Consider the following 144,179-nt stretch of genomic DNA (forward strand, 5'->3'; position numbering starts at 1 on the left):
TGTATATATGATTGATGATCGTGGGACTTTGTACATGTGATGACCTCTGAAAGGGCTGATTTGATAAGTTTTGAAGTTTTTGAGTACTGTCTGCAATTATGTTTTTTTCTCATGTGGTGTTTGATGTAAACTGGTTTGAGTTTTACTTTGTTAGATTTAAGGTTATTAGTTACAAAGAGCCATAGAAGCCTATTGACAACATCCCAACCGCGTAGGGGAAGACACCCGCCTAGTGACGTTCCGGTCGCCAAATCTCCCCACCCAGATCCTAGACCTGTTGGGCTTTAACGGGAGTCATCTATTGCCCTCTGACTTTTTACATCTCATAGTAATAAGCCTGGCCTTGTTGGGTTGCCACCGATGTAAATACTTCGGTAGACATTTGTATCGGTGATTGATTAACTCAGTTTTTGCCTTCGCTGTAGGCCTCGTCTGGACATCTTGAATATCCTACATCATATCCCTCTGAACTAGCTAACCGAGCTCGTGGAAGCACGAACCCCGCACCTAGTTCTACCTATTATGAGCCAATTTCATGAATGTCTTGTAATTTGAGGCAAATTAAACACAACATACCACCAAAGATGTTGATCACAACAATGAAATTTGGCCTTAGTTTCCCTTACTGAACTCAACTTTAGTTCAAACCCCAGACTTAGGACAAATAATGGACTCCGGTCTGGTCCACTAGGGAGAGATAGACAGACCTCCTACTCCCACTCGGCTCCATTGCAGAGTCCCACGTGACATTTACCTCATAAAGCATCGTCGAGATGATGCTGCACCTCATGGCTGCATGGTATCCCATGCCCTCGGCAGTTCAGTCGCCATCCCCCGGCAGTTTTTACAATTATAATCACCTCTTATCTAACTAACAGTGGCTCGCTGCCAAAGCGCCTACCTTTGGCCAATCAAACTGTCCAGGCAGACCCTAGCCACCCAGGTTCCTCTCTACTAGATCCCCTTGGTCGTCTTGCGCAGGGCAAAGAATCGAAGGAAGCCAGCAACAATTGCCCAGTCTTGCGAGTCCTCCAGTTGACTCGCAGATCAAAGAAGGAATTTACTCTCTGAAGTTCCTTAACAACTCTGGTACGCTCAGCTTTGTACCGGGGACAGACATACAGGACATGGTCCACTGTGTTATCGACCCTACAGTCTGGACACAAGTCGGAGTCAACCAGCCCTGAAAAGAATCATTTTTGCCATCAATTGGCTTGACGGCTCATAATTAATAACCTTATGGTAGCCCTGAGAAGGGCTGTTGATGTCGAATGGCTTCAATGGCTCGTAATTCATAACCTTGTGGTGGCTCTGAGAAAAGCCATTGGGCCCAGAAGCTTGTTTCCGGCGAAGTCGAGCAGTTGCGGCTCATCCATTGAAATCAGACCAGGCTTCCCATCAGCAGCAGTTGGGTCCCACTGCAGCACGTGGCTGTGGTGGCCCCCAGAGTCCCGCAATATCAGGTCGGCACAGCCAAGGCGGTTTTCCCCAAGCGATCCCACGCTGGGCCGGCTTCTGCTGCTGAGTCCGCCAGTCAGGGCAATTGAAGCCCGATGAGCTGGAGCGGGAAGGTAGTGTCCGCGTCCAGTGGCTCCCTCGGCGAGCCGGCCAGGTCTGCTGCTTTGGTGAGATGTTGGCATCCGCCGGAACGTACCACGTTGAGGTGGCCAGGGAACTTCTGTCTTCTTCCATTTCCTTCTTCTTCATCTTCTTGGTTTTCTCCAGGTGGTAGTCGACGATGAATTGAAAATTCACTCTCATGTATGCTCTTATTGGAGCCTGAGAGTGGTAGGGCCGCAATGCCGTTATGATGATGGGAGAACTGCACGGTGGGAGTGATGCTGTACCAGGGTGTATGTATACTCTTCTCCACTCACATCTGAGTTGCTACCGTGTTCGTCTGCCGATATTAAATTAGGCATATATGTGGTAACATTATATAAAAATAGAGTATCCACTTACCAACAATTGTGAGTATTGACCATTCAAGCGCTTTCAGATTACTCCTCCATCATCAGTAATTACAGATTAATTATGAATTTTATAGTTGTACAAATAAATTTTTATAAATGGGTATTAAAATGAAAATAAAATTTAAAATTATTATGTTCGTAACAGTGAAAAGAAAAACGCCTTGTCAGTAAAATGTTTACAACTGTTATGTAGTATAAATTGAATCAGTTAGCCAACCTAATAATTAATAGTTATTGTTTAATCTGCTTGAATAAAATATCATTATCAAATCTAATTTGTAAGTTTATTATGAGTTCATTCATAAGTTTATTAATAACTATAAAATATATAATTAATCAGTAATCTCTGATGATGGAGGAATAATCCACTGATGGAGAAAAGCACTTGGATAGTCAATACTCACAATTGTTGGTAAGTGGATACTCTATTTTTATATAAATTGTATAATACTAACGGTGCCAGATGTTGAGAAAATTTTCATATGTGTATTATCCTTCAAGTTGGAATTAATAATTTCCTGTAAGGCTTTAACTGCTCCATTCAAACTTATAGAAAGAAGAATATTATTCTAGTAATTGGTTTTAATATACCTCAAAATAATTTCTAAAATCAAATCTACAGCATAGTAGATTATTGGCTCATTGAATTCCTGGACAGTATGTTGCCAAAGGACTGTGATACACATCTAGTGAAACTATGATAATCTTATTATTGGAAAATAATCTTATTTTCCAATGATAATCTTATTTTCCTTGACGTAATCGCAATTAGTCACATAATTAATTTGTGAATTGGTTAAGCTTCTGCACACATATTGATCTGATGATATCCAGAAAACTAATAATGGAATTGTTTTTTTTTCTGGCATAAATGTCCACTTTGTGTTATAGTAATCAATCCGTACCATTTTCATTAGTCGCCTGAAAATTGAATTATGTTATCCACAATCTGCTTTATCTAAATATTGACTGTTTGTGGTGGGCAAGTAGGAGGAAAATATTTAGAAAAGAATAAAATATTTTGTCTACCTGGGATAGGAAATTTCAACCAATCGTTTCTCAGAAACTTTCAAATCACATCTAAAACAAGTTAACTCTTTTTTAATTGCAACTTTGACATGATCTCCTAAATTCTCTAACAGTAAACCATAAACCAACCTTATCAGCTCTATAAACAATATAAGAATCCAAAAAAATAATTGCAGCTACTTAGTACAATGTCTAACTGTGTCTCATTAGAGTAATTATAACTGTGGCATACTTCTTATTGTGTTTTGGTTCTAGCATAAATTTTAGAATTTCATCAAAAAGATTTCTGAAAGTTTTATTATGGGTTGAGTACTGCAAGCATTATCGACTGAAGACAGAAATTAAAGAAGACTTCATTAAATATTCTAGATTTAGTTGGTGTCTTTGTTCATTCTGCACTTGTAAGAACTCATCAAGAGCCTTCGGATCCGTCAGTTATAACTTATGTTTTGCAGAGAGGGGATCACTTGCTATTATAAAGTTTTATCTCTTATAAATATTAAGAAAGTAAATAAAGAGGGAGTTATTAATTAAGAAAATAGTTTTTACCATGTAAAATTTAAGTATATGTTAAATTAAAGATATAATTGAAAAAGGATATTGAGGATAAAAAGGAAAAAGTGAACAGAGAAGAGAAAGTGAATACAAAAAAGTGGTTAAAAGTAAGGCAGTGTTCAAGGGTTAACCCATCGGGTTGGTCTAGTGGTTAACGCGTCTTCCCAAATCAGCTGATTTTGAAAGTTGAGAGTTACAGTGTTCAAGTCCTAGTAAAGCCAGTTATTTTTACACGGATTTGAATACTAGATCGTGAATACCGGTGTTCTTTGGTGGTTGGGTTTCAATTAACCACACATTTCAGGAATGGTCGAACTGAGTATGTACAAGACTACACTTCATTTACACTCATACATATCATTCTCATTCATCCTCTGAAGAACTATCTAAACGGTAGTTACCGGAGGCTAAACAGGAAAAGAGAGAGAGAGTGTTCAAGGGTTGACAGAAACAAATTAAGGAGTTACTTTTACCAGACACAATATTTACTAAATTAGGCAGTATTTGGGATAGGATCATTTAAATAATTATATTATTATTATTATTTAAATAAAATAGCATCAACTCTCTGTTGATGGAGCACAAGTCATATTAATCCTTATTCTCTAGCAATTAGATCCAAATTTTTACAATTCTTTATGGTAGTAGCTTACACTGTACAAACACATTTAAAAAATGGTCCTTGTTATTTGTTGTTTATTAAAAGTATAAAGATATGCTTTGAATGAACTTAGTTTCTAAAATTTGGTGAATAAAAGAAAAAAAATACCAAAATGAAGCAGTTATATTTTATTCACATACAAAAAATTTTTATCTTTTAATTTAAACAGTTGTTTTTCCATATAGAATAATTAAACAGAATTAAAAAAGTATTATAAATATAATGAAAGAAGGAGCATCTTAATTAGCTTAAAGAAGAAAAATTTACACATTATTTAAAAGTGAAAACATCTTTAACAAAATGAAATCTTCTAAATGATTAGAAAAAGAAAAAAAACAAAATTCAGATGTAAAAATGATGATATTGTACTATAAAATATTATAGTTTTTGTATTTTAACATATACAGAATGTATCACAAAGTTCTCCCAGGATTTTCATAACCTATTCTACTTGTGAAAATAATGGAAAATTCATATAAACATATGTCCTAGAATGCTTAGTTTGCAAATTACAACTAGTGAAAGATTTTGGTTAGACTCAGCTACTCTGAAATGACATATACTGAAATTTTTAGGACATTAATTAAGAGGCAGAATTAGTGATTTCTTATGGTTTTGATCTGAAAACTGAATAAAATAGGTCCCAGAACTGTATATGCAGTAGTTTTTGAGTAAATATTTTTTTTAGAAAAAGCAGTACAGAAGCGTGCCAAGAAATGTGTTGAAAGTGGCGGGTTCATTTTTGAACATTTGTTATAACCTAGCATGTATAATGCACTTTGGTCTAATGTACTATTTCTAAATAAAATTTGAATTTTTCTAACTTTACTTTCTTTCTTTTTTCTGTTTAGTTTCCGGGAATCACCATCAGGTATTACTTAAGAGGATGAATGAGGATGATATGTATGAGTGTAAATGAAGTATAGTATGTACAGTTTCAGGTTGACCATTCCTGAGATGTGTGGTTAATTAAAACCAACCATCAAAGAACACAGGTATCCATGATCTAGTATTGAAATCAGTATAAAAGTAACTGCCTTTATTAGGACTTAAACGCTGGAACTCTCTACTTCCAAATCAGCTGATTTGGAAAGACGTGTTCACCACTAAACCAACCCAGTGGGTTTTTCTAACTTTACTTAATTTTATTAAATTTAACTTACATTATTTTTCTCAGAATTAAATTTTCTACAGGTTTTGTTTAAAGGTTTTATGTGTTTATAACCCATTTAACAAAGTTATTGTATGTCAAACATAAATTACAGGTTTTTTTACCTTAAATTATTTTAAAAACTCTTCTTATTTAACATATTTTAATGTGCAGTTTTACATATTTGAATCAGTTTAATACATGAAACATAAGTTTGGAATAATGTAATTAATGAAACAGTTTTGTTGTGAAATGTTATCTCAAAACAACATATATGTAATACAATTTTATACAAAACCAATTGGTTTTTAAAATGCAATGAAGTTCTCGTAAGCTGGAAAAAATGAAAATTAAAGAAATTTTATTCGTATGCATTTGTTGACATGGGTTGCAGTGTTGCAAACAAATATGATTAGCACAAGTGAAATTAAAATTAGATGTAGAAAGATTTCATCAGTTTATTTGTTTACAAAAGCTTTGTTTCTGTGGTTTAGTGTAAAGTATGATAAGATTTGTTTTTTAAATGCTGTCATAGCAATATACATAAGTGTTTCATCATTCATATATATTAATACATTATTCAATATTTGCAAATGTGTATATTTCTGACATATAAATCAATATTTTGTTATGTAGAAAACTTTATAACAGTTTCATTATTATTCTCTTTGTAAAATTGTTTTTATCAAATGTCAAAATAAGTATACTCTATTGGTACATATTACAATTTTTTTTTTTTAATGTCAAGAAGCCTGAATTGACTGTAGGTATCTGTGTATGACAAATTAGATAAATTTTCTATCTATGAAAAGATGGAAGAAGACATATATATTGATTTATGAAAAATCAATTGACCTAGAGTGACCTACCCCCTAAGATAGCAGAAGTATTATGAATATAAATATAGCATTTGTTTACTCCAATTTTAATAGATACAGAGTGCATATATAATATGTATTTAAAAAGTGTTTATCAAAAATAGGTATAGTAGGTCATGAATGCTGACAAAGATAATGACAATGACTATCAAATGAGTTATATTGTAAGGCTTACAAAAACTGGTCCACTAATTTATTATGCGGTAAACTGATAAAATGTTTCCAATCCAGAAAATACATTCTATTGTATGGAAGTTGTTCTTTCTCAGGATTTTTGGAACTAATTATACATCACCTTCTGTGTGAGTTACTGCAGGCAGCTTTTTAAAAATATTCTTTAAAAAAAAATACAATAGATAAAGAGGTACATAATTAGATCTGAAAGATTGTTTTGAAGAGCAACTTTCATGTAATCTGAAAGTAAGTTGTTTATCATTTTTAATAATCTATAAATTTCTATCTTAGTACATTTTATTTAAAGATTTAAATTCAAATTATTTAATTTTAAATGTAACAATATAATAAGGAAATAAACAAAATGTGTTATAACATTATGTAACATATTTATTTAAAGATATGCATATTTGCTTCATAACCTTCATTTTTTAAATACATTTGTTATAAATTATGTTTGTTAAAGAAAAAAGGAATAATAATAATAATCACTACTACCTTGTTTAACTGATGTTAAACAAATGCTCACTCAATAGGTGAGAGTTTTCTAACAAATGCATCCAGAAAATGAATAAAATAATTTCCAAATCAGGCTACTCATTGTTTTAGTGTCTGGATATTTTGAATATCCAGTGTTTTATTTCTGCTTATAGTAGTGTAAAGTAAATGTCTGTGTTTCTGCAATAAATCTGAATTTATTTTAATGTAGATCTAATCAATAATATTTTTATGCATAAAAGCAAAATAAAATCCCTCAGTGATTTACTGACCACTAGTCTTATATATATATACAATTATTTTATATATATATATATATATATATATATATAATTGAAAACGAATGTTTGTTGTTTAACCCGTATATGTTCCTATGCCATTCATCCGATTGCGGTGAAACTTCGGTGAGTTGTTGTGGGCATGCCTGCGAAGGTTTCTGAATTAGTTTGAACCCGCTAGGTGGTGCCAGTGTCGAGATATTTACGAAACAAACAAACAAATATTCATACAAACTTTCTTCTTCTAAATATATAAAAGGCAATGTTCGTATGTGTGTCTGTTGCAGACTAAAAAACTACTGAACCGATTTACGTGCGGGAAAAAGGGAAAGGAAGAAAGGAGAAAAGAGGAGGGGAAACAGGAGAAAGGGAAAATTGAAAAAGGAAAAAAAGGGGAAGGGGGAAATTTGGAAAGAAATATGGGACAGGGAACAGAGAAATAGGGAAAAAGGCAAATAAGGTAAAAGTGAAAGGTTAAATTCTGTGACGTTCCGTAATGTACTTCTAATGTGTTAATTTAATCTATATATATGTCGGAGAATAAAGTACAGTGGAGTATCTTCCGACAAAACGATGAGAATATTCTTTAGAATATCTGTATTTTTAGTAGTTTTAAGAAATGTACTATTACTTGTAATGTTTTGTAAAATAAGGTTTAAATTGTTTTATTGCGGTAGGCTTAGGCCTAGGTAGGCACATGGTTGTCAACGTAGTCGGGATCCCAGGACGATAGGGGTATCATAAAATTAATAAGAAAAGGAAATATGCAGTAGGTATATTATTTGAGAATATTGAGAAAAGGTAGTCTTGCTTTGGAACCCAGATCGAACGGACGTCCTGGTGATCGCGAATTCGTTGTTTCCCTGAGCCTCGGTCTATCGCAAGTTGTTTTAATATTATTTGAATTCTAAATTCAATTAGTCTTATATTATGGTTCGTGTACTACTGAGTTATTGATGAGTGATGGTTATTATTTGTAATTGTTTCATTGTGCGAGTTGTCTGCTCATTTTTATTAATTGAACTTTATTATAATCTTATATATTCTCCACTTGTAATAGTAAAGATGAGTGAAGCACAAAACGTTGAATCCCTGACAAATCTCCTCGCCTCTCCGACATCAGAAGTGGGATCGTCTCCATCTGGTCCATCACCTGATCAGTGGAATACATTGTTTGAGTTTATGAAGTGTTGTATGCAAAAGCCATTATCGACAAAGAAAAGTGTTGCGTTACCACGATTTAATCCAGAGAGTGCAGGATCGGATTCTGTTGCTTGGTGCTCTGCAGCAGAACTGTGTCTATTAGAAAATCCTCTTCATCGCGCAATGTGACGTGTTTCAAATGTGGGGTAGCTGGTCATATTGCGCCAAACTGTACGGCTCCAGGTAGCAGCCGTAGCGGTCCAGGGAACAACAAGGAGAATGGTAGCGTCGAACGCCGTGTGAATCTTTCCACAGTTGCAGCTCCTACTGGTATTCTAAACCATCTTGGTGAGTCGTTTCCATATTGTTTTGATTCAGGAGCGGAATGCTCGTTAATAAAGGAATCGATAGCGATTAAGTTTTCTGGACGTAGGATTAATGAATTAATAATTTTGAAAGGCATCGGAAATGTTGAAGTAAATTGTAGCATGCAAATTTTATCTATTGTAATTATGGATTTGTTTACATTAGAGATTCTTTTTCACGTTGTCCCAGATGAATATTTGAGTTATAATATTTTAATTGGTCGAGAAATTTTGAGCTTGGGTTTTGAAGTAAATATTTCTCAAAATAATTTTAAAATCTGTAAATCTAAAGTAGTAAATGAATGTAGTAAATTCGAAATTATAAATTTTGATAATTGCAGATACGATAGAAGAAGCGTTTGAAAGACTTCGAGTGGTATTAAAAATTCTTATAGATGCGGGATTCTCATTTAATTTTTCAAAATGTTATTTTTTCAAAACATCTGTTTCATACCTTGGGTACGAGATTCAAGAAGGACAAGTTCGTCCCAACCCTCGTAAAATAAACTCTTTAACAATGGTACCCGCTCCAAGGACCGTTACTCAGCTTAGACAGTTTATTGGCCTTGCATCTTATTTCCGACGGTTTCTCCCTAAGTTTTCACAAATCATGAAACCATTATATGCTCTTACCTCAGGTAAAAAATATATTGAGTGGACTGAGACACATGAAAACGCCCGACAAAAAGTAATTCATACTTTGACCAACGAACCCGTCTTAATTATCTTTGACCCGGATTATCCTATAGAACTGCATACCGACGCTAGTTCCGATGGGTACGGAGCAATACTCATGCATAAAGTAGACGGTAAAAATAAAGTTATTGAATACTTTAGTAAAAGGACAAGCCCAGCCGAGTCCAGGTATCATTCTTACGAACTCGAAACTATGGCCGTTGTTAAATCTATTAAACATTTTCGGCATTACTTTCATGGACGACAATTTACTGTTGTAACTGATTGTAATTCATTGAAATCTTCTCAAAATAAGATTGATCTTAATGATAGAGTCCATAGGTGGTGGGCTTATTTACAGGCTTTTCAGTTCGATATAGTTTATAGAGAAGGCAAACGTATGTCGCACGCGGATTTCTTCTCTCGAAACCCTTTGTCCGATTTACCAAAACAGGTTAATAAGTTTAAAATAGGAGATCACGTTTTGATTAAGAACGAAGAACGTAATCAAACGAAACTCGATAGGAAATTTAGAGGTCCATTCGTAGTAACAGAATTACTTGATAACGACAGGTACACACTAAAATCTTTAAGTAGTAGTAGAAGTTATAAGTATAGTCATGATAAGTTGAGAGAAATGCCTGAGAATCATATTCCTAATGAGTTGGATGTTTCCTCGGACAATGAAAGTTGTGCCGAGGAGACTGTTGATGTTGGTCCTGAAACAGGGACTATGGTTTAAAAAGAGACCACCAATGACGCAATGCACTAATGGCTGGCAGCAGGTCGTGGACCTGGCATTTTTATTTTTCGCACATGCATCAGTGTGTAGTCGTAACTGCAAACTAAATTAGTGGCTAATGTTAGTTTGATCAGGGCGCGATGGGCACCTGATGATGTGTCGGGCAGGTAGTTGTGGCAACTACAGAATATGCATGATACTGTATGTGGCATACAGGGTAGCCTAGAGATAGTGCAGAGGTCTATTGGTGGAGGAAATAAAATCTTATTTGACAGTTAAATGATAAGGAATAATGATTGATGGCTTTTCGATCTCTTGAGTACTGCACGATGACTATTTAGGATAATGAATAATTAATGGATTTCTGTTACTCGAGAGGACTTCTGAATCTATCTTTTGTACTTTAACTATTGTAAAATGCTTTATAATGACCGAGGTCAGTTGAAAACAAAAATTAAAATACCACTGTAACTCAATGTTTTAGATACACCCGAGGGCGTGTGATTGTCAGAATGGCCGTGTCGGAGAATAAAGTACAGTGGAGTATCTTCCGACAAAACGATGAGAATATTCTTTAGAATATCTGTATTTTTAGTAGTTTTAAGAAATGTACTATTACTTGTAATGTTTTGTAAAATAAGGTTTAAATTGTTTTATTGCGGTAGGCTTAGGCCTAGGTAGGCACATGGTTGTCAACGTAGTCGGGATCCCAGGACGATAGGGGTATCATAAAATTAATAAGGGAAAGGAAATATGCAGTAGGTATATTATTTGAGAATATTGAGAAAAGGTAGTCTTGCTTTGGAACCCAGATCGAACGGACGTCCTGGTGATCGCGAATTCGTTGTTTCCCTGAGCCTCGGTCTATCGCAAGTTGTTTTAATATTATTTGAATTCTAAATTGAATTAGTCTTATATTATGGTTCGTGTACTACTGAGTTATTGATGAGTGATGGTTATCATTTGTAATTGTTTCATTGTGCGAGTTGTCTGCTCATTTTTATTAATTGAACTTTATTATAATCTTATATATTCTCCACTTGTAATAGTAAAGATGAGTGAAGCACAAAACGTTGAATCCCTGACAAATCTCCTCGCCTCTCCGACATATATAATAGCGAAAAATTTTCGGGTCAGCTAGTTCCCTATAAATCTTTGTAAAATGAACATTATTGAGATGCATTTCTGTTCCCTGGGTAAATGTAGGAGCCAGAATCTCATCCTACCTTTGAAAAATGCCATTTATACTCATATTTTAAATACATTGGAAAAGTAATTATAATTTAATTATTATAAATCTTATAATTATAAAATTCTTGGTGGCTGATTTTCTTTTCTTAAGAATTACTTGCATGAATTTTTATTTTATTTCCAAGAATTTAGACAGATGTTCATTTTTTCAATACATGAATTATATATGTTGATTTCTTAAAGAAAAATATCCGTACAAAAAATAATAATTTCAGAATTCTGAAATCTGAACAGTTAGTGGATAAATTCAGTGATTGAACACAATGATAAATCTATATTTTAAAGCTAACTTTAATAAATAATTTTATCTGATTATAAGATCGTGAATTTTGGTAGAAAATGAACAATTGCAAAATGTAACAATAAATTTTCTATTAATATTTCCCAAATTTTAATTATTGCTCTGAAAATGATTCTGGTAGAGCTTGTGCGTACCTATTTAATTTTGGGCTTCTCAGTTACAAATTTTATCTATCTTTTATTAGCTTTCATTTTACATTATAACTTTGTGCAAATTAAAAAAATTCCATTGGGCCTTTGTTGCAAACAAAGTTAAATTTGTAATCACAGAAATTTTACTAATAGCTTGTCTATTTCTGAATGTGATGGATACTATAGCTTCAACAAGACTTTGCTTATTTGCCTTCTTTTCAGCCACTTATGCTAGCTGACTAAGCCAGTTAAAATTAACATAATTAACCTGCTTGATTACAATCTTAATGACCTGCAGGTTGACTTGAGACATTTTTGAAAGAATAATGAACTAATTTAATAACAAGTTGAATTGAGAATTTTTCTTATTTTACACAGGTTATTACTGATACCGTTACTGATAGTAATCATTATTGTGAAGGAACAAAAGCATATTCGCTAATCAAGAACTGTATTGCAGTTATACAATATTTTTAACCAGGGAAGGCACATAGCTCTTACATAGAAAGCATGCAAGATTTTTTGTACTGTAAAATACCATTTTACTTTATATTTATTTAGTCGTTATTATTTTCCTAAATAATATTATTTATTTTGAACATCCTTAGATATTTTTAACTGTCTACAAGAGATATTTGTAACTAATTAAATAATTATGTATAAATATATACTTACAAAGCAGCTTTTCCATAAATTTATACTGATATCACAAGATTTATATTATAGAATTTGAAAAATGACCCATACTAGGTTGTTCATTTAAGAAAATTTCAATAATAACCATATCAGCATTCCACTATATTAAAAAAATCACACATATTGTGCTTATTTATACGAGAGGTTATCTCTAAATTAAAGAAATTTATTTATTGTAAAAAAATTTATTCTGAAAACTTTATAAACACTTTTTATTTCTCTTAAACTACTTATTAGACGTGGTAATATAGTATTAGATGCCGTCGGTCAGCCGCCCATGTCGCCGATTTTGAATGGCGCGCCGTAATTTACGTAGAGTATCACAGTAGGCTTCTGCATTTATAGTCGCTCCATGCGAACCCACCGGGTTGGTCTAGTGGTTAACATGTTGGTTAGTGGCTTAAAATTTTCATGGTTTAAAAAACGTATGACTCACGTATTTCACAGTCGGTGGCAAATTCAATTTTCCAATTCATTTTATAACCTAATAACTCACACGTAATCAAAGATACTACAACGCGACAACTTATAGACAACAATGCAATGTGTACATTACTAGCGTGGCCATGGACGACACAGGTTCGCCAATCGTAAGGAGAGAAATCTTCCAGCGGTCTTTACTTTAGAGATATCTCTCGTATGTTCTGCAAATAGATGTAAGATTTTTATTCTGTACTTTCTGCATTTAAAAATGAAATGAATATCTTATAAGGAAATAAACAACTTATAAAATGAACATATTATGTAACATTTTCTAGCACCTTGATTATTGTTATGCATTCTTGTAAAACAGTTTTTGTGTGATTTTGAAACAAAATCTTTTTAGTGACATATTTTTTCATTCAAATATGCTAGCCTTCAAATTTTTTTTGTTGAGATTTTCCATTTTCTTTTAGGGTTCATTTTATTGGTTCAAAATCCTTAAAAAAATAAAATTTATATTTCCATAAATTTTCAGTATATTACAAAAATATAACTTACTGGAAGGCGCTCATGGAGGAATAATTGATTGTCCAAGAAACATTACTGAGTGTTTATGGTCTAACAGATGAGGTTGTTGAACAGCACAAAAAAATAATTTAGACTCACTAAATATCATTCACTTTTGTCATGTAGTTCTTAAGGACATAAAATAGCAATGCATTCTATATGCAAACAAAATCATTACTGTTTATAAAATAAAATTCCAGTCTAAACAGTGAGAGTAACACAATTACCAGGTTTTAGACATTGTAGATTATAAGATAACTTAATGTCACTATTGCTTTGAGATACATTTCCAAGTAATCATAACAAAGTGTCAATGTGTTAAGACCCTTAATGATAATGTCAATAATACTTACACCAAAGCCTGGAGCCGACTATGCCATAGTGAATTTTAATATTCTCTTCATTGACACTTTGGACTGAACCTGACTGCAAAATTATTATTACCCCTTCAGTATGAAAATGTATAGACCAATTTTTCATAATGAAATGTGGTTTGAATTAAATAAATGAAATAAGAATAATTTTTTGAATACATGGAAAATGCTTGCAGAACATTTTTAAAAAATTATGATACTCTTCCTTCCTCAGTGTTGCTGCTTAGGAAGGCATGTTACTTCCTCAAATAAATAAAAATAATTCTACTTCCACCATATAGATGAAAGAAGAATGTAAAAAAAGATTTGCAGATAACTTTGTAATAATTCATTCAATTTGCACAATAACAATTTTTTATAAAGTGAAATAATGTTTTTCACTCAGGTCAGTTTATTAGATGTTAAATAAAGTTTATTCAGTTAGAAATGTGTATTTATGTTATTTTAAATAAATGAAAAGGATGACTATGTAAATTATTTCTTGCCAACTGACAGCTACCCCTACCGTATGGTAGCTTCCTTTCACACTTGTAGGTTCTTTGTAATTACATGATATCTTATAAAAATATGTAATAGGTATTCATTAAGTAACGGATGTATATATTTCATTGGTTTTTAATTTTCTTGGATATTACAGTAAAAATTAATCAAAAAGAGGCTGTAATGAAACAGTTGAGGGTAGTGACTGACTCACTCTCTCTGTGTAACTGTGTGTATATATATTTGTGTGTGTGTGTGCATGCGCAAGCTTTTGGTGTGTTGGGTAGTTATTTTCTGTAACTAATATTAGATGTTCTGAAACTGATACAGACACAACAGTAAAAACCTCCCAGTTTCTATAACATTTTTTTTTTAAGAATATAAAATTAAAATAATAGGTATTTATAAATATTTATGTTGGTTTCCTCTTACCAATAGAGCTATTAATTTTTCTTTATAACATCAGAATTAACTTTCTTAATTAAATTCACAAAAAATTCAAATATTAAAAGAGTAAAAATTGATTAAAATTAAGTATTTAAATGTAAAAAACATATTTGATAATTTCAGTATTATAAAAATATAAAAAATATTTTTGCCGAAAAAAGATAAGTAATATGTATGTGGGTTAATTTTTTCGTTGATTAATTACTATAAAACTTCATATATCTGTTTAATTGTACATTCTCACTACCAGTGTAATTAATTGCAAAATTAGATGATGCAATCATAATTTTGTAAAAAAAGCTATCATATATTATTGAGTTTTACTGATTTTTAATCATACAAATTTTAACATATTGAAAAAATATATTATCTCCTAAAATTTTTTCCCCATAAATTTATTTATTTTTATATAAATAAATAAAAAATAATGCACCGACTTATTCTTTAATTAAGGGCTAAAAAAAAGTTTTATATATTTTTTTTGCCCCAACTCATTATTATTTCTGAAAAAGTATTTTAAAGAAATAATTAATTGAATTTTTTTTTCACAATAGGTCAGTTGAAAGTGTACATTAAAGAGAAAAAAACACAAAATTAAAACTTTTCTTCAGTGATTTTTTTCTTTGATTTTTAGTTTTGAAGTAATCACATAAGATTACCATAAGAAATACTCTTCATGACAAGTTAGAGGATGAAAAATTTCAAAAACTTAAAAAGTCATAACTTCCTTATCTTTTTATTGTATGGAGTAAAAACAATTGCAGGGAATTTTTCAAGATTAAAGAAGACTTGAAATTAATTTTTCGTTAAATCAGTAGTTTCCTAGAAATTTACAACCTCATTTTATACACTAACCTCTCCCATGCTTGTCTGGCCCACAACCTATCTGCTAGGACTTTCCAGAAACTCAACAAATGATTAAAGCTAAATATGTCAAACAAAAAATTCAGTGTCTTAATTATTTCCTTATTCAGTGTACATTTCTATTTTTTAACAATAAACAATATGATCCTTCCTATCAGACATAAGATCTCGTTCTTCATTAGAGTTGTTAGGAAATAACATTAAAAAGAAAATTAACAATTGTATTGATAAGGAGAAAATTATTTAGCATATTGATATTTGAAAATTAACTTTTTATGAGTATGGTTTTCTTAAAAAATATCTTACAAATATCAAGAGTTTTATCTGGTATGTCAACATGTAAGTTACTGAAGATATCAACTATCTAACACAAAAAGAAATAGTCACACAAAAAATGATTGTATATGAATGTCTTTACGTACACAAATACAAAAGCACAAACTAACTAAATGTATGCTAACTCCTTTTACTTCATTTTAGCAATTACTTTCATTTTTCTTAATTTCAGTTACATTTAGAAAAAATATCTATAAAAAACAGGGCAGATATGTTAGCAAGTCAATATTAGTTAATAAGACAGTAAACAGTACAGTGGGCTGACCTTCCTCACTATAATGTGAACATTTTGGTGGTGCTGACTCCCCCTTCATATACAACTGATGTTCAAACACATAACAAAAAAAAAATCCAAATGGGTATATACTTAATACAGCTAAATTCATTTTATCAATATCTGATTGTCAGTTGACTATTTTACTGGTACCTATTTACTGCATACTTGTAACTAATAAATTATAAAATGGACAAGAATACTTCTTGTTCATTGTATTATGTTAACTACGAGCAGATAATATAAAAATAATAAAATAAACAGAAGATAGCATCCATACTGCTTCTAAAACATGCATTATTTCTTACAGCACTATTTAGGGAAGTGAAAGCAAATGTTAGTTAACTCTTATGATTATTGTGGACTCAATGTGAGAAAATGAATGTCCAGATTAGAAGAATAATTGATAATATTTATAAAGTTTGTAGCAACTGTAATTATTATTTAAAATAAAATATATGAAAAATGTTAATTTTCAGGTATTTCTGAAATTCAGTTTCAGACTACTATTGAATAAGACAGACATTCTTTCTTTTTGAAAAAGGAAAATTTCAATAATAATTTAAAATTGCAATAAAGAAGAGTGAATTGGGCTTAACCCTTGAATTATTAAAGTTAATAAATAATTAAAAATGGGAGAACACAGATCAAATACCAATTTATTATAATATGCTAGCAGCAGTGAAGAGAACTAAAGACCTTTTCTTATTTTTGTGGTACTTTTATTTATTTCTAAGAACTACTCTAAGACAAAAGATACACCATTGTGCCTTCATTAATGTTGGCTCCTTTTATCATTTTAGGAAGTAAATTATCTTAAAAAAGCTTATAAAATTTGACATCATAATGTATGTTATGAAATGGTCTACATGAATAATACTAGATCACACATGACAATGGCCTGAATATGGCAGATAAGACAATATATTGATATGAATAACCAAACAGGTTGTGCATTCTAACCAATAATTTAATTTGGCTTGAACTTTTTCTGTTATATTTTATTACATATTTATGGTGTGATTTTTTTTTAATTTTGTTAAATTAAAACATTTTTTAAACCTAATATTTTTGAAGATCAGTAAATACCTGATAAGTTAAAAATAAACTGATTTATTTTACTTTGTATAATGGAAAATGGATAGAGAATAAATTTTTGTTTGTGAGTATACACTGTCATATTCATAAATATCTTTTTTTCATTGTTGTTTTGTGGCTTGGATATTTCTTATTAGAAATTTTTTTGTTACTGTTGTTGCTTAATTATTATACTCTCCAAGAAGATTATTAATGTTATTATATAGTAATTGCTATTTCAGTAGGAACTGAAATAATTATATCATTAAAAAGCTTCAAGTTAAGGCTTACTCACCTGTAGTTCCAAAACCATAGAAGTATTGTTATCAGAAATAATGAATTTGTTAGAAATACCAAAAATATATATTTTTAGAACATATTTCAATGGCTAAAGTGTGTAATAAATATGCATTCAGTATCTGCTACTGATTGACTGTACATGTATGATTTAGTTGTATGTGTACATAACACAAATAAACTGTAAAATGATATCTCAGTTATTTCTTCCAAAATTCATGCATACATATGCTAAAAATTTCACATCAATGTTTGCTGGTGTTTAAAAGTTTATTTTCATTGGCTAACTATTAAAAAATGAAGATAACTTGAACTTTTGAGATGATTTCAGTCTCTTCTTCATCTCTTGCAAACAATGTAATTGTTTTTGTTATGAAGCTCAAAAATGCTGACCAGCTCACTTTTAAATTACATGGAGTTATTGTACCAAATTGTCTATTATTCAGTTTCATTATTATTAGATTGATGAAAATGGTGCCATCAATAAATCTACTGATTTACTGACTCATTAACAGTATAGTACCATTGAATATTCCACTAATAAAGGAGCTTTCTTTTTCTTTTAGCCTCCAAAACCACCATAAAGTATTACTTTAGAGGATGATATGTATGAATGTAAATGAAGTGTCGTTTTGTACAGTCTCAGGTCGATCATTCCTGAGATCTGTGGTTAATTGAAATCCAACCACCAAAAAACACTGATATCCACGATCTAGAAGTCAAATCTCTATAAAGGTAACTGCTTTTACTAGTATTTGAACCTTGAAACGCTCGACTTTGAAATCAACTGATTTGTGATGATGAGTTCACCACTAGACCAACTCGGTGGGTTAAGAAAGGAGCTACACAACCAGTTTGGAAAAAAAAAGTATAACTTCCATATAATTTAAAAGTGAGTAATTTAAAATGTTTAAAACTATCAGTACGTTTGAAAATAAAAACATAAATGTAATAAAAATTTAATAACTGGTTGGTTTAATGGTGTTGTAGCATTTTTGTGATCATAACAGTTACGACTCATCTAGTTCTGCATTCATTTCTTAAAAAAGGTTTGTTAGTTTTTTATCATTTCATCATGCATCGTCACAAAAAAAAAAGAATAGTTGTCTTTGTAATTCAGTATATATCTGTTGAGTAGATAAATAAATAAATAAATAAATTATTATTGTTATTAAGCACAAAAAAAATTATTTTTTATGACAATTTATTCTACAGTAAAATATTGGGAAATTATGAGGAAGAAATAAATGTGCATTAAATAAAGATCATAAAATTTTATTTAAGTCCAATAATGAAGTACGTATACAAATCTTGTACTTAATGGTGGCCAAATGCACCATAATGTTTAAGGTATTTAAATGACCCATTTCACTGATCGAAACCAACTCATGCTTTGATTTTTCTGATGGTTTTCATTTTGGTTACTTTCTTCATTGTGCGTATTCTTAACATTATGATTCTGAATATTTTGATTGTCATTGTAATGGTCATTCTTTTTACTGCTTATTTTCTGATTGCTGTCATTTTGGAACATAATGCTATCACTATTCTGGTGATTAGATTTGCTGCTCAGGCCACTGTTATTGTTCCAGCTGGGATTAGTATTACAGTTGTTGTTATTGTTCCAACTATTGAGATTGTTGTTGTTCCAGTTGTTATGATTGTTGTTGTTATTCAAGTTGTTACGATTGTTGTTGTTCCAGTTATTGGGATTGTTTTTATTGCTGCTGTTCCAGTCATTGTTTTTCTGATTGTATTTATTATTGTTGTTGTTAAGATTGTTATTGTTATTCCAGTTATTGGGATTGTTGTTGTTGTTCCAGTTGTTGGGATTGTTGTTATTATTGTTCCAGTTGTTGGGATTATTGTTGTTATTATTGTTCCAGTTGTTGGGATTGTTGTAGTTGTTGTTATTCCAGTTATTTGGACTATTGTTGTTGTTATTCCAGTTGTTATGATTGTTGTAGTTGTTGGGATTATTTTTATTGTTACTGTTCCAGTCATTGTTATTCTGATTGCGGTTATTATTGTTGTTGTTATGATTGTTATTGTTATTCCAGTTGTTGGGATTGTTGTTGTTGTTCCAGTTGTTGGGATTGTTATTGTTATTATTGATCCAGTTGTTAGGATTATTATTGATCCAGTTGTTAGGATTATTATTGTTCCAGTTGTTGGGGTTGTTGTTATTCCAGTTGTTACGATTGTTATTATTACTCCAGTTGTTGGCATTGTTGTTGTTATTCCAGTTGTTACGATTGTTATTATTATTCCAGTTGTTAGCATTGTTGTTGTTATTCCAGTTATTACGATTGTTATTGTTATTCCAGTTGTTGGCATTGTTGTTGTTCCAGTTGTTACGATTGTTATTGTTATTCCAGTTGTTGGCATTGTTGTTGTTCCAGTTGTTAGGATTGTTATTGTTATTCCAGTTGTTACGATTGTTATTGTTATTCCAGTTGTTACGATTGTTATTATTATTCCAGTTGTTAGCATTGTTGTTGTTATTCCAGTTATTAGGATTGTTATTGTTATTCCAGTTGTTGGCATTGTTGTTGTTCCAGTTGTTACGATTGTTATTGTTATTCCAGTTGTTGGCATTGTTGTTGTTCCAGTTGTTAGGATTGTTATTGTTATTCCAGTTGTTACGATTGTTATTGTTATTCCAGTTGTTGGCATTGTGGTTGTTCCAGTTGTTAGGATTATTGTTGTTCCAGTTGTTAGGATTGTTGTTGTTATTCCAGTTGTTACGATTGTTATTGTTATTATTCCCATTGTTGGGATTGAAGTTGTTGTTATTGTTGTTCCGGTTGTTGGGGTGGTTGTTGTTGTTCCAGTTGTTACGATTATTATTGTAATTCCAGTTGTTGAGATAGTTGTTGTTCCAGTTGTATTTATCTTTATTGTTTGAATCAGTAACATCAGCCTGGTTACCATTTCCTGAAAAATACATATTACATTATGGTTTGAAAGAGGGGACTTATTTCTTGTAATAATTTTTTTAAAATATATGCTAGCAAAGTTGTTGCTGCAATGTATAATATAATACATAATGTATAATATAAATTTTATTTTATTTATTTTTATTTTTGTAGGTAATAGTTGTTTATTAGATATCTGTGATGAAAAAGGAGAAGAATTTTTAAATACTATTCCTCTGTATTGTTTATCTCTGAAAATACTATTAAGGAATTTAAATTATAAAAATTAAATGCAATTTATTAATGTATATTTTTTTGTTCAGACAATTTAAAAATAATTAAACAAAAGTGCTCATATTGAAGTAATTGGCATATATTATTTTATTACAGTTATTTAATAATATTACTGTACTATTTATTGCAATATTAATTTATAATATTATTGGCATATTAGTCCACTATCATATTTTTGTTACTAAACTAATGTAATGGTTATACTAACAACAATGTTAGACACAAAGGAATAATACAATTTATTTTAAAACTTATTAATTTCAGAAATTATGAAATATATAAAAATGAACTAACCATATTAAAGTAAAATTAACATATAATAGAATTTGAACATTAAAGTTACTTTTAAAATGAATCCTTTTAATAAATATTTTTTAAATACATTTTTCTAAAACGAATAAATAAACTAGATGGCATTTTAATGAAACTAGTAATTGTAATTGTTACAAAATTTATATTTACAAAGGATCAAGGCAGATATAATAGTTTTCAAACGTACGCAAATAGCAGCACTATATAATTATTGCTAGTACAATAGAAAATATATTTTATGTTAATATGACCTGGAAATTATATTAAGGTTTTCAGTATGCCTATTTTATTATCGTTAAAAAATAAATTAGGTAAAAGAAATGACAATAGTTTTGTGCATTTAGCTAATATTATAATAAAATAATTAAGGTCTTGTATGAAATAAGAATATTTAAAAAATTATGCACTGCTAGTTTGCCAATTACATATAAAGTATTATTTAAATAATTTTACCAAGCACTAGACTACTGCTAAACAGAGATGTTAATGAAGTTGTCTAATAATAATTATAAGAATGTTTGTCTGTCCTTTAAAAATAAAATATTAAAATGCAGTGGTTGATTTATATTTAGAGTAAATTATTACAATAGAATAAAAAAAAGATCCAATTAATAAATAAAAGTTCAGAAAATATAAAAAAAATTTTACATGTAGTATCCCATTCCGTTTACTTATCACCTTTAAATTTCAGATCATCAACCATTTAAAAACTGTTATTCAGTTTGTAAATTCATTTTTATCTTCTTAGAAACACATTTTTTAGACTTAGAAACACAGGTCAAAGCTTTTTGTCTTCATCATTCTTTTAAATTGATAAATATGATATTTTATAAAAGTTATTGCTAACCTAAACATTTAAAAAAAAAAAAATTACGTATAAAGAAAAATATTGTTTTAAGTGAACCGCTAAAAGAGTGAAAACTATTGGGGCAGTTCTTTCCTTCTGCTGCATACTTGTGGGTAGAACATTGCTGAACATATTGTGTTACAAGTTCTAGATAGTAGATATAGATTTGAATCCCTCATACTACTACTCCCTTTTCTTTTAGCAATTCATCTGTTCGTTATTCTACTTTTCTCTGATAGTAATTAATTAAAGGGCTAATCTTTTTTCAAAATAATTCACATCTTCTCTCATAGTAGCTACAATATGATAAAAAAAGGTGAGAAACGAGATTAAATAAAGTCGATGGGAAATGTTCTGAAAAGATAACCCTTCAATTAATTAACATATTTTTTGAAAAATTGATTTAAAATTCTTAAGAATAATATGTAATTAGTAATCTTGTTAAACGATTATCAATCTTCTCGGCTAACAATCATCCTCTTCTTTCTCGTGGACCACTATTTATGATCGTTAATTTTAACGTAGTATGGATTTACGTTCATATTTTTTTTTCTAAATTGGCTTCTATATAATTAAAAATTAACTTTAATTTATTTTTGTTGGTTGGCATTGGACATTTAGGTTTTTCAAAACGTCATTACAGTTACCATATCAAAACAAATTTTAAATCGTCATAGACAGAAAAACACATTCGCCACATTAAACATTCTACACAGTATGATAAGTAAATAAACATAGTATATGTTAAGTATATAACGTATTATGTAATGTTAAGGGTGCACGCTCCGCATGATATTTTAATGTCTTTTTGATTATGACATATCTGATAATGGCTAAAGAACTGGAACGTGTACTATTAAAAAAAATTAAGTAGAGTTATTGGCGGTATTTTGTATTTCATTATTTGAAACATATAACAACAGATACAAGTTAGAATTTTATATAGTGATGATGCAGACATACTCATACTTTTTGCATTGTACTTTCGTAATTTGAATAAAAATAAACTTTATAAAACCTTTTCAGTTCATTTAGCTTTGGAACTGGTTATGTACGGCGTCAGTTTTAAAACTCTGTTACAAAATCATTTTATATGGCATCGAAGTCGGTTATTTTGTTTTATATTCACAAAGGAATCGGTTTAATTACACAATTTGAATGACGTTCATACGATGTAAAATGTTTTATTTAGACTATAAAGAATATGACCATATTTTTCTCAGAAATGTGCTTGTGTGTGTGTGTGTGTGTGTGTGAGACTTGTGTATTATAACTGCTATGGGGATTACGGATTTATCTTAGTAGCATTTATCTTAGATTGAAACACATAATAAATTATGATATACGGCACACACAAAAAAAGAAAAAATTTGCGGTCATAAATACGTCACTTTTACATGAGGTCTATAAATATATTTTCTGACAAATGATATCGGTAAACATGTAACACATTTAGATTAGTAATGAATAACAGTATACAATAAAAATTGTTTTTTGTCAATCTGAATACCTCTTTCAGTGGTGGGGATTTTTATAAAACGTACTTTTCTGATTCACTTATACTAACATATGTTACTAATCTGTGATTTATGACACGGGTTTTTCATCATATTTTGCCCAATTTTCAACCGATTTGCTTGAAAGTATTATTTTTAAAATCAGAAAACTATGTTTCATAAACACAAAGCAAAAAAAAACAAAAATTTCACTAATAAAAAACGCGGTAGAAATGCACAAAAAAAATTCTGCAATTAAATAATGGTAATTTTTGTACAGTTTCAATCTTTTTGTTGTTACAGGCATAAAAAATATTGTAACGTTTTTTTTTTGTCAGAATCTGTTAAATCTCTTTAATATACTGTAATTTTTTGAAATTTTTTTCACAAGAGGGTAGCATAAGACTATGAAGGGAGGCAATCATATACCAACATATTTTTGCGGAGCGCTAATCAAGCGCGGATCATTGTGATGGGAAAAGGTTATAAAAAAGTTTAATCGGCGTTTAAAAATAATCACATGTAAACCAATTTAATTATTACTTAAATACTTGAAAATATTTGTAACTTGAAAAAAATATTATTGATCTAGTTTCGTATGACCTAATTTAAAGAAGTACACATTATCTTTTAAAAACAAATCAAACTAAGAAAAAACTTATTTACCGATACGAGTGCAGAACTATGCTTTAATTGATTAAAATAAATACAAATAAATAAATCTATGAATACAAATAATTAAATGGGAAACAAATTTATATGTAATACTTACCATGGTTGTGATTCTGGTCATTCTGATTGTTGTTTTCTTTGTCATCATCACCGTTGTCGTCGTGGTTGTTATTTACATTTTGGCCGTTTTGATTATTGTCGTTGTTCGTATTATGGCCGTTTTTGTCGTTCTGATTGTGATCATCGTTATCATCTTCGTTATGATTATTGTTGTTGTTATCATCGTTATGATTGTTTTTGTTGTCATCGTTATGATTATTTTTGTTGTTGTCGTCGTTGTTATGGTTGTTCTTGTTGTCGTCGTCGTTTTTATGATTGTTTTTATTGTCTTCATCGTTATGATTATTTTTGTTGTCATTTTTATGATCGACATTATTGTTGTTATCATTATGATTGTCGTTCACACTGTGACCATTTTGAGTGCTGTCGTCATCTTTCTTCATATTGTAGCCATTTTGGGTATAGATGTCCGTATTCTGACCATTTTGGTTTTGGCCATTGCGGTCATCGTTTCTGAAGAAATAGTTATACCAAACATCATCGTTGTCCTGGTTTTGTTGCTGCTGACTTACTGAATTTCCGTAATTTGAACTAGTAAACCACTGCTTAGGGTGTCCGTAAGGTTGAAAAGCTGCAGCAGTGAAGCCAAAGAGCACCAGAAATATCAAACAGGAATTCATATTGAATAAGACAGATAATGATTCCCTACCGCCTCTTTATATACCCTATGAATACATCTTTATCTTCCAATATCAGCAGCTCGGTCATAGTTCTTCCTCTCTCCCCATTCTCTATAGAATAGTCCATGATCTGAAGAGAAAAATTGATTATTTTATTATAAGTTGTTGAAATAGCGATGATATTACTATAATTATTTGCATTACAGCATATAAGTTAAAAATAAAGGTAAAAATATTGCAATTTTATGTTTCCATTCAACAAGACAACAAAATTATTTTTTTCATTCTTCATCATATACTTTGACCTAGGAAAGCGTTAGCTTCCGTTAACTTTTATATAAATTATAAAATCTAAAACAACTTTCGACCTACTTATTTAGATTATATAAAAAAAAAATTTAAACAAAAATAGTAAGGAATTATAATTTTTTTTAATTATTTCAGTTGATGAAATCAGATATAAACAAACATGGCACCATCATCAATGTTTTTCAAGTTTTATTTCTATAAAATATAAAATTAATTAAATCCACCTATATTTTGTTTATCATTTACGAATTTATACTTCAAAATTCAATGAAATAATTTACTAATAATGTCTTTCAAATTTTAAATTCTGGTACGTTTTGAACTGAATTTTGATTTAAATATCTAACCTGCACTATAATTTGAATTTTGCACATTCCATTACAGATTGTAATCATCATTACTTACTAATAATAATCATTTATTATTACTTTTGGTAGAAAAGTTTTTTAATTAATTATGTAATCTTTGTATATTTATTTCACTTATTAATATCTTCTCGTATTAAGTAGAAACAGTATATGTACAATATTGTTTCGAAATAGAAGGAGTATATTAAAATTTGTTCTTAAAACTATTTGCTCCACTCTTAGTTAAAGATATTTTAAACGAAATATTACATTGTCACAATATGATTTTAATATATTCTTTGTTTATTGTTGTCGTTACTTAGTTCTGGATTGCTTAGAGTAATCCTGAAATCGTTATGATATACAAAATATTTTCAGACGAGCTTTAAGAAAATTAGTTGTAAAACTGATTAAAAAGAACCATATTCCGTATTCCAGAAAAGTTTAACTCGGTTAATGCCGTTTCTTTTCATTCCATTTCTTATTTTAACCATGATGCTGGTTTTCCATTTTTTTAACTTTCTTGCAAACAGTTTTTTCTATTCAATAATCTTGACCGTCTAATCCTTAATTTAGCGCCAACTTAAAAAATTAAAAATTTATTAAATAATTTAATTTTTTTTTTTAATTTTATTCGGTTATTTATTTATTTATTTTTTCCAATTATCGCCAGAGAGAGAATAAAAATAGTTTAAGTCTAGTTTACATTTTTTTATAACAGGATTTATTTAAGGCTTCATATCCTGTTTTTTGTTTTCAATAAAAATTACGTTCGCAATCATTTTAATAATTTTGATAAAGTAAAAAGATTAATTTAAAAAAAATATATATATAGCATATATAAATTATTTAATAATACAGCAATTATAAATTGAAATTAATAACCACAACTATTGTGTTTGGTGACTATCAGCAGATCCAAAACTAATTTAACATCATAATATTCGTTTACGTATCGTCATCGAGTATGACGAATGAATGAGAACGGTTTATTCATTTGTCATGATTGTTTGCTGTGTTTGTTAATTTTTCCTGTTTGGTCTCCGGGAATCACTGTCAGATATTACTTCAGAGGATGAATGAGGATGATATGTAGGAGTGTAAGTGAAGTGTAGTAGTCTTCTACAGTCTCAGGTTGACCATTTATGAGATGTGTGGTTAATTGAAACAACCACCAAAGTACACCGGTATCCACGATCTAGTATTCAAATCCGTATAAAAGCAACTGCCTTTACTAGGATTTGAATGTTGAAACTCTCGACTTTGAAATCAGCTGATTTGCAAAGAGCCGTTCACCAATAGACCAACCCGGTGGGTACTGTGTTTGTTAATAACTCGTGTTAAACCGAACGAATAAATTATTAAATCAAAAGTCGTAGCAACTTATGACTAGAAGGATATCTATCAATTTATGAATTTGTGATCACTCCACTATCCTTTAGGCACTGATGCTGTTAGACATGCAAAAAAAATACATCGATACTCACAGCTATAGTAAGAAGTATAAAACAAAAAAAATCCCTTTCGACAAGCCGGAAGGCGGAGGTAGATTTCACTAGTGCTAAGTAGGAGATAAAAAAATTTCCACCATAAAGTTAGGAAAAACCTCAAATTTAGTCGATACGACAATGGTTGCATATGAAAAAAAGTTTCACATGTTTAGCATACAAGCCCCATCTTCTTACAATTCTCCCAACATTTTGGTCATCCCTTACTATAAGGGTAGGTCATATCAAAAATTGTTTCAGACAAAAGTTTTAAGTAATGTTTAGAGGACTAACGACCACTTTAAACCGATTCGATGCTGTGACTATTAAGGGGGTATGATTTTTTTTGTCTACAAAACCCCGTTTTTTCCACCCCCTGGGCCAGTGGTTGGTGATATCAAAAAACTTTACTTACATAAGTTTTAGGCCCTTATTTAAAGAATAGCAGAAACTTTAAACGAATTCGATATTTTACTTAATATGAAAGTTATAGCGATATTTCTTTTTTTCGAAAAAGCCCCCCATTTCTACCCTCATGGTCCGATTTTGGCCATTAACGAAGTCAACCGAGATTTTTGGACAAGTTATCTTTAAGAAACAATTTGAAACTGATTGGCGCAAAATTTTGGCAGTTATCCTGTCACAAGAAAGTGAAATATATATATACTAGCTCTACCCGCCATGCTTCGCTGTGGCACATTGTGGTTGCATGGATGAGAAATGAGAAACAAAACAAAGCATACGTTTTCATAGAAGTTTAATTTTGCAATACTTGAGGATATACAATATTTTTTGTTTTTCCACTGTCTGTGTAGATATAAAGGTTTGCCGGCTCAGGAACACGCAATATACAGTTGCCCATGTGAGAAGCAATCCGCAACTAAATCTAAACCACACAATTCTAAAGATTGACCTTGAGCTTTATTGATTGTGATTGCAAATGCCAATCGAATTGGGAATTGTAATCTTTTAAATTAAAATGGTGTATCGGTCGGGATTATGGGTATTCGAGGAATGAGGACATCTTCACCTTTGAAAGGCCCCGTTAAAATCGTTGCTTCCACTACGTTATTCATCAATTTCTTAACTGCAAGTCGCGTGCCGTTGCAGAGTTTTGGCTGATTAATATTCCGCAACAGGATAATTGTCATTTTTTGATCGAACCGTTGCTAGAATCAATCTAATGAGGAATGTTTTCCCAGTTCCTCCTGGCGCATCCAAGAAGAAGGTCCCCCCAACTCCGTCATTTATCATTTGCATTATGCGATCATAAATGCCTTTCTGTTCACACGTTAATTTGGGAATGTTTGATTGGACATATGACTGAAGATCACCAATGTTGTAACTCTGTTCACGGCGTAAATCCACATCAAATGAAGCAATCGCAGCTCGGATGGGTGCTGGCATTCCCAGTTGACTAAGAACTTTATTTGCAATAGCTAAGCACTTGTCTTCAATATTTATCAATGCTTCGTTGTAAATGCCTTCTGTAAATTCCATGGTCATATTGGTATTTTCTAGGCATACTCTATGCAAAATATCCTCAGCCATATGCGATCGATATCTTTCCCATAACTCTATGGGAGATGAAGGGAAGCAAGCGGTCAATATAATTGCGAATAATGCGCGAATTTGGTTTGGATGTGCAGTGTTGCACGCGTCATTAATACATATATCCCAATGTTGGTCGTTTTCTAATAAATTCAGAGCTTGGTGAAAGGCACAGCTCAATCACGACACGATCACACAAAAGTACCTCGATTAAAGTGAATAATTAATTCAGATTGTGTAATAATCTGAATCAGATGCAAGTGGATACGTTTTTTTTTTGTTAATAAACTATGTAATTGGGAACCGGTATTGTTTCACATGTGACTGCGGTTGTCATTAGCTAGTATGGCGAGTGTTCTCCTCGCTTCCGGCAGATGGCGCGGTCACTGGTACACAGCTGACCGTTAAAAAAACTGTTTTCTCGTGGTCGCGGGTATGTGACTGATGCGAAAAATAGATAAAAACAATCTTTGATGCGGGTTATATATCGTGCTAAAATTTGAGTTCAATCGGTGCAGAACATATTGAGTTTTTGAAGCGTACACAAACGAACTTAACATTTTTATATATAAAGATTTGTGGGCTGCAAAAAAAAGCCCTTAAGTCGTGCGAAAAAACACATCATTTTAAATGCTTACAGAAGCAGAGTAATGCTTACAAATTACAGAATAATCAAACGGCGTTGATTTCAGATGTTAATAACCTGCTAACGTAAGTAGAGGTTGTGCTGCTTCAGTGTACATCGTGATTCTCGAGTATGAATCTACTAATGAATTACGGTCTCCAAAGAAAACAAAACCCCGCAGGTCAATTGAGAAAAAGGTGAGATTTTGATAAAAACGCGATTCGTAAAAAAATTACACGAATTTGAATTATTTAGAAATAGTTTAGCGGTGTATTATGCCCTTTGGAAGAGAATTCGGTTATTGTCTTTGACAACGCTTCTTATCATTAAACGAAAAGAATTCCAGCCGTGTTATAGAAAAACAATGATATCGATATGTGTCTTAGTTCAAAAGGAATAATTTTTGAAGAGGTTTAAGTTAATATTCAATCACTGCAAAGGGTTTCGCGTATTAAAAGTAATTATAGTCCGTATAAAATTGATTTGACACACAACGCCATATTGGTAAGTCGTGTTTTTATTTGGCTCCTAACGAATATGTTTGCCGGCCTCCGTGGCGCGAGTGGTAACGTCTCGGACTTTAATCCGGTGGTTCCGAGTTGGAATCCCGGTCAGGCATGGCATTTTCATACGCTATAAATCATTCATATTATCATCTGAAGCAATGCATAATGGTTTCGGAGGTTAAAAAAAACCAAAAAAAAAAACCAATACTTAGTTGTGTGGTATCAGTGTTACTATTGTGAATTTTGTTCTTTGCTTTTACAAAGCAAAGAACGCTAAATGACCAAAAACGATTGTTTGGTCATATATATGTAAAAAAATAACCGAACAAAGGATTTTTTGGTCATTATGTAGGGATATTATTTTCTGTGTATTTGGTTATTTCGACTTTTATGTTTGCATAGTCTTAAGTCTATCTGAGCTATAAGAAAGTTGGGTGTTTTAATTTATTTAGTGTAAGTCATCCTTCTTGGTGGCTTTTCTATTTGTTTTGGTGATTTTTTTTTTTTTTTTTATAAAATAGATGTTTTAGCTGTTAAATATAATTTGAAGAAATTTGTTACTTAATCAGTTGTGATTTTGTTTACATTGGCAACTGCCATACGGGGTCTTTGTGATTGGTCGATCTGTTTGACACCGGCCATCTTGCATTGATCTGATTGGTTTTCCTTTGTTTACATTTCCAAATTAAAAATGTACAAATTAAAAATAGATAGATAGATTTATTAAAAATAGATGAAAACAATCTTTGATGCGGGTTATATATCGTGCTAAAATTTGAGCTCAATCGGTGCAGAACATTTTGAGTTTTTGATGCCGTACACAAACGAACTTAACATTTTTATATATATAGATATATATTTGAGCTGACGGTGGTTTTGGGGTCTGGGGGATGTAAAACGCGAATATATGTCGAAATTTTCCGGTAGTCGAATCATGGTACCCATTGCAATACGTAGCTTTCTTATGAAATCTACCTAAAAAAGGAATACCTAAGATAAGTAACGATACAAAATTAGACTTTTTTTTAATTGATTTTTTAAGTGTTATTTTTTAGGATTTCAGAAAACAGTTCAGTGATAACTAATGATAATTCATAGTCTTTTCTTAGTTACCATATTTGGAGACTAAGCACAGCATGAATCAAAAGATAAAACTTAAATTTAATCCTAATCTTCGACTTCCTAGCTTAATTATATGATTGTGGAAGGGTAAAAAATGTTTCAGTAGAATAAAAATACTACTAAGAAAAATATTACCAAGAATAAAAAAATGGCTTGGCCTTTTTTTTAAATTCTATATATTCTCTGTGGCTTTCTCATGGACAAAGGAGCATTTGCAGTGATCATAGTTAAAGAAATTCTTAATTACGATTTAAAAAGATTATTTTAAACAACAGGGTTATTTAAATAAATTATTGTAAATGAAATTAATTTATGTCATCGATGATTATCGAACCTCCCACTATGAATCATGGGACCTTGCCGTTGATGAGGGAGCTTGACTGCTTAGTGATACAGAGTAGCTGGACCGAAGGTGCAACCATATCGGAAAATTATCTGTTGAGAGCCAGACTAAGGGATGATTCCTGAAAGAGGAGAGCAACTCTTTCAGTTGTTGTTAAGGGCGTAGGTCAGGACGACTTAAACGCTCATATCAACATCACTCAGTCCTCCGAGTACTGTGCAACTGAAAGCAATGGAAAACTACAGCTGCTTTTTCTAAAACTACTCTCTGCATTTTCATATAGCAATGATGGAGGCGCCTTCCTTGGTAAAATATTCCGGAGGTAAACTAGTCCCTCGTTCGGATCTCCGGATGGGGACTACTAAGGCAGGGGTCACCAGAAAATTAAAAAATAACATTCTACGAGTCAGAGCGTGGAATGTTAGAAGTTTAAAAAAGGTTGGTAGGTTAGAAAATTTAAAGAGGGAAATGGATAGGATAAGGGTAGATATAGTAGGAATTAGCGAAGTTCGCTGGGAAGAGGAAAACGACTTTTGGTCAGGTGATTTTAGAATAATTAACTCAGCTTCAAATAATGGGCAGGCAGGAGTAGGTTTCGTGATGAACAAGAAGATAGGGAAGAGAGTAGAGTATTTCTAAATGCATAGCGATAGAATCATTGTAATAAGGATAAAGTAGAAACCTAAACTGACAACGATTGTTAACGTCTATATGCCTACAAGCGCCCATGATGATGATGAGGTAGAGTGTGTAACGAAGAAATTGACGAACCAATTAAACACGTAAAAGGAGATGAAAATTTAATAATAGTTGGAGATTGGAATGCAAGGGTTGAAAAAGGCAAGGAAGGAAATATAATGGGTAAATACGGGCTGGGCAAAAGGAATGAAAGGGACCAACTTACAGAGTTTTGCACGAAGTATAATTTAGTAATTGCCAACACCCAATTTAAAAATCATAATAGAAGAATATACACATGGAATATATACTGCAAGGTATCACAGAGATTATATCATGGTTAAGCAAAGATTTAAAAATCAACTCGTTGACTGCAAAACTTACCCTGGAGCAGACATTGATAGCGACCATAATTTGGTGATAATGAAATGTAGATTGGGGTTTAAAAACCTGAAGAAAAGTTGTCAGATGAATCGGTGGAATTTAGAGAAGCTTGAGGAAGAGGAGGTAAAGAAGATTTTTGAGGAGGACATCGCAAGAGGTCTGAGTAAAAAAGATAAGGTAGAAAATGTAGAAGAAGAATGGGAGAATGTTAAAAAGGAAATTCTTAAATCAGCTGAAGCAAACTTAGGCGGAATAAAGAGAACTGGTAGAAAACCTTGGGTTTCAGACGATATGTTGCAGCTGATGGATGAACGTAGAAAATATAAGAATGCTAGTGATGAAGAAAGTAAAAGGAACTATCGGCAATTAAGAAATGCTATAAACAGGAAGTGCAAACTGGTGAAAGTAGAGTGGATTAAAGAAAAGTATTCAGAAGTGGAAAGAGAAATGAACATTGGTAAAATAGACGGAGCATACAGGAAAGTTAAGGAAAATTTTGGGGTACATAAATTAAAATGTAATAATGTGTTAAACAAAGATGGTACACCAATATATAATATGAAAGGTAAAGTCGATAGATGGGTGGAATATGCTGAAGAGTTATACGGAGGAAATAAGAGGAAGTTGAGGAATAGAAATGGGAGAAACAATACTGAGATCTGAATTTAAGAGAGCATTAAAAGATTTACATGTCAGAAGGCTCCTGGAATAGACGGAATACCTGTAGAATTACTGCGCAGTGCAGGTGAGGAAGCGATTGATAGATTATACAAACTGGTGTGCAATATTTATGAAAAAGGGGAAGGACTTCAAAAAAAGTGTTATAGTCATGATACCAAAGAAAGCAGGGGCAGATAAATATGAAGAATACAGAACAATTAGTTTAACTAGTCATGCATCAAAAATCTTAACTAGAATCCTATACAGAAGAATTGAGAGGAGAGTGGAAGAAGTGTTAGGAGAAGATCAATTTGGTTTCAGGAAAAGTATAGGGACAAGGGTAGCAATCTTACGCTTCAGATTAATGGTAGAAGGAAGATTAAAGAAAAACAAACTAACATACTTGGAGTTTATAGACCTAGAAAAGGCATTCGATAGCGTAGACTGGAATAAAATGTTCAGCATTTTAAAAAAATTAGGGTTCAAATACAGAGATAGAAGAACAATTGCTAATATGTACAGGAACCAAACAGCAACAATAACAATTGAAGAACATAAGAAAGAAGCCCTAATAAGAAAGGGGGTCCGACAAGGATGTTCCCTATCTCCGTTACTTTTTAATCTTTACATGGAACTAGCAGTTAATGATGTTAAAGAACAATTTAGATTTGGAGTAACAGTACAAGGTGAAAAGATAAAGATGCTATGATTTGCTGATGATATAGTAATTCTAGCCGACAGTAAAAAGGATTTAGAAGAAACAATGAACGGCATAGATGAAGTCCTACGCAAGAACTATCGCATGAAAATAAACAAGAACAAAACAAAAGTAATGAAATGTAGTAGAAATAACAAAGATGGACCACTGAATGTGGTCCAATGTGTCTGAATGTGGTAAGGCTGCAATTTGTTCCAATATATTTTTTTAAATTTTGTTTTTTATGTATCCGAACTATTTAAAAAACGACCAAAAGAGGAATAAATATGATCATTATAAGTTAGTTAAAAAAAAAAAAAAATATTATGTTGTCACTTCCGTTGTTTTAATGGTCTTAGAATAAGCAAGAAAGATTTAAGATTAAATTTAGGTAATCAAGGTTAAAATTAAAGATGAGATATTAAACATCGGTTAAGACACGCTTAATGAGTTCTGTAATGATCGAGAGGTTTTTATTTTGTTGTTAGTAATACAGACAATAATAATTTAATTAATAATAACATACTGAATGGAAAATTTATATATTAAAATTATAATAGGCAATCCTTAAGTAATTTAAAAGGTTTTTTGGATTTTAACTTAAAAAACATTCAACATGATGTGTTTTTAACCTGAATGTTACTTATTTTATTCTTTATATTAGTAGGATTTGTGCTAATGACATTATTTAAGTTATTTTCAAACAATAGTTGTGTGTTGATCAGATTCGTTCTTATATCCATTTAGGCTGAACATTGCTAAATTAGTGCCTGCCTTTAATATAATCGCTGTGACGAAATGGGTATCCAGATCCAATCTAATGGTTAAATAAATTAAATAAATATTTTTTTCTATAATGGAATAGTGAAGTAATCTCTCAATTATTGCAACATTTTTATGATGTAATACTTTAAAAATTCGATATATAATTTTAAAACTTGCCTGGTTTTTCTAATCAGTACTGCTTTTGACGTAAATTAACTAATCAAAGGTATCAGTATATTTTAACCCTTTCTTGACTCCGTAATCTGAAGCTCACTAATAAAGCATAAATATTTATAACTTATTTAATATGTTATGTTAAAGGTTATCAGCTTTTGTAATGCTAACTAATAACATATGTTATGTTGACACTTTTTTAATATATATATATATATATATATATATATATATATATATATATTTATTCTGGAAAATATTTCTTTGTATTTTGTATTGTAATCTCTAAGTTTATAAGATATTTTAAGAATGTACAGTGTTCATGAAGTATAGTAATTCTCAAAAAAATGTACAAACTACCTCGAAACGATCTATTTTTTGGTATGAGACAATCACACCCCAAGCCCCCAGAGGGCCCACGTAAAAGGTAAAACAGAAATCTTAAATGGGAAGGCTAGGGTTGCAACTCATGATCTTAAAGGGCACTGAACAAAAATATTTTTTTCGTTTTATTTGTTTGTTGCTTTTGTTGAATATGGTGCATTTAAATATACTGAAGATCACCCTGTTTTCTTGAATTTTCCGAAGGTTAAACATAGCTTTTACGGTAATAATTTATTTATTATTGAAAATGGAGTACTGACCGTCCGATCACCTAGTAAGACTGTATTAATGCTTTCTCAGGGAATGAAAGTGTTACGAGACGAATGATCATTCACTTCGGGCTATGTTTACGCCCATAATGTAATTTTTACACTTTCTATTTCCATTAATCGATGATAGTTTGAATATAAATATTTTTAAAATTGTACTTGGACTATTATACTTTCATTTAACATGTGGAATTTATATTTCCGAGCAACATCTGCAAGACTAATTAATTAAATAATTTAATTAATTTCCAAAGCTGACAAGAAGGGCTAATAGATTTTTATTTTGTTAAATTAATAAGTCTTCTGTTGAGTTTTCTTTCATACCAAAAAAATAAATATCGTTTGGACGCAGGAGCATTTGTTAAATTAAATTTTTTAGTGTTTTGCTGTTGAACAGTTATTTAAGAGATGCTGTTGAACACTTCTGAAACTAACTGTGAAAAATATTAAATGGCACCTATTATGATTAGGAATGTCGTAATCTGAAGTTTTTTACGTCAAATATTTTTGTTCAATGTCATTTAAATTTTTGTTATCACCAAGCTTTTTTTTTACAGTTTGAAATTTTGAATTTTCATCGTGTGTAATATTTTTTGTAAAGAAAGGATTAGTTGAAACATTACCGCCTAGAGTTCTTCTTTTTTAATTGTTGAACTGCTGCTGTTTAGTAATGGATTCTTCATTATTCGGGAGCATATGTATAACATCGGAAAGTGTAAATTATACAGACGTGGAAAAAAGTGTGTGTGTGTGCGAGCGCGCGCATGTTTTAATTTAAGGGTGCTTTAATATGTTGCTTTTTTATATCAATCACAGTCTTTCTTGTGGTTATAATGGACTAACGCACTTGATGTACAAGCGGTACTACTTTCGTTTCCTTTCTCTGAAATTAGTGATGTTTATTTTACTAGTTCCCTTGATGAACAAAATGATCTTTTATGACGAATGCATGAAATTCTTAGTAATGGCTACGCTTACTTCTTGTGTGACTTGGATTTCCTACATTACGTTATGACATCCAGTATACATACACAGATACCATTGTCAGCCTGTTTGTAGGGCTCGTATCTTGTACGTGTATCACTGATGTGTTATTTGAGGTGATTGAATACAGTACAGGTAATGCCTGGGTTAATAAATAAAAAAAGTAACGATGATTTTTCCAGATCTAATGAAGGACTTTGATTCTGTAGATTGGTGAAAGAGTAACTAAAAAATTATACTACTATGGAATTGGTGGGACCGCGGATTTAAATTGGTTTACTAGTTATTTGACAAATAGGATTCAACTAGTGCATATTCACGAAACTAATAATGATAAAACCAATATTTATTTCGGGATTGTCCAAAGTAGTATATTAAATCCAGAGCATAATTATTTTCAACAATATTCTAAAAATAAAATTTTAAAAAGGTTTCTTTCTTTGCTTAGTGATGATGCAGCAGTTCTCCTCTTTGATATAAATTGAAATGAGGTTTATTATATTGCCAGCAAAACTTACTTTTAATTAAAAAATGGTTTGATTAAAACTAAATATTTTTAAAACTAAGTGCATAACATTTTCCCTAATTAAAAATGAAACCTACTGGATTAGGCTTGATTCTTCATACATACTTAAATTTCCTAATTATTACTTGTTTCTGTAAATTCCTCTCTAACAGGGAAATCACTCCATACTTTGGAACAATATTTGATAGGATGTGCTGGTCTAATCATACAAAATACACTAAGAATAAAGATTAAGTCAATAGAGTGGGTATAAAATGCAGTAATACCACCTTCGAATCGTTACCGATGTTATGTGTTATGAAGAGAGGTATTAAGATTCAAACTCATCGGCAAAGATAAAAAAGTGACTCGGATTATTCAAAAAAAGCTATGCAATATATGTACATATATATGGAAAAAAATCAAATTTATTAAATTCAAAAAGATTATTTACATATTGTCTGTCACTTTTCAGCAACAAAGTTTTTGTATCGCTTTTGATAAAATAAACTTCCAAACTCAAATCCTTGTTTATCATTTAACAGTTTTTTAATTAACATTTATTAATCTAATTTTGAGACAAGAATGCAGACAATGCTGGGCTACACCCAATTTATTCTAGATTTATAATCAACCAAATGAGTTTTGTATTTTTATTCAAATTTTTCTTATAATGTAAATTAGAAAACAAGCTTACACTTTAAAAGATTTATGTAAATGTTACAGTTTATATAAATGTTTCAATTATTCTTTTAGTTTTAAAATTTCAGTATATAGAAATCAAAACGAGCATTTACTGAAATAATTTAGAAGAGATGATTTAATTTGTTCCTCCCATGATGTAAGGGGGCTAATGTCTGAACTGGACATTGAATATGTTATTCATGACTGGCGTTTATTTATAGACCAATCAAAAAGAAGTTTAAAGACAGCGAGTGTTGTTTCATAACTTGAATAAGTTTTCTTCTATACTGGTAGCAGATGCTGTAGGAAAGAAAGAAACATATGGAAGTATGACAAACATTTTAAAAGCTCTTAATTATCATGGCGGCAAATCATTTCTGACCTGAAAGGGCTTCATCTCAATCTTTAGAGTGGCTTAGAAAATATATGTGTTTTTTGGGTTTACAAGATAGTCGGGCTACAGATAAACACTGCACTGTTAAAGACTGGCCAAAAAGAAATAAGTTTACCCCAGGAAAGAAAATGTTGTCACTATTCTCATTGTCAATGCAGATTGAATTATTTTACCACCTCTACACATAAAACTATGCCTGATGAAGAATTTTGGAAAAGATAAAGATAAAATTCAGGTTTTTTCACAATTAAGTGAAGCCAAATTAAAAGAGGGAATATTATTCACTGAGCCACAAGTAAGAAAATTAATATGTGAAAATATATTTGACAGAAAACTGAGTCCTAAAGAACTAGCAGCATGGAAGTCATTCAAAGATGTCATTACTGGTTTTGTAGGAATCAAAAAGCTGAAAACCATGATCAGATTATAAATGAACTGTTAGTGAACTATAAAAATTTAGAATGAAGTATGTGATTGGAAATTCAATTTTGAAATTCTCATTTAGACTTTTTCCCTTTAAACTAGGTGATATCAGCGATGAACATGGAAAGGTCCCACCAAGATATATTGCAGGTGGAACAATGCTATCAAGGCAGATGGGATGAATCAGTGATGAGTGATTACTGCTGGGTGATAAAAAGAAGACTTCACTGAACACAAAAGGAAAATAAGAAAAAATAAATTAAGATATACGCAAATGTCTGCAAAATAAAGGTAGGAATTTTAATTGTAATCATTTTTGTATTCTATTATTTAAGAAGTTTCTCAATATTTTAAACAGGTCATAACTAAAAATATGAGGGTAATGAAGAAAAACTGATTTTATTTTAAGATTCAGCATAAAAAATATATTCTATATGACCTACTTTTATCTCAGTTCTAAATTATTTATTTATTTTTTATTTTTTTGTCTTCAGTCATTTGACTGGTTTGATGCAGCTCTCCAAGATTCCCTATCTAGTGCTAGTCGTTTCATTTCAGTATACTCTCTACATCCTACATCCCTAACAATTTGTTTTACATATTCCAAACGTGGCGTGCCTACACAATTTTTTCCTTCTACCTGTCCTTCCAATATTAAAGCGACTATTCCAGGATGCCTTAGTATGTGGCCTATAAGTCTGTCTCTTCTTTTAACTATATTTTTCCGAATGCTTCTTTCTTAATCTATTTGCCGCAATAACTCCTCATTTGTCACTTTATTCACCCATCTGATTTTTAACATTCTCCTATAGCACCACATTTCAAAAGTTTCTAATCTTTTCTTCTCAGATACTCCGATTGTCCAAGTTTCACTTCCATATAAAGCGACACTCCAAACATATACTTTCAAAAATATTTTCCTGACATTTAAATTAATTTTTGATGTAAACAAATTATATTTCTTACTGAAGGCTCGTTTCACTTGTGCTATTCAGCATTTTATATCGCTCCTGCTTCGTCCATCTTTAGTAATTGTACTTCCCAAATAACAAAATTCTTCTACCTCCATAATCTTTTCTCCTCCTATTTTCACATTCAGTGGTCCATCTTTGTTATTTCTACTACATTTCATTACTTTTGTTTCTTGTTTATTTTCATGCGATAGTTCTTGCGTAGGACTTCATCTATGCCGTTCATTGTTTCTTCTAAATCCTTTTTACTGTCGGCTAGAATTACTATATCATCAGCAAATCGTAGCATCTTTATCTTTTCACCTTGTACTGTTACTCCAAATCTAAATTGTTCTTTAACATCATTAACTGCTAGTTCCATCTAAAGATTAAAAAGTAACGGAGATAGGGAACATCCTTATCGGACTCCCTTTCTTATTACGGCTTCTTTCTTATGTTCTTCAATTATTACTGTTGCTGTTTGGTTCCTGTACATGTTAGCAATTGTTCTTCTATCTCTGTATTTGAACCCTAATTTTTTTAAAATGCTGAACATTTTATTCCAGTCTACGCTATCGAATGCCTTTTCTAGGTCTATAAACGCCAAGTATGTTGGTTTGTTTTTCTTTAATCTTCCTTCTACTATTAATCTGAGGCCTAAAATTGCTTCCCTTGTCCTTATACTTTTCCTGAAACCAAATTGATCTTCTCCTAACACTTCTTCCACTCTCCTCTCAATTCTTCTGTATAGCATTCTAGTTAAGATTTTTGATGCATGACTAGTTAAACTAATTGTTCTGTATTCTTCACATTTATCTGCCCCTGCTTTCTTTGGTATCATGACTATAACACTTTTTTTGAAGTCCTTCCCCTTTTTCATAAATATTGCACACCAGATTGTATAATCTATCAATCGCTTCCTCACCTGAACTGCGCAGTAATTCTACAGGTATTCCGTTTATTCCAGGAGCCTTCTGACATTTAAATCTTTTAATGCTCTCTTAAATTCAGATCTCAGTATTGTTTCTACCATTTCATCCTCCTCAACTTCCTCTTCTTCCTCTATAACACCATTTTCTAATTCATTTCCTCCGTATAACTCTTCAATATATTCCACCCATCTATCGGCTTTACCTTTCGTATTATATATTGGTGTACCATCTTTGTTTAACACATTATTACATTTTAATTTATGTACCCCAAAATTTTCCTTAACTTTCCTGTATGCTCCGTCTATTTTACCAATGTTCATTTCTCTTTCCACTTCTGAACACTTTTCTTTAATCCACTCTTCTTTCACCAGTTTGCACTTCCTGTTTATAGCATTTCTTAATTGCCGATAGTTCCTTTTACTTTCTTCATCACTAGCATTCTTATATTTTCTACGTTCATCCATCAGCTGCAATATATCGTCTGAAACCCAAGGTTTTCTACCAGTTCTCTTTATTCCGCCTAAGTTTGCTTCAGCTGATTTAAGAATTTCCTTTTTAACATTCTCCCATTCTTCTTCTACATTTTCTACCTTATCTTTTTTACTCAGACCTCTTGCGATGTCCTCTTCAAAAATCTTCTTTACCTCCTCTTCCTCAAGCTTCTCTAAATTCCACCAATTCATCTGACACCTTTTCTTCAGGTTTTTAAACCCCAATCTACATTTCATTATCACCAAATTATGGTTGCTATCAATGCCTGCTCCAGGGTAAGTTTTGCAGTCAACGAGTTGATTTCTAAATCTTTGCTTAACCATGATATAATCTCTGTGATACCTTGCAGTATATATTCCATGTGTATATTCTTCTATTATGATTTTTAATTTGGATGTAGGCAATTACTAAATTATACTTCGTGCAAAACTCTACAAGTCGGTCCCCTCTTTCATTCCTTTTGCCCAGCCCGTATTCACCCACTATATTTCCATCCTTGCCTTTTCCAATACTTGCATTCCAATCTCCAACTATTATTAAATTTTCATCTCCTTTTACGTGTTTAATTGCTTCATCAATCTCTTCGTATACACATTCAACCTCATCATCATCATGGGCGCTTGTAGGCATATAGACGTTAACAATCGTTGTCAGTTTAGGTTTTGATTTTATCCTTATTACAATGATTCTATCGCTATGCGTTTTGAAATACGCTACTCTCTTCCCTTATCTTCTTGTTCATTATGAAACCTACTCCTGCCTGCCCATTATTTGAAGCTGAGTTAATTATTCTAAAATCACCTGACCAAAAGTCGCCTTCTTCTTCCCACCGAAGCTCACTAATTCCTACTACATCCACATTTATCCTATCCATTTCCCTTTTTAAATTTTCTAGCCTACCAACCTTTTTTAAACTTCTAACATTCCACGCTTCGACACGTAGAATGTTATTTTTTAATCTTCTGGTGACCCCTTCCTTAGTAGTCCCCACCCGGAGATCCGAACGGGGGACTAGTTTACCTCCGGAATATTTTACCAAGGAAGGCGCCTCCATCATTGCTATATGAAAATGCAGAGAGCCACATTTCCTTGGAAAAAAAAGCAGCTGTAGTTTTCCATTGCTTTCAGCTGCGCAGTACTCAGAGGACTGAGTGATGTTGATATGGCCGTTTAAGTCAATCTGACTCACGCCCCTAACAACTACTGAAAGAGCTGCTGCCCTCTTTCAGGAACCATTCCTTAGTCTGGCTCTCAACAGATACCTCTCCGATATGGTTGCACCTATGGTCCAGCAACTCTGTATCCCTGAGCACTCAAGCCCCCTCACCAACGGCAAGGTCTCATGATTCATAGAGGAGGATTATTTATTTATGTTTTTTTTTGACTTGTGTAATTATTGTAACTGATTTCAGTGACAATAAATGTAATAAAATATTTAACATACTAAAACATGTAATATATGTTAATTATGATAGGGTTTAGATGAAAGTTACACATTGTTTTTTTTTTTTTTTTTAAATTTACGAGGGTTATTTTTTTTAAGATCCGATCGCTCGCAAAATAAAAACCCGCGCAAAAATCGGATGAACCTTTGCGCTTATGTGTTGCGCAGCGTCTCTAGTATGACCTTCAATCACGCCGCGTCACTTCGTTTAGTTCTGAACACGCAGCTAGTACGTAAACATATCTACAACAATAGCATCTCCCGCCAAGTGTGAAGTGCGGGCGGTAATTCGATTTCTTCAGGCTGAGGGGTGTAATGCAGCTGAAATTCATCGACGAATAAATAATGTGTGCGGTGAAACTTCAATGAGTGACATTAAAGTGCGAAAATGGCGCAGGAACTTTAAAGCAAGACGTACAGATGTTCATGATGCAGGCGGTCAGGGAAGGAAGCGAGTGTCAACTGATGACCTCGTTGAGCGAGTGGATGAGGCAATTCGAGCAAATCGTCGGTTCACAATTTCTGTATTGAGTGATTCATTTCCTGAAATTTCAAGGTCAGCTCTCTACACCATTGTGAGTGAGAGACTTCAGTACCGCAAACTGTGTGCGTGATGGTTTACCAAGATGCTTGGGAACACAGGCGGCTCCGTTCTATGACGAAGGTATTGGAAAGTTGGTACCACGCTACGACAAATGTCTAAATCGGAGTGGCGACTATGTAGAGAAATAGCGTAACTATGTAAGTACTTCTTACAAATAAAAAATTTGTTATTTTCACTGTGGTTTTAATTTCGTGACCGATTGGACCTTAAAAAAAATAACCTTCATATATCCCCTTTATTATGATTGAAAGTGCAAGTAAAAATCCAACAGTTTGTTTTTGAGTGGATGTGTAGATAGATTGCTACAGTTACATCAAAGCAATTTTTTTTTATTATTCAAGATTACTGGTATAGTAGTCAAAATGGAAATTTGTAGCATACAAAAACTCCTTTCATACCTTAATTCAAACCCAGAACATCTACGCAACTATCCTCAGATGAGGTTATATATCTTCTGACATTTAATTGTTTAGCTGTTATATTTGATTTCTTTATGGATGTAGATTATTCTGGAACAAATATTATCTTTAGGTATGTTGGACACACCAGCCTTCATGGTGTGAGTGGTATTGTTTCAGCCTTTGATCTGGAGGTCCTGGGTTCGAATCCTGGTCAGGTATGGTATTTTCACACACGCTACATATCATTCATCTCATCCTCTGAAGCAATACTTAATGGTGGTCCTGAAGGTTAAAAAAAAGGTATGATGGAACACAATTCTATGATCCTCCAGTGCAGTTGATACACAACAGCCTCCTACCCCTAGGCAAGGTTTGCCTAACTTGCATAACATCAGTAATACGAAGGGCAACAAAGTTTTTAATGCTTTTTTTATGTCAGATATGATGTTTTCTTCAATTTCATCATCTCTGCTTTCTGTCTTAGCCTTCAAAAAATCTGATGAAATAATATCAAACCTCTTAGTTACAGGATTGTCAGCTTTTCTTTTTATAGCTGCTCCAACATTATCCATTGTACCTTTTGCCATGTCCCACTTCAGATAACTTCTATGTGATATATGTTGATTTCTTAAAATACAGAGGGAATGATTTTTTTAAATAAAAATTTGTTTCATTCAGTTTATATATTCTGAGAAAAATGAATACTATTATTTGGAAATTATTTGGAAAATGGCTAAGCATGATTACATACATATATTTTTGCAAAGATCTGAATCGTTTATTAATTTTTTTTCTTTTATTCCAGTTGATATTTCATATTAAAAACATATATTTATGTTTTTTGTTTACTTTTTTTTTATAATGTGTCAGTTTTTTCATGTTTTCAGTAATTCATGTTTTTCAATACCACTATTTCCACCTTCATTTGAGTTACATCATACACCTGTGTTAGGTGATAAAAGATGCTTTTAAGCAGCTAAGCATGATTATATACATATATTTTTGCAAAAATCTGAATCGTCAATTAATTTTTTTTCTTTTATTCCAGTTGGTATTTCATATTAAAAACAAATATTTATGTTTTTTGTTTACTTTTTTTTATAATGTTTCAGTTTTTTCATGTTTAAATTTTTTCATTTCATAAAAAATTCAATTTTTTCCTCTGATATTTTCATGACTTCCTTTACTATCATCTCTCTTTGTTACTTTCTTTAATTTATTTTTGGTGAAATTTAATAATGAAAATTGAATATAAAATCTTCTTTGATATTAAAATCCAAGAATATATTATAGCATTCAAAATTACAAAAATTGAAAATTCTTTTATTACTTTTATCATTGTTAAAGATGAGATGCTCGATTGCATTTTTTTCCTTTTATGTACGCACAAATCTGTCTTTTATATATGCAGAAATCTCAATTCTTGTTTTCCAGTGTACATCCTACTTAACAGTAACATGTTCAAAGAAATATATGGTTTCAGAATTCATCTATTTGTGACGCTTTGGCTCCTTTTTTACAATAATTAATATTACACTGTAATATATGTAATTACAATTTAACATTTTGTTTAATTTGTATGACTCAACCTTTTTAAAGTGTTTTTGAATACAATAAGTTTTTAAAACTTACTTTGTAGCTGCTGTTTCTCCATAGTAAATTTTTTAAACAATTGTCATTTTTCATTTTTTCTTAGAAAAAATGCAAAATAAGAAAAAATGCAAAATGGCATTAATGAGAGTATACTCTGTTTATATGTTGCAACTTATAACCACTGCCTTATGGTTACTAAATATGTCAGCTATCAAGTACGTTTTGATATCATGTATGTGCATTGTATATTTCTTTCTTACAATTATATCATGAAATCAATGAATTTTTGATTTAAAACATTCCTAATTCCAAGACCATAATTTATGATCATTCTCTCGTATCCTTCACTCAGGATTATGAAACTATTATTTTAATTCACATATGTCATTTCCTCTGCTTGTTCAAATATCTCTGCATCCTTGTATTCAGACATTATCAGATATATATATATATATATATATATATATATATATATATATATTATTTAAATTCTATTAAATAAACCACCTAGTACAGAATATTGAGGTAAATCATATATTAACTTAATTTTTTATGAAGGTACTGTCATGAGATCCTGTATCCTCAATGATGGATGAAGTAATTTCATTATTGCATAATACAAATTTAAAAATAAAAATACTAAAATAATGAAAATTGTATTTTAATTTACATGTGTGCTGCTACCTGTTGCAGTTTTTATAAGACCGTCTCCCCCAAACATTGTCTGAAGATTTTATATTAAATTTTTTTTATATTTATATATGTAATATTTTTCTAATATGTTTAATTTTATGTAATCTTTATTAGTTTCTAATATTTTTAAATTTGTATTAATATCAGAAATAAAATGTTTATTGTTTATTAGATTGCCTGTCATATTAGATACACTTAATTTATTGTTTTTGCTTTTTCTATAATGTTTGAGAAATCTAGTTTTAAAGGATTTATTCATTTTTCCTGTATAAATACCATCACAATTATTACATTTAACTTTATAAATTCTACACAGATTATTTATTTTATTATTATTAATATTTTTATTTTTCAAACTATTTTTTAATATTTTTATTAGGTTTGCATATTGATTTAAATATATATTTTGTTATAAGTTTTAGTAATGTTTTCAAAATTTAATGTATACTTTTTCACTCTTGTTTCTCATTATGTATTGGTTGAAAGGTAGTTATGTTATTGTGTTTTGATAGTTGTTTTTTATAAATATTATTAGTTAAAGTAGTATCATATCCATTTTCAACCGCTACATGTTTTATAATGTTTATCGCATTATTTAACTTTTCTTTTTTATTATGCATGAATTTGGTTGGTGTCTGTATCTGTATAAGTGTTAATTTTATGAGACCAAGGATGATTTGATTTTTTATGAATTGTTATATTATTATTAGATGATAACTTTAATAAATTTTGCCATAACTAACATGTACGCTAGCATAAATATAAACCATACCATAAAAATAATAAAAAATGAATAAAAAGTAACCAAGAAGATCCAAAATTTATTAAAGATATCATCACTATTATAAGAAATATATATGTCAACAAAACTATTTTGAATTTAATAACAAATATTACACTCAAATAAATACCTTTCATATGCGATTTCCACTATCAGAAACATATTTAGGATTTTGAAAGTAAGTTAGTACATGGTTTCACTCATACACAAAGTTTTAATATAGACATGATATATCAATGATATTCTCATTATATAAAACCCAGTAATAAACAATTAACATCTAATAATATTAAATTCTTACAATGAAAATTTTAAATTCACATTTGAAATAGATAATAATACTGTTAAATTATTTACATGTCAATATTTAAACAAACAAGGACAACCAAACTGAAACTTCAGTATGTAGAAAACCTACATCTAATAATATAGCAATATATAAAAAAGTCAAATCACCCTTGGTCTCGTAAAACTAACACTTAACAAATATGATTAGTATAACAATAAATACACACATACAAAAAAAATTAAACAAACATCACAAAACTTGTAGCAGTTGAAAATGGATATAATACAACTTTAATTAATAATATTTATAAAAAACAACCATCAAAATATAGTAACATAATAACAACTTTACAACTAATACATAATAAGACATAAAAATGTGAAAAGATATTCATAAAGTAATTATACGCTAATAATATCATTATTAAAACTTATGATTAAAAAATATTTAAACTAACATTCAAACCTAATAACCACATAAAAAAAATATTTCAAAAATCAAAAAATTAATAATAATAAAATAAACAATCTGTGTAGAATTTATAAAGTTAAATGTAATGATTGTATTGGTATTTATACAGGAAAAATGAATATAGCCTTTAACTAGATTTCTTGAACATTATAGAAATTTCAAAAATAATAAATTAGGTTGATCTAATATTGCAAACCATCTAATAAATAATAAACATTTTATTTCTGATAACACAAATTCAGAAATATTAGAAATTTATAAAGATGAGATAAAATTAAATATATAAGAAATATATGAAATATATAAATACAAACAATATTTCAATTTGATAAACCATTAGACAGCATTTGATGAAGATGGTCTTATAAAAACTGCAACAGATAGCAACACTTGTGTAAATTAAAACTCAATTTTCATTATTTTAGTATTTTTATTTTTAAATTTGTATTATGCAGTAATGGAATTATTACAATCATGACTGAGGATCCCATGAAAATACTTTCATGAAAAATTAAGATAATTTTTTATTCTTTATCCCCAATATTATGCAATATTATTCCAATTCATGGTATTACTATCCTTATCCCATTTAATATAGAAGCAACTGTCATTAACTACTTTTAACTTTCACTTCAAAATTTTCCTTATCATTCATTCCATTTAATTATCCTTATTCCTTTAATGATAATTTTTCAGTCAAATACTTTCTAATCTTATATTATGATTTTTCTACATTCTTCCAAGTACCTTCATTCCAGATTGCAACTCTGTTTACTTTTTCCTGATTATGGAAAAGCTACCGGACCTGGTTATGGAATTGTTGGGAACGAAAGCCATCGTTCTCACGCTACGATTTGGGTCTGTTCCGCAGGTAAAGAGACTAGAAGTATAAATAGCCCAGTAAGACTAGCTGAAAATCAGTTCATGGTATGTAACTTCGGTTACTGCCAACTCTCGGAAAGTGCAGGCCAAAGAAGAATGAAGAGGTCATCGGAAGAAGAAGATAAAGAAGAAGGAAGACCCTCTACTCGACCCAACATCACGGACAGGAGTCCGGAAAAGAGCCCAGCAGAGATGCGTCCTGAAAGGCAGCCATAACAGAAGTGGATGAAGAACTTCTACTCAACCTCTCCTTTAAAACTTACATTTAAATTAACTTAAATCAGCAATTGCGACTCCTCCGGAGAAGGGGGCGCATTGCTCCCTCCATATAGTTAGTGCCCCGTTGTGGCGTATTCCTGCTAGCCTATGAAGCGTTAGCACCGAAAGGACTTCAGTGGACGGTCTGAAGGGGAATTACGTCGGGAGGACGTAATTCAAAAGCCTAGCCTTCCGCGGTCGGCCCATGAAATGGGTTCGATAACGCTGGTCCAACAACGGATTGGAATGCAATTAAATCCGTCCTTAAAATCAAAAAATAAAATAAGACAAAAATTGAAAAATTAGACCCGTCACCTAAAACAAACCTTTTAAAAACACGCCCGATAGAATCATCCAGCAACAAGGGACACTGTCCAGGTTCTGCAATCCGTAGGGAGAATCTATAAACTCCCGCCAACTTTGCATTCCTTTCCATTCCCTAAAAATCAGTTCTATTAGAATCAGTCTGCGAGACGTTACGCATCAGTCCCGCAAGGGCAGTTCTGCGAGGAGTTTGGCGAGTTGTGTGGATTCGGCGGAGTTCTGCGAACCAGTCCAGCGAGACGTTACGGCGTCGGTCCAGTGAGGAGATTCACAGGTGTGAGTCTGCGAGACGAGAGTGCGATACGTCAGTCCAGCGAGGATAGTCTGAAATCCAGTTTGATACTAGTAAGATGACACCACGAGTAATTCCAGTGAACAAGAAATACTATCGGTGAGTTACAGTAAAACTATAAGTGTATAAGTGAAAGAAATAATGCAATAAATTTCATTAATAAACTGTTACGGTAGACAGTAAATGTATTTGCAAGTGAACTTTATATATTGTTTGTTAATATAAGACTAGCGGTTTCTTTTGTTAATGGGTCTGAATTTTAGTTTTCTATTTATCTACCTGGAATAAATTCCGAACGATTATTTACTTTGAACTCTGTCTTGTGTGTATCTGTATTGATTATTTACTATTGACATTTATCACTATTTGGTATGTAATATTATAACTGTTATTCTTTGTTAATTACTTTATGTATTATGCTCTGTATTATGGCATGTGATATGTTATGTATTAATTGTTTGATTTGTTGTCATTGACATCGAATATTATTATCGTTTATTATTATTATCCTGATTATTACTGTCGTTGTAATTACTATATTAATATTTGTGGTTGTAATTATGAACATTTTAAACCAATAAACTGTAATTATATAAACATTCTAAATTGTCAACCTCTCAATATTCTAATCAAGCCGCGAACCACGCGACAATATTATTACTTAAAACAAAATACAAAACAATTGTTGCACTTGAAATGCGTCGCATACAATTAATGTGAAACATTGTGTTATTGTTTTGTATTTTGTTAGTATAGTATATATATATATATATATATATATATATATATAGGCATTTCCCGTCGTAGCTTCCCTCGCGAAATACATAATCAGAATTTGAACATGAATAAATAAAATTAATTCTTCAATGCCAAGATTATTTTATTTTTTTCATTACAAAATAAATGTGTAATTATTCAAAAATACAAAGTTTCCTAAAAGAAATTAACACAAACAGTAAAAAATTTTGATGAGTGAAAAAAAAGTAGAAAGACGGTTAAGGGGCTCTGCCCCCTGGACTCCCTGTGTTCAATTTCTTGCTTGTGAGAATAATAATGAAAAATCACAATTTAAGGCTCTACAATTTATAAAAACTATCAGTGTATTGTAATTTCTTCAGAACATCAGTTTGGTCAGTATAGGACCCGAAACTCTGAGTGATCTGAAGAATTCGGGTTTCAAAATTGGCTTCCATTTTTGAAGTAGAAGTTATAACTGGTTAACCGTCCTTCATATGGGTAAAAATGTATTTTGCTCGTTTCTTAGCATTATCCGACAAACACTACTAGTAGGAGACCTTATTTCGTTTCTCATTTTTTTAAAAATTATTTTCATTTTATGTTTTTTAGCCAAGTAACCGGAGGCAGGTGCAGCCAGTCATGTTGCACGTACAGTAGTGGCTGTGTTGATTAAGCCGCCGCGCCGTAACCGTCGCTCTTCTTAAAAATCGAGATTAAAAAACCCCGAAAATGGTATTTAAATATTTATCTGAAGAGTATTTGCAAACCCCAGTTTAGTGAATATCTCGTTTAGTATAGTCCGGAATGGGGAAAATTTGAAATCATTGATCAATTTTGTTTTATCTTACTTCAATGTCAAATTTCGAAAAATTAAAAATTGATTTTTAGATATTTACATGAAAATTACACACAAACCAAAAAACAATCAAAATCCATTTTAACCCTTAAAACTCAAAATTTTAAAAACCCTAAAATTTTTTATATTCTCATGAAGATTACCCACACCAAAAATCAAGTTGATATTTTCATTTGTTACCGAGAAATATCCGAATAGACGAAAAGATAATACATATTAGTATGAATAGAATGGCATCGGCACAAGAACTGGCGTAGAAAGTAAATAATAAGAGAGATGTAGACTTCCTATTAGCAGTTGAACCAAACCGTAGAACGGTTGCTTCTGGTGATTGGATCACAGATGAACTTCTGGACACGGCCGAATTAAATGTATCGAATCGATGGACAGTTGTGCAAATCAAATATGGTAGAGGTATACTGGCCATACGATTATCGGTGTCTGTCATCATATGTGGGTATATTTCACCAAATTGTGATGAGAGATTCGAAGAATTCCTGAATGAACTGGAAGAAACAATTAGAGCAAAAAGAAGACCGATCATCTTATCGAGAGATTTTAATGCTGAATCTGTTGTACTTTGAAAAGCAGCTAGGTCGATTCCAACAAGATTTATTTCAATCGGATTAACAGGGAAAAAGTTATGTGCGAATAAATACAAAAAAAATGTATGTGAATCAAACACATAACCTCCTTTATTGAAGATATTAAAAATTATTGTGTTGAGGGTGAGTAAGTTACAATTTGTACATATTTTCATCAACTTTCCTTCTGTTGCATGTAGAACTATTAATTATAATTCAATGTGAACAGGCTGTATATTGTTCCAATGAGTTTAATTTATATAATACTGTTATAGAAATTGCTATTTTTTCATAAGCATGAAAAAATGGCATTTTCAGAGCTAAAAGGCCTACACTGGACATTAAAATTTCCTTACAAGGTAGGAAATCTGGATCTTCCCTCAAGAACTTTATAATTTTGCAGTAACAAGTAGATAAGAAAATACCGTGGATTATAATAATGTGGTCTAGAAGTTAGGATGTTATGTTACATTTTATAAAAATAAAAAAATAAATTTATAATCTATTAACTTATAACAACAAAACTTATATCGGCTGCAGAGCTAAAATTTCAGGATGTAATTTTAAATTATTGAATTATGTATTTTACAATCGTCTTCTTTTACAAGCAACTTTGGTAAAATTATACTGGAATTTTTAAAATAATTTCCAAGTCAACTGAAAATTTCTTAATATTAAGTTAATTATATAATTCCATTAATTTTTTCTTTTTGAGCTTAAATTTATTTTCTATCAAAGAGTAATGTAAGAAGACAGCCTTTGTAAAAGTGTTAAGAATATTATTAATCTTTTCATATAGTTATTATTCTTTTCCCAGTCCATTTATAAATGTAAGAATTTTCTTTTTAATTGAATCTTTATTGTTAGCCTTTTAGAGGAAAAAAAAAATTTCCAATAGTTAATTCATCTTTTTTTAAGTGCTTTTGCCTAACCGGGATTCAAACCAGGGACACCCAGTCGAAAGGCCAGGATGCTTCCCTCTGCCACAGAGATTAGCAGCTAAATATATTGTAATTACAATTATAATAATTATTAAAAATAATTTATTATTTATATGTTTATACAAAATGGCAGTTAAATGTATTTTATAAATATAGTTTTATATTTGACTCTTGTAGTCTGAAATTTGGTATTCAGCAAAAAGATCCCAAAAATTATCTTTAGAAAAACTGGTAAAAGTATACTAAGAGTATAAGTGGTACAAGTAGTGAATTTCAAGTTGATCGAATGATGAAAATATTAGAACCTCCCTACTAACTCAGATTGAATTGCTGACTTATTCATCATAAGACTTGGCTTATTTAACAATTTTAAGATAGCCATTGTATGAATTTCAGTGTTTATAAATAAAGCCCACACATAAAACCAGCAATTTATATTGGAAATTTTATTTCTTTAGTTTCATTTCAAAGTTTTTGAATATTTAGATGGGAAATGCCATTACACCATTAATATTTTTAGCAGGAAGAAACTGAATCTAATTTTCGAAAAGAAAACTGTTATTATTTTGACTGGTTACACCAGATATGTTAAGAACAATTATTTTATTTTTAGGTTGTTACAATTCATAATCTGACTTTTTTATATTTGTAATAATGATGTTAACTTCAATTAATTTTAATTATGGAAGGTCAGTAAAGAAGTTAAGAGGGAAAAGTCTTCCTCAAGCTTTTCAGTGGGTTTGCTCAGAATAGCTTTACCACAGGAATTTATATCCAATATATAATAAGTTGCTACATTAGAGTCACATTCAGATCACTTATGAAACAGAAAGATGTTACTCCAATATAATTCCTTACATAGCTGTTAACTTTCTTATGGGTTGTTTCTAAGCTCTGAGTGTCAAGGAGTGTTGAACCTGTGATGCAATGTCATGAAAACAACAACAGTAAAGTTAATTAGCTCAATAATGGGAAATAATAAGTAAGTCATAGATAACCAAAAACAATAGAAAACGAAAAACAGAAGAAAATAAATAGCAGGATAATGAAAACAAAAAGGAAATCTACAGAAAACCAAAAACACAGATTAGGAATAGTAATACAAAAGTTAAAGAAGCATGACTTGCAGATAAATGTTTTATCATATTTATTTAAGGAACAAAGAGTAGAGTTAATGTACAAAAATGAATGGTAACATAGGATAATGCTATGAAAAGTATAGGCATTAAAGAAACTGCCAGTAGAGATGCTAAAGTGTTGCAGTGAAAGGAAGAGAGAATTAAAAGGTCGGAGTAGTAAAGGAAAGGAAAATTTAAAAGAATAAAATATATGGAAGAATTATAGCAATTTAGTAGAAAATTAAATGACATTCCCATTTATCATGATAAATGAAAGAGAATGAGATGTAGCAATTTTAAATTGAATTAAACATGCAATCGATCTGAAGGATGGAAAATCTACAAAATCGATTAGCTGCCAATTGAAGTGATTAATTATTAAAGAAAAAATGACAGAAGATGATAAAATTATGTAATGTAATCTACAGCAGAAAGTTGCAGCCAGAAGAATTTAAAACAATTATCATTTCAATCCCCAAAAGCGTGGTGGAGTAAGTATCAAAATCTTAGAATGATTATTAATTTAATTTCACATTCAGCAAACATTTTTATGTGAATTCTGAACTGAAGATTAAGAAAAATAGGAGCAAATGGATAGAGAAAAATAATATAAATTTAAAAAGGGAATATGAGATAAAATTATCTCATTTATAGTAGTAAAATAAAATAAGATATTAAAAAGCCAAACAGTAACTGGAAAGAGAGAAGATTAATTGAAGAATTGTAATGAGAGTCAAAAAAGCTATGAAAATAAAAAATGTAAAAAACTGAGTAGTTTGACATGAGAAAAGTAGATATAATGCCTATCCTCAATGTTATTTAATATATATGTTGAAGGTATCAAAAAATTCTCTAGAAGAAGATGAAGGTATGTATATAGCAAAAAAATAGAGTAAATTGTACGAGGTTTCCAGATAATATGATGTTGAAGGAGTTGAAGCACAGATTATTCAAAGATTACATGGAAGTTAGCAGACACAATGACAGAAAATAATATTAAAAGGAATCTTAACGAAATAAAACTGATGAGAATAGGAGACAATAAGTTAATGAGTATAGAAATAAAATAAGGAAGAATTGAATATGTAAAACAGTATAGACACCGTGTTAACATAAGGGTGCAAAAGTGAAAGCAAGATAAACAATAGCACTCATTAGTAAGGAATAGTTATTATGAAAAAAGATGGAATTATGGCTAAAGAAGTGCTTTTGTACATTAGTGAAACGTGGACAAAAGAAAAAGAAAACTTGGTTGTATTTGAAATGTGGGCATGCAAGAGATTAGGCAAGATTACATGAAGAGACAGTATGAAAAATAAATGAATTAAGAGATTAATGAGAATAAAAGCTTTCTCAGAACAATGCAGAATGTGGAAGCTAACAGGCTGGGCATTCATTAGAAGAAGGATTGATTAAAACACTGCAAGAAGGATCTGTAGAAGATGTGAAGAGTAAATATTATATATGGTCTAAAAGAAAATGGAAACTATCAGCAAGTCAAATGTTTAGCTGGGAGCAGTGAAGATTGGTGACAGACATGGTAAGAGGAACCTACCTCAGGGCAGATAACTAACTATATGATGATAATCACTTGCATGGCCATCCTCATGTTGAAACACTTGATATTAGTAGCCCTTCTGTAATGGTGAAGAATCTATTGTCAAGGCATTCCCCTCCTGAGTTGGAACCAAAACATAGTAGATGTAGGAGAGCCTAGTCACTTAAATTAGGATTTGTTTGACAACCAACAAAAATTCTACACAATCAAGCCTCAAATAAATGTTGGATCACTTAAATAGAACTCTTTCTTCTGTTAATCACCATAGTTCTCTCACAGAAATATTAGTTGTCTAGAGGCAAGAGAGTTTTTGTAAAGTAGTGATGTACCTGGCTGATCATGGTCATTTGGATGGGGCAATGTTGGCTGAAACAGTGAAAAATAATAATGATTTTATGTTGCTTCACAGGTGAAACTGTTCCATTACAGATTAGAATGTTCTCTGGCTTGTACGATCAGTACTGAAGCTGCTGGTGAATAAAAAGGCACGAGTTAATTGTTTTACTAAGGTGAATAAAGCCGATATTTGCCTATTTCCTTAGATAGCATTCTGCAACATAAGATTAAGTTTAATAGCACCAGACACATTGTTGTTGTTAATTTGTAAGGCATTAATAAAGTAGTAAGTATATGTTACAGTTTAGTACAGAGAATATTGTACTGGAGCAAAAGCTGATAGTACGTTTGCTGCTTTACATTTCAATTTTTAAGTTTTGTTTCAGGAGTTGATAAAACCACAGCATTTATGGAAATTTGAGAAGATTATAGTTTAACACATATTCAGATAAGCATATGATGTTTTGTTGAACCAACGTCAAAATAATAACACTGTTATTTTTGTGCCATCACTATTGCACAAATATCGTAAAATTTCTCTGTTGGTCAGGAGCTTCAAGCTAAAATACTCCTTTTTTATAGACATTTCAAATGAAAATTTAATAAAGTAAACAAATTGAAGATCATCATTAACTAAAACTAGAATAAACAAACAGAAAATAAGGTTTTTAATTATGAAAAAACATTAAAAAAATAGACAAAAAGTTCTGAATAAAATTTTAGTCTTTGTTATAAACAAAAACAGTATCAATGAAATTATTTTTGGATTTGATAGTATATAATATAAAAACCTTTTTTTTTTTTTTTAGAATACAGTATCTAAAGATTGAAATTTATTTATCATTTGTTAATAAATTAAATAAATAGATTATCCAAATTAATAATAAGTTAAATAAAAACTCAACTAGTACTTAATGCAGAAATAAAATGACTGATAAATGTAATATTTAATATCCATTCTGCATTACTGGACATCTGCATCAAACGAAGTACTTGTAACTCAGTCCACATGGAAGCGCATTCGTGTACTCTGGCGTAATCTAGCAACTGCCTTTTCTATAAGGTGACCGCTGTTCTGTTAGCTTGAGACGTCCCAAATATAGGGTGATTGTAAATGTTTTAAAAGGAACGTTGTGAGTTTTTCTCTATTGTAAATTTTAATGCTGTCAAATATGTTAAGCTTTTGTAAATAATTCAGATCTGTTTGGGTGTGTGTTATTTGCAAACTGTTTAATATTATGTCATACATTTACTTCAATATCCACCGTTAGCCTGGTTAGAGGAACAAAACTTTTTAGACCATAGGTTCCAGAAGTACAGTGTTGAATAAGTGACGAGTCATATTAATTTATTTTCATTAAATCTACATTGGCTGATAGGGTTTAAATAATTTAAAGATATTAATCACTGCTGGACAAAACCATTAATTCCCGTTCTTTATTTAGTTTAAGGGGCTGAAAAAGGAGAATCCAACCCAAAAATTAGAGTTTAATGTAGTTAATCCTAGAGTTTAGTTTGTCCAAGGAGTTGGTGAAAATATTACCTTCACGTTTGGGTAGCACATTTATGTTTATAATGAAATGTATTATTATCCAAAAAAAATGCATTTAATGAATATGTAAACCTAATATTTTTAGCAATATATCTGGTGTTAAATAATTCTATTTTTTAATAATGTCCATGCAACACATTGACTCCTTTACTTTACAAGAAATAAATAAAATAACCCAACTTCCTATATACAGACATTTCATAGATTTTATAGGTATGTATAGATAATATATATATATACCTACTAATATTGTATATTGATATATGCAATATTACTTTATATATTGATTATTACAGTATTTAACTGTTTATATTACTTTTTATTGTGTATACTCAAGAGAATGGCTTGTCACTTAAAAATTTCATTTCAGTTTGAATTGTATATGATGACTTAAAAGAATTTTCAGGCATTTTTTTGTTTGGTTTACTGTGAAGAATAGAGATAAATGAAGGTACTTTAGTGGTAGTACATACCTTTACCTGCACAAATGTAATCCTTCCTTATGTAACCTTTGCCTTAGTTCAATATCCTATACTGCTGGGAGCACTAGTAATCACATCATATTAAAGTTAAACACTCAGGAGTTGATATATTGAGTTAAAAAAATCCGGGTCCTTCCGATTATCATATTTCAGAAATCCATGAGAATTTAAATCCTACATCTATTGCGATTGAACAAATCGCAATAGACGATTTGTTCAATCGTCTAATTGCTGAAGATCCCTCTCTAATTGCTGAAGAGCAGCAATTAGCTCTTCAATTAACAAACCTTTTTGAATCACCTAATCCTTCTTTTGCACATCCAATAACATCTTTGTCCTAAAAAAAACACAGCAGTTCTCCCCCTTAATTCCTTTGTTACAAAACCTGTCCCTCAAAGTAAAAGCCGAGCGTTAGATATTTAACTATTTAGGTTAATAACTAAAGAATATAAAAGAATATAAGTCTACTTCACTCAATGAGTACGAAGAATTCAAGAAGTTTGTTCACATGTTAAACTCTGGGTATTTGCTTTCTTGTCAGAAAACAATTACAACTAGTTTAATTCCACAATTATATGATAAAATTTCTTGTGAGATTTGTATATCATATAATATAGAAGCATGTGCAATAACCATTAATAATTGGACATCAGTTTCAAATAATAATTATATGGCCATAACTGCCCATTTCATTGATCATGATTGTAATTTAAAAACCCAGTTACTTGTATGGAAATCTATAGTCATCATATGGCTGAAAACATTGCAATTGAATTGCAAGTAAATTCAATGAATGGGCTATTACTGAAAGAATAGGAGCAGTTCATAGTGTTAATGCAGCAAATTTAAAAGCTCTGCTATTCACAATTGTCAGCTGCACTATATTCCTTGTCTAGTGCATAGAATTAATTTAATTGTCCAAGTAGGAGTATCAGAAATAAAAACAATTATGGTAAAATCGAAGGCAATTGTTGAATTTTTTAAACAAAGTTCTCATGTTGCCTGCAAACTGCAAAACATGCAGCGACAAATGAATTTCAAAGAATTAAAATTAAAACAGGAAGTGCGTACGCGGTGGAACTCACTTCTGTTCATGTTTAATAGATGATTAGAAACAAAAGAACCACTAATTTCTACTATCACTTTGGTGAATCCAATTTTAAATATTACATTCGATGAGTGGACAGTTTTATAGCTGAAATGTGCAAATTATTGAAGAGGTAACTAGTGAAATAAGTTCTCGAAAGACTGTCACTATTTTAAAAATTTGATTACTGGTGCAAGCGATGACAAGACATGTACATAAAATTAAATCTTCTACTCAAAATTCTGAAATTGTTAACGTATGTAACAACCAACTGTAACATCAATTTAAGGATGTTGAAAATAATAATATTTTACTTGGAAGCATGCTATTATATCCGTGCCTTTAAAATACATGGCTTTAAAGTTGAAGCATCTTATCAAAATGCTTACACAAAACTTTCACAGAAAGTTCAAAGTATTCAGATCAATCAAGGTGATAGGTTTTAAACCGAATAAGAAATTATTGAACACAGCATTTCAATAGCATGGGAAGATTTTGATAAAAAAGTAACACTAATTTTAACTAATTCAAACCCAACAGTTGCAGGAATTTTACAGCTAGATAAATGTATAAGTGAATTGCTCACTTCAAGAACACAAAACCCTCTCTCTTGGTGTAAAGAAAGGTGGTTAATTTATCCAAAATTATTCAAAATAATGCAAACTAGACTTTGTATTATTCCCTGCAACCTCTGTTCCCTGTGAATGAATTTTTCCAAAAGCAGGACAGTTAATAACTGAAAGGTGAAGTAGACTTACTTCAAAGAATTTCAAATAAAAAATTTTTTACATGTAAATATGTAAAATACTGTAAAGTTTATTTGAAAAGCATTAATTCATTATTTATTTTACTTAATTTTTTATTATTATTTTTCATTATGTTTTTGTGATAACAGAAACAAAATTTTTTTAAAACAAATTGTTTGAATGTGTCTGTGTAACTGTGCGCATATTAGTAAAAACATCAAAGTAAATATAAATCATAACTATCGATGTGATTAAAAAAAAAACAAAGACAGAATGAATGGCTTAAAAATAAGGTATGGTACAAGGCATGTTACTTTAAATTATTGATTTTGTCATGTACAGTTTGATATTGATGTTAGTTTAATTATTTATGTCATGTATAATAATTATTCATTTTGTCATGTATAACATTAGTGAAATTAGTTTAAGATAAATTTTCTTGATGTAAATACTATTACCAAGTTGAAGTTAAAAAAAAAAAATTGACTCGTTTTGCTGTAAGCTATGCATCAGATGTGGATATAAAGTAAACAAACGCAAGCTAGAATTTGGTATAGTATGAGGATCACCCACCACAAACTAAGCATAAGAAAGATTACAATGAATCGAACTGATTCGTAACAGAGATAGATTTGGTTTTTATCGCCTATCCAATTCACTGTTGAGAATCGTAAACAGAATCGGTTTCTCCTGCAAACTGATTCTCAATTCTTTCGTTCAGTATAAAGAATCAATTTGAAAGAACGACTTGTTCACAATTCTTCCCATTTCTAGTATTCATTACTCTGATCACAGTAAAATATTCAAATTATACTATTTTATAAATGGGTGATGTAGCATAGAGTTCTTTCATTACAATTTAAGGGATTTTTTAAAGAAACTTTTCAAGATGAATCCTTGGTATCAAACTCACAGGATTTGAATTCTTCAATAAATAGCTGCTGTTAATAAATAAATAAATTGTTAAAAAAAATTGTAATCTATAATGCCTTTATAAAAAAATATCTTATATGGGAAGTAAAAAAAGAAATTAATTAGGATATTATTTTTGGGTAAGTGAAGTGTTGATCAATTGAATGTAGTGGATAACAAAAAGAGGGAGGAAGCTTGATAGAGATAGAAAAGATTATGATAATAGGTAAGGAAAAGCTGGAAAGTGCACATTACGAAGAATGAATGTGACTGGGATAAATGGAGACAGCTGCATATTGTTGAAAAAAAAAAATTTTGCAATTCAAACAAAAGAGGTGGTGATGATGATAAACATGACATAATACTAGAAAAAAATCAAATACAGTAATCAAAGAAAAGTTATTAATTAAATTGGTTTTTTAATTCTATACGAATACTTACACTAGGACTGACATGATTGTTCACAATTTCACAATATCCTCAAGTTTATTGACTGAATAATGAGTATCATTTTTGATTAGAAATGAATGTATTATAAATAACTGTAAAAAATATTTTTATTTATACAGTATTTTGATGTAAATGCTTAAATTTGTTCTAGTGGATTAATATCACTAATGAAAATAAGTTGGTTTCTTGGAAACAAAAAAGCTGAAGACCATGATCAGCTTATAAATGTACTGTTACAGAACTACAAAAATTTGGACTTTTTCCCTTTAAACTAGGGCGACATGAGTGATGAAAAAGGAGAAAAGTTCCACCAAGATAAATTGCAGATGGAACAACATTATTAAGGAAGATAGGATGAATCGATGATGAGTGACTACTGCTGGATGATAAAAGATAACACTTCACTGATTAAAATTAAGATTAATGTAGGTGTCTGCAAAATAAAGGTAGATATTATTCCTTAATTGTAATTATTATTATTTTTGTATTATTTAAGAAGTTTCTCAATATTTTAAATGAGTCATAACTAAAAATCTGTGGTTGATGAAGAAAAACTGATTTCAATTTAAGATTCAGCATAAAACCTAAGGACACCAGGAGTCCCCGTTCAATCATTGAAGGTGGGACACTGGAGCATCCCACCCCTCCTGAAAAGGGCTGTCCTTCCTGCTCTAATGCTAACACCCCTCACTCATCTTCCACTTCTTACAGGGTCTTCTTTCGGATGATGTTTCCTATTACCTTACTGACTATTGACCAGTTCCGCTCACCATGAAGCATTACCATCAATATAATCTGTGGTAACTTCTCCCAATTGTGTTCACATCATCATCCTGTCTTCCTCCCACTTTGGGCACTGGAAGACAGTATGTTCTGCGGTATACCGCTCTCCACAATACTGGCAGCTTTCAGACAACTGTCTCCTCCTGCCGCATAGGAAGCTATTAAAGCAACCATGCCCCTATAAAAACTGGGTTAGCTCAAACGTGAGTTCCTCGTGCTCACGTCTGAGCCAAGGCCTGATATCTGGTATCTTTGTCCAGAGACCCACCTCTGATCCACTCCATCTCTTCTGCCAGTGCTCTGTCGTCTCCTTCCTGGCCATGCTCTTTGTCATCCCTTCTCTTCTTCGCACCTGTTCTTCTGCCAGGAGGTCCATAAGAAGGAGTGAGACAATTACCAATACTGCCTCTGTAGAGACCATTTGGTAAGCCCTACCAACACCAATTGCCAGTCGGCGCTGCAGCCCCACAAGCCTCCAAACAGCCACTTTTGTGCACAAAGCCCTCCTCTACACTAGCACGGCATACAAGGCAATGGACTGAGCCACCGCCTCCAGCATCCTCCTCTTTGATGAGCTTGGCCCGCCAACCTTGCACATGAGCCTTGAGACAGCTGACACTATTTTACCTGCCTTGTTGACTACCTCCCTGACATGATCTTGAAAGGCTCTTCGACTGTCAAGCAAAACCCCCAAGTATTTAGCTCTACTGACTGGCTCGATAACGACCCCTATCACCTGTAGCCTGATGGGGAAAAGTCACCTTTTCCCGGCCATCACCAGCAGCTTCATTTTCTCTGCAGCGAGGCTAAGGCCATGGCCCGCCAACCATCTGTCGAACAATAGATGCCTGTTCACCTTTCCTGATTATCTCCTCTTCTGTTTTGGCACTAATACCATGGAGACATCATTGGCAAAACCGATAACTGAAACTCCCTCAGGATAACACAACCTGAGGACACCATCATATGCTAGGTTCCACAGGATCAGTTCAATTACCAAACCCTGCTGAACAACATGCTCCATACTGGTCGTGACCTCCTTACCCTCTGCCTGACTAAAATACCCTATCTTCCTGTCAATAAAATAGTCCTGAAGGACTCGCACCAGATATCTCTAAATCAACTCATCCATGATGCACCCAAACGGCAGTGTGTTGAATGCATTCTTGACAACCACCATCACCACCACTGGGATCCACCTTGCCTCCAAGAACCTGCTGCAGCCTCATCACTCTAGCTATGGCATCCTTAGTTGTCCACTCTCTCCTGAATCCATATTGACATTCACCAAGACCTCCCTTTAGTTCTACCTCATCTCGGAGATGCTCTGACAACAGCCTCTCGAAGAGTTTGCTTAGGCAACTCAACAGGCAAAGAGGTCAGCATCCGACTGGTCCTCCTACCTCTCCTCAGTAGAACCACCCTGGCCTTTCATTCTGGTGGCAAACAACCATCGAGGAGTGGCCGCCAGCACTTGGTCTACAGCAACTTCCACCATTGCAGCCACAACCTTGTTAGTAACCTGGTTGAGGCCGGGACTCTTTTTAGCTTTCAGCCTCCCTTCTGCCTGTCGCAGCTCGCCCATTGTGAATACAGGGATCCACTGCAGCTATCTCTCTGTATAGATGGGCTGGTCACCTCTAGGAAACAAAACATCAATTTGGTTCCTAAGAACCTCCTCAGCAAGAACGGATAATGCCCTACCAAATCTACCAGTTACGATTGGGAAAGTGTCACCCCATATGTCATCCTCCAACCTATCCAGGAGCTCTCTCCACTTCTTCTTACTGTCTAATATTTCACTCCTGTAAGCACTCCTTTTTTTGGCCAGCTCCTTTCTACATGAGAGGATGTCCTCAAGATCTGTCTTCTCCTGGCTCCGTAGCTGTCTCCTGGCCCTAATACAGAACCTTCTTGCTTCCACCACCTGAACAGTCCACCAATATACATTCTTTCTTTCCGGACGTCTATGGTCCAGTGACTCTTTTGTTGCCTTTGATACCACCTTTGTCAGGTAGCTGGGGGAGACGTTTTCCAGAGGACCAAGGCGCTCTTTCACTAACTACTTAAGCCTAGCTAGGCCTGCTTTTGAACATAATCTTCTGTTGTCAGCTGCTACACTACAATTCCCACCATCCCCAATCTCAAATTGAAGAAAGAAATGGTCGCTCAATGACTCCTCTCAGAGGTAATATTTTCCTGGTCTCAATGAACCTAGGCCTTTGATTGACTTATCAGTCGATCAAATATTTATTAAATTTACCCACAGGTTACATTAATATGGCTTTTGTAAACTTTAGCTAAGTTTTATCTAGAATATTTTATGTAAAGGTGTATCTTTTTTTAACCGTTGAACCATTTTTTTATCCTTTGAAACAGCAGTACAAATAGTTAAGCATAAAATTTGTTTAATATATTATGAATTATGGTTAGTATATCTGGTAGCAGTAGGTTTTAGGTTTTAACCTAAGTTGTACTTATATTAAAAATAATAATATACAAGAATGAATAACATAAATTGATGTTTATTTTAGAATAATTACAAATATACAAATATAAATTTCTCAAATCTTCAAATTAATTTCATTACTATTCTGAGCTTGATTGATTAAACACATAGTGATTTTACCTTGTGTCACCATTTTCCTGTCAACAAAATTTTAGATGAGTAGCTTAATAATATAAAACAAGATAATAACTATGAATTAGCGGTGAAAATAAAAAATTAGAGATAAAATAGTTATCTGATTAAATACTTAATTTATGTAACATCTGCTGATTAAACTGCTTTTAATTTTAAAACAATTTTACAAAGGATCAGATAAAATTTAAGGATTACGTATTAAATGGAAATAATTTTACATCATTTGTAATTATGCAATGTTCATAATGGTTTCTAAAACTTTCGTTGTTCTAACCAAAAAATATAGATTATTTAACTATTTCGTCTTTGTTACTAAATCTGTGATCCTTTTACAAATCTTGAGAAGCATTTGTTTGCCTGACACCGTCATAAGCAAAAGAAACTGATTTAATATACAAGTTTCTCTATAAACAAATAAAATATTAGTGCTGTTTAAAAAAAACTGAATATAAAAATTTGAATTGCGATCACAAATTTTATTTATTCAGTCTAGCCTAAGTTTCATACTTCACTAAAACAATGTATGAAAACTTTATGCACTTTCTTGTTATCTTTTATCATAAAACATATGTAAAAAGATAAATATTTACTACTTATTCAAGCTTACAATTAAATGATCTATTCAATTGTTGAAATTGATTTCATTTGTTGTTATTTACAAAAACAAAATTATTTAAAATCATCACATATAAGACTGACAAAATATGTGTAAATATGTGACGCTAAGTGTACACTTCCAAGATTTCCTCATTATTTTGCGATATTCAAAACTGGACTATCTGCATCATTCTTGTTCCGTATAATATAATTCTGACAATTCATAATTGATAGAGAGACCATACACGCTGAGCTGCGTATAAAACTTACAACTCTCATTGTAGAAATTCCGAATCTAATTTAGACTGTCTGTTGATTAGTTCAGATCGAGATACTGTTACTACATTGTAGTTTAAAATTAAAAAGCAAGAAAAAATATAATCTATTTAAGATTGAACTATAAAATACAACAGATTATTAAATTTCAATAATGGTAGAAAAATAACAGTATCGTATTAGTGATGGTCAGAAGCTACAAAAATGAAGGTTTGAAATGGTTGTAATTTATTCAAATAAGGGACCTGTTACAGAAATTTCAATTCAAATCAGTCTTCACTTATTTATCCTTATAGATGAAGGCAATCAATGCTAACTAAAAATTAGTGAATTCAAAATAAGTGTGCATTTGTCAAATCAGAAATCATTAAAGGAAAGAAAAAATCTCAGTTGTACAGAGACGATAGAAATAACTTTGAGTCAATTCTAATGTCAACAACAAGTGTTGATGATATTACAATGAACTTTGAATCGTATCTATCGTCTATCATTTTTTTTTTTTTTTTAATTTAAATTGATTTTGCTACTTTGTTTTTCAAAATCTCAGTCCAATTTGATGTAACTGAAGATTGAATCCTCTGATCCTGAAGAAGGATTGGATTGTAGGCTGAGTCCTCTCGTTCTGATGACGAGTGAGTCTTGGGCTGGGGAGGCTGAGTCTTCATGGGGTCGTCCTGTCCTGCGGACTGAGTCCTTTCTTCCTGGTTCTGTGTTGTAGGAGGCTGAGTCCTATTGTCCTGGCTCGAGGGTCGTTTTGGATTGCGGGCTGAATCCTCATCCTGGCTCCTTGTAGGTTGAGTCCTCTTGTCCTGGGCTGCAGGCTAAGTAATTGCAAAATATTCAAATATCTGAAAAGATAACTTTAAAAAGAATTAATGATTTTAACCAGCTAATATATAGCTAAATATTCTATTATTATTGTAATACAGAAAAAACAAACATAAATTTATTGAAATACCCTGTGTGTTACTGTTATATTTAATTTGTTCAATATTAAGTAATCTTTTTATCTTGATTATTTTTAAATCTATTAATTGATTAACAAAATTAATGAGTAAATTACCGATATTTAATAAGATAAATTTTACTGATAATTAAAATTACTGATATTTAATAAATAAAATTGTTTGATTTATACTACTCCATACACATATAACAAAAAAAAAAAATTAATGTTTAATAGAAAATTTTACTTTAATACATTAACACCAAAAAAAATCAGATGTGGACAACACATGACTTCCTTGTACGCCTGTTAGATTAAATATACACATTTTTTTAAAATGAAAAGTACAAAAAATTGTATTTCATTAATAACTTCTGATATTTTTTTGGGCCCCATCATGGGCCTACAAGCGCCCATGATGATGATGAGGTAGAGTGTGTTACGAAGAGATTGATGAAGCAATTAAACACGTAAAAGGAGATGAAAATTTAATAATAGTTGGAGATTGGAATGCAGGCATTGGAAAAGGCAAGGAAAGAAATATAGTGGGTGAATACGGGCTGGGCAAAAGGAATGAAAGAGGGGACCGACTTATAGAATTTTGCACGAAGTATAATTTAGTAATTGCCAACACCCAATTTAAAAAAAAAATAGAAGAATATACACTTGGAAAAAGCCAGGCGATACTGGAAGGTATCAGATAGATTATATCATGGTTAAGCAAAGATTTAGAAATCAACTCGTTGACTGCAAAACTTACCCTGGAGCAGACATTGATAGCGATCATAATTTGGTGATAATGAAATGTAGATTGGGGTTTAAAAACCTGAAGAAAATGTGTCAGATGAATCGGTGGAATTTAGAGAAGCTTGACGAAGAAGAGGTAAAGAAGATTTTTGAGGACATCGCAAGAGGTCTGAGTAAAAAAGATAAGGTAGAAAATGTAGAAGAAGAATGGGAGAATGTTAAAAAGTAAATTCTTAAATCAGCAGAAGCAAACTTAGGCGGAATAAAGAGAACCGGTAGAAAACCTTGGGTTTCAGACGATATATTGCAGCTGATGGATGAACGTAGAAAATATAAGAATGCTAGTGATGAAGAAAGTAAAAGGAACTATCGGCAATTAAGAAATGCTATAAACAGGAAGTGCAAACTGGTGAAAGAAGAGTGGATTAAAGAAAAGTGTTCAGAAGTGGAAAGAGAAATGAACATTGGTAAAATAGACGGAGCATACAGGAAAGTTAAGGAAAATTTTGGGGTACATAAATTAAAATCTAATAATGTGTTAAACAAAGATGGTACATCAATATATAATACGAAAGGTAAAGTCGATAGATGGGTGGAATATATTGAAGAGTTATACGGAGGAAATGAATTAGAAAATGGTGTTATAGAGGAAGAAGAGGAAGTTGAGGAGGATGAAATGGGAGAAACAATACTGAGATCTGAATTTAAGAGAGCATTAAAAGTTTTAAATGGCAGAAAGGCTCCTGGAATAGACGGAATACCTGTAGAATTACTGCGCAGTGCAGGTGAGGAAGCGATTGATAGATTATACAAACTGGTGTGTAATATTTATGAAAATGGGGAATTTCCATCAACTTCAAAAAAAGTGTTATAGTTATGATACAAAAGAAAGCAGGGGCAGATAAATGTGAAGAATACAGAACAATTAGTTTAACTAGTCATGCATCAAAAATCATAACTAGAATTTTATACAGAAGAATTGAGAGGAGAGTGGAAGAAGTGTTAGGAGAAGACCAATTTGGTTTCAGGAAAAGTATAGGGACAAGGGAAGCAATTTTAGGCCTCAGATTAATAGTAGAAGGAAGATTAAAGAAAAACAAACCCACATACTTGGCGTTTATAGACCTAGAAAAGGCTTTCGATAACATAGACTGGAATAAAATGTTCAGCATTTAAAAAAAATTAGGGTTCAAATACAGAGATAGAAGAACAATTGCTAACATGTACAGGAACCAAACAGCAACAATAACAATTGAAGAACATAAGAAAGAAGCCCTAATAAGAAAGGGAGTCCGACAAGGATGTTCCCTATCTCCGTTACTTTTTAATCTTTACATGGAACTAGTAGTTAATGATGTTAAAGAACAATTTAGATTCGGAGTAACAGTACAAGGTGAAAAGATAAAGATGCTACGATTTGCTGATGATATAGTAATTCTAGCCGAGAGTAAAAAGGATTTAGAAGAAACAATGAATGGCATAGATGAAGTCCTACGCAAGAACTATCGCATGAAAATAAACAAGAACAAAACAAAAGTAATGAAATGTAGCAGAAATAACAAAGATGAACCGCTAATGTGAAAATAGGAGGAGAAAAGATTATGGAGGTAGAAGAATTTTGTTATTTGGGAAGTAAAATTACTAAAGATGGACGAAGCAGGAGCGATATAAAATGCCGAATAGCACAAGCTAAACGAGCCTTCAGTAAGAAATATAATTTGTTTACATCAAAAATTAATTTAAATGTCAGGAAAAGATTTTTGAAAGTGTATGTTTGGAGTGTCGCTTTATATGGAAGTGAAACTTGGACAATCGGAGTATCTGAGAAGAAAAGATTAGAAGCTTTTGAAATGTGGTGCTATAGGAGAATGTTAAAAATCAGATGGGTGGATAAAGTGACAAATGAAGAGGTATTGCGGCAAATAGATGAAGAAAGAAGCATTTGGAAAAATATAGTTAAAAGAAGAGACAGACTTATAGGGCACATACTAAGGCATCCTGGAATAGTCGCTTTAATATTGGAAGGACATGTAGAAGGGAAAAATTGTGTAGGCAGGCCATGTTTGGAGTATGTAAAACAAATTGTTGGGGATGTAGGATGTAGAGGGTATACTGAAATGAAACGACTAGCACTAGATAGGGAATCTTGGAGCTGCATCAAACCAGTCAAATGACTGAAGACAAAAAAAAAAGATATTTTTTTAATTTTTATTGTTATTTTTGAATTATTATTTATTGTTAAAGTTTTGTTTTACAATCACAGATTAATAATTATTAATAAATCAATATACCCGTATTTAAATTTGAAAAAAGAGTTACAAAAAATAAAGGAGATGAAGTCTGATTCGAACCCATGTGCCTTCCCCTTGCAAGATGCAAAGATTTCATTAATAAAAATTTTATTTGGCTATTACTCTGAAACTAAAGAAAATATGTACCACTTAAGACATATTAAAAAGCTTTCAATGAGGGCTTATTATTGCAATTAAGAAAAAGTCCAAAAATTTTTTGATTTTATGCTATTCTGGACACTTTGGTACAGTCGATTGCAATCCAAAGGAGAGGTGCACAACTCTATATCCAAAATTTCAACATCCTACGGCTAATCGTTTTTTGTTATGCGAGATACGTACGTACAGACGTCACGCCGGAACTAGTGAAAATGTATATTTCCGTTAAAATCTGAAAACCGAGATTTTGCGCGATCACAATACTTCATTTACTTCTTACAAGGAAGTAAAAAATTAATGTCTAATAGAAAATTATACTTTAATACATTATATCTATGTATATATCGCAAGTACTAGACAAACAAAAGGAAATGCAAAAAAAATTGCATAATAAAATGACTAAATCTTACATAATCACTTTTTGCATGCTTTATCCAGATTCAAAAATATTGTTTTCATAGCAATTAAAAAATTCACTTTTGTTGAATCAAATCTTGATTAATCTGTCTATTTTTTATTTAAAACCTTATGCAGCTGAAATAAAATTATTTTTCATTTTTATAAACATTTCAAGAACAACGATATAATGAAATTATTTTATATAGATTTAAATTTTAAAACGTAATCAAAGTTGAATAGTTCCAGAAAATAACATTTCTGTAATAAATAAATGAATTTAATAGAGCATTAAAGGATTTGAATAAGAAAAAGGCTCCTGGGATAGACGGGATACCTGCATGATTACTGTGCAGTGCAGGTGAGGAGTGATAGATAGATTTTACATACTAACCCACCGGGTTGGTCTAGTGGCGAACGTGTCTTCCCACACCAGCTAATTTGGAAGTCGTGACTTCCAGCGTTCACGTCCTAATAGTCAGTTATTTTTACACGGATTTGAATACTAGATCGTGGATACCGGTGTTCTTAGGTGGTTGGATTTTAATTAACCACACATCTCATGAATGGTCGAACTGTACAAGACTACGCTTCGTTTATATTCACTCATACATATCATCCTCTGAAATATTATCAGGAAGGTAATTACCGGAGGCTAAACAGGAAAAAGAAAGATTATATAAACTAGTGTGTAATATTTACGACAAAGGGTACGTTGAAAAAGATAATTATTGTACAGATAAAAATGAACTACAAACAATCAATAAATTACGATAATACTCAATACCTTGACAAGTTGAACCCACCAAAAACATGCGTCGCGCGCACAGGTTAACATGTTCGCACAAAATATTCGATAAATTACAAAAAAAAAAAAAAAAAAAAACATTAACTCAATCGATCCTCCTTAACTGCAGACTTAATTTTCAAAACAATGAACCAGCAAGATGAAAATTGAGAAACAATTTCTAAATTTACTATAATGTAATTTACATATACTGAATGCTTAAAATATAATCGTATGATGGATCTACCTCTGTTTAACAAACACACCGTTTTTGTACAATAATTTTAACAGCACGTCATGTGTTAAACAAAATAATAAACTACTAAGTTTTACCACTCTATACTCGCGATCGAAAATGTAAGTTTACGATTACTTCGGTTCCTGACAACATTACTGTCGATTTCATTTCCCGATATATATCGATACATTCGTTTAGTATCTCGTTGGCAACGAATAAACAGTTGTCAGATACAGTCACGTGTTTAGTTTCTTTTTTTCATTGGTTAATTTATACGTGTGTTTTCTTATTTTTAATATATTTGCAAAAGCGAATTCTGTTGTTGGTGAGTGTTTGTATGTATTCTTTTTTTGTGGGTGAATGTGGGTTGTTTTTGCCAATGTATCATTTAGTGTAATATTACTGTAGTTTAATTGTATATTCCCAGGTCGTGTTTAATAGTGTGTGCTTTATTGGTCTGTAAAATGTCAATTGACCAGTGTAGAATTTACAGAAACACTAAATTTATGTTGCAGTTCAAGAGCTTACATTTACTTGTTTAAAAATATTTAAGTTCATAGTTAATAGACATGGAAAATAAAGAATCTATGTTTCTGAAAACGTTTTGGGAAAAATGTAATGCATTACTAATTATACATTTTTAGAAATGAGCTTACATAAGATTTTTTGAGCTGTTTTATACATCCTTTGTTGGTGTTGTGGATGGTATCCATTTTAAATTTGTTAAATTGAAGAAATGGATGGTTTTCAAATTTAAAATCCCTCTTAATATATGTTTCAGTAATACATTTAATCTATGTTTGTTATTACTTTTTTCCTGTCAGATACATTTATCCAATCCTACTTATAATTATCTATCCTGCGACAATTCCATAATACAATGACCATCTCCATTTTCACCTAATTCCATGTAAACTATTGAGTCGGAATTGTTTTAATTAAGCCTTTATTCTCCATACTTTATCCATTCTTACCTTCTCTCCTATAAACTTCTACTATTTCATTTTTATTCCTGTCTTTACATTTAATTTTTTTCAGCTTTTTTTTCCACACTTTGAACATCCCCAGCCTTTCTTTTACCCTTTTCCTTGATATCCATGTTTCATATCCATACAGAAGAATATTACAAACTTTATACTTCATGAGATACTTCTTCAGATTCTGATTTCATCATTCAACAATTAACATAAACTATGTTAATTGTTTCCTTAACTAATTACTAATTTTACTTATTTTCTGTAATTTTATCGAAACATGCTTTTAAGTACCTATTCTGTATTTGTCATAATGTGATTGAGAATATTTACATGTTTAATTTGTGATTTTTGTGAAATTATTATATTTGTAGATTTAATATTTTAGGGTGCTTTGAGCTTCGGACGTTACTATGCGAAAAATATATATTTTATTGTTTATTTGTGTTATTTTTATGAGATGATTTGAAAATGTTTATTCTGTGTTGAGTACTGATGTGTGTTCTTTATGTGTCAGGATGATTCTGGGAGTTTGCATTTCTGTGCAAGAAGTTGACAGTTTGAGTTAGGCCAGAATTGTTAGATTTTAACTCAATCAGTCCCTTAGTACTATGTCATAGTCATCTTTGTGTCTAGTGCTATTTATTAACAGTACATCTCTCAGTCTTGGTATACAGTGATGTAACAACACATAAAAGTGTCTCGTATGAAGAGAAGAAACTTGTGCTTCAAAGTATCATTTAGCCATTTTTTTATGCCTAAATTGCAACATTTTCAGTTTAGAATGAGTTAAACACTGAAAAATATACCTACAAAGTAAGGAGCTCCAGAAACATGGGGATTTTTTTTTAATATATAGGTTTCTGTAGTTATAAATTATTTGGGAAAATTTTGATGGATGGACAAGGGTGTTGTCGTGAAGTTTCCACAACAAAAGTTGATTTTTAAAATGTTATTTGGGTATTTATATATCAAAATGGCGCCACTATAGTTGGAAGATTTTATATATATATTAGGTCTGTAAATTTATGATGGCCGTTGGAATCTGTTAGGAATAAAGTAGACACAAAACTAGAAATTGAATTATTTATTTCAATTAACAACCTAACCTGCAAAATGTAACTGTTTTCTCTTCACAATCTTAGAGATCCCAAATTCTAAGTGCACACATTTTGCTTATTAAGTTCACCATTAACTTTAATTGATATTTTTATTTTATCATCTTACTGATGATAAGTAGAACCTTATTTAAGGTTTTAAAACCAATGATAGTGGTTTTAAAACTTCCCAATGATAGTGGTACCATTATAGAACACAAGTACTGTTGTGTGTTTTTTTCTTATTGTACATCAATTTCCTCAAAATTAAGTCCGGTGAAGTTTTATCAAGTTTTTTAAATTTATTGGCAGTTAATCTGTAGATATTAAGAAGTGTGTTTTTGTTTTTATAAAAAAAAAACAGATATTAATGGAGATAATAATAGGAGCCAATTTTTTTTTTTATGAGACCACCGTTAGGTATTACTTCAGAAGATGAGATGAATAACAATTTTTGTTGCATGTGAAAATGCCATGCCTGACGGGATTCAAAGTCGGGACCTATGGATAAAAGGTGGAGATGCTACCACTCCAATTAGTTAAGTTCCAAGTCAAACTACACTTGAGACCTCAAATTCTTCTTCTGAAGAATTATTATATACTGCATTTCTATAGAAATGGAGTATGGTAATAAATTACATTTATAATTAAAATTTAGAAATGATTTTGCAGTAAGCATAACTGAAAAACTGAATTTTTTTGGAACCAAGTTTGTGTAAAATCATTTCTGTATTATAGATTAAAATTCCTGAAATACAATTATTTCCTCACGAGATATTCTAAATAATTGGTTTATTTATATTAAATATAAATTTTCTACAGTTCTTTTTTATAATCTCTGAATCTCAGTTAGTGTTGTTTTGCTGACTGTATGCTAAATTGTTCATAATTAACTTGGTTTGTATGTCTGGTTTTAGCAAAGCTTGAACATAAGCAGTATTCATTATTTACCCAATTTGTCATTATGCACATTAATATAAAGATCATGAAATAATGAAGACAATCAACAGAGTTATCTATAAAGACTATGGGAGGTGATTATTATTAATAACAAGGTTGTAAAAAATGCATATCAGATAGGTTACCCTAGCACTCTACTAGTCGTGCATCTACATCTCAGCTGTTCTCCAAGAAAAATAATAGAGAAGTTACTCTGAACAGTGCTGGTAATTCTTGGTTGTGTGCGGATGTACATTACCACACAATTAGGTTATCATACAATTGGCAGTATTTGGGTTGACACTGATTGAATTTATAGTTATGCAGTTTTTGAGATTCATGTCTAAATTCTGTTATTTTTTTATAAAACAAACTTTTTTATTTATTACTGGTTATTTGTTTTCAATAAGTTATGAATGTATTATGAATGATTCTTTTAACATCCTAATTTACTGTTGTTACTGTTAGATTCCTTTTATAATACCCTTTGGTGTTATTTTGTCTTTATATATAAGCTTGTATGAAATTTCTTTTATAACTTATATCTGGTGTGCTTGAAATTTATAGATTCATAACTGAACAAAAATGATGTGACAGCTAACATTTAGTGTAATCTGTATCTATGTTTAAAGTTAGTAGTAAGTTATTCGGATGTACCTGCCCATTAAAAATCAAAAGTAAAGTTACCACCAGTAGCATGTTACACCATTATTTAGTTGAAAGGCAGGCTAAAAGAGTTCTGTTAGTATAATGAGCAGTTCTGCATAATCTGCAATCTTAATCATTATGTACTAATGTTTCATCTGACTGTGTAAAATTGCATACTTTTCTCAAACTAATTTCAGGAAGTGGTAGTCTGAGATTGTGATTGATCTTTACGATCAGTTTTAATTTTTCAGTACTGTGGTAGTGTCATTTTACCTACAAGTTTGTAATACCATTCAAATTGCGAGAAATGCTTTTATAAAGAATGAGCTAATTGTTCATTCATTTAATAATTTTCTGATTTGTACAATAAAATCTAAAATATTCAGACATATAGAAAATTATCATTTTTAAGTCTTAACTTCTTGTTTTAACCATTGCAGATGATGAAAGTACTTAATAATAATATTTCCCTAATGAAAGAATCAAATAGATAAAATGGTTGTAATTATTTTTTATTTTTGGTGATATATCTAGCAAAAAATTGTTAACTGTTATATCTTTTTTTCTTAGGCAAGTTGTGAGTTAACAAAGATGAATCCACCTGGAAAACTAAACCTCTCCTGTGATTAAGATGGCTGAAAATTCCAGTAAAGCTTCTACTTCAGCTGGACGTCATTGTACAGTATGTGTTGCAAATATCTTGGTCAAAAGCTTAATATTGATATAGCATAGAAAGTTTTTAATTCCAGGTACTTTATAGATTGCGTTATCAATGGAGAATGTGTGAAACATGAAAAATTTATTTAATTATTAATGCCAGTGTTACCTGTAACAATATAATACCTGTATTCTGATTAGAAGAAATTTACATTTATCTTACTGTGGCACTTGTTTAATTCATGAATGTGTCTGCTAAGTGTTGTTAGACTTTGCAAACAAATATCTAAAAATAATGCAGAATAAGAAATAGTTAAAAAATGAAGAACCCAACAAAATTCAATAACAACTAAAGATCCTTCACTAAAATCATCAAAAATGTTCTGCATTGTTGTATATATAAAGACCTATTATAAACTAGCATGAGATTTGAAAAAAATTATTTTAGGTGATTATATGTGGCTGAAATTGAAAAACTTTTCAAATTCTTAAAATCAACCAGACTTTTAATTTATATTATATTTTTTTTTTAGTGAGCCTTTTACACACCTCTTTATTTATTTGAAATTCATGTATGTAATTAATTGTTAATTTGTTTTTAGTCCTGTACGGTTTTATAACTACATTCTGTAAAATTTATTTTTCTGAGGGATGGATCTTCATGTTTGTTTCGCTTTAAAAATTCTCTTGTTACTGTGTGTATAACTCTTTTGTATTTCTGTGTAAGTTGTACATGGATTACATCATATGAAAGTCGCCAGTTGCATTTGCTCCATTACTGCTTACATGTTTTAAAAATGATTTATTTTTATGTATTACATTTTGAAAAAATTGTTTTGTTTATTGTTTATTGCTTTTCCTCAAATTTTACCAAAGGATTTCTTAGTTTAAAAGTGTATGGCATTCTACTATTTGTGTTTCTCAGGTGATAATAAACTTTCTAAATGTTCATCTTAAAATTTAAATTAAAAATCCAAAGTTTGTTGGCTAGGTGAACTACTAAAACTTATTTTTTTTTAAAGTTTAATTGTAACAGGAAACTGTCTTCGTGATTCCTATTCTAGTGTTTGTCCTTATTGATTCCGTTCCATGATAATGTGTTTAATGGCCATATTAATAAATAAAAAAAGTAAATAATAAAAGAAACTGTCTTCGTGATTCCTATTCTAGTGTTTGTCCTTATTGATTCCGTTCCATGATAATGTGTTTAATGGCTATATTAATAAATAAAAAAAGTCTGATTATACTTATCTTAGCAAGAGATTCAGTGTATTAGATTGTCCAAGCCCTCCCTTGCTCTATGATTACAGTCTTCTCTCACGCATTCTCATTTAAAAAAAAAACTGGGATATTTTGACCTTTGTATCAGTAAGAAAATAGTGCTATTCAAGTGCTTATTACCTTCTGAACATCTAAAAATTAGGTATTTCAATATTTAGACATTATTTCAATGAAATTTTAGTTTCAGTGATAATTAAACCATAGTGTCCAAGGAGTTCAGGCCCCCTTATGCTCTCCATCATTAATTAAAAATAAGAGAATGATCTCATCCTTACAGTACATTATTCTTTCAAGAAAGGATATATAAAATAACAGTGTCGGAGAGTCTTAAGACTCAGTTTTGTCCTCTTGCCCCCTACTGCCTTCAGTTGAAATATTCGGATATTTGAACGATTCTTATTCAGAATGCATTTAATCTTCAAGGGCAAATAGAAAACACAAACTTTGTGTTGTTCAAGAAATTTAGGGCTTGTTCTCCGCTCGTGGTCATTTCTTGTCTTCTTTAATTGAAAAAATCCAAAAAAATCTGAATGTTATTGAAAATAACACAATTGAAAATAATGTTACAAAATAGAATTGAAAATGTATTGATATTAATCCATTCTTTTTGTAAGCATTGATTCTAGGAGCAAGTAAAAAAATTTATGGTATTGAAAATCTTCTCCCATTCTGTGTTCAAGATATTCTATTCCCATAAAAATTTACATCTTAAAAAGTAAAATTCTTGTATTTTTAATACACATTCTATCTTCATGGACATATGAAACATTACATAATATCAATATGGTTTGGTGGCACCCTTTTTCATCAAAGACCCCTAGAATCTTCTTGGTTATACAGATTGGAAAATTGCAATATTGTAATGTTCTACTGTATTTATACAAAACTTAAGTTTTTTGGAGGCATGTAAATAAGTTGGTTTTAAAGGAGTATGGTCCCTCCTGCTACCCAGACCTCTTCTGCACAATTTTTTATAAATTCAGTGTTTGTGAGGATGAATAATAATTATCTGAATTTTTTTATTCATTTAAATAAGTATTGAATCACAACAGATGAAATCATTAATGAATAAAATATGACAGTTGATGAGTTTACTAGCCTTTACATGATTCCTGTCAAAAGATAATTTTATTTGTTAGAGTTATTCTAAGTAACTTATAATTATTTAAAAATATGGAAAACATGAAACAAATTCAATGATTAACTATTTGTTTTTAAAAGGCTTGACTTGATATAATCACAAAACTAAGTAATATTCTTGGCAACTTTGGTCGTTGAAATCGACCACTAATTTCTGGTTTAGTGTTTTCAAGCACAAAGAACAAATCACCATCTGTATGCATGTATATAAGATAAGAAATAAAGAGATATCAATGAAAAAAATCCTTCATATCTTCTGGAAGATTATTTAATAAAAGCATGTGAAGATTGATGTGAACATCTTAGTTGAAATTTGCACAACTTAAGTGAACACTTCTTTATGAAAAAGCTGTTAACAATCTAGGTGGTGTTAACTTATTAAAAAAAACAAAAATTTCTGTGTTTATTTGTAACTTTTAATATAACATAGATGCATTACTTTGTACCAAAAATGAGTGAACAGCTGAAAAAATGGGTAAAAGCTAGTGGAAGAGCTTCGGAAGCAAATGTTGCATCATCTGGAAGGGTTATGCCAGTATTTTTTTTTTTGAATAGAAAAGGTGTAATATTAATTATCTTGAAAAATATATTATATATATACATACATAGGGAAATGTTACATAACTTTATTGAATCAATTTTTTTTTTTGTTGTTAAGATTAAGCAGACAGAAACAACCATATTAATTAAAAAGAAAATGCTTTTTCTTCTTGAACTGCTCATACAGCTGTAATTGCTCAAGCAAAATCACATAAATTCCAAATGCATTGTAACTTGTACATTTAACATCGTGAGACTTTATTTTGTTTCCAAAAATTAAAAAATGGCTTGCAAGAAAAAGATTACGTCAAGCAGTAAATATTACCTTGATAGTAGCTTTGCAGGTCTCAGCAAATCATTTTTCCCAATGGTATAAATCTCAACTATCACAGTAATCAAGTGAATTAAGTTAAAGAAAACTAAATTTGTTTTGCAAAAATTTATGCTTTTAATAATACTTATTCAGAAAATTAACAAATGCCCCTCCCCTCACATTCCGTTCAGTACCATTTATAAGCCAGTTCACTTTTCCCATCTTGTAAAAACGAAATGTTAAAAAAATATTATTTAAAAAATACAGCGATGCAAGCAGAATACTTGAGGATTGGTTTATTTGACACTCAATCTGTCTTATCGAGTTTTAAGGTAATCATTCAGGTGTCTTAATTGTTTATACAGGATAATCGGATGTGAATTTTTCATTAGTTAAATTGTGATAATAACAGTAACAGAAATTTTTAGATTATTTATCAATACAAAGGGTGTTTATTTTTCACTCTTATTTAAACTTCTTCTAGTGTAATGTGCTCATTGTGCCAAATGCGTTATTGCCAAATTGCTCCGATGGCACATGTCATCTCAGAACTTTGTGTAGCCCTGAAAAGCGGTTTTTGAAGTGATGACCGTGAAAAGGGTCGTTTGTATGTTTAGGCAGATAGCTCTGAGAAGGGCTGTTGAGCCTGGTGGCTAGTCTCTGGACATATAGGCTCGGCTATACTCAGGGAGTTATGGCTCCTCTGTTGAAATCAGACCAAGCATTCCTCAGTGGCAGTTGGGTACCCACTACAGTGTGGAAGTGGTGCCCCCCCCCCCCCCGGGCTCTGCAATGGCGGGTCGGTGTCAGTCGTCTTCTGTTGATGTGGCCAGGGCAGTTGTTCCTGAGTGATCCCATATTGGGCCGGCTCCTGCAGGTAGGCTTGATTGACCTGCTGACCAGGACAGGAAGGTGGCATCCTAGTCCAGTGGCTCCCTCAGCTGTTCCTGCGAGTATATTGGCATGAAATAATTGGCAGGTTCCATGTTGGGCCAGTCCGGTGACATTATTCTTAAATTCTTCTTCTTGTTGATCTACTCTGGGTGGTGGTTCGAGAGAGAATACTCTTGCACACAATGGTATTGAATGCAAGGGTAGTGGGAGATCCCCCCTATTTATCACAGAACCTGTACAACTGTCCCTTGTTGATGAGTCTTCCATGTTATAGGGCGGCAGGCATTTTTTTTTATCTGATGTCTGTTATATTGTCACCAATATTGGCTCGACCAAGATACTGAGAGAATAACAAAAACAAATGTTATATAGATACTATTTACTACTCTAAAAACATAGAAAATCAGATAAATAAATAATAATAGTAATAAAAAAAAACAATAATAATAATGAATAAATGACATGCAAAATAGTATTTCAAATTAAAACAAGATTTATTTAAAGATAGTTAAATAATAAAAATCAAATTACAGTCCAATTGAGTAAAAACTTAATGACTGCTAATATTAACACCTAATATTGCATTAGCTACAAGATGAGATTAGAGAAGTGGAAAGTTCATACAATTCCATTCTAAGCCATATCTTTGCTATTTACAACAAAATTATTCTACACATTATAAATGAATTTATCACTGTCACTTACACTACTGTCTACCAATAACTTGCTGAACAACTTCCTGCGTTCACCCACTGCCAACTTTAATGTTTGTAATGTATTCTTCATTTATTGTTACCAAGTGCTTGCTGATAACGCCGTCACACAATCGTGTTAAACAGACTACATACCTTCGCCGAACTGTTATCGTGACTACGCTGAATATGGCCACGCTTTCACTTCACTACTTTGTTCCCTCTGGTCCTGACAGAATTTATTTATATCCTTTGGCCTGCAGCACCAGTACTCACCTCATTCCATAACTGTTGAAGTACGAGAATTCTCATCATCTGCGCCCTTAAATTTTCCCATAAATTCCTATTTTGGTCTGGAAACCCTTTTCGTTGAACTACAGCTATTGGAGGCACCATTGTCTGTACTACAAAGAACAGATTGTTAAACGGATTTGTTAGCTTGAGAAAAGGATCCCTTTAAGTTCCTTTTTGGATTCCTTACGTTATTATTTTATTATATTTTCTTTTTATATACTAATCCTGTTAACAATATATTGGTTTTATTTGCAGATTGAATTATGGATTGTGTTCCAATCCGTACAGATTAATTTGAAAATCGTTATTTACACTGACCTTGGGAGACTAGCATTGTATTTGCATTTTTCTCCTGGCATAATTCCTCTTCAGTCTGTCCATTTAAGGCCTATCTGTGCTAGTGTCTTTTGGTCTAGAAGAAATGCACCTGATGGTACCCTAGTAGTTGGAGGCTGTACTTTTTATCTTGGAGGGAGTCACATGTGCTAAGAATGGGCCGAAATTGTAACGTAAAAGAAAAAAGGGTGGTAGGTGAATTAAGGTTTCATAGACTCTTCTTCACTCTTGCAATCTTCTTTGTCTTACATCGACCTGGTTTGCATTCTTGAGATGTAGTTCTACTTTCTTCTTTAGCTTGTCTTTCTGTATTTCTGGTTATAAATAATTACAGACTGTAACAGAAAGATTTATAAAAGGCCCTGAAAAAGACAACATAGGGGAAAGAGCAGGACTCTTTGCTCTGCTGTCATATGATTGCTGGGCTTCTTCCATCGCCGTTCCTATTTTCTGGCAGCCTTCATCATCTTCTTGAAATAGAATAAGAATGTTGGGGTGATTTAAAATTTGTATAGTAAAACATTCGTGTAAGCTAGGGTGGAGCATTCTCCTTCTGTCATTTATAACAAGAACATTAACCATTTATTTTCTTCTAAACAAATGATTATCCAACCCATCGGGTTGGTCTAGGGGTGAACGCATCTTTCCTAATCAGCTGATTTGGAAGTCGAGAGTTCAAGTCCTAGTAAAGGCAGTTACTTTTATAAGGATTTGAATACTAGATTGTGGGTACTGGTGTTCTTTGGTGGTTGGGTTTCATTAACTACACATCTCAGTAATGGTCATACTGAGACTAGACAAGACCACACTTCATTTACACTCATATATATATATCCTCATTCATCCTCTGAAGTAATACCTGAATGGTAACTCCTGGAGGCTAAACAAGAAAAAAAACAATTATCTAGTTATTTCCTTCGGTTTATTTAGTTATTTCATTTATAGCTGTAGCCAGTCTGTAGCATCTGTCACAAAGCTGAAATAAAAGTAAAGGAACAGTACCCTATCACACACATTCAATTTATTTGGCTGATGATGAATCAATCAACAAACCTCACAAGCTTTTGAAATTTGAAAAATCTTTTAAGTTTATAAGTCATATTCGAGCTTCAGCTAAAAAAACCTCCCGCAATAACGGTACTCCTGACCTAGTGAATTCAGAAGTAATCTCATTCTCATTCCACACCATAAAATAAAGGGGAACCACTTTTTTTTAAAAAAAAAAAGGCAGGCAAGGTCACTCGATTTCTTGTTCTGCTAATTATCGTAGTTCATCAAGAACAGCATGAGATCTTTTCCTTACAAGCTGCAGGATAGGATCCTCTCGGCAGATGTCTTTCTTAGATGCTGGTGTTTTGATATGGTAAGTAGGCGTAAGTTAGTATTGACAGCATGTACAACTGGTACATCAGTTTGAAGTCGGCAATGATGGGGCTTGTGTGAGATTTATTACTGGGTATAGGGTGGCACTGCTGCTTTTGCCATCCTGTTCATATACTTTACATGTTTGCCTAAGGTAAGTCTTACTGCAATTTAATACATTTGGGAATAGTAGCAACAACGATATACAAAATCTAAAATATAATGAAACCAAATACAGCTGTAAACTAGGTTTGATAGTACATAATTTAATTAAGTAAATATATTATGTTACTATGTATGTATAAATGTACTCAATGAGTGGATAACTTGCACATTTAATTAATAAAAATAAGTAAAACATAGTAATTCAGTCTTGTAGAATAAATCAATTCTATGATTCCATGGTAATTTTTCATATAATAAAATCCCAAAAATGTTTTATTGCGTAAAAGAACTGTTATCATTATTGGAAAAATTATCCAGTAAACATGGGAAACTTCCCAAGAAGCACATTATTGTAGTTTTATCCATATCTAAAGTTTGATAGCTGCAATCCATACAGTGTTTGATTTTTTGAACTTTCAACCAAGAATTTTCTAATCTTTTTTAATAATTATCTTCTGATGTAAATACAATTGTATCATACCAAACAGGATAACAGTGAACGGAATGATATTTGTGGAATTAATAGAATACTTTTATAAATACTGAGAAATGCACAGGACTGAGAATACTTCTCTGGGATCCTGTGTTCATTTTGAAATGAGGATCTACATTTTGTATAGGTTTTTGTCACTCGCTAAAAGATGAAGTTTTAAATATCAGTTTAGGATTTTATAAGTTATGACTAACCAGTTGTAAGCCAGTCCTTTGATTGCATAATTGTACAGGTTTTTCATTAGTGAGATATGTGAAATTAAGTCAAAAGTTTTATTAAGATTGCAAAAAAATAGAAAAAAAAAAATTATATGTTAAAATAAAAATTGGAAAGTAGTTGTCAGTAGAAAAAATATTCCTGAAGATATCTTCTGGATATACCATCCAGAAGATATTTAAATATTTTTCTTAAGAAAATTTAAATCCAATTTGCATGTTGTTTTTAAATAATTTAGAAACTACAGGTATAACAAATTAATAGTAAATTTAAATCTTACAGAACCTTTCTTATCGAGGTGAATAACAATTTAGGTCTCTAGACAGGTAGGAATTACTCCATCAATGAAAGATTTGTTTATCGAATTTGCTATTACAACTTTAAATATGAGTTTCATAATAGAAATGGAATATTTTTTATATTTAAACTCAGTTTTTGATTGTCAACCAAACACATAATTATTCAAGGTGAATTGTCTAGATTGAAGATCATAATTATTCATGTAATTCAAAATGTCAGAAAAGAATTTAAATGTTCCTCTCTAGTAGGATTAAATCCTCAGTATTTTTAATGAGGTTTTTTTGTTATTTTTAATGGAAATTCCATTTTAAATTTTGCTGCAAACTGCACCATCTTTATTACTATTGGAAATAAAGTATTAAATTATCAGTATTAAATTTTTACCATGAATTAGTTTAAATAATTTTTGAATAAATTCTTCTGCAATTTTTAAAATAATTTTGGAAACAATAGAAAAGTAGAACTTGATGGACATTTTGTGGAGATATCTTAGTGTAGAGCTTTATAATATATATGAGGGCGATCTAGAAAGTAACTTATGTTTTTGCCTGGCATGGAGATGGGTGGAGGAGATAGAGCCACCATCTTGGCGTTAAAATGTTTGTACACTCAGTACACATCAAGCTGACATAGCATTTGGAGTGTGATTTTTCTACTTTGTTTGTTGATCCTGGGAGTTGTGAGGTATGTTCAGTGATTAGGTTTTTACTGACAAAAAACCTCAAACAAATTGAAATTCATTGGCAACTTTGTGAGGTGTACGGAGATGGAATAAGGAGTGAAGGTGGAGTGAGGCAGTGGTGCATTCAGTTTAAAAATGGTTGCACCAATGTTCATGATGAGGACTGCAGTGGTCGGCATAGCTTTGTGACTGATGAACTGATGATGAAAATCAACAATAAAATTCATGATAATCGCCACTTCACGATTATGGAACTCTTGGTTAATTTCCTCTGAATTTCACAAAGTTTGCTGCATGAAATTGTATCAGGGAAGCTTGGTTATCACAAGTTTTGTGCAAGATGGGTGCCAAAATTCTTGACAGAAGACCACAAAAAACGGCGTCTTGCTGCATCGCTGAATTTCCTCGAATCCTACAACAAGGATGGTAATGCACTACTCGACCGTGTTGTAACGGAAGATCAGACATGGGTAAAGCATGTCAATTGTGAGGAAAAAAGACTGTTCATGGAATGGGGCATGCAAGTTCTCCCAGAAAATCAGTAAAATATTTGCAAATGTTGTCAGCCAGAAAGATTATGGCATATCTGTGTTTTGGGATACTGAGGGAGTGCTTCTGGTTGATTTTCTTGAATGTGGCAAAACAATCAACTTAGAAAGTTATTGTAAACATTGACAAAACTAAGCCGAGCAAACAAAACAAGCGTGTCGGGGAAAAATGAGCGATTACCACCTCTTTCTAGCGATGAAGACCTGGCTTGAAACACAGTGCTTTGATAGTAATGCAGAAATTTTCATGGCAGTGTAAATCAGTGGTTGAAATAAAAGGTGGCAGATTTCTACAGAAAAGGAATTGAAAAGGTTGTGAATTGTTATAAGTTCCTCAATTCAAATGGCGACTATGTAGAAAAGTAATTTAAGATTGTCCCTTTCAAATGTATATAATAAATTTGTTTTTTTATTTCAAGTTACTTTCTGGACAGCCCTCATAGTAATTAAATCTTTCTTTTGTAAATAAAATGTTTTCTTTTTCATCAAAGAGCAAGTTAAAAGAGGTTACTTAAACAGATTTGTATATTTACTTGAACAAATATAGTTTTATTTTTATTATTTTTTGTTTATCTATATTTTACATAGTTTGTATTTCTGGCTATGAATTTTATTTCCATTATGGTTAATTTATTCTTTACTTTGTAGGGATCATGTGTTAGAAAAAAACTGAGATCTTTAGTTTATTTTTTTTCAACCAGTTATTGTTTCAATTTATTATTTGCCATGTTTTAATCTTGTTTTGATTTACATCTAGTACTGATTTTGCACAAAAAGTTGTGGATGTGTACCATATAGCTACATTACGATATTCTGTTGTACTTCAGATATTTTTCAGATATTGTTCACCCATAAAAAAAAATCATCTTAACAGTATGAACTACATAAATAAAAAAAAACAAAAACAAAAAACAATTTACCAGGGCTAAGGAACAGAACAGATTCAGTTAATACTAGATTCTTTTTGACTCTTTAACTATGTTTCTCACTAAATAAAGCCACCATCAAGATGGCAAAGTTTTTCATTCACTGAAAACCTTGAAGTGAGTTTAAAAATTTGAATTTATAAAATTTTTTTTTTAATTGTTTTGTACTAATTTCAGGTTGCTACTGATGAAATTTCTGATATGGATTTTTTGCGGCCCATTTTACAAGATACCAGTGTAACTTTGGTAAAAGATCCTTCATTGTTGCGACCAAGGGAACCTTCTTACACACCTGATACCTTGAGTATTTTGAAGCGAGCAAGTGAGAGTATAGCAAACCAACCTACTGATGAGACTTACATTAATTTTGCAAGGTTTGTAGAGTATGAACTACGACAGATAAAAAATGTTAAGCGTCTGATAGAAGTTAAGGAAAAAATAAGAGAAATATTGCTTGTTGCTAAAAGTGAAGAAGTGAAAGAACGTGAACACTGCCATACACCTGTTCCATCAAATACGATTACTCCAAATAATGTTACTCCAGTAGACAGTTCTGCTTCTGTTGATCCTAAATCATAAATAATTTCAGGAGAAGAGAATGATTTAATTATGAGGCTTTTAACTTTTGTTACACTAAACTTGACAATTGTAAAAAAATTGACAATTTTTAAATAAAGTATTAGAAGTTTTTATTTTCAAATTTTTTTTAAGTGTCTCTTTTTTAAATGATAATATTACATTTTTTAAATATGTGTGTGGTTGTGTGTGTGCCCATGCACACGTGTGTGTTGTGTGTTTGAAGTTTGCAACAAGAAGATTGGGAAAAGAGTAGAGTATTTCTAAATGCATAGCGATAGAATCATATTGTAATCAGAATAAAATCAAAACCTAAGCCGACAATGATTGTTAACGACTTAATGCCTACAAATGCCCTTGTGATGATGATGATGATGATGATGATGAGGTAGAGTGTATATGAAGCAATTATACCCATAAAAGGGGATGAAAATTTAATGAAGGCAGAGTAAAAAATTTCCTGGAGCAGCACCCCCATTAATTTTTGCTAGGAACTACCACTGCTATTTCCAATTGTTTTCAAGAAAATGAGATTTTTTGTATAATTTAACAGAAAAATAAGAGCACCACAGATTTTTTATAATAGTTTTAAACTAACCGTAAAATATGTAGCCCGACCAGAATAGTAGATCCTAATCTTATTGCGAGTAAATAATGTCGCGTGTTAGAGGTTCGACAAGGATATTCAGACATTAACAAACTAAACAATTTCTTATAAATACAATTCATTATTCTAAAAACATAGAAAATATAATCAACAATAATATTAAAAATATATTTATATATACATACTAGCCGCAGAGGCGTGCCTTAGGCACGCTCTCCGCAGCTAGGTCCTCTGGGCGGGTTGTACTGGCGGGCGGCATCACGGAATGGATTATTAGGTGTCCAAAATTGATTACTTCTTGTGTAAAAATATTTTTGTTTGAATGCTGAAAATGGATATAAAGTTAAATTAGAAATTTAACTGTAGAAATTACTAACGAATCGGGATTTCCCGGCAGTGGTCGATACATTCCTTTGCTAAACCAAGGGGGACGGACACACAGTCAGGCAGACAAACATACAAATGCCCTTTAGTAGGGTAGGATATATATATATATATATATATATATATACAAAACAGTACATATGAAACAGTATATACAAAACAGTAATTCACATAAAAAATAAACAATATATAGATATAACAAAATAATAATAATACAAAACATATAAAATTCAAAACTTATATAAAATTATTGTAAATACTGTTTTATAGCAACAGTTCAAAACATGTAACTAAAATAAAATTCATAAAGCAGAAGACAAGTAAAGATGTACAGTACATCTTCGAGACTTGTCACTGGGTGGTTTGTGCCATGGAACCATGGTACACCAATGAGTGGCTGAGCACCAGATCTGGTGCTCATTGAGCCTTGTCTCACTGAGGCGAGGCCGCCATTGGGTGACAAGCAGGATGTTTTCAGTTGGGCGCCCTGAAAAGCTGTTGATTGCCAGCGGGTTACTAAGATAGAAAGCCGCAATTCAGATAAGATAATTTTTCAACTATAGCGTATCAACAGTCCAACACCGAACCACAGCTTTTTATCTTTCGCCGGTCGCCCTCTGGGAAGTAACAGCTTGTCCAGGAACTGGTGTCATGCTGTTTGTCAATGGGTGACAAGCCTAAGATAATAATAATAAAAATAATTGTTGGTTGAGCCTTGGCTCACCAAATGACGACATATATTTTATTAAGTTAGATAATATGTTTAAAATGCTAGATGGAAAAATATTGAACCCTTGTCAGGGATTAAACCTAAGACCACATGATGTAGAAGCCACTAACTAATTTTGTATGAATATTTTTTCTTATTTATCACTCATAATCATCATAGTTACTTGCGGGCTCCCCAAAAAAAAAGTCTTTCCTTTTTTCCATCCGAGCCGTCACAGGCCCAGTGTTTTTAAAAACATCTACTGATAAATACTAAAAAATTCTTGATGGCATGTTATTTACAGAATTTATTTATAAAATATTTAAATAACAAACATAAATAATAAAAAAAAAAAAAACATTAAATAACAAAAAATGAATATAAATATTTTAAGTATAATATAAAATAAAAATTATTCTAGAACTTCTTTGTGAACTACATTAGATGTTTTTCCTAAAACCAAAATAAATAAACCTGAAGGGTTGTTGATTCTTAGAGCATGCCACATAAAATTGCCCGTGTGAAAAACTCTTCTCTAACATCAATCTTAGCGACTTGTAAGGTTTGATCTTGCGATTTATTTATTGTTGCAAAACATACTTCAACAGGAAACTGCATTCTTTTAAATTCAAACAGATGTCCTCTGGTATCATTGGTATGCGAGGAATGAGCGCCGATTCTCCTTTGGCACACCCAGTGATAATTTATATACTTTATCCATGGTAGTTTTCAAGTCTCTTACATACTTATTTTCTTTATGGAGCATATCTTGCAACCGTTTCACCAATCCTCATTTGACTTCTGGATAGTTGCAACATCTAAGTTTAACTTCTTTTTCATCTTCACCGAGAAAATATATTTGCAAAAATTTTGTCTCTTCCTGAGAACGTGGTATCAAACTGCCATATAAATGGTATACTTGGCCTTGCACTTTAAAAGTCGGCATAAAATCTTCTTCAACAATCTGTTTAGCACCAAAAGATGTCATCTGAAAACAACAATTATATTTTCTACTACGGTTAATAATATGGCCATGGTCAGGGTGATCACCATTTAATAAGTCACATAATGGTTCAGGTGGTGGTTTCAAAGTTTCTAGCTGTACTTTTCCAGAATTGCAGCACATGCCAGGTGTTTCACGTTTCCATTTAAGAGCATAACAAAACTTATGTTTTTTATAATTTACATTAGGATCGTAAGTCAAACTAGACAGTCTTTTATTTTTCCATGGGCGTAAACGAATCCCTGGAATCTTGCACTCATGACTGTAGAAAGAACATGCTTACATGATGATGCCCGTCAAAAAATCATAATATTTTTTATTAAATGTTTATAAACAATAAATAACAACATTAATATTAAATTAAATTATTAATAAATTTTACTACCGTAATCATTTCATTCAGTATCGATTGACCAGAGGTTGACTAAACCCTATTTAATCTCTACATTAACAGAGCCTCAAACACGACCCGGTTTAAAGAAATAGAAACAGATCTAAAAATGTTAAACATTTCTAAGGATTTATGTAAAGACAGATAAATTTCGAAAACTGATTTGAAAATCTAAGTTTCCAGTGAAAAAGAAAAAGAAGGTTATAAACTTGAATAGATGGACCAAAGAAATGTGATATTTAGAAAAGCAAAAAAAACCAAAACTTTGCAAATGTGATCCTTAGTAAACAGAAAGAAAATAAAACAAACCCGTATTATTTACAGTGACCCACCCTCCCAGTTTAGGGTTTTAATTAAATATTTTTTAACTTCAAATTAGTTTTATTGTATTCCTCTAAGTTACGATACTCTATGGATTAAAAACTTTAAATTTTCCTTCATGAAACCTCCTTCATGTACTTGTCATATACTGAAAAAATCTGATGTGGACACCACATGAATTCCTTGTACGCCTATTAAATTACATATACACATTTGTTTATAATCAGAGGTTAATAATTATTAATAAATTAATATATTTAAATTAAAAAATAAGAATTAAAAAGGAGATGAAGTCGGATTCGAACCGATGTGCCTTCCCTTGTAAGATCCAAATATTTCATTAATTAAAATTCTATTTAGCTATAATTCTGGCACCAATGAAAATAATTCCCATGATATATCATTGAAAAGCTCTCAATAAGGGTTTATTACTGCAATTAAGAGAACTCCAAAATCCAAAAAAATTTGATTTTGGCTTTTTTGGACACTTTTGGTTCAATCGATTGCTATCAAAAGAAGAGCTGCACAACTAGATGTTACAACAGTCCTAAATCCAAAATTCCAACAACCTACTCTAATCATTTTTGAGTTATGAGAAGTACATACCAGCATACATCACGCCGAAGCTAGTCAGAATGGATTCAGGTGAAAATGGATATTTCCGTTGAAATCTGAAAACCCAAATTTTTCGCGATCACAATACTTCCTGTTCTTCGTACAAGGAAGTAAAAAGTAGACCATTTTATAGTAGGCGCATTTCGACAATCTTAATTCTCTATGGCTAATAATTTAAAAAATATTATAACTTTTACATACGATCAATATATAAATACAATTTTTCATTAGGTTATATTATATATAAATATTTATTTCAGGTGTTTCTAAAACGATATTTGTTACCTTGGATAAATAATTTTATATTATAATGTAATTGAAACAAATTAAACTGTTAATCCTTATTTTTTTTAATAAGTTTAAACAGTAAATTCTGTATTTTATTCATCCTTTACGTAGAGTAAAAATAATTAATAAATAAATAAAATATAAACACAAAACCAATCAAAATTACCGTTCATTTTTCAAAATTTATATTTTTTTAACACATTTAAAAGATACAAACAATAAAATAAAAAATCCCTTTCGGCACGCCGGAAGACGGAGATAGATTTCACCGGTAATAAGTAGGGGATAAAAAAGATTTCCACCTTAAAGTTAAGAAAAACTTCAAATCTACTCAATAAAACAATGGTTGCATGTTTAGCATACGACAAGCCCCATCTTCTGACAATTTGGTCATCCCTTGCCTTAAGGGTTGGTTGGTCATATCAAAAATTGTTTCAAACAACAGTAAAACACCATGATGCTGGAGGTGTGAAGCGCACAGTCCCATTTTTGTATCTTTTTCATAAACTAGGGGATGGCTACTGATATTAAGCTGAAGGATTATATATTATTGTACAAGTATAAAGAAAGAATTAAAGAAAAAAGGACTTTTATCGATAATATCAAGTGAAAATAGGGGGCACTGCAGTTTCACAGTGCCTATACTCAAGTCGCCACTGGTTATGTGTGCATCTTATCAAGATATTCTCAAGATGAATTTTCAGCACCATGCACTTAACTGTACACCGAGAATTTGTAAATCCACTGACAGGGGCTCATATCGAGTGAGTGGTATCGATGTGATCTTCCACCAAATGATGGAACTGAAAGGAGTGCAACACTAATAGCAAAATGGTAGATTCTTATCTGTGTGAGTTTATGTAGGTGGAGACAACGTCATCTGGGAAACGATTTGTTTGAACTTATAACATGTAAATCCTTTTTGGCATCCAAAGAATATACTTCATTAAGAATAGACTATACTTCATTTAATTCATTCATATTAATTATTTCATATTATTTTATTTTAATTAATTAAATCATTAATATCATCCTCATTTCTTCTCTTTACTAATACAGTCTGATGGTTCCATAGGCTAAACAGAAAAAAGAAAGTACAATTACCATACTTTATGTAATACATCTAGCAAAGAACTAGGATCTGAATAGTATAATTTTTAACATATTGTTGTATAACATTGTGATTATAATTTTTTTTTGTTTTAATTACACCTTATATAGACACACTCAAACTTAGCCAAGAAGCCTTAACTGGGCTGGAAGGGTTGACAATCCACCTTGCATCCAACCTAAATTAATTATAACTGAATACCTTCTGTAAGTAAACTTTGAAAACTTTGTATACATTATTATTCAATAATTAAAAATATAAAAATATATGAGTAAATTATATAAATAACACAATTTTCCATTTATTTATTAAATAACAATGTTATGCATTATTTTTATAATTTATATAAAGTATTCATGTTTTTAATTTTATTAAGGGGTGGGTTATATAGATTGGCAGAGTGGTTGACCCTTTCAGTTTAGATAAGCTGGTTATCAGTTTGGTTTAAGATGGCTAATAGAATATAAAATTATTATCTTTTCCAAATTTGATTTTCTATTCTCTTCAATGATTATCATTTTTTATTTAATTTAATTTTACTTTCCAATTTTTTTTTTTTTAGAAAAGATGTTATCTATACACAAGATAATAGAATTTCAGTTGTCTTTTAGTTAGTTATGCAATTTTCAAATAAAAATTTAATGTAATATTCAGAGTACATGAATATTCAGAGTTTAACTCTAGCTCTGAATTATGCTTGAAAGATACATTAATTTGATAAAATTCCAAAGTAAAATAAATTTTAACATTACAGTTATGTTCTGCATTTCTAAATTAATATTTGTACAGAATTGGTACAGATTCTTCATCATGTTTATGAATTTATCAGTTATTGCTCAATTATTTTTGTAGCTATATAAAAGGTATCTGAAAATTTGACCTGTTGTTTTGTTATAAATCGTTTTTGAAATCCTTATTTTTTTAAATTTTGTTTTTATTTCTTAATTTTTTTCTGTTTGAGATGATATTACATTTTTATCATTTATAAAATAACTGATTTTTTAATTTTTATTTTTTTTTACTTTTCTTGTATTTAATATTTACCTCTTAATTTTAAACATTAATTAATCCCACATAGTTAGCTAGGAATTATGAATACATTAATTTAAATTCATTATTAAGCGTTAATACAAAATCAAGATTTGGAAATAAGTTTTGCTCTATGTACCAGTAAGTTTTTCATCTCGCTTATCAATTAGTGTTATGAAAAAAGTTAGAAAAAAATGATGACGGTTAAAAGTTGTTTATAAGAGTAAATAGGGGAGAATAAATTTCTACCTCCCAAGAAGAATGTAATATGAAATTATTAGTTTAGGAGTACAGTACCTGCACATGTGTAGGTTTACCCCCTTTTTATTATATAATACATTTGAGAGAGACTAACTCGTTATTGAACAAAACAGATTTTAGATTATAATTTGACACAAATTTATCGATTAAGTAATTATTCATTTTTACAGTAAATACATGCCAGATTAAAAAGTAGAATATTTGTACGTTTTTATTTATTTAAATTTGTTTATATTAGTAATAGTGATTAACTACAATTTATTTGAAATTATCTCGCTTCTTGATACATTGAAAGTTTATAAACTGAGTTTTATAACTAATAGCAAGTTTTACTATCAATAATAATTTTAAATTTGGAACTGCACTCTGTTATGAGTAAAATGAACTACATGAACACACATTTTATTTAATTTATCTAAAGTGATAATTGCTTTTCACCTGCAATTTTTATGGCAAAATATTTATTCCTTGGAATTTAATCTTAAGAAATTGCTTGATATTGGTAATATAATTTATATATACAAAAAAAAAATATTTTTTTTGTTTAAATTCATTACATAAGCCTGATGCTTATGCGTCAGAAATTGATTTTTTGGTAGCGCGTGAAAAATGCCAAAAGGTCCTATAAAAAACGTTAATAAGACCAAATCCATTTTTGTTGTAATTTATAATGACTTTTAATATTTACATTAGCTTTCTAAGAATAAACAATAATCAAATTTCCAAGAACTTAAATATTTTGTTCAATAGACGGTAGAGCTTTCAATTAGTTGTATGGGAGATTGTCATTCAACTGATTCTGAGTTCATTTCCAGGGTAGAGTAATTGAGCCTGTATCAGTTGGAATTTTTATTACCTTATCATTAAAAAAATAACTAATTATGTTTGTATTTTGGTGTATGCCTGTTGTAACAAACGAATGAATATTAAACATTTGAAAACTTTTAAAACTGCAAAACATCAATGAATTTTTTTTTAATAAATTCAAGTAAAATTTTTTTCTAGCAAAAGAATATGATTTCATAAAAATAATGTCTGCTTACATGATAATGTTTAAATTAGAAGCTAATTTAAATCCAAGGTATTTTAGGACATAATACAATGATGCTATAGAATATCTTGTTTCTTAAGACCATGTGTCTGTTTTAGACTATTTAATGATTATTGAAGTATGTTTTTTTTTTTGTAATATTGTATTATGCTATTGTATTATCCGAGCAATAATAACGCAAAAGTGTTTTTTGTTCTTCCTCCCTCAAAAAAAAGTAACAGGAAAATGACTAAAAAGAAAAACATTTGTTTCTTTTACAACACAGCCAAGTGTTTATTTTACAGTTTTCCTTGTTTCTGTTAAGTTGTAATTTCTAAGCTAAAAATCGGCAAAAATTGCCATAATGCCAAATTGCAAAATTGCTAAATTTTTGGATGCAAAATTGTCATATGCCATCTTAAATTAGTGCTTTCAAAACTTTTAAAATTTAACAGACTTGACTTGACTTTTTTACATATTTAATAAACGTGAAAATTGTTGAAAATTATTTACTTAAACAAATTTTCTCCAATCTCTAATGCATTATGATGATTCTCAGTTAAATAATCTCTACTTTTGTTTTGTAATATTATTTTTTCTTTATTGATGATTATTGATGATTGAAATCATTAATAAAAATTTACTAGTTGAAATCTGTCTTGATTTTACTAGCCTTTACTTTGACTTTGATTGTAAAGCAACTAAGGTACCACTCAGAGTTGCTTTCTTTGAGAGTAACAATGTTACTGACCTGCAAGAAGTCATGAGAGTATATGTGGGAGCAGTATATTTACCTCAGCAAAGAAAGTGGGAAACCACTTTAACCTTATTTTCATTAATAAGCGGTTTGTCTAACTAACTGTGAAGATAATTGTGCCATTTTCAGACTACTTACAACTGTAATGTGTGGTAAGTAATAAAAACAATGTAAGGTAATGAAATACAGAAATTATTTTACTCTAATAAATTACTTGTTAGCAGATTTAAGTTTGTTGATTCAAATGGTATGTAATAAAATAGTCAAGAATATCTGACTTGAAATTATGATTTATTGTCATCATTTTAGCAACCGGATGCATATTACTTTGTGTTATTAAATTTTGTGAATGCTTGAAATGAAGAATATATTTCATAAATAGAGGTCTAATATCACCCGATGTGTAAACATGCTTCTTTGTAGAGTAGCCAAAATATTTGAAAATTTGGATTTTATATATGGCTCATATTCAATTAATTCTAGAAAATAACTTGAAATATTTAATTATGATTATTTAATGAACGAATTGTTGAGTCGAATCATTGCTATTTCACTTTATAGAACTTTCAGTAATCTGTGTTTGGCATACTGTCAACTGGCAGTATCATTATAAGCTATTTAAATTTATTTGAAAACATTTCTACATTATGTTAAAATTTCTGTTTTCAATTAATGATTAACGAATGAAAAGGACAGTTTTAAAATAAATCTTATTAAATAAATCCAATATTATAAATGCAAAATTTTGTTAAGGTTCTGTCCGTTTGCAACAGCATAATGGGAGAACCAACTAATTTTACTTTCAAATTTTCAGGATACATTCTTGTTAACCCAGGAAAGATTTAAAGTCATGATTTCATTTTTTGACGTAAAAATAACATACTATATGTTTATAACATATACAATTTTCAGCTTTTTAACTTGATTCCTTCCCGAGGTATAGGGTATGGTAATGGAAAGGGGAACCAAAAGGGATATGTTCATCTACAGCAAGAGCTTCTATGTCAAGAATGTGGAAAATGTTGGAAGAAAGATAATTTTGCAGACTCTATTATTTATCAGTATTATTCTCACATCCATGAGGATAATTAACACAGCAGGGGTCCAGGCTAGACCGGCTAGTCATATATAATTAAATCAGAGAAGAATATTGACCAATAGTAGATTGCCAATGAGCTTTTTACACTACATAACAGATGATAAAAAAATGGTTTCTGTTAACATTATTTTGCTAAGATGATGACGACTGAGATAAAAAAAAAATTACATTGCAATCAGATGATTACATACAAATACATGTTCAAATGAATGAATTCTTTGTGTGTTTCATATGTGATTTACGTAACACCACCACTGAAAAAGAGAACTCTGGTTTAAGAAATATCCGTAGAACAGCTACTTCTTGAATGGATTTATGGGCCATTCACCTTGCAAAGGCTATGCTGTGTAATTGTCTCACTACAGGATCCCAATGAGAATCATTCAAGTGTATTGAGCATCTGGACCTTCTTACGGCCTATGCAAACTTCTATTCTACGACTTTCTATTTATTGAAAATATCCTAGTTCCAGGGTGTGATAAGCAACATTCATTGCTTTTGTAAAGTGAAACAACTCTGGTAGAAAATATTTATTATGAATTGTCCTTATTAATGTAACATTAATTATGTTTACCACTAGAATATAAGTATTTTAATCCTATCAAAGAATAATTAGAAAATAAATATTTTTATATCTATAAATTAAAAAAATAAAAATTTTTTGGACTGAACCCTAAGATTAAAAAAAGTTTTTTTTATTATATTTAATATATTTAAGAGGTGGTGAGATTCTTCTTTCTCAGTGTCTATGTTGATTACTGTTCAACAATCAAAATAGCTATCTACTCTAAGTTTAAATTTTAAGAAACTTTTTTTAATTTATATATATATATATATATATGTTGATGAATCAGAACAGTGGAGATGTAAATTCACAGTTTTGACAGATGATATAGATTTTGCACCAAAGAAGTTAGATTTACCAAAGAAGTTATCTTTATTAAATTTACACATTACTAAAATGTAGAAAATGGTAACAGGTCAGTCTTCTCATTCTAGTGACAGATTTATTACTGCAAATAAAATTTATTGATGATAACTTTTGCAGAATTAGACTTTAAATTATGCAGCATTTCTTTCAGATGATGTAATTACCATTGAAATTGACATTCATGTTTGAATCAAAACTGAGAATGATGGTAGGCATGTTGTTGGGCCTACTCTGCTGAAAAACTTTTCACACTTTTTAGCATGTCCAGAACGAAGGCTTCTGAAATGGATGACAATATTTCCTACATTTCAGAAACGTTTAGGGAAGTCGGGCCAAATTTTTTAAAAGGTTTTCTATTCTTTGGTGACCTGATACCAAGAAACGGGGGTAACCAGAATAAACTATATAATTTCCAGAAGCTTTTGCGTATTCAAACGACAGGATTTTGAGCATACAAAATCCTCTATATATATATAGAGGATATATTCTCTTCTCTTCTCCTGATATCACCTGTCTTTTAATGACTAAGCGTTAAATACTACATTATTTTGTGTTTCACTTCTTCTTTAAGCTTAACGTTTATTTTTAACTACTATCTGTATAGCATCGTGCCTTTCTCATTACATTATTAAATATTTAATCTCACACACAATGGTTTTTAATAAAGATCTTTTTATCATTTTCCTCTTGGACACTCTGTTTACAAAAATATTTTTTCAGAAACTCTTGGAAATATAATTTACTTCCTCGACAGTCATCACTAGTGAAGCTGGATGTTGTTGGAAACAGCCCTTTCATTTTCAATTTAATTTATTTTAGCATTTACAAGTTAATCACAAAATTATATTTACTCATGAAAAATAATTTTTTATAAAATTAACCAATCCCCTGACCAGAATTCGAATTCAGAACCGTCCACATAAAAGGTAGGACATTATATTCTACCATTGAAGTCGGTAATATTTCTAATACAGCGAGAGTATTTTGTTTTTAGTTTTAGATTTTTTTTTCAAATCCCGTTTGGTGTACCTAAACAAACTTCTTTATTAACTTTATTTCATTAAACAGCTCAATTGATTGAATACAGTACAGAATGAGTAAAGACTATTGTGCCAAAACTATTATGGAAGATATTTTTTTTACTATTCATTTATAAAGCGAAATTTTTTTCTCATGTCTTTTGCAGGCAGTAATAACCAAAACTATTTATTGGTAGTTATATGATAAAAGAACTTCTGGAAGCTTGTTCAATGGTGAATTTTAGTTATTTTAGATACTTGGACGAATGACAATACTAAAATCTTTTATTTAAAATTAGTAATGAGAATAAGATATAGGGAACCTGGTTGTTTCGGTAGATTTGTTTTAATGAAGAGTGTTATTGTAGCTAAGAAGATGATTGTTTAAGAATACACACGAGGTATGCACTAATAATTAGCTTTATAATAGCACATCCCAAAGCAACACTTTTATAATTATCCTGATTAAAACCTTAATTTTTATGGAGACTATTTATAGTTTAAAGCAAGACATCATACGACCGATGATGTAGAGCGAAGACATTGGAAGTATGGAACATTTTCATAATAAAGCTCCTGGTCGATGCTCTTTGACGCATTTAATTCTTTATCTACCCATCCTTTTCTTGTGCGGACAGTATTGGGTGGACATTTTTCACCTTTCGGAAACTTTTTTTTTTTTTAATTACATACAGGAGCAATTTTTTTTTGTCCGAAAGTATTGTCAGCATCATCGAGCAATATTGTTTTCGTAAATGACAGTTCGTATCTGAACTCTCTTTGCAAATAAATTTTCAATTTTTGTTACTGATGGAATTTCGAAAGTCATGGGATTCAGGTTCGTATTCCCAATTTGATCTCTGGAATAGTTATTATTTTTCGTAAATTAACGACATATCTTTGATACTATCAGTATATCTTTGCATGTTTCTGGTAGGTGCTGTAGTCCCTTTTTAAATAGAAAAAAAAAAAAAAAAAAAAAAATTGACGTACCCAGTTAAGGCTAGCTTAAATTCATTTCAAGCGCTGGAGTTCATCGGCGATCTTTAGGGCTTTCATCTGATACATTTCTGTAGAAACTGCGTATTCAAACTGAGATACATTCCATATGTTGTACGCTGTAAGTTTTTCTTCTATTTTCGGATATTTCGCGTTTCTCCTCTAAATTGCTCTCTTGTTTTTATTAGCTACGAGAAATTCGTTTTCTTTCTTTCATCATTTACGAATGCAGGACTCTGATATTTCAAATTTTCTGCATGTAGCACGACTTCCATGTTCCTTTGCGTAAGCAATAACAAGTAATGTTTCTGCAACATTGAATAAATGCAGCCTCTTTTTTCATTCCTTCTGTGGTTCTACTGTACAAAAAACCTTTACGTACTGAGCGGTCGTTGACACAATAGTAATTTATCATAAAATGATCAATAGACATTTTTTCATTGAAATAAGAATAGCCTATGTGTGAGAAAAAGGCAAGGGACAGATTCCGGTAGGTCTGTCGTCATGTCATAAGTAAGAGTCAAACTTTCTAATACCGGTATGGAATGCAAAGTTGGCGGGAGTTTATTACTCCCTACTTTATCGCAGAACCTGGACAGAGTCCCTTGCTGCTGGATCATTCTATCGGGCGTGTTTTTAAGGTTTATTTTTTGTTAGCGGGTCTAATTTTTCAAGTTTTCTTTATTATTATTTAGTATTTTAAGACGGATTTAATTGCATTCCAATCCGTTGTTGAACCAGCGTTATCGAACCCATTTTATGGGCCGACCGCGGAAGGCTAGGCTTATAAAGCCTGTCCTCCCGACGTAATTCCCCTTCAGACCGTCCACTGAAGTCCTTTCGGTGCTAACGCTTCATAGGCTAGCAGGAATACGCCACAACGGGGCACTAACTGTAAGGAGGGAGCAATGCGATCCCTACTCCGGAGGAGTCGCAATTGCTGGTTTATTTTATCTAACTTGTAAGTTTTGAAAAGGAGAGGTTGTGTAGTAGCTCTTCATCCGCTTCTGGTATAGCTGCCCTTCAGGACGCATCTCTGCTGGGCTCTGTTCCGGACTCCAGTCCGTGATGTTGAGACGAGTGGTGGGTCTTCCTTCTTCTTCATCTTCTTCTTCCGAAGACCTCTTCGTTCTTCTTTGGCCTGCACTTTCCAAGAATTGGTAGTAACCGAAGTTACATACCATTAACCTTGAAATTCCCGAGGCCCCGAAGCACTGAACGGGAGAAAGTGCAGGTTTCTTCTCTCTTCCGTGCTGTCAGTGGCTGCTGGGCAGGTGGCTGCTGGGCTGATGGCTGCTGGGCTCGTTCCCTCTTTCTTCTTTCATGAAAGGAAAGGAAGGTAATACGGAACTTACAAAATGGTGATACCTATTCGCGATCGCGGTTTTGGGGCGGCGATTTTCTTAGAAGAAGTAAACAGAAATTATTCACTCCACGTAATTATTAACCTTCAGACACATGTGTGTCCGAGAAGGGGTTGGGGGGACCGCGTGGCCTCAGTGAAGAAACCATTTGTTTTTGTGGTGGCTGTTGGTATCTGCAACAAAAGAAGCAGAACACACACACACGAAGAAAAAAAAACAAAATTAAATAAATAAATAAAAAATTTGATTTTTACTTTCCTTTGGACTGGCAGGATGAGAGGAAGGAAAGGCCGTTTCCCAAGAGGTACGACGAGTCGTTCTACATCCACGTTTCTCCCGTTTCTGAAACAAGAGAAACAGAACAAAACACACGCGGAAAAAAAAATTAAAAATTTTGATCGCGTTTTTGTTTTATGCGCGACTTACCGTATTTGACGTCTTCAGACTATATAACTCGCGAAAATTAAGCACTCGCGACCCCGGAAACGCCTCTGAAGCGCTATTCCGTTTATGGATCATGCGATATGGAGGCCCCTAAGCCTGGTTTGTCGATTCTAATACCGGTAATTAATCATACCCAATTTTTTGTTTTAGCTAATTTTATTTTTTCATTGGGTATAAATTCGTACTCAGAGCAAAAGAATCTGTTTTACAATTAATTATGTATTGGTTGATTAATATATTTATAAGTAAATGATTACAGCATCATAAATGTGAATCCTTAAAACCCATGTACAACGCGCAGTTATTTTTTTTACCATCATTCCGAACAAATAGTGTTCATGGTACATGGGTGTGTAAGGTATTATAACTGAAGCGACCAAAAATTGTATCCACAAAGTCAACTGAGATATTGTGAGTAGTTTGTTGAGTTAGGCATTGATAGACGTATAAACAAAGTAGTGTTATTTGATGTTAGTGTTAATTATTAAATATATCATATATATATATTTGTAAATGGGATTGTTATAAATAATTTAAATTATCTAAATTATAAATAAATGTGAATAAATTTAGTCGACTGTTAAATGTAAAATTTGATGTGTTTCATCATGCTGATTCATGTAAATAAGATAAACAAAATTAATGCTTTTTAGTGAACGTTATAAGTGTTTTTAATCTCTTTTAAATGGTTGTTAATACGATAAATACTTTTATTTTGAATAAAAATATCAGTGAAAGTGTGCATTAAACATAATACAACTGCTGCAGTGTACATCTATTTTCTGTAACTAATTTATACTGTGTTCATAGAACCTGTACTTTGCAATAAAGATAATCAATAAACCAAAATGACTGAAGAGTCAGTGTTATCGGTATAGAAGCGAACTGAGTAAACAAAGGACGATGCAGGGCTAATAAGTATTATGTTTACTACACTAGTTCATGTCTATCAGCGTTTCAGATATGTATATGCTCCGGAAAGGGATAAAGCAAAAGAAAGATAAATAAAGAAAGAAAAAGAGAAGAGAGAGGGAGAAATTCTAAGAGACAAAGAGAGTAGATGAGAGATCAGAGAGAAAGAGGACGGTGTTCACAAGTGTTGCTACATGCACATCACGCACAGGCTGCTTGAGCTTTATCCGCTGTTCGCTTCCGTTGGAATTCCCTTTGCGGTAAGCTGTTACAGATAACACAGGACACTGATGTTAATGTCCTTCGGGATTAACCTCTACACAACGTAACCTGCTACTTACTTTAGGACAATATTTATGTCGTTTCAGCGATTATAATTTCTCAAGAAACTGTTCTATGTACAGAGTATGATGATTTTAGCTTTGTAATTGAACGCAATAAAGTGTTATGCAAGAGAAAGGAGATTGTATAATTCGTAGAGGAATGGCAAGTGGAAATAATAAGGTTATTTATATTAAAGGACACCTGTGAGTTATTTTGTCATCTGATTAAAGATGAATAACATATTAACAATATTTTATAGAAACCGAGGAATCTACGAATTACGCTCTTATATTCGGAGACGTATAAAGATACAATATCATGATTTGCTTACGTCAGACATAACGGAATGTGATGTTCCGACACCTCTCTCTGTATATATATATATAGTAAATATAAAACAAAAATAAATTTAACGATCTCCGAAAGGAGTGTAAAAGGCTCCTTCTCGGATAACAGAAGAAAATAATTTTTTTTAAAAGAAACACATAACAATAAAAAATAAATAACGCTATTTTTTTTTGGTTTGTTTTACCTTCGGGTCCGCAGTCAAGCAATTCATTCCGCAGAGGATGAGATGAATGTTTTGTAGCGTGTATAAAAAATGCCATGCCTGACCGGGGGATTCAAACCCAGGACCTCCGGATTTAAAATAATAACACTCTTAAAAAGTATGTAAAATACTAATAGTTTTAAGAAATAAAAGCACCCGGTACAAAACTTCTTTATCATTGCTCAGGATCTAACGAATGTTCGTTTTATATATATATATATATAAAATATGTGTGGGCAAACAAACAACGTTAACTAACTAAAGAAATATAGATAAATAGCACATTTAAATAACAATCACATACACATGGCTCAGCAGATTTCAGCCCGCTTTACGCGATTAATGACAATATTTTTAATAATCGATCGAATCATTTTCGATTTGCTTTATAACATCACTAGCCGGTCAGGGTTCGCTTCTTTATCCTTCCCGTCTAGTGTGGGGCTCCGCCCGCTGGACTCCCTCTGTGTTCGTTGTCCTCATGGTTGTGAGAATAATATTGATAAAAAACACTTAAAGTCTGAAAAGCTCCTTCCTCCTCTCGTTCTTAACGGAGAAGCTCTGATACGCTCCTGCTATAAACAAAGCTACAGCTCGAGTCAGCAACTAACCGAGATCACGCACCTCACCTGTTTCAGAAGAGCGATACACTCTCATTCTCTTAGCAGACTTTTAGTAATAAGAAAGGTTTCTTTTCTTTCTTGAAGGCATATTTTTTTAACTTTTGATAATCCAATATTGACAGCAATAAGTTCGTTAAATGTGCTAATTTAAGCTAATAATAATAAGTGTTCTACCCAAAGCAGGTTTTCACATGGCCGCCCTCCATTCTGCTCGATTCTGTGCCATCCGTTTCATTTTATAGTAACTGCTTCCCTTTTTATATTGTCTTCCATTTTCATTCATCTCCGACCCGTTACTAATCCTTCCAATGCCATCACCAACAGGCAGTCACGTCTCAGCCAATGTCCCAACGAACTGCATTTTCTTATTTTTATTATTTCAATAATTGCCCTCTCTTCTCCTACTCTACGAATCACCTTCCTCATTCCGAACTCTCTCTGTCCAGCTGATCTTTTCCATCCTCCTCCAAACCCACATTTCAAAGGCTACCAATCTTTTCTCCTCTCCCTTACTAATAGTCCATGTCTCTGCCCGATAAAGGGCCACACACAACATTTCGCAAGTTTTTTCCTTAGTCAGAGATCTAGTTTGCTACATAGCACTCTCCTCATTTTTCTGAATGATTCCTTTGCCCTCACAATTCGTACTTTAACTTCCTGATGACACTTCATATCTTCCTTAATGATGTCCCCAGGTACTTGAAGGATGCTACTGGCTCAATTTTATTTCCCCCAATTCTAATTGTTGCCCTTTTGGTTGATTTGCTAATTATCATGCTTTTTGTCTGCAGATTTGATTTACTCTTCTCAATATTTCATTCATTATGTACTCACTACTCACTCTCTGCCAGCACTGCCAGGTCATTAGCGAACCTAACACACTTTATCCTTCTTCCTCTAATATTTACACCCTTATTACAAGTTAGACTTTTTTCAATTATCGCTTCCAGGTAACAGTTGAACAGCCAGTGACATGCAACATCCCTGCTGCAGCCCTCTTCCAAGTCAGCTTTCCTCCGATAACTCATTTCCAATTTCTATTTTTATCTTCTTATTAATCTCCTTTCCCTCCAAGCGACTCCTTTATCCTTTAAGATTCTCAGCAATTTATCCCATTCCACCCTGTCAAATGCTTTCTCCAGATCTATGAATACCACATATAAATCTCTTTGCTTTTCAACATATCTTTCTCTGATCACTCTTATTAACCCTATTGCATCGCTTGTTCCCTTTCCCCTTCTAAACCAAAGCTGCTCTTCCCCAATTGATCTCTCTAGTCTTCCATAAAGTCTCCCATTCAACACTCTTAGTAATATCTTAGCTGCATGTGATATAAGGCTAATGGTCTTATATTTCTCACATTTCAATGTATTCTTCTTCTTTTTGTTTGGGACCATAATAGTAGTCACAAAATCTTCCAGCCAATCACCACTCTCATATATCAAATTACACAGGCTTGTGATATTTCTAATTCCTGTTTCCCCTAAACCTTTCCATAGCTCAGCCATTACTTCACCAATTCCACATGCTTTCCTGTTCTTCATTTCCTTTAAGGCTTTTTCTACCTCTTCCTCCATAATGTAACAACCTTTCTCCTCCTCACACACTTCTGATTCATCTTCAATTTGTAGGATTTCTGATCTTTTATCTACTTCATAAAGCCCTTCCACATATTATTTTCATCTACCTAGAACCTCATTCTTCCCATCAACCACCTCCCCATCTTCTGTCGCTATTTCCATTCTAGTTTTACTTTTTCCCTTTTTAAATACCAGTTCCATAACTACTCAATAAATCTCTTCAAACGTCCCTAACCTGTCCAATTTCTGTATATGAATATGTTATATCAACATTACCCCATCCATCAGTTATTCAGTTATTAAATCTTAGTATAGCATTCTTCAATCTCCTCATCTTGATGTTGGCTTGTTGGCATATACACTTGTATTATCACTAGATCTTTTCCTTTGCCCTTCAATCTCAATAACAATATTCTTTCATCGACATATATTTGAATACTGTCTCTCATCTGTGGGCTCAGCAAAATTCCCACTCCATATTCACCTCTCTTTTCTCCACCTGAATAAAAGATTTTTTACCCTCCACTCTGTAACTCCCCCCTTCCTTCTAACCTCACCACACTCAAACCCAGCACATCCAACCTATTCTTTTCCCATTTCTCTTTTTGCATTCTCTAGTTTTCCTGCTCTAAGTAACGTCAAAACATTCCAAGTTCCAATTCTAATTTTATCTGCATGTGACCTCAATGTTTCCCCCTCCTGGAGAACCGATTGAAGGGAAGCTTTAACTCCGGATTCTTTAACATTGATGACTGTTAGGTGTGTTCCTGGGGAATAGTATAAGGTGGTAGTTTTCCATTGCTTTCGACCTAGGCATATGGCTGCCCAACCATATTAACAGGCTGCCCTTAACATGGGGAACAGTCACCTTTTGCAGCCGCCTCTAACCTGGAGAACAGACGCTGCCTTACCAGTGAGCAAATAGCAATCACTGGAGATCCTCTCTATGTTTAGTCCATGGACCAACATGGTTTACCAGGGCGTGGCTGGCTATAATTCTTAAGCCTTCTTGGAACCAAAAGTGAGAGTTGGCTGCATGTGGGAACCAGTCTTGCATGACCATCTAGAGATGTGGTTATCATGTGTAGGAAAGGTGCCATCCCTCCATGAAACCACACACCCCATTTTATGCTAATTACAATAATAATAATCTAATAAAATATTTTACATTGCCGTTGGCGTTATCATGTCATTCATGTTTTATGATTGATTGGAAGCCACACATAAAGACTTACAGTATGAATTTATTTACAGCACTTACACAAACAAACAGGTATGCATAGTAAACTAAAACAGTTACATAATAATTTTACTTAATGGAGATAAAAATAGTAAATCAGTCAAACTTATTTTCAAAGTAAAATTTATTTTAGATATTACAGCAGGGTTTTATGTTAAATTTTATTTTAAAACTTCTTTGTAGACTACACGTGTGGACAGTCAGGTACTAGTAATACATGACTGTAAGGTGTGCTTTCTCATGAGGAAGACCCATACAGCTGCCCGGATGATAAAGAGTCTTCTCTTAAGTCAATGCCTGCAAACTTCAATGACTGTCTGTGAGACTTACTAATAGCCATAGCAAAGTACAATTTAAGAGGAGGAATCACTAAATTATATTGTTATTGTAGCATGACGTTGTACCTAATAAATGTTTATGTAAGTAGCATTTGTGTTTAGATGGCAGAAAAGTTAGTTGCGGGGTCATCGTGCTTCTGCGAGTTTGTAGAGTAGTTCTAGAGAACAACGTGTTAGTGTTAATAGGTGAACGATGCCTTCGGAGAAGGCTAAAACAGGGTGTATACTGATAGGAATGCCTTCCGAGGCATTCGCAACAGTGGCATCTCATCGAGGCCGGATGATTACTGTAAAATGTGATCAGTTTGAGGGCTAGAAGATGTCCTCCGATTAAGCCAAAATGGGCTAGGAACGGAGGGGGTGGTGCGGCAACCGGACATATTACAAGGCTGTTGTTCTTCCTCCTATGGGGGAAATTGAGTTTCGGTAATTTGCGTCCACCCAACGAATTGATGGATTATTTTCCACAAGACTCGATTATAAATTACAACTATCAAACCAGATAGCGTATAAACGTGGTTATACGTGGTTATTTATGTCTTCAATTCCTCACTCATGGATCGTTCGCAAACCAGTAAACATCATCATGTTCTGCATAAGTGGAAATACGTCGTTATTACACACTACCGTTTTCCCAGCTCTAGATCTAATCAACGGTAAGTGGGAATTGACATTGACCTAACTATATTCAACTCGATACCGAATGTGGGTGAGGGAATCAACAACTCGTTTACCGTTTTACCGATTAAAAAAAGATCAAGCTGACACTACCAACCCGTTCGTACTAAATTGATGATATCACTAAAACACTAAGCGATGAATTAAAAGGAAAACACGACATAACCTTATTTATGCGACCGAATAACAATACGCTAAATGGACGATTGATCTAACGTCGGAAGATAGCTTGGCACCGCTGTTAGGATTTGAAAAAACAGTCCAGCAGCGGATATATGGCACATGTCATCGAAACCGGCAGTCATTAACAACGTGAAACCGTACGTGTCGAATGCAATTTTATACGAGACTCCTATACAAACGGATCAGAAAGTCACGTGTTGCATGAATTTAAACTAAGCATACCGCCAGGATTCAAAATAATAAAATCGCCAAAGAATATAATATACTTACCGGTTAATACAAAGAATATAAACGAGATCATTTAAAGGTTTACCAATCAGAACGGAAAACTGATAATCTTCCATGGAGAGACAATAACCGTGAGATTACATTCAGAAGATTAGAATAGGGGACTAACAAACAATAGCAGTAGTGGTGTGGTATGCAAACCGATCACTCGACGTTCGAAAACCAGAGCATTCACATTGGGGAACGTTGATCCTTTGCAAACTCGGTTTTACAGTGAATCGTAATGGCAGCAGCTGCGGTGGATATGTTGGACATCGGTGAAAATGCTTCATATATAACACAATCACTCAGTTTGAATATCACTCCCATTTACCGTACGCTTCGACGACTTATAACAGCAACGATGAAATACGGATACCGATTCACCAACAGGACGTGTACACGTTACTGCATAAAAGGTTTTTGATGTCGAAGGTACATTGATAACCATGAATAAATTAGAAGGCATTGGAATCAATATTGACCAACAACGCGGTTCCATTTCTATTTGAAAAGATATTATATGAAGTAAACGGAACGGATTTGTGTCGTGCACAAAAGTTGAAAATTACAACTACAACAAAGAATATTCTGTCGATGCGTAAATCGAGAAGAATATTTTGGAAAACTTCGGTTGGAAGTTTTAAATTTATTTTAGATGAAAATGCAGGAAGATTTTGCTTCTATGTGCGTCTACGTATGCTTATAGGATTCACCGAAGACTATATAACACATAATATTGAACGTGAAACAAGAACTGGTCTTGCTTAGTTTTTCAAGCTACCTAAACGCGCTTGTAGCTTCGAAAATTTCATATGTTCAAAAAATTTCAAAATATTTAAAAGTTTCATACAAAAAATTCCATATGTTCACGTCACTGATGCAGTGCGAATGCAGTTGTTAAAAGTAATAGAATGAGATAGGCCGTTGGCGATCGCCTTTCGTATATGGTGGACCCACGAATATTATGCTCTACTGGAAAACTATCATACATTCTTGGACGGTAAAACGGTGTCCACAAACGGAGAAACCGAGATATATGACATTCGGTTTACAGATCGATAGAAAAAGTAAAGCCATAAAGGCTTTGATATGTATATTTCGATATGTGTGAATTGTAAACAGTATTTTAATTTTTAGTTTTAGACTATTTTAATTCCCAATAGTATCTGTACGATACTATGATGATACTATTTAAATATGATGTATGAAATGTTTGCAAGCTTTCACTCCGGTTATTACAAGTCAGAAGATATCTGCTTAGTTGAATGTCCCGCTTACAGTTTGACGGAATTCCAAAATAATGTGCCGTTGATCGTTATTGATTGTTCCAATCAGAACAAATCGCTTAAAACGGGAACCGTCGATGTATGTATCGAGTTTGAAAAAAAATATACTGGCCAGTACGGCTGTCTACTATTTTGTTATTCAAGATACTATCGTCATGTACACACCGCATACGGGAATAGTGGAAAAGGTTATGTAATGTGGGAAACACTTGCAATGTTGATCAAAAATGAGTAGAGGAAGAAGAAGGAAAATTAGATAAACATACACCATCATGGTGGTTGTGGTGGGTAAGGGTTCTTAAGAGATAATACTTCTCTAAAACTCTCACGACGTGGCGTACTCTTACCTGAGAGGAATTTGAACTAATATCCTTATATGATTATATTTTTTTCATAAATTACATTTTTTATTTTCTTCTCCTTCTTCTTATTGGCGTTTCTGTTCTTGCATTTTCTTTATCGTCAATTTTAATTAGTTCCGCATAAAATTCCTCGTAGCTAAACAAATCCATGTTAAGAGCGGGAATGAAAGCATTTCTCTTCTGTGTTAATAATTAATATGTGGTTTGCATCATATTTGATAACGTACGATGTGAACGGTTATTGGTTGTATGTTGTGTACATTACTGGATGGACATAGACGTTGCTATCAGGCACGTGACTAACGTTTTGGGTGTGGTACTTTGTGCGCGCGCGTATAGATAAATCATAGCTGCGTTTTATTTTTTGAAGTGACGTCTAGGCATTAATAATAACCGTTTATGTGCGAGTGGGGGAAGTTCGCTGTTCAAACATGTTCGAGGTTGACCGGATGTGTAGGCATTTTAGGAGGGGATACGTTTTAATTTGTTTGCTTCTTCATTCCGTCACTGTCTTTTGACTTGAACGCACGTACATCACAATATGGACATCAAACCTTCATTGAAAAATTTAATGCAGACATTGTCGAGCTATACTGAGATCACAAGTGTTGGTGAAATACATTCTGAAAAACGATATGATATATCGATGGAAAAAATAAAGACTAAATACGGGACAATTATTCTTTGTACACTTCGGTATTAATGAGAAGGAGAAGAAGTAAGGTATTTCTACCAAGGCAATTCATCGAAGATTTAGATGAAGACGAGATAAAGCAGCTGGTAGAATTGAAATCAAAATTAGTATTCAAGGAGATTCTAGGAAAATCTACATTTTCGTCTTTTAGTGGACGTTGTTCTGAAGAAAATGTAAAAAATAGTCCTTTTCAGGACTACAACACCTTATACATACAACACAAAATTACACAAAACGAAACACCCTAACCCACATACAATAATGTACGACTTTTAATTTATTTAAAACAATAGTTATTAACATTATTTAATGAAGCGGTTACAATGCCCGTGATGTAATCTGATATTGGATTTATTTACTGTCAAATTATGTTACAACTCGTGAGGAGAGTGCGTAACAAAATTTCCATTTTTCTTCAAAAAGAATATTACCTAATGATGATTGTAAAACATTCCCTTTGTTTTCAAAAATTTCATTGATATTAAATAAAAGAAAACATTTTACAAGGAAAAAAAGAAGATATGAATATAATGAATTCGAACCAGTTGCACATTTATTGCAACTTTGTGGTAACGCTTTCATCAGTTATACCAATCCCTTCTTCCTTTCTTTACGTTTAATATTAGTTATATAAACAGTTTAGTAATGTTTGAATGGCCTTTTGAATGGTTACAAGGGTGTGGCGGCACATTACGCGCGCGTAAATTAACATCAACTACCACAGGTTATGACGACAATGGGTGTGGTACTTTTCATGTGTATAGCTAGCTGTAACCGGCTGTGTGATTGTTGCGCATGCGTAGACCTTGTCACTTTCAGATTTGAATTGTTTTGTCATAGCTCATGAAGCAATGTGTGTATCAGTTGTCTGCTTGTTGTTGAATTTATCATATCGTTATAATACGATAATAATGAGTATTGGCATCGACAGGTTATTGAGTATGGTTTGAGTGGTAATTATAACCCGTCAGAACATGAACGTATACGAATGATATACAATAGTGTAAGAGATAGTTATTATGAACAAGATTGGGAGATCATTGACGACATATCAAACGAATACGAACTAAAACTAGAGTATATGAAGGAAAACTGCTCCAATCGCGCAGTTTCTTCAAAAGTACGAAGACGGGTAATAGCACCAAACCATATCTTTAAGATGTGATATATGAAGACCAATGAGGATTTATAAAAAAATAAATCGTTCTTTTCAGGACTAAAACACATTAAAGATTTACAATACAAATATTTACACATGTGAATACGCAAAACAAACATATTTAAACTTCCGTACAATAATGTAAGACTATTGTTTTAATTTATTTAAAATAATAGTTATTAGCATTATTGAATGAAATAGTTCCAAGGTTCTTGGAACCATTTCTTACAATAATGGGGCTACTAGTATCCAAGTAGCCCCATTATAGCACTACGTTATACTGATCAATATACATTTTGATCAAAATTAAAAAAAAATTGTTTATACGAAAACATCCTTTTTTTAATCTTTCTCCTCCGAAAACTTTCACTAAACCATATCTCTAAGTTGTAATTAAATGATTAAAGATAACTCTCTTCTTATTTTGAAAGTTGTATTTACTTTCATTCGTTTGAAAATTCTCTTAAAATACGTCCCAAGAAATTTTTTTAAAGTTCATCCTTGGTTGCTAAACAAGGAAAAGAAATAAGCATATGGATGGATATTAGTAAATAATTTTTGTGAAGATGAAGACATACTTACATTTAATTTATACTTACATGTTATTTTTACTTATGTTTAATTTATGCAAATTTTCATGCGATTAAATTAACTTGTCGCTTTTAATAAAACACGTTTAGTTTTCCATGAGTAATCTCATTCAATGAAAAAACTAAATAATATGGTAACACGATAATGAGCAGGAATTAAAAGTATTTCTTCAGTTTTGTTAGAAAAGCAAAGAAAATATGAATTTAAAATGTATTCTTAGCAAGTTTATAAATAAAAGTTTAAGTGTAATATTTAGACAGCATTCGCAAAAAAAATTACACTAATTTACCTAATAACACTGTTTTACAGAGAAACAATTAAAATGTAAACTGTTGTAAAGAAAAGTCTAATTTGATTATTGCGGGCAAAACATTGATAAATACGGTTTAATATTTAATCTTTGTATCTGAAGTATAATCTATCTTTGATAAGGAAGTACACAAATAAAATTCTATCTTTTTTCTAAATTTATTTCTCATAATCATAGACCTTAGCTGCTTTTTAAAAAAAACATTATTCAAGCTGAACTTAAAGTATTGCTGCACGAAAATGTCCTTGCTTTAAGCCTTACTACTCACTCAGAAGTGGATTTATCTGGGTACATAAACACATTTATAATCTTCCCTAACGTTAATAAAATAAAGTAATATTAAGATCGATGGAACGGTTCCTGATTTTTTTTAAAGAAAGTTCATACAAAAAAAAAAAAAAAAAAAAAAAACAGGGAAATTTGCATTTATAAGGGTATAAGATATATAAGAAGTAAATTTTTTCCTAACTATTTATAACAGTTTAAATTTATTTTTGTTTTTTAATTTGCTATTTTTCTGATTCAAATATAAATTACATAAAGTATATTTAAATATACATATAATTAGCTAATAGAAAAACAATAAATTTGGACCATATTTGAAAAGTAAACGTACATAATATTTAAAAATATTTTCTTATAAACTACCTTGGGTATACGTCATTAAACGAATCTCTAAAATCAGTTTTTCCAGTATCTTTTTTCTTTACCTTTTAACATTCAGGCTTCTAGTTTGATTTGTTTTATCTTATCTCAGATATTAAAACTTCACATATACTTATCTGCAATATCAAAAGTCACATTAGACTACCGACATATTCGTTCACGTTAGATGTTCTTTATTTTTGTAGAAAATGAATTCACTACGGAAGATACAATATTGTGTGCGGGAATAAAATATGTAGGGAATGAAAAATGTCAATTTTGACTAGGATTCGAACCTGGAATCTTCCAGATAATTTCAATTAGTTTTGAATTTGGGTGGTACAGAGACAGTCAAAATAACTCAAATCTTTTTTTAGGTGTTTATCTAATAAATACCGTTTGAAAGTTTCATTTATTTTAACTGTTTATTATAATTATCATTTCATCGTAAAAAATGAAATAACATTCTTTTGTAGTAATATTCTTTGTATCAAAAAATAATGTTTTCTTATTTTTTTTACATAGATTATTTTGAGAATATTTCAATATCTTAATTAAGAAAGTTGTGATCATTGAATCATAGGGATCACCACATTTTTGAAAGTGATGGTCAGGTTAATTAAGCTGACTTGACACCCATCTTCCCATTAGCGTGTATTTTCTTCAAATAATGTTGACATCTCCGTGACCTTGGTTTCTTAGTTTTTACCTTAATACCGTGATTTTTATTTGTTCATTTAATCGGAAAGAGAGAGATTCACTCGAAACTGATTTAACATATTTAACTCTTTCAGTATTTAAGTAATAAAGAAAATAATCGGAATAGATAATACAATCATTATCTCTTTCTCTCTCTCTCTCTCTGTGTGTGTGTGTGTGTGTGTTATATGTTTAAAGTAAAGTGTATTACGCTATGATTTCAAATTTAAGATTTGACTCGTAGGTTTATATTTATTTATTCAAAACCTTTTGATTGTTTTTCCTGCATCAACCTTTGAGCATTAGCCTTGTTACGGTAATTCAAAATAAAAAAAAAAACATTTTAAAAAAGTGAATGAAATCTATCATTACACGTTACATCAATGAAATACAAATATTATTCAAACAAAACACAAAATTGAAAAACAGATGAGCTAGTTTTCCTCTCTCTGAGAGGGGGATATCTATTTTCATATCATCATATCGATCAGCCTCATAAATGCTACGCATTTATTGCTGAATTGTATTCAATAGTTATGTACCTTTATCACGTAGCATATGTATTTGTCATACACTGATATGTTGAGACTTAGTAAGTGTGTTCAAACACTTTTAATGGAAAATTCACATATCTGTGATAATTCTTATCAACCGCAATATGCTTGTTAGAGTTTCTGCCGTGTTCCTAGTTGCGTAAAAATCTTACCAAATGAAGGAGCTGATAAAATCGTTACGTAAGCTTGCACGTAGCTGAATTTTGTGAATAATGCTATTCATTCTGATAGTGCGTGTTAGAAACATAGGTCTGAAACACTGTCTGGAGACAGCTTAAAGAATTGAATGATTAACGATTGTCTTTAATAAGCTGCGTCTTATTGAAGTTTTGTATTGGCTTGGAGGTCATAAGTGCAAAAACAGTTGCCTTGAAGAGAGGTTGTCGCTTGAGTTTTCCATTTGAACATACCAGCTTAACTATAGATTTCGAAATCGCTGCAGGTTTTTAAGTGACTGAAAAATAAAAATAAGCAATCCTTGATTTTTCATGTCATTGTTATTAAGAAATAAATTATTAAGTTTTATAGTATCCGTCAAAAAGTATTTACAACTTTGGTTAACATGAATACGCACGAGTTATTATTTAAGTAAAAATTAGATAAATTCTGACGAAGTGAAGACTAAATTAGTTTGAAGTAAGTATAAACAAAAGTTATGAACGAATGATTGTAACAATGTAACTTCAGCTTTACGTATAATATTACCTAACCTCAATTATCCTGCTATTTTTTAATTGGCTGTGAACATATGAAATACTATTGCGAATCGAATGAAATAGGTGCTGGTCTTAATAACAAATAATTATTTTATTTATCCTACTAACTTATTTGATATTTGGATTGGTAAACGTATTTTTAACCTTATTTTTAAATATACTTCATGATTTTTTTATATATTACTTTATCGTATTTACAATATAAATAAAAATTTTTGGCTTACAGAAATATTAAAATCTTAGTCAATTATCTTTTTGTTTTATTCATGGCTAAACATTTCGAAAAGTAGCAAGGAAAACGATGGAAAACAAGTTAGAAATATTTATTACTCATTAAACAAGGAACAATCCCCGTAAAGGATCTTATACTGAACGAAAAGGAAAGATGTACAAGTGTCTGTAAAACTGATATTGCGCATAAGTAAATTAAAACGTAAAGAAAAAAAAATTAAATTAAAAAAAAATTAACAATTATCACTAAAAGATAAATGTTGACAATGACAATCCATCAAATTTGTTTGCATTAACTCAAATAAGCTAACTTGTCAATATATTATTATACATATATTAATGAATTAAATTCCATTGTCGGATTAATTTACGGTTGATAAACGGTTTATGGAAAACCGTTTTCAAACTTTGAAATATATATAATCAGTTTTGAAACATATAAAATTATATAAAAATATTCGAAATAAAACAATATGAAATATAATTGAAAATGATTTTAGATCATATTAAAAGTAACCATGATAATGAATTGAAAAAAAAATAAAAATAAAAATGAAAACATTGTTTATTGTAAAAAAAGGTTATTTTATAACGAAAGAACGATTTTATTTGCATAGATCGATCTATGACCGTGCTAAATAGAAAAATCAACTTTTAAGTAGTGATTGAGAGCTTAGTTTCTTACTCTTGTTTCATGGATCCTGCTGTAGTAAATTATAGAGTCTCGCTATAACAGTATCTAAATATCTCAGTTTTCAGTATCTCTTTGGAAAACATAATTTTAGAATCGGAGAAATACTAGTAGATAGTACGACGTTTGTTAATGGTCGAAAAAGAACTATTATTTTTCCTTCAGAAATAAGAATATACATTTTTAAAATCTAAATTGAGTTCAGTGCGTAATTTTAATTTTATCTTCGTTACTGATGGTGAAAAAGGAATAAGCTATTTAAGATGAAAGAAAATATTATACAGAATTTTCAAAAATTCTAAAAAGTATTTATATTTGTGCTTATTTAATGGAGATGCAGCTGAGACAAGTTTTCATAAACATTAAGAAAAAGAGATTTTCTTTTATAAAAAAAATTCTTTGTTCGGTTTGGGGAAAAATATTCTTAAAGTAAAAACAAACTATGGAACGTAGGTTAATATCAACATGGTTCAATACAGGTGTAGTCCAGACAATATTATTAAAAATTTTCATGAGATATTATATATGTGACAAAAGTTTATTAGATTACTTAATTAAATGTAGTCGGTAACTGAATGGCAGGAAAATACAGTTACAGTATGTAGGCGTATGTGTCTGTGCATACGCGCCTTTACGCGCATGGGTTTTCATTAACATTATGAATGTCTAGTATTAAAATATTATTTTCTAGAAAATGAATTCAAATATTTTACTATGTTTAATTCTCAGCATGTATATAAAAATTACTTATTGTTGAAGAGTTTTTGCAATATGTTTTAATGTTTTACCAAATATTAATCAGTATATTGAAAAAAGGCGTTTATTATTTCAAAACGCACATGAAAGTCGTATTTATTAATTTTGTTGTTCTTTGATAAACATCAGAAATGTACATACAAATATTCCACTTGACAATTCATGGTTCAGTAGTAATCAAGGTTTAAACAAAATTCCGATTTAAAGAAAACTTTTGTGTCCTTTTAAATAAATTTTTAAATATCTTCTTAATTTTTAAATTTACATTAAAATTTTAAAGAATAAAGATAAATATTAGAAATTAGAAAATCAAGACGATTAAAATTTAAAAAAAGAGACAAACATTGCTCTTTAATGTAGGATAATTGCTAATACAGAAAATTTAAGAGAGTGCCTATGACACTCCTGGTAACGTAAGGATTCCAGCACGGGGTCATACATTAAATCGGTTCAGTCATTGAGCTACTGTGGTGAAACAAACATACAGATATACATTCACATATCCTAAATACATTACACTCATTTTTGGGCAGTCGTGTAAAAACAGCTATTTTTATTTTTTACAAATTCACAAGATTTTTTGTTAAGTTTTTTATTAATAAAATTTGATTTTTTTGTTTTTCATGGACTTTATTAAACAAATTTTTTTGAATAAAATTATCTATACGTTTTGATAATAAAATTTTTGAATTTATTAATATTTTAAGAAAATTATTCTAACCTAAAAAAAATGATTCTCGTCGCCGAATGTTTCTGTTTTACATTAGATATCCTGAAAACTACGGGGACCTGTTTTATTCAATTTTTCAGGTCATCAAACATAATAAACCATCAGGTTTACTTCTAATATACTGAAATTTTACCGAGGAAAGGGATCTGAAATCCGCGTGAAATTTTTCTCAAACCGTAATTCGGTAACGTTTTTCGGACATAATTATATTTGTATGAACTTCCTTACTTCAAGCTCTATAATTAGTTTCCAGATTACTTTCCTTTCCTTCTGAATCACCTGTGTGTGTGTGTATATATATATATGTATATATATATGCACGTATATATGACCCTCCCGGTAACGTAGGATTCCAAAGCAGGGTCATACATCTAAATCGGTTCGGTCGTTGAACTGCTACGGTGGAACAAACTTACATACAAACACCCTAAATAAATTACACTCCTTTTTGGGCAGTCGTGTAAAAAGCTTGACAATACTCTTTTTTATTAGAAAAGTAGTGCATTTTAAGCTGAATGATAGATCAAACAATGAAGTATGCTAAAATGTTAATGCAAGACATATTTTTCTAATTACAGCGATATTCTAGTTTTTATAGAAAAGTTGTATTTGTTTAGACTTGGTTAATAAGCTCTAGCAGACATACCACTTTCACGTTTGTGAAGTTGATCCTATTAATTTGAATCTAAATTTTGCTTATTTTCTATGAATTATATCTGTGGATATAATCTTAATATTACATAACACCACAATGTATTACGGTTACCAACTCTAGTACTATTGTGCATGATTTATCGATTATTTTCGTAATTGAGACTGGTATCAAGTTTGGTTGAAAAATATGTGTAATTTATTAATTTAATACAGCTTGTATTGTTTCGTCTCTGAAAGTGAAGGATATTTACGAGCTGATTTTAGAGAATGTATTGAGTGTCCTAATTCTCAATAAAAACAGTCTTTTTAGCATATTTGTAAATTAGTACAAGAATACAGCGCAACACAATTGGTACTTATAACGGATTCCTAGTTTATTTACTTTAGTGGAAATTTGTTTTTGTTGGACCAAGTACATAAATTTGCAACGAAATGCGACAGCGTTGTTTGTATTAACTCAAAGCCGTGTAGCTTAATACGGCTGAATGAAACAAAACGTATTTACGAGGGAAGTACAGAATATAGTTAACATGTACGGTAAATATATTTTAACTGACACCGCACAATAGATTAATGAAAATTAATCGTCTGAATACTTTAAATATTTTAATATTCTAACCAAACGTGTGTTTATACTTTTATGACTAAAGTGAAATTTGTTTTTTGTCAACTGATTGAATAAACTGCACATCTTAAACTGTACAATAAAAAAAAATCAAACATTTTACTCCTTAATTTAAACGGAATTTTAGCTTTTTAATTTTTGAGTAATTCTACTTATTCGGAATTTTTTTTCTTTTAAAATTTATCATTATATTTCAATTCTGTAAACAAAATATCTATACATTTAATTTACATGATAAAAATACAGATAAATATGTGGTTAATATCTTACTAATCTTATTTAAAATAATAATATATGTAAGACGTGCCATATATCTGCCAAGATTTACCAAAACGATCTTTTAATTTTCAGTAAAATCACATAATTGCTGAATGAGAGTAACGCATTTCATTATCATTAATTTGAGGGCTTATGAGCTCTGATAGTCGATTAATGTCTTGCAGCGTAGCGTTTTCAATTGTGTTTGATGCATAAAGTAATTTTCACCTTTTTGATTTTATTTTTAGGCTCTTCTTTCTAATTTTGTCTTCCTTTCTTTTTATTTTGGTAATAAATGAACATGATTAAATGAAAAGAAACTGTTTTTTTTTTTTTATGTTGAAGATTAATCTCATATCTATTTCACAGCATACATATACATAGCAGTAAGTGGAATAATTAAGCACAAGGTCGGTATTTAAGCTATTTTTCAATATGATTCATTAAGGTCAGTGCGCTTTGCTTAAAACATTTTTAAAACGATTTTGTTTATTAATCTTGCGATTTTTCTACTGATCATGAAAAATTTTTACACAAACACTGTTTCAGTTCTGTTTCACTATCATTTGGTATTTTCCAAAATAAAAAAAAATTAATTAAAATGGTAAATTGTTTTTGATAGAGTAAATGTTAGGATAGAGTAAAAGTTCCTTTATTACTATTTAAATAAATGTAAGCCTTATACCTATGTAATACTATGTTTTTTAAATTATTATGATACAACCATCAACAAAATGAATAAACAGATGTCTGACCAAATTTGATGTGGGCACCACATGACTTATTTACGCCTATTAAATTTAATGTGAACGTCTTTTTAAAATGAAAAGTACAAAAAATTTTATTTCATTAATAACTTCTGATATTTTTTCATTTTTTTTTTATTGTTGTTATTGAATTATTATTTATTGTAAATTTTTTTTTACAAATCAGTGGTTAATAATTATCAATAAATCAATATATTCAAATTAAAAAACAAGTTATAAGAAAAAGGAAATGAAGTTTGATTCGAACCGATCTGCTTTACCCTTATAAGAGCCAAATATTTTACTCTTATTAATTAAAATTTCATTTGGTATAACTCTGAAACAAATGAAAATAAGTACCACTTATACCGTTGACAATCTCTCAATGAGGGCTTATTACTGCAATTAAGAAAATGACCAAAATCCAAATTGTTTTAGATTTTGGGTTTTTTAAACTTTTTTGGTTCGATTGCAATCAAAAGGAGAGGTGCACAATTAGATGTTACAACAGTCCTAAATCCAATATTTCAACATACTACGGCTAATATTTTTTGAGTTATTGAGATACATATGTACATACATACATACATACATACGTACGTACAGACATCACGCCGAAACTAGTCAAAATGGATATTTCTGTAGAAATCTGAAAATCGAAAATTTTTGCGACCACATTTACTTCGTACAAAAAATGGTAAAAAGCGTGTAGTGCTGATAAGGTTTCAGTTTTTTTTTTGTAAATTATAGAAGTACAATAACAGTTAGTAACATGGAGTAGAATTATATAACTTAACCTTCTTTGGAACTTAAATCAATTTTTATATTCATTTTAAATTTAATTAAATTATTTTTACTTCTTTGTACGAAGTAAAGGAAGTATCGAGATCGCGAAAAATTTCGGTTTTCAGTTTTTTAACGGAAATAACCATTTTGACCATCCTGAATCCATTTTGACTAGTTTCGGCGTGACGTCTGTACGTTTGTATCTTGCATAACTCAAAAATGATTAGCCTTAGGATGTTGAAATTTGTGATTTAAGACTGTTGTAACATCTAATTGTGCACCTCCCCTTTTGATTGCAATCGACTGGATCAAAAGTGTCCAAAAAAAGCCCAAAATCCAAACAAATTGGATTTTGGATTTTTTCTTAACTGCAGTAATAAGCCCTTATTAAGAGCTTTTCAACGATATATCATAACCGTTACTTAGTTTTATTGGTTTCAGAGTTATCACCAAATAAAATTTTAATTAATGAAATATTTAGTTATAACAAGGGGAGGCACATCGGTTCGAATTCAACTTCAATTCCTTATTTTAACTCCTTTTTTTAATTTAAATACATTGATTTATTAATAATTATTAATCTGTGATTGTAAAAAAAAAAAATATAATAAATAATTATTCAATAATACAATAAAAAAATAAATAAATAAAAAAATCAGAAGTTATTAGTGAAATAAAATTTTATGTACTTTTAAAAATGTGTATAAGAGTAAATATGTAATGTGTATATGCAATTTAATAGGCGTACAAGGAAGTCATATAGTGTCAAATCAGATTTTTTATTATAACGTTTTTATTTTTATTTAATTTACGTTTTTATTTAAATTTCTTAGATGGTGGTATGATTGTTGTATGATAATAATTTACGTAATGATACAGATTACATAAGAACTGAATTACCTTTAATAGACTATCAAAAATTGTTTGAGATATTTTTTTTATAATCTACATTTTTAAATATATTACTAAACTAGTTATAATGTTGCAAATTTGAAGTGTTTTGTTAAACTTTAGTATGTTTTATTAAGCGAGATGTTTATTTTAATGAGTACTTGTTCAAAATAGATAATTAACTACTATAGGAGAAATAATTTGTCATCAGTTTCCCGTTGCTACAGCAAATTAGTTCAGTAGTCTGTTATAAAGTTTATGAGTTACAAAAACGTTAATTATGTAAGTAAAAAATTACAATAAATTTCAGCAGTTTAATGGTTTCCTCTTCAAAAATGTTTGTAATGTAAATTGAAGTTAAGATATTTTGGAAATGAGTTTTTGTTTTTTTATAAAATTTCTGAATCGAAAAAATGCCATGATTTTGTGAAGAGTATATCAAACTTACATCTCTAAATTTAACCTGTTGTTTTTATAAAACAAGAGTTTAGAAAATAAAATTTCCTCTTTAGTTTATGTCTTAAATTTGCCGTTCTTTTTGGTAAAATAATTCCTTATTTCCGGAAAATTTTGAATCTGAATTTTGATAAACTTTGAATTTTTTCACAAGCTACAAAATTTTATATCATATTCCCATCCATATATGTTATATTTGGTGAACTGAACATTACAACCTTAAATTTTAATTTAAAAAAACTTAAATAATTCAATCCATTTCGAGAAAGTAGATTTTCATAAGAGAAATATAAGAATCCTAGGAGATAAATTTTTAATTTACGATTGACAAATTTTAAAACCAAATCGACTTATATACAAAAATACGAAACAAAATTTTGCAGGGTTATGAAAGAGCTTTCAAAACAGATATGTTGGAAGTTTTAAATAACATTTCAAAACTGATTATTTGTAACCTAACATGTCATTATTTTCAAAACTTAAGTTATTTTGAGTTTATCGGTTAAACTGATTCATAGTAACGTTTTAATTAAATTTATCTTTTTATTTTGCCAACTTTTCTTACTAAATAGAAGGGTATTTGTTTTCTAGTAACTTCAAGGAAACTTTATTAACAGAAATTAATTAAATAAATGTAGCTTTAGAAGACTGACCTATTTCTTCAATAAAAATGACATCGATTATTTCTACCTTTTATCTTAATTATAAGTGAGTCTCACTAAAATAATAATATATATAAAAAAAAAAAAAATTATATATGAGGAATTAAAAATGCTTTCTTAAGTAACATTTGAAATTGTTTAGACGAATAATTTCAAAATAATTATTTAATTATACAAAATTTATATTGTTATTTATTTACTTATTATGACATAATAAATAAAATTTAACGATAATTATACCAGAAACGGTAGAAGATTATCTTTTATAAAAAAAAGTGTCGTGGAAAAAGACAACTTAAAAAATCTATTCTGGCGAAAGAAATCAGATTCAATGAGAAATTTTTACGTTTTTTCTTCACGTTATAAGAAAAAAACTAGTAATATATAGTTCACCTTTCAAGTTTGCATGTCTGAAATGAAATTCAAATTCTACCTGCTTTCTTGGAAATTCATATTCTAGATTTTCTAAAGAAATAAAAAAAAAATATATATAATTAATCTCAACCAATTTTATTGTATGCAATTCATATAGAACTTGTTGATTTGTAAGGTTTTATTATTGTTTTTTCCCGTTAATTAAATAATGAATTAAAAATAGATTTTACAAAAAGGTAGTGTAGATAAATTCATGGGAAAATTCAGTAATATTATTGCCATTAAAAAATTAGATATAGAATAGTAAAATAGAATTATCGTCGGGTGTTTTAATTGATTTTGAAATTAATCAAAGAGTCAGAAACATAAAATATTTATAGATAAGTTAAAATATTTAAAGATAAGTTAATATTAACTTATTTTAGGTTTTTATTGTATTTTTATGAAAATTACTACATTGTTTCTTTAGATAACTATGATAATTATTTGTGGACAGATAATTCATACAATGTAGAACTTAAATTGTAACCATGTACTTAACAGTACTATACGTTATTTTTCGAAGATATTTGTTTTACATTTACTTTTTAAAATGTAGAAAAATAATGTATAATGTAAAATAATGAATTAAATATGCTTCTAAAGATATTTTAGAGTGTCTAAATATCATTTTTATGTTACCGAAAGCTGAATTCAGTTACATAAAACTCTGTGTATAACACTGAATTTCCAAAAGCAATAACTGACAACCATAGAACGATTTATCTATAAATACTTCATAATTTATATTTAACTTATTCTACAAAAAGCATAATATAAAATAGGTTAATTAAAATTACATTTTCCCTGTGACAAATATTACATTCTTTGAAATCAACATGTTCACATTATTAGAGTAGACTCCAATTGGCAGAAATAAGTCAAGATATTCTCAAGAATACCAAACGATTTTACATCTTTTACGTTGGAGGATGTATTAGACGTTACCATACAAAGAATGTATCTGAAAGATCATGATGTAAAATTACTCTGAATACAAATCATATCACAGTGTCATTGCAGTATTTTCTAACGATGTGAATGAATCATCCTTTCATTCCTATATTTCTTTTTGTACTTCAATTGCACTCCAAAGAATTTATTTGAATACTTTTATTTCATGTTTTATATACATTTTCAAACTTCAGTATAAACTCAGCATATATGTCAAAAAATAACAATTTTTTTTAAAAGATGTTTCTATTCATAACTTTTTATTATGTTATTTATTAATTGTTTAATACGTTGAAAAATTTATTTGCAATTTTTTATGCTTTCGAAAAGTTGGTCATTGAAACAAATCCCAAGGATGTCTGTGTTCTTTTTTTTTACGACTAAAATTTTATGAATAAAATATAATCTAATAAATTCGATTTCTTAAAAGAACAAGGTATACAAAAAACTTAAAAATCCAGAATCAAGAAATAAATGATGAAACTATCAGGAATATGAACATATTATTTAGTACATAAATGTCAGTTCCAATCTCCATTATTGGTTGGAAAACTGATTCTTTCCGTTGTCATAAAAAGTTAAAATCTGTCAGCATTTCCTTGATCCGAATAAACAATCAATGAAAAAAAAGGATAAAAAATTCCAAGATCTTCTAATAAGCGGCCGAATTTTGAGATGTACAATTTAATTGGTTAGAAATTCTTAAAAAGTCTATTTTAAGTTTCAAAATATTTACATTACCTCTTATATTTCAGTTGCGTTAAATGTCATAAAAGAAATTGATAAAACAACAAAAAATCATACATCCTTTCCAGTTATAAAACAGTGTTTTTTTTCTTAGAAACAATTAATTATGTAGGAATGTACTGAAGAGTTGGAAATGGGAGTGAGAGAAATTTAAACCTATAATTAGTTTTACTAATATATAAATATTGCAAATACTTGCTAATACTATATTGCAAATACTACCCAGAAGTAAACAGTTTTAAATAATATTTATCTAATAAAAAATAAAAATTGTTTTAAATTTGTTGAATAACTCGCAATTTTTTACACATAACACCAAAAAAAGAGGCTAAGATTTATTTGTTTCCTAAAAGATTATGTTTTATCGCATTTTTTCTCTGATTTTGATATTTGATTTTAACTGCATTTTTAAATTTTATCCTTTTTCTTCAAATATTTATTTCTTTATTGTACTTCTAATCTTCCTATGGATAAACGCAGGCAATGTTAACAAAAACATAGAACATTAAATTAAGGAGATAATAATTTACGTATTACATTTTTTAAGAATTACAAATCGTTTTTTAAATTAAATTTAAAAACTACCATAAATTATGGTTTAACAAGAATAGAGATATGCAGGGTTGCAAGAATAATTAATACCGGGTTAAGTTATTGTTTCATTCATCATCTCTTTATACATTATAATGCTTGAAAAATTTTATTCTTTTTTTCTTATAATAAATTTCTTTGAATTATTTTAGTTAATGTTTTTGAATTAAAGAGAAATAATAGTATTTGGTACATTGCAAGGAATTTTAATGTTCCTCACTTAGTTGTGCGGCCACTTCAAACTGCTACGAGTAATTGTGCTATTGTTGGTGTTGTTGGGGATGGTTTTATTACAGGCTCGATCAATCTCTGGTTGCCTGATATGCAGTCTAGTAGTCTATGTTCTTGTCATGATAAAACCCCATCATTCTTTCCAAAAACTGCTTATCTCTGAATTCTACTTCTCTGCGGTCATGCTGTTGCTCTAATAAATATATTCCCATTCTCTATAAAAGCTCATTTTAATCAATAATTACTTAAAGTTTAAGAAAAAGTCAAGAATTTAATTTTATTTATTTCTTTAAACATTTGAATAACGGGTCTTTTGAAGCTACTTTGTGATTAATTAGTTAAATAGAAAGTAAATTGGATCAAGTAAGTAAGCAATTTAACTTGATCACTAATGAAATGAATGTATCATATAGAAATAAATCTAATTGAAAAAAAAAAAACATTTTTGCTTATTCCAATTCCTCTCAGTGGAAATTGATCCAGATCCAATACAAAAATAACATTATAAAAACATAGAAGAGGCACAGTAGACTGATTAGTAAATTGGATTAATCGGAAAGCTCTACTATGGTCCTCCAGGTCTCAACATAGTGCGAACCTTTTGGTTTTCCTTAACTAGAAAGTTTCAGGGACATACCGAGAGTTGGAGGTCTGATTGTCCATGAAAAATCTACTGAAGGATCGTTTGAATGTTGTCGTTTCGCTTCAAATGATCGGAGGACTGTTACAGATATACTGCACTTTAGAAATTACTCAACCAATTTTTGCAGTACAATAAGGTAGGGTAACAGCAGCTCAGTTTAAAGTTTATTTATTTCAGATTTTAAACAGAAAACACAAACAACCTGACGAAAAGTTTAGTTTTACCTACTTCTACAGCTCTGCAGCAATAGCCTTAACAATTTTAAAAACTGTCTATTCTTAAAAGGTAAACAAACATAGCGAATCAGTTTTGATTCAGGTCAATATGACGTCTCATCGCATACTGTACTACGTATTATCTAGAAAAAAAACGTTTTTTTTTTAATAAAATGATTAATTGCATATCTGTAAAATTTTAATTGTAATTTAAATATACTATTTCTATTAGAAACAAGTTGTTCTTCAGCCGTATTACTGGAAAAAATGGTAATTAAATAACTTTTCATGCTAAATAGTAGTTACATTGCATACAATTCTTCTTATCAAAAACATTTTTTAATAAATAACAAAGAACAATATGATTCAAAAAAGAAAAAAAAAAAAAAAAATATTTTTCTTTCTTTTTCCTGTTTAGCCTCCGGTAACTACCGTTCAGATAATACTTCAGAGGATGAATGAGGATGATATGTATGAGTGTAAATGAAGTGTAGTCTCTTGTACATTCTCAGTTCGACCATTCCTGAGTTGTGTGGTTAATTAAACCCAACCCACCAAAGAACACCGGTATCCACGATCTAGTATTCAAGTCCGTGTAAAAATAACTGGCTTTACTAGGACTTGAACACTGGAACTCTCGACTTCCAAATCAGCTGATTTGGGAAGACGCGTTCACCACTAGACCAACCCAGTGACCTTTATATTATTTTTCTATTTATTTATAATCGCACTGTTAAATTTCACTGTTGAACTACGCTGTAGCTCTTGCAGTTTATGAAATATATTGTTGGACTCTTTTACATTCTAATTTGTAAACATGAATAAATGAATTTAGAAGAAACAAATCCTTCTTTTAATTTTTACTATCGTGAAGTATTTTTTAACTAGGTACTTAATTATCTTTAAAAGTGATCATAATCATAGTGGCGTACGATGCATTTTACCTTTTGATATTTCTAGATGTGATGATTGATTTGATTTTTTTTAATTCATTTTTTTGGCTCCTGATTTTTAATAATTTAAAAAAATATACTATTACACATCTTTACAACTAGTGAATGGATTAATTTTGAATAATAAAATTATGAGAAAGATATGTGTGGAGAATATCATTCGGTATCAGGATAATTAGAATTACTGATCACGGTCGCGTTTATCTACTTTTAATTAAATAATTAGTTAATTATTTATCGATTAATAATTATTTTACCTCAGGAAATTTCTGCTGCACTGTTGGTTAAGGATTGTCGGATAGTGTGAAGCGGATTAAATGGGTAGCCAACAAAATGGGTTAGCATGACGAAATGTTTAATTTTATAAACTAATTTTTATTGTGATATCTATAATAATGAGTAAAAGACTATTTGATTATAAAGAGTATAATTATTTGATTATTATAGTTTTTGATTTTAAACGGAGAAAGAAAAAAAATTGAATAAAATTAGAATCACTTAAATAATTGTAATTTCATTAATATTTTCAGACAAGAAAGCATTGTTAGATTACAAATTAATATACAAATATACAAAAAAAAATGTGGATCAAGATTTAGACATTATAATAAGTAATGATGACGATGAATGTAACGAATCAGATAAAGAGTTTGAAACTACCTTTTTAACAGACAATTTTAGTTTGGAAGAAGTAACCGATGATGAATTATAGGATTTGTATTCACCAAACAAAATGGTTTTAATAATGAATTAAATTATTTTAACCCACAAAATGAATTTGTTGTAATAAATGATAATGATGATGAATTTTCCGAGTCAGATGACGAATACGAAACCTTCGAAATATCGGAAAGTATAGGTTACGATTTGTACAAAAAAGTAGAATCCTGTGAAAATATTTCGGAACAAACAGATGATTTTAATTTACAAAATAAGTGTAGTAATGAAAATGCATGGACTGTAGTAGAAGTTTGTGATGACGAATTAGATGAGGACTATGAACCCGTGCTCGGTGAAATTAGTTTAGATAATTATGATGAGGAAATTTTGACCGATAGTTTTTTAGGAGATATGACCCTCGGGACAAACAATTCTAATGTAGATCTAATTGCAAACGATGACCGTACTTTAAGATTTTTAAGATTAACGCATGGTATTGAAGCAGTAAATAATTACATTCAAAATTTTATAAATGATCATAATAACTGGACGATGTATAATAACAATAATAAAAAATGCTATTAAATATAAAAACAGACGTAAAAAAAATAAATAGGGCTCCTAAAAAAAAAAAACATAATTTTGGTAATGATATTAAAAATAATGAAATGCAGGATGACACAAATAATAATTTAATAAATAAAAATTTTAAATTTAAAGTAAAGGATTCTAATACAAATAATAAAGTGAAGACAGAACACACAGCTATTAATAGTAAAACTGTACATCAGTAAGGAGCTCGTATAACACATAAAATTAAAATTCTTGTTGATATCAATAATAATAACAATACAATGATGAATTCCAGAAATAAATTATCGAAAATTAGTGAGGAAAATAAAAATAAAAGAAAATTAGCAAGGATATTAGTGAAGCGAAAACTAACGAAGATACTACTAAAAATAATATTAAACTGTCAAAAATTAGTGACAAATAACAGAAAAAATGGAGAATTAAATAATTAGAAAATTACAGGTAATAACAACAATAATATTGATGGTGTCAGTAATAATAAGAATTTTGTAAATAGTGAAAATGTGATGTCGAATATTAATAATAATAACGAAGATAATAGTTGTGAGAAAAAAATTAAATTAGTTATATATTGCCGAATGTTAATAATGATAATATAGTAACGAATCTTAGAAATAGGGTGCCGAATGTTAACCCACCGGGTTGGTCTAGTGGTGAACGCGTCTTCCCAAATCAGCTGATTTGGAAAGCCGAGAGTTTCAGTGTTCAAGTCCTAGTAAAGCCAGTTATTTTTACACGGATTTGAATACTAGATCGTGGATACCGGTGTTCTTTGGTGGTTGGGTTTCCAATTAACCACACATCTCAGGAATAGTCGAACTGAGAATGTACAAGACTGCACTTCATTTACACTCATACATATAATCCTCATTCATCCTCATTATCTAAACGGTAGTTACCGGAGGCTAAACAGGAAAAGAGAGAGAGAGAGAGAGAGTGTGAGAGAGATAGAGGGTGCCGAATGTTAGAGACAATGAAAATAAAACTAATAAGAGAAAGCGTAATATTAAAGGTAATATTGATAGGAATAATAAAATTACGTTGCCAAATAATAATAATGATTGTGTATTGTAAAATATTACTGAAAAATATAATTTAATTAATTTTAGTGAAAGGAAACATATCAATAAGAAAGGAAACAGTGTTGATAATAAAAATGCCGAAAATAATCGAAATTAATAAAGATATTATTGATGAGAATAACAAAATACATAATGATAATGTTATAAATAACAATAATAGTATGTTGCTGAAAAATATGGAAAATACTAGAAATAATGAGAAGATAATGTTAAAACGAAGAAAGAAGATAATGAAACGACGGTAGATAAAATTAGTATTAAGTTGGCGAATAATATTGAAACAGATATTGAAGTTAATAAAATAATAATAAATGATTATGATTATGGTAATAAACATAATTAGGTTATTGAATGTGAGTTTAATATTGACAATGAAAGTAGTAATATTAACGAAGAAGATATTAAATATAATTAGAAGAAATGCGAGAATAAGTGTATATCGTTGAATATTATTAATGAAAAAGATAATAATAAAACTGATAATTACATTAAAAGAAATTATGGTAATCAGAAAAGAAATAGAGCTGATGATAATAAAATGTTGCCAGATAATAAATACGATCACAGGAAAAATAAAAGTAATAATATTATGAATAAATTTAGGTTGCCGAAAACTATGAAAATTAAGAAAAATACCAGCGATAAAATTAAGAATAATATTATAAATAAACATAAAGAAAGTGTTAGTAATAATTTTAGTATGATTAATTGCATGAAACATTTGAATGTGTTAAATATTACTGCCAATCGAACAAATTAGAAGAAATAATTAAAGTAAATAAACCTAGGATGTTGGACTGGTAAGGAAATAAAATAATTGGTTAACGAATTAAAGAAAATTAGAATATAAAATAATTACGAAGATGAATTATTAATGATTAATGAATTTTTAAATAGTTTTTTGTATTGATAAATATACATTATGAAGAAAATATATTAATTCGAATTAATTATAATTATTGAAGTTGTATACAAATTAGGAAGTACTTAAAAGTAAATATTAGTGAAACAATAGGAATAATTTTATCAAGAATTTATATATATTGAAATAAAATAATTATCTGAATAAAATAAAAATAGATTGAATTATATTATGAAGCGAGATCATTTTATTTATTAAGTATATTATATTAACAGTGTTAGAAGGATGAATAAAGATATGTAAGAAGGAAATAATTTCACAGCTGTACGACAGAGACTAAGTCACGTACGTTAGATAATAATATTAACAAGGCTATATTACAGTAAGAAAATCTATTTACAGTGTATAATAAACATTATATGTTAGAAAACAATATTAATGCGAGAATTAAAATAAATATATATATGTAAGTTTTGCATCCAACATAATTATTTGAAATAAATATGTTACTACGAGTAAGTGCTATTATGAGAATTATTTAAAAGTATTTGTCATGTATTAATGAAGAAAAAATTTTGTATATTTTCAGAAGAATTGTTGTAGAAATAATTAATTTTTAAATAAAGAGAAATGATACTATAATTGTAGGTGACATTGAAAAAGTGTAGGTCAAGATTAGATAAACTATAGAATACAGTAAATATTTAAATGATTTAAATATTGTGAATTACGTAAAATTTTCTTTATTGAACAAGTACTTACAGATTTAATTATATTGATAATACAATATACAGATTTATTGAAAATTAAACACCAGATAACGTTAATTTGGGGTTTTTAATTTAGAAAATAACATAACTGGCATTCAAAACCAAAAGATATGATTATGAAATAGCATATAAAAAGGGAACTTAAATACAAGAATTATTTGAAAAATACTAAGACGAGAATGCATGTAGAGAAATCTGAAAATAAATTATTAATAATATAATTAATTTGTCAGAGTATTTGAAACCTAATATAAAATATAGATTTTATTTCGAAAATAATTTTGTGATTGATATGTCGTTGTTTGAAGATAATATTGTTATATTAATTGATACAATATGAGATAATTGAATAGTAAAAATATTTTTATGAATGAAGGTGTAAGTCAGTCAAGTACAGCCTAGCTCTACAAGCTAACTATCTAAGAAAATGGATATCTGCAGGTATTATGATATAAGTAAATGGCGTTAAAAGAGAAACTAGTGCAATCATTGTGGAATACAAGAAACTGTAAATGGTGCGGAGTTATATTAATAAATGCGAAACATGTTTGAAAAACAAAATAATTACATTTAATAATTTAATAGTAATATTATTTTACGAATGGAGTTATAAACTTAATTGGCATTAAATAACAAATAAAAAGGAAAACCTAAAATAATTATTTAACTAGTGGTATTATGTAAGAAGTATTTCAATGGATATGCTACTAAAATAAAATTCAATATAAAATTATTAAAACCGTAGGAAATATACGTTATCCAAACTCCCAAAACAATAAAATTGTTACGCTTTTGGCGAGAGTTTGCCGTCAACTGAAAACATCAAAAATCAAAATTCAACAATTTATTTATTTATAGTTCTTCAGAAAGATGTTGTCCGAATCAAAAAGTACAGATATGTATGAAAGGCGAGGTTAATAATTATGTATTTTTTCTACTTCATTTTCTCAAATACAACAATATACACCGTTAAATATTTTATTCCTTTACTAATATTGTAACTGAATGGTAGAAAGTTTTTAATACAAAACAAATATGAAATTATCGAGAAATAATTGGAGATAAACAATTTTTTTATATACTTAACACAAATCATATAATAAAAAATTCGTCAAATTTTCTCAAATATGTTGATTGAAAATGCGAAAACTCTTGCCGATTTCATACTTCAAACAACTTCATAAATCCTAATAATTCATGATCCATAAGTAAGCGTTCTACTTCTTTACTTACTTTTGAAAGACGATAATTCCCAATGTAAATTCTGTAATTCAAAGTAAATTTTTAATTCTTGACAATACCAAATGATTCAGTGATTGAAAATAAGTAATTAATTATCTGAAAAAATATTAACGGTTCGTAATTTTCTTTGTTTCAAAAAATAATTCTATTGTAGAAAAAAATGTTGTGTAATTTAAAAATAGCAAAACAAAACGTAAATTTCGTTCACAATATTGAAATATGTTTTAATAATTTTTTTATTCATTAAGTTCATTTTTCCAAGACAATTAATGCACAATTAGAGACAGTACTGATAGTATGATACTTTAGAGTGAAGGTGACATTAGAAATGATTTCGTCACTGAATTTTCAAAATATCAAGGAAACATTTTTTTTAAAGGTAAAATTACATATGATTAATATTGTGTGACTTTTTAACCACCAGGAACATATGTTAAATATATCAATAGTAATTCGCCAATAAGTTAACTTATTGTTGAGATCGTAATGCATTTGCGTAGATTAAATAATAATGTTAAGCGTAAAATATTGAATTCGTTCAAATTAGTTTTTAAAAGTATGAAATCGGAAATGCAAGAATTTTTGCATTTTCAATCAACATATTTGAAAAAAATTTGACGAATTTTTTATTATATGATTTATGTTATTAATTATATATACAAGTATATAAAACAATTGTTAATATTGCGAACTGAAAAAAAAAATGAAAATGTATATTGAAATCAAAATATATTTTCAAGATGATTTTCTAATTTCGAAATTAGACACCATAGTATTTTTATTCATTAAAATATTGGAAATATCAAAAACCTTGTGGTATTTATTCGACTATTTATTTGACTACGAAATGCTTAAGATATATCAGAAAAAATTCAATTCATCTTCAATGAAGTTTTGAGGAAGATTAAATTTTTAGAATGTTCTCTGTTAATCAATATGTCATGAGAGTGTTCCAAAATTGTTACGAAAATTATCAAACGTTAATGAAGTTATCCGACTTAATTTATTCAAAATAAAACCATACCAATTGTAAAATTTGCAATCATACTCTGACGTTATTTAACCACAATATATAATAATATCTATTGATGACTAAAAAATGTTAAAATTATGTTATTTTAAGAATGTGTTTTAGTTTAGTCTTATATCACTAAATTGATTTTTAAAATTATAATCAAGTTTTTACTTGAAAAAATATGAATTGGACGTATACTATGTACAATATCAACCTAATAAAGACATAATTAAAATACATTAAATATTACTCATTGTTAATATTTACTTATTTATTGTAAGGTAAAACTTCAAATGATAGGTTATGTTGCACTGAAGATATTATTAAAAAGTGTTTTTGTTTTGGGTTAATATTGTTAAGAATGAGATCATCAGAATTATAATTCAGATTACCTATGAAACTAATATTATGTAGCTGATGATCAAGTTGAAAAGATTTAACCAAATGGACTGAAAAAAATGAAACCTAAGTTCAAGAGAAATATTCCACTCAAGTAGAACCGCAAGAACATGCTTAATCTGAAATCATGCAATTGGCTGATTGGACGATATATCAAGTCTAGTCAATAACTATTAATCTGTTAATAATAAGATTCTTCTTACTTTTATGAAAAATAAATATAGTTTTTTTTAATACGTAAAAACAATTTTTCGAAATATCACGACCCCAGCGCCTTCATGTAGTTCTAATTGTAGAATAAAAATGTTACCAATTTATTTCTGTTTTATTTATTCCTTTTTTAATAAAACTAGTATAATCTCTTTTAAATTTTATTATTTGAAGTATACGAAGTATACACTACCTAGTACTATCAAGCACTGCTACCTAGCAACGCGATTCGTAAACGGGTTAAGAAAAAACTCAGGGTTAGAAGAACAAAAATTTCATATTTTCTTATTAAAAAACGTGAAATTACAGATTATCACATATTTATTGCAAAAAACCTATATTCATTAAGATCATCTATTTCTGCGATGATATGTAGCTTTATTTCATCAAAATTATTATGTTTTTTATATTTTAACCAAATTTTAAAATTAGATTTGCGAGTTGGTCAGAGTAAATAAATCTTTCGGTGTGGATAAACTCTCGCCGGCGTCATTCTACCGAACGTATTGATACTGATTGAAATTTACAGTGAAATCTGGTGGAATAAAATAATATCAACGGGAACCATGTACGAATGATATTTTATTTAAATTATTATCTCTTTATATCTGTATTTAGTAAGTGTTTAAACAATTTATCATCTTTAAAAAATGTAATTCTAATTTAGAAAAATATCGCATTTACAGTAAACAAAAAATCTAATTAATTAGCAAAAGTTTTTTAAAGATGATAAATTGTTTAAACACACCCTAAATATAGATAGATATAAAGAGATAATAATTCAAATAAAATATCATTCGTACATGGTTCCCGTTGATTTTGTTTTATTCCACCAGATTACACTGTACATTTCAATCAGTATACTGAAAACTAGCAATCAGTCACGACTGTTTAATTTTTTAACTTTATTTTATAATATATTTTAATCTCCTGATGATGGTCTAAGGACTGAAAGATGTTGAACGTTAAAAATTAACTGCTGGTAAGTTGGATTCCTACTTTTTAAATAAAATTTAATAACATAGATAATTATAAAATATAAAATAAAAGTAGTTATTTTATTAAATAACTACTCTTTTATAAATAAAAGAGTCCGTACATATATTAATATAATAATTTAATATAACAATTTCATGAGGTAATAGTAAATTAAATATGTTAAAATATTAACTAAATAAATCAATAAACTACAAAGAAATACCATTTAAAAGACATCAATGAAAATTATTTGTGCACATATTTACTTTCATTTAAAATGAAGATGCAGTTAACAAACTTTTTTTTTCTAATTAGTAATGTGACAAAACTGGATAGACAGAAAATAATATTTCTTTTTTTAAAATAAAATCATTTAATTCTATTTTTTTTTTTAAATTAGGTGGATATCTTTTAAATGGGACGGTAATTTATGGAAATCGTTAACGGAAGCCTAATAAGATCTTCTTTAAAGGGTTAGGGATGGATAATGTAATACTTCTAATTTATTAATTAACAGTCGACATGATTCATATTTTTGGGAACAGTGATCTGACATCCCATTGTGTGTATTGCAAACTCGATTATATTCTGTACTGTTTTTTCCAAGAGCCTTAATGAATAGTTTCAACTAATATATAAGAAAGAAATTTAAAAAAAAAGTATATAAAAAAAAAGTACTAGCTATTACTAAAGTACTGGCTGGCTATATTGCATTAAAAATACAACATAACGTTTTATAAATAACATTTCTATTATTTAATAATTTTATTTTCGGTATTTTTTTATTAATAGTATTAAATAAAAGCACTTTGCTTTTTGAGGTTTGTTTTATCTCTTTTTAAAGAAAAAAATAGGAGCTTAGTCGAAGGTAAAAATAGCTATTACGTCATTTATTGAAGAGATTTACCCTTATAAGATGACCTGTAATCTTTCATGTGGCACTAAATTCCTTAGTCGGATACTTTTCAGACCGGTTGTGACAAGCCTTTGGCGTACTTTACAGCGACGATCAAGTTTAGTAGCAATAGCTACTCCTTCACCCTACTTTCATTTTCTTTTCGTTTTTGTTCTTTGTCATCTATTTCCTTTCTTTTTTATTTATTTTTTTTTCATAAAGTACAAATTTAAAAAAATGTCCATTACATCTGCATTCTTTGCACTGTAATAGTACTATATTTTCGAAAACATTGGGAAGTTCGTTTTATAGTCATAGAGATCACTAAACGTTTTGAGATTAGAAGTAAAATATTTTATCTGCTACCTTAATATAATTGAAAATAACGTACTTCTAACTTTTAGGCCAACATATTGCTAATTAGAAAAATTTTTATAATTCATCGCAAGGTAATCGCAAGGCATTTACTGACATTTATCAGAGTATCATTAATTAATTATTTCTTTATTAATTTGATAACCCTTACATTTTTCATAAACAACAAGAAACGTAACGATATCATATAAAAAACCGTTTTCTTATTCTACATTGAAGAAATAAATTTTCTTGATTTTCTTTCCATAAATTTAAGTTAAGTATAAACGAGTTACACTTTAAAACGAACTTTATTTATACAATTAATGTTATTATAATTAGTATAAGTGTAATCGTAAATAATTACCTGTTAACATCATTATGTATGCATGCTACTGAGTTATAAAATAGGACGATGTAACATCGAACGAGTCTACTAATGCAAGATTTTACCCCATGAGAGCTGCTATAGGACTAAATAATCATTCTTACAATTAGAATAAAGTAACCAAAGGTTGCAGCTGAATTACATTCTTTCTCAGGGTAGCTTTTCCTGGAAACTAGGGATAGGCAACACACGTGGCTTATGGAATGTAATGCATAATCTATTCTCAGTAATGTAACTCCTCCCTTCATAGATAAAAACTCCTGGGATTGATCAACGGCCAAAAGTGTTTTTATTTTTTAAATATCTTAACATACAATACAATCAATATAAAATACAATATTATAATTCAAAGTGATATATCAGCGGTGACAATATTATTTTTCCTGACCATTAACAAATTATTTATATTTATATTTTCTAATTCCAAACCATTTAGATTAATCGATAAGCTTCTGCACCATTTCCATATTCAATTCATTTACATCAATAAAATATTTATCGTATATTATTATTACAATCATCATTTAATACAATTATTCTAAAACTTTCTGACTCTAATAAATATTTAATTTTAACATTATAATTGCTGGATTTATATATATATATAGTTTTTTGTGTGTATTATTTCATTGTACATAAGTTGTAATATAAACTTAGTAATTTTATCTTGTCACGTATTCTGATATACATTACAGTTGTGCAAGTGTTCAACAAAATATCTTTATACATAGTCTCATACAAAATTAAATTATTTTTTTATATATCGCGTAATAAATAATACTTTCACATAACATAATTAAATCATTTCTAGTTACGTATTTCATAATTATATTTTTAAAATTTTTAGGTTCCAGCTAAATTATTTCATTTAAATCTAGTCCTTTAACAATAACTAATTTAATAATATATTTTATAATTAGTAAATTTAAGTAATTTAATATATCTAGTCTTGTTCAAATTCAATATCACTACTAGTTATTACATCCACTTTCATTTACAAACAATATAATATTTTAAATAATCCTTATAGTAATATTTCTTTATAATACTGCATAATACATCTTATTATAAACATACTGTGAAATATTTAAAATAATTCACTTAATAATCAACATATATCCACATATAATTAAAAAATATTTTATTATACAGATAGTTTTACGAAAATGTGTAATGAATTAGTTCATCATTAGCATCCATGTAACCTATAGTCGATTGATTACTTGTAATTTTATGAATAAACCAAAACCAACTATTTCTATGCCAGTTATTATTATTATTGTTATTATTATTACCACTTAACTATATTATTTCTTACTTTCACTTATTACTAACGTCTATTACATAACTTTCTTGTTTATTAACGTTATGCAATGCATTGTTACTTAATATTTTAATACAAGTTCACATACATCATTTTAATCCATTCACATAAATATTATTCAATTCTATATTATAAAACAACTTATTTTTAACATAATAACAATATATAAAATTATGATATGCATTCTGCTACTCTGAATGAGAAGGACCAGCACCAGGGTTTAAAATAAGGATTATATTTGTACCTTTTTCTTTATTTTATTTATTCTTTGTTTTACTTTGTTTCTGGATCTGTTTCAAGTCGTTTGGTAGAATGACGCCGGCAAGATTTTGTCCGACGGCGGAAACACCGAAGACTTAGTTACTCTGACTAACTCGCAAATCAACATTTCAAAATTTTTAAAATTGTTTAAAATATAAAAAAAATAATAATTTTGATGAAATAAAGCTACATATCATCGCAGAAATAGATGTTCTTAACGAATATAGGATTTTTTTTTCGATAAATATGTGATAATCTGTAATTTCACGTTTTTTAATAAGAAAATATGAAATTTTTTTTCTTCTAACCCTGAGTTTTTCTTAACCCGTTTACGAATCGCGTTGCTAGGTAGCAGTGCTTGATAGTACTAGGTAGTGTATACTTCGTATACTTCAAATAATAAAATTTAAAAGAGATTATACTAGTTTTATTAAAAAAGGAATAAATAAAACAGAAATAAATTGGTAACATTTTTATTCTACAATTAGAACTACATGAAGGCGCTGGGGTCGTGATATTTCGAAAAATTGTTTTTACGTATTAAAAAAAAACTATATTTATTTTTCATAAAAGTAAGAAGAATCTTATTATTAACAGATTAATAGTTATTGACTAGACTTGATATATCGTCCAATCAGCCAACTGCATGATTTCAGATTAAGCATATTCTTGCCGTTCTACTTGAGTGGAATATTTCTCTTGAACTTAGGTTTCATTTTTTTCAGTCCATTTGGTTAAATCTTTTCAACTTGATCATCAGCTACATAATATTAGTTTCATAGGTAATCTGAAATATAATTCTGATGATCTCATTCTTAACAATATTAACCCAAAACAAAAACACTTTTTAATAATATCTTCAGTGCAACATAAACTATCATTTGAAGTTTTACCTTACAATAAATAAGTAAATATTAACAATGAGTAATATTTAATGTATTTTAATTATGTCTTTATTAGGTTGATATTGTACATAGTATTCGTCCAATATTCTACAATTATAAATATTTGGTGGCGCTGGGGGTTGTGATATTTTGAAAAATTGTGCATAAAATGAATATATATATATATATATATATATATATATATATATATATATATATTTCATATGCATACATATGTATATATGTATATGTCTATCCAAACATATATATTGTTTATTCATTGCTTTATATTTATTATAATTAATATTCAACTTTTTTACCGTTTTGAAACCTGTATTTTTTGATAATTTTGTGTCAACACTATTAAAAATTTTTTTTTAATAATGATGAACCGTTTTCATAATGTTATTGCAATTGTTAAAATCAATGAAAAAACAAATTAAGTATTAATAGATGACTAGATATCCACTAGAAAAACTGACTGATATGAACTAGATCAGTATTAATTTCATTTTTACTGCAGTGATAAAAAAAAAGATTTTCATTCATGAAGATCGAATGCTTTATTTGATGAGAATTTTGAAGTTGTTTTTTCATAAAAGTAAGAAGAATCTTATTATTAATAGATGACTAATTATCGACTAGACATGATATGTTGTCTAAAATTTCACAGAATTTAACGAATGAACACAAAAAAAAAACAGATGATATCAAAAAACCGAAAATCAAAATTCAACAATTTATATTTGTTCAAAAAGACATCTTCCGAATCAAAAATGTACAGATATGTATGAAAGGCGAGATAATGACTGTTATATATTTTTCTACTTCACTTTCTCAAACACAGTAATATACACCGTTAAATATTTTATTTCTATTTATTGAATTTGAAATATTCATAAATATTAAATAATATTTCTCTACTAGTATTGTAACTAAATGATAGAACTTTTTAATACAAAACAAATATGAAATAATTGAAGATAAACAATTTTTTATATACTTGTATATATACTTAATAACATAAATCAAATAATAAAAAAAATCGTCAAAATTTCTCAAATATGTCGATTGAAAATGCAAAAACTCTTGCTGGCCTGATTTCATACTTGAGTGAGACTTATTTATAATAAAACTTATTTACTATACGTATTTGTTTTATATTAAAAACGTTCTATCATTTAGTTACAATATTAGTAGATCAGGAAGAAAATATTAACGGAGTATATTTTTTTCGTTTGAGAAAATGAAATATCAAAAACATATAACATGTATTTTCTTGCCTTTTATATATATCTATAATTTTTCGATTCGGAAAATATCTATTTGAAGAACTATAAATAAATAAATAGTTGAATTTCAATTTTCGGTTTTTTATGTTTTCAACTGACGGCAAACTCTCGCCGAAACCTTAACAATCTAATGTTTCAGAAGTTTTGATTACTGATTACTAGCGGTCAGTCATGACTGTTTAATATTTTAAATTCTATAATATATTTTTATCTTCTGACGATGGTCTAAGGACGGAAAGATCTTGAGAAGTTCAAAACTAATTGCTGGTAAGATGGACTCGTCCTTTTTAATAATTTATTAATATATCAGCGGTAACCATGTTTGAGAAATTAATTACCTAAGTATTTTGTGACGCTGCTCTGATTTTACCACGGTCTCTCTTGATACAACTAAGCAAATGTTGGGGGTCTTTTCTTTTTTATATCTGTGGAGTTACACCGATAATCCTGAAGTGATTTATTATAATGTATTTCTATGTGCCGTACAGAGTAAAAAATTTATTTTTTATTCATATCGGTAACTACAGGAAACGCCCAATTTTAGCTACTGTCCTGTTCTTTTTTTGTTGATAAGAAATGATTTTGTAGCATATGAAAAAATGCCAATTTATATCTTATACATTTTTCCTAATGTTATTTTTGTGTGTTACTAGCATTCATAAAATCTATGAAATTATTTAATATGTTTAATTCCTCAAGGGGAGCGTGTATTCTACCGGTCCTAAGTTATTTTAGATTACCTACCAGTTATTAGCAGTTAGTACCGGTTATTTTCAGGCTACCGCCTCTATTAGTTTATTTTCAAGTTTTGCTAAGATACAGTGGTCCAATTTTGATTTCTAGAATTAAATCTTCTGCATACAAAAGTTTGGAAAGTGATTTCATGTAACGAATTAAGTATGACAATATTATAAAAACAGATGGAAGTGTATACAGCTACAAAAACATTATTTTACAGAAAATGTGATGTCTTTGTTCAATATCTGAAATCCCAGTATAATTTTATAAACAGGATGAATAATTATCACATAAACTTTTGCCAGAAAAGCAATTGTGGCTATTTTTGTATTGAATGGTCATTCTAATAAAATATAACTGTTGATAACAATTTTAAATTCAATTTAAAAGCTCATCATCAACATCGCCAAACACTGAAAATTTGAGTAGGAATCTTTGATAGTTTAATTTAACGCCTTTCGTTTCAGGTTAAATAAATAAAGATAAACTTAATAATAAATTAAAATTGACTGCATTAGAAACGAGTTGATCCACTTCTACATAATCTTAAAATACTTAATCTAATAAGATAATTTATCATTTTTAAGAGGCCGTTCACCAATTACTTGTGCTGAGGGAGTAAGTGATGTGACGAATATTAGTCGTTTTAACACGGGGGGGGGGGGTACAGATGTGATATCTGTAAAAATATTTCCAAAATATTTTGTACTTTGAGCACATTTTACAAAGGTTTTGCTCAAAGAAAACAATGAAAATATTTAGGTAGTTATGTAACGCATTCGTATATAAGAGTTTTACAATATCATCAGTTAAAATAATCATTATAATTTATATAAAAGTTATAAATATTTTTCAATATAATTTTTGTTCTATAATTTATGGCTCTATAAAACCTTTAAACTTTTTCAGATCATTGTATTAACATTAAAAAAAATAATGATTTTCATACAAAATTTTTACAGTTAAAATAATTTTAAAATATTGCAAGTGTATTTTAAGTTTCGTAAATTATCACCCAATTTTAGCGGGGGGAAAATTGAAAATTTCCAACTTTACAAAAAAACAGTAAATCAAATTTTGTGTCATATTTCGGAAAATAACAATAAATACTGGTTAAAAATAATTAGATCAGGAATAATGGAACACGAATATCATGTAAAAAAAAACTTCTTTATTGGTTAGAATGAGAAGATATTACACTAGTGCCGTTAGATTCGTTTAAAGAAGTTTGGATCACCAGTCATCCGTTTTATAGGGTTCACTTATTTACTACACACTAGAAAGAAGTGTACTCGAGTTTGAGTCTTAAAAAAATAAAAATATCTAGCAGAGGTAAAAAAAAATTATATCATTCTCTACATTATTTCATGGTGCATTCGTTGATATTAAACTTTTATTTTTTACTCATTTTTAAAGATATGTTATTACGAAAAGAAAAAAAGAGCCATTTTTAAAATTTTTCTGTCGCGTACCTTAATTTTTATTGCTTATTACAAAATACTATCTCTGCACAAATCGCATTCAAATTTTTACAAAAACTTTACAATCTTAACACCTACAAAATTTCAGATCAGTATTTGCAACATCCTTTGAGCTATTTGTTCGATTTAATTTCTTTGATTCACAAAACCATATTATCTTTAGATATATACAACGTACAACCAGTAGACCAGATTCATGGATATTTTAAATTGATGATTTTGATATTTCATAAACCATCTATTTATGGCCATGTATTCTAAAAGGATTTTTACTTATTGAAGTAAAACCTATACCACCAGTTTTAGAACATTAAATTGCTCGAAATAAATGCTAACTAAATATTTTCCTTGATGTTAGAAGTAAATTAGTATAGCCATATGTTAATTTATTAATAAAAGTAACGACGGAAAAAAAAATCTACTAAAATTAAAACTCTATTAAAAATGACGATTCCTTTGGAACTGTTTTATTTTATTCATAAAAAAAATTAAAGGTTAATCATTATCAGAATATGCAATTGTTAATTTTGGGTGAAATGTATTAAGTATTTTTTTAATCTTAAATTTTATTACTATTAAAAAAAAAAATGGTCTGGGATAAAATATTTAATTTTGTAAGTTCCTATAATCAAACTGTACATTTTAGTTTCATTAAAGTTTTACTAAATAATACTATTTTTTAAAGCATACACAGGGTATATGTTTTTTTAATCCTATTTTTAAGTATTTCATAATGAATATTTGCTGTGTTTTAAAGCGAAATAGTCTCCATATTAAAAGCGAGATTCAAATAAACGGTTGTAAAAAAATGGTTTAGAAATAAAATGCTGTATTTATCTTATGAGAGGGAATGTCTGATTTCCTGTAGGACGGTCATAGCACTATAAAACCTTTATACGCTCTATAAAATTCATATATCAGTAATTATTTTATATATTCCATTTCATAAAAATATTAACATATCATTTTCTGTTTTTAATTTTTAAAAGAATTATACAATTTTCACGTATTAAATGTTTTTTTCAACCGCTTATCCATATTTATAAAATGTGGTTATTTTTATTTCTATTATAAACAGCTTACTATTGTTAAAAAAGCTTTTTATAAGAAAATAAGAGCTTTTTATAAGTTATCGTATATATATATATATTTTTTTTTTGAAGATCAATTATCGCGGAAACAATCACACAAGTGATCTAAAATTTGATTACGGTAAAGATTCGAAACCCTACGCTTTCAAATATTTGTACTCCATGTATTACAAAATGGTTCTGTCGCGTGTTCATCAATTTTTCATACATAAAAAAAGGTGTAAAAATAACGTACATTTCTGCATTAAAAAAAAGTTAAAAAATGTTTTACTTATTGATTAGACGAATTTAGCTAACGTAAAATAAAACTGGCTTCAATTTGGTTTACTTTAGTTTACTTATTTAATATTTTAGATAAAAAATTATAAAAATAACTTTAACATTAAGATTGAATTCTCTATAGAACGTTTAGACATTTGGTAAATATTGATATTTCAATCTTTTTCATTTAGTTTTTTGATTAGTTATTTTACTACTTTATAGACTTACAGACCGTTTTGATTTTTACTTTTTACAGGTGTAAGTTTCAGTTTTCCTAATGACACTGAATCATGACTAATTTTTTATAGATGACATTTCAAAATCATTCTGTTCAGCACCGGTTCGTTTGTATAAAAATCAAATCTTAAATTTATTTTCGTCGATCAAGTTTAAAGAATCCATAAATGGGTTGTAACATCTGATTTGGATTTAATAAATTCTTTACTATTTTATTTCTGTTATTACTGATAACAAGTAGTTTAGTACCGATTAGAAACTAAATGATATTCTTAAAGTTAGAATTGTTTCTTAATATTCATTTATTGTGTGAAAGTAACTGTGCCACTTATATTTCCTTCAGATTAAAGTTGTCATTTTTGCCATGTAATAATTTATCCCTGTTTGATTTTAGAAAAATATAAATTTTATTCTACTATTTATTTATACACTCTTCTAATGATCGTTTAATAATAGTAATAAAATTCAGAGAAATTAATTTCGTTTATTTTTTAATAAATGCGAGGATGTCATTTTATTAAAAACAACTGCTGCAGTACGTATAATAAATTATTTCTGTTAATAAATAAGTAAAAACCATAACTATTTAAAATAAAATTCGAGTAAACATATATTTAAAAATGTAGTATTTTTATTCTGTCGAGTAAAACAAATTTATCAGATTGATGTTTATATAAATGAAAGCTCTGATGTTTAAATTAATTAATAAAATAAAAGATCAAAATTCGAATAAGTTATGGATAGTGGTGAATATTGGGTAATGAACAGAGATGACAGGCTTGGTAGCTGTCAGGACCAACCTGACCTGTTCCCTAACTGTGACAAATCTCTGTTCCCGGGAGGAATTTAAGCTTTTCTTTTTCACTTCCCCCGTGACCAACCATTATCTGCTTGGCTCTCATTTTTTGTTCTTCACATGTACAACAAATCATCAGAAATAACTTCCCCTTTCGAGGTGATCAAATAATCTACACTGCAAGAAATAGTCAATACAATTTTCAAATACATTCAAAAGAAACAAGTCGTTTCCTCTTTGTATGTTATTAGATTTTTTCTTCATAAAAGATTTTAATTGTACAAAGTATCGTTTGATATGGCCATCAAGAAACCCATATTGATGGTTTTATTAATTTACTTCGTAAAAAGATAATTTTTTCGTAACTACTGAACCGTGTCACCTCGGACAATAAAACAAATAAGATGCTAACTGAAATCGCTGATTTTATATTTTCGTTCAAGAGTAGTACAAAAATAGAGATTACAGAATTATACGAGCGAATATAATTCAATAGTTATTTTTGTAATAATTATTTTTGATTGTAAAAACTTAGAAAATATAAAGTTCTGTAAAGAAAAAAAAATACTGCCTAACTTAAAAATAACTGTAATGAAGAGTAAATAAAATATATTGATAAAAAATCTAAAAAAAGTGATATTTTTATCAGTCTGATGTAACTTAAATATCTGATAATTTACTTGAGAAAAAAGGCATTATTGTCTCAGTTTAACAAAATGTGCAATTGGCAGACTGATTCTTGAGTCAATTTCATATATTATTAACCTTCTTATTTTGCCGCACGATAACGTAATTTTCTTTTTTTATTCACTTTATTTTTGTCTTGGGCTTTTTTGAAAATATGTCAGAATGATGAAAGTATTACTTCACTGTTTTAATAATAAAAAAACATGTGAAGTATAAAATATACTCGCATAAAAATAGAATGCGATTCGTAATTTCTGACCCACATCATCAGCTTAAAATAAGTATATTGATCCAAAAAAGAACTACGAGTATTGTTCATCCTGTGTGCATCAAAATTCTATTAAAAAGTCCTACGATATATTTTAGCAATAAAAGATTAACGGGAATGAAAATTTGTCGAAGAAATAAACGTAATTATTTTTTGTTGAGTCAATATTTTAATTAAAAATTTTGGTC

At 30.2% G+C, this 144,179-nt stretch overlaps 2 protein-coding genes across 4 annotated transcripts; one reads left to right on the forward strand and one right to left on the reverse strand.

Annotated features, from left to right (window-relative positions):
* Window positions 1-6,291: 6,291 nt before the first annotated feature.
* On the forward strand, window positions 6,292-85,036 carry LOC142333980 (uncharacterized). Of its 3 annotated transcripts, XM_075381640.1 has the most exons (7): window positions 6,292-6,666; window positions 7,484-7,656; window positions 12,183-13,156; window positions 38,312-38,500; window positions 60,127-60,421; window positions 74,068-74,179; window positions 84,514-85,036. In XM_075381640.1, the coding sequence occupies exons 6-7, from the start codon at window positions 74,129-74,131 to the stop codon at window positions 84,913-84,915; spliced, it is 453 nt and encodes a 150-aa protein (XP_075237755.1). In that variant the 5' UTR covers window positions 6,292-6,666; window positions 7,484-7,656; window positions 12,183-13,156; window positions 38,312-38,500; window positions 60,127-60,421; window positions 74,068-74,128; the 3' UTR covers window positions 84,916-85,036. The 3 variants fall into 3 exon arrangements, with proteins under 3 accessions (XP_075237755.1, XP_075237772.1, XP_075237762.1); XM_075381657.1 differs by lacking the exons at window positions 6,292-6,666; window positions 7,484-7,656; window positions 12,183-13,156; window positions 38,312-38,500; window positions 60,127-60,421 and adding an exon at window positions 48,007-48,714; XM_075381647.1 differs by lacking the exons at window positions 6,292-6,666; window positions 7,484-7,656; window positions 12,183-13,156; window positions 38,312-38,500; window positions 60,127-60,421 and adding an exon at window positions 70,043-70,164.
* Window positions 18,899-24,924, reverse strand: LOC142333971 (uncharacterized). Its single transcript, XM_075381631.1, has 2 exons — window positions 24,279-24,924; window positions 18,899-20,576 (listed from the first exon to the last, which is right to left on the reverse strand). The coding sequence occupies exons 1-2, from the start codon at window positions 24,916-24,918 to the stop codon at window positions 18,994-18,996; spliced, it is 2,223 nt and encodes a 740-aa protein (XP_075237746.1). The 5' UTR covers window positions 24,919-24,924; the 3' UTR covers window positions 18,899-18,993.
* Window positions 85,037-144,179: the final 59,143 nt, after the last annotated feature.

Source organism: Lycorma delicatula, chromosome 1, assembly GCF_047948215.1.
Source record: "Lycorma delicatula isolate Av1 chromosome 1, ASM4794821v1, whole genome shotgun sequence".
NCBI classification, from domain to species: domain Eukaryota; kingdom Metazoa; phylum Arthropoda; class Insecta; order Hemiptera; family Fulgoridae; genus Lycorma; species Lycorma delicatula.

Coding starts and splice junctions, on each gene's coding strand:
- LOC142333971 (XM_075381631.1), bottom strand. CDS start 24,918: ATGAATTCCTGTTTGATATTTCTGGTGCTCTTTGGCTTCACTGCTGCA. Junction 20,577..24,278: donor TGACCAGAATCACAACCATG/GTAAGTATTACA, acceptor TGTATTTTTCAG/GAAATGGTAACCAGGCTGAT.
- LOC142333980 (XM_075381640.1), top strand. CDS start 74,129: ATGGCTGAAAATTCCAGTAAAGCTTCTACTTCAGCTGGACGTCATTGT. Junction 74,180..84,513: donor CAGCTGGACGTCATTGTACA/GTATGTGTTGCA, acceptor TACTAATTTCAG/GTTGCTACTGATGAAATTTC.